This window comes from Eumetopias jubatus, unplaced genomic scaffold (assembly GCF_037043125.1).
Source record: "Eumetopias jubatus isolate StellerSeaLion01/CBP00866 unplaced genomic scaffold, mEumJub1_p1.0 scaffold_1, whole genome shotgun sequence".
NCBI classification, from domain to species: Eukaryota; Metazoa; Chordata; class Mammalia; order Carnivora; family Otariidae; genus Eumetopias; species Eumetopias jubatus.
The window spans coordinates 108,607,085-108,751,263 of record NW_028274807.1 but is presented as its reverse complement, the minus strand read 5'-3'; the positions used below and the strand labels follow the sequence as shown (position 1 = coordinate 108,751,263).

The 144,179-nt window shown below is 38.4% G+C and overlaps 1 protein-coding gene across 1 annotated transcript; it reads left to right on the top strand.

Moving 5' to 3' along the window:
• The first annotated feature begins 10,626 nt into the window (after positions 1 to 10,626).
• On the top strand, positions 10,627 to 13,169 carry RAP2B (RAP2B, member of RAS oncogene family). Its single transcript, XM_028103122.2, has one exon. It carries the CDS (start codon positions 11,132 to 11,134, stop codon positions 11,681 to 11,683), a length of 552 nt encoding a protein of 183 aa, XP_027958923.1. The 5' UTR covers positions 10,627 to 11,131; the 3' UTR covers positions 11,684 to 13,169.
• The last annotated feature ends 131,010 nt before the right edge of the window (positions 13,170 to 144,179 follow it).

Sequence of the window (144,179 nt, the reverse complement as noted above, 5' to 3'; positions counted from 1 at the left end):
GTAGGAGTGACTCTCCTCCTACCAAGGGAAAAACAAATTAAAGCATTAGTGCAGAACCCCAGAAGTTCCTGAGTGAGAGCCGGCTTCGTGGAGGTCCAACGTGAGTGAGCAGTGGCACCAGGCCTGGTGCTGGGCGGGGTCCCTCTCTCACCATAGCTTTCTACTGCTGCATCTTAAAATTCTTAATAATTTTGAACAAGGGATCCTGCATTTGCATTTGATGCCCCAAATTATGCAGCCTTTCCTGTCCCCAACCCTCATTCTCTAACACATTCAAATGTGCAGTTTCCCTCCCGAGTGCTAACCATTATTTTTTATTTTCTTTTATAGTTTATTCCCTAATTACACAGGAACAAAAAAAATAGTTTAATTTTGTTTTTTATGAACATTATGTAAATAGAATTATACACTATGCATTTGGTTGTGTCTGGCTTTTTTCACTCAACGTTTTGTGGGAAAGAATCATCATATTGTGATTCATTCCTTTTCTCAGTTGCATTTGTGATGAGCTCTATCTACCAGATTACCCAGGATTGATTGGTATGAAGGGAAGAACAAGCCTGGGAGCAAAGGGACCAGGGAAAGAGAGGCTGGAGTTATTGAAAAATTACAGTGTGAGAGCCTGGGACCTATAAATAACACCACAGGAAAATCTCTGCTCTCTAGAAACCAGTATTTCAGAAGAACCCTCAGACTTTTAGAAGTACTGCAGAGCAGAACAAACTTCTTCCAAAACAACAGCAACAACAACAAAATCCCGTTTTGGGGCAAAGAAGCGGGCCCTGAGCATCCAGCAACAGATGACAGTTAAGTTTGTTCAACAAACCAAAAGTTATCCCCAGCACGCCATTTTAGCCAAGAGAAAAAAGGATTCTAACTGTATATACACACATTGATATATATATATGATATATACATTTTTATATTGCTCACATACACTTCTTATGGTGCACATGAACTAAGGTATAGAAGTAGCATAGACAAGAAATAAGAAAGTAGTTTTTTGTGACCTGAGGCCGTGCGGCAAAGTTGGTGGCAGCTGTGCTGGGATCCTGGCGTCTGTGATTAGAAATGGACGGGACAGTGCCAAGGGGCGAGGACTAGAGACAAAGCGAAGTAAGACTGGACGACTCTGCAGAGTGGGTGGTGGGCAGTGACTTTTACCATGGACTCCTTATATCCATGATTGGGGCTGCATTTTTCTGAGTGATAGTAAAATCACCAGAAGCCTGGGGCACCTGGGTGGCTCAGTGGTAAGCGTCTTGATTTCGGCTTAGGTCATGATCTCAGGGTTATGAAATCCAGCCCTGCCTCCGGCTCTGTGCTCAGCACCCAGTCCGCTTGGGATTCTGTCTGTCTGTCTGTCTGTCTCTCTCTCTCTCTCTCTCTCTCTCTCTCTCGCTCTCCGTCTGCCCCTCCCCCCCCCGCCACGCCAGCACGCACGCACGCGCATGCACTCTAAATAAATAAATAAAATCTTTAAAAAAATAAAATAACCAGAAGTCTTCTAGTAGAAGACAGGATCTATTTACAGCAATATTTTATTTAGTTGGTAGCCCACTGAAGATATATCAAACACTACAGGTTAGCATTCTGGGAGAGACATTCATTATTAAATACACGTGACTTTTTTTCTTTTTAAACACAAGTGACCTTAACTAACAAAACCATCCCCAGTGCAGTAGAATGCTAAGACAACACCACGCAGCCAGCCGTGTTCTACAGCATGCATTCCACACTAGCACTAGGGAAAAGCAAAAGGCAGAAGCATTTTTAAAAACTGTGCTAATCTAAAATAAAAAGATGAGTTTACCCTGAAAGGGTAAACATGTGAAAATGATTACAAACAAATAATATTTGTCCAATTAATTTTTTCTATGTCCTTATTCTGTTGCAGGAACTGCACTGGGCAGTTTCACATAGGGTATGTATTGGCCTCATAACAACCATTTATATCCCCACTTTACAGATGATGACACTGAGGTTTGAAGAAGTTCAGTTAGTTACCTTTTCCTGTACAACAGCTTACCTCCAAATTTAACAACTTAAAATAAGGAATGTTTACTATCTCACAGTTTCAGAGGGTCAGGACTCTGGGAGCAGCTTAGCGGAATGGTTCTGGCTCTGGGTTCTTTCATGAGGCTGTAGTCAAGCTGTTGGCTGGAGTAGCAGTCACCTGAATGCTGGAGGATATTAACTTCCAAGTTCACTTTCTGGGTGACTGGCCGGCCTCAGTTACTCAGAGCAGTTGGAGTAAGGACCTCAGGTCCTAGTCACATGGGCCTCTCCACACGGTTGCCTGGATGGCCTGAAGACAAGGCAGCTGACTTCTAGACTGAGAAATTCAAAAGAGAGAGAGCCCAAGGCAAAAGCGGCAGTCTTTTATAACTTAATCTTAGAAGCGGTACACCACCATTTTGTATCGTGGTCCATTGGTCAACACTGAAACACTGTGGGAGGGGACTATTCAGGGGTATGAATGCCAGGAGGTGGGAACAGCGGGAGCCATCTTGGAGACTGGCTACCACAGAAGTTAGGTAAGTCACCCAGTTTTACATCTAGGAAGTGACTGAGCCAAAATTTGAAAGTATGTCTGTCAGACTAAAATTCCAATGCTCTTTCTACTTTATAGGAGTTGCCGGACATCTAATTTTTTTAAAGTTTTTTTTTTGTTGTTTGTTTTTTGTTTTTTTTGGAAGGTTTTTGTATAAACCAAAGTTGGGTTACCCAAAACATTGTATCATATACACAACCAGACTTGAAAACAAATAAGGATTTTTTAAATGTGATTTTTCAATGAACAGATAAGGGATTGTACTTATCTCTCACCCAATATTTATTGAACAGGCATGAAAAAATGATGTGCAAATTCAATTGCCCCAAAAATCCCGAGTTTCAAAAGAGTGGTCTGGTATTTGGCATAAACACTGTAGGCTGACTTATCCAACACCATTCTTTCTCACTTACCTTCCTTCACTGTAAAAGGTGGAAAAGTTAAACGGGAATTTTCCCAGGCTCCTTTGCAGCTAGAAGAGCCAGTGCAGCACTGGCCCAGGAAATTTAACTGGAACTCTCTTGGTGCTTTTGTTTCTTGTTAAAGCAGAAGGTCCTCCTTGTGCATCCTTGGCCCCTCCCTCCCAGCCCCACCTTCTTCCTGCCACAAAAGCAGCCTTGATCTCTGGGTCTCATTTCTCTTTGCTGAGCTATTGAACCACATCCAGAAGAACTCCAATTCCAGAATTCTTGTTATGTGAGAAATAAACTTTTATTTGTTTGGCCTCCCCATCCCTTAGCTGGGTTTCCAGTTAAGTGCAGCCATAAGTATTTCTAATTCTTTCAGTGTGAGGCAACTTTAGAAGATGTTAAAAAAAGATCAGCAAATCCTAAGGGAAAGGGGGGGGTGTTAGAAAAGTTTTGTGGCTTGTTAAGAAAACTTATTTCTAAACAATTTGCCATGTAACCTAAATTCCTACATTATGCCAGCTGAGGGGTAAGACAGCCACAGTGATGTATCTTATAATTATTATTTTTCCTTAGATTCTAACAACAGCATGGGAAGTTAACCTTTTGCAAATAGTGCTGGACCCTTCTAGGGGCGTCTCTCCTGCTCTTTCCCCGACCAGCCCTGACCAGCCTCCCTGACTGCTCTATGGGTTGGACCGTTCCCTTTTCTCCTGTGTCAACTCATTATATTGAGGTCTTTGCCACAGCTGCCAATGCCCAAAGTGACAATTTTTCTGCTGCTACCCACTGAAGAGATATGTGCTGCTGTAGAGGTCCACCCCAGGACCCTCTGTAGTGGCTACAGTTGCCAAAATACCACAGGCCCCAGCATCAAATGTTGCAGAAGCTGTGGGCGAAACGCTGCTGGCATCTCAGTGGTCTAGAGACTTTGTTTTTCTATTGCACTTTCTTTTCTTTCAGTTAGGGAGTCTCGTCAGGGCAATCCCAAAGGGTAACCTGAGAGGTGAGCACTACATTGAACGGACATCTCTCTTTTTCTCTGTGATAATTTCTGCTGTCCTTGCATCACATTTATGAGCCTCGACAATCTCTACTCTGACTTCTCCAGTGGTACCTTGGTCCCTTACAAAAGCGTGCATTCACTGGCCTGATTTACTGTCTGTGACCTTCCTCCCCTGGCTTGCCCACCCCTTAGAATGAAACCACCTTAGGCTCAAGCTGTAATTCTTAAAACATAAAAGTCATATAAAGTTGGCCTAATTTGTAGCTTTATACACTAATAAAAGTATATCTGAATTAAACAGAATAAAAATAGACCAATATTTGGGAAATTACATGGCATCCTAGAGGTTACCTGTTGCTTACAGAGTACAAATAATGCTTGGAGAGTCAAAAATAGCCTCGCTTGTCCAACCCAACCTCTTCCCAGCATTTTAATTTACATTTAACGAAGGATCTCCTCAGTACCATAGGCTTACCGAGGATAATAAAACTATTGTTTTTACAAAATTATTCAGCTTAGTCAGAGGTAATACAGTGGTGTCTGTGAACGTTATTTCTATCTTCCAGCCACCAAATATTAATTCCCTGGGTCACCCTATAGGAAACATGTTATTCAAGATAGGAAATTTTAGTACATATGAGGTTCAATGAGAAAGTAGATTTATCAGACATGTACTTTTCAGAAATTTCCATTCCATTATTACAATGAATATACAATTTTAAATGTTGCTTATGCCTGGTATTCTATTCAAATCAAACACCGAGAACAGTTGAGAGAAAATTTCAGCCTAAAACCATGTCAGCAAAAGTATCTTTTTTTTCCTTCTTCCTGATAAAGAATTTGCAGCCGTGAGAATAATTCAGTTCCCAAACACAGTAGGACATATGGAAAGAGTGAGGGGCAGATTTCTTATAAGCCCCAGGGAAAACTTAGGGCAAAAGAGATGGAAGCCTGGGCACAAAGTGACAAAGAAAGCACAAATGTGTTAATGATGCAGAAGTCACAGTGAGGCTTTGAATGGTGCTGACACATCAAAGGGCACTGTGTGCCACAAAGAGGAAGATCATTTCTGGAGAAGGACAAAACCGTTTGGGAGAATGCAGCTGAAGCCCTTGATTCACTCGTTAATTGTGCAGACAGGCTGCTGTGTTTTGCTGCCCAGAGGTCATGAACCTGAACATGCTTCATCCCACCTTTGGACAAACAGGCAAACAACCCCAAACCAGGCTGTGCTCAGGGACTTTGTCGAGAAAGCAACTTCCTGGGCAACTTTAGCATACGAGAGACAAATATTCCCATCAAAACCCATTAAATAAAAGAGGAAAATTCTTTGATAAATAAGTACTTAAGATATTTGTCTTATTTGACTTTTTATTTCTTGGCTATAGAATACGTGAAGCCCTACACTGAGCTGGAAGTTAAAATAGCCACAAGAAAACTAGAATTAGTTTTCTTTTTTAAATAATTTTATAATAAAAGACATAAAATAGAAACCTATAAATATATAAATAAAAGACAATAAAATAAAAATAAAAGACTAAAATAGAAAACTATAAAAAAAAGTTGGGGTTTTTTGGGGGGTCATTTGTTATTTTCATTTTATTCTTTCTTTTTTCATACATTCCAAATTCCTTACAGTAAACGTATACTACTTCTGTAATGAAAATAATATAACTCTTTTTCTTACTGTGACAGAACCCCCTACACAAGTACAACATTTTCTAGACAAATATTCCACTACTCAAAATGACTCATTTTTTGAGCTTAAGTACTCAAGGTTTTATTTTAATTTAGCAGGCAATAGAAAGAAAAACTCAAGAGACTGCATAAGTAAGAGAGTTTTATTGAGTTCATTTACTTTCCCATTAGTAATGAAACTTTTCATCACATAAGTCAGTGGTTTGTGTATTTTCACAAAGGTTGGCATATGGGAGATACACAGTTAATTTTGTTATTATTTATTTGTATGTGTCGATACAAAGCCCTCTGGAATTTTAATAGAATATGACCAGAAGAGTTATCAAGATCCTTCCTAAAAAAAAAAAAAAAAAAAAAAAAGGAAGTTGAACTGGCATCTTCACAGATTCACGTAAACCAAATTTAGCAGCTTTAGCAACTTCATGTCGCGAACCACACAGTCACTGTTAAAAACAGTTTCATTTCTACTCTGATTCCCAAGCCCACACCTGACCTCCCTTCTTTCAGCAGATGCCTTGCCATTTCTGTTTATGGAGAGATGTTTGCTTGTTGCTTGAACTTTCTCAACGTCTCACCCTCTCAGCTCCAGTTCAGGTCTCTTGGCTTTTCTTGACTGTTGGAGAGAAAGGATGTGTCTTCGGCATTCCTACTGAAGTCCTCAGAATCCTCCTCTGTCCTCTCCTCAAAACTTCCATTCAGCGGACATCCTATTGCTTGGATTTCCATCTCTCCATCTTTACTGATGCCCTCCTTTCAAATGAAAACCAGAGCGAAATGGGACCGTAAAAAATGAAACCTTAAAAAAGCTCAAAGGAAACACTAGTTAAAATGTTTACCTAGAGGTGGCATCGGCTAAAACTACAAACATGACGAAATAAACCTCTACTTTCTATAAATGTAGAGGACAGGTAGGTACTTATGTTCTTAAGGACTTAGAAGATTCATATTCTAAGAAACCATCCAGCTGTTTGAAGGCCCAACCTCAGCATCACAGAAGCTCAGCAGTCCCACTGTGTGAGCAAAGGCCAAGGGATGGTACCCTTGTTTATGCAACATACATTGTCAAGGGTTAAGCAGTCCTTACTCGGTAACTTTTACATTAGATTGTTTTCTAAAAAATGCCTTTTTGTGTTACGTGCAAAATTAAGTCGTCTTCAAAGAAAGGGTTTATCCATTGGACACTTTGGTATCTTTCTTCAGGACCGCACTGATTTTGTGCTTTCACCCAAATAAGAGTAGACTCTGCTCATCTTAAAAGTCATTTTTATGACTCAGGGAGACCGAAACATTAGTATACATTTTTCTAAGGATCCAGGAAGTGTTCTCTCTCACCAGGGATTAATATAATCTTCTACTACAAGCGGAATTTGGAAAAGGAATAAATTTGATTCATACATTCACCAATAAATACTGACGGAAGGCCTCCCGTGTAGGCACCGTACTAGGTGTTATGAGGGACAGAGGTGGCTGCAAAGATAAACCAGATATGGACTCTGCCCTCAAGGCATTCACATGGTGCTGGGTGACAAGACACAGACATGTAAATAATTATGGTACAGGATAATGATTCATGCCATAAGTGAGGCAAAGACACCTAACAGATTTCACAGGAGGAAGTGACCAACCTTAAAAATTTGTGCATCAGCAATTTCCTTACTTCATTTTCAATCCCAAAGCCCTCGTGCAAATCTTTCTGTGGGAGACCATCGAACGTAGTAAAAGTTACTATTGAAGAATCCCTAATAGAAAGTATTCAAACTGTGGCATCTTTCTGGTACTCGTACCAAGGTTCAATAATACCCACCCACATGACTACCTGATGTCCTGAGGGTGGTATCTTCTAGATGGGGCTGGGTCAGGGTAGTAATTGCCCTGCATTTATGAGGCACTGCAGCTTTAAAAGCAGGTTTTCATCCATTATCTGCTAATTATTATCCCCAAGGACAAGCTGGCACCATGTAAAGTGCTGCTAGGACACCAGGGTTCCAATTCTGCTCAGTGCTCTCTGATGCAAAATGAGGGGTTTGGTCACTAGACTCTCTCCAAGGTTCCCCATGTAGCTAGGTGGGTAGGGCAAATTCTATTATCACCATTTTATAGACCAGGAAACTAAAGTGAGGAGAGCTCAAGGGACCTGCTGATAATAATTGATATCCGGTTCTTGAGATTAGACACCAGACCTGTAAAGGACAAAGTATTTTGTACCATGTCATACTGAGAACCACTCCCAGTATTTGTGGGCAAGAGGACAAAGAGAGGCCCACATGGCAGTAATCTAAGTATTTAAGTTATAAATCAAGATAACGAACTGTTAACAAAGTATGATCGATCTATCCTCCCACCCTGACAAATACCTCTTTACAAGAACCTGGATGGCGAGGTGTGAATCATGAATTCCTGGACTCTTCTAAGGAGGAGGCTGGAAAGGGGCAGGGAAGGGAAAGCTGACTCCACTGAGCCCTCTTCTGGCACCTAGTAGGGGCCCAAAGTGCCTGGGAGTGCACACCTCAGCCCACAAGTCCAAGCACTGCCCACACTCCAACAAAGAGCCATTCCTGGACCCAAGACTGAGTTCAAAGGTCCAACCAAGTCCTGGAGGAGGGTTTGGTACTCTTTGGACAGAGGATTCTAGAATTGTGACTCCCTGCAGCATGGTCTAGAAGAGGGTTCAGGTTCCTTGACCCCATGGGAGGGGGGCATTACAAGAGAAGAACCACATGGTAGAGATCCCTCCTGCTCGGGTTTAAGAGACAGTCTGATCACACTACCTGAAGACTGAACCTAAGAAAGTAAAATCTGGGAACTGTCTTGTGAGAAGGTAGTATGGCTTAGTAGTTACAAACCAGGTTCTGCAGCTAAACACACCTGGGTTGGGATCCTACCTTGGCCACCCAACTGGCTGTGAAATCACAAGCAAGTTACCCAGTATCTTCTAGGACCTCAGTTTCTTCATCTTTAAAATAGATATAATAATTATTATGTGGACTATATGAGACATGGAAAACGTTTGCCAGACATTAAACGCTGGGTAAATAAATGTTGTGGGGGTTCTCTTCAGCTGCGTTAGGTGAATATGCCTTTGAGAGGTTTTTCTGGAGAATTACATAAGCATAGTTATCTCCAGGCTCTCTGATAGTCAAGGTTAAACCGTTCTCTCCGCTAAAATAGTGGGGCCAGGGGCAGGGGTGGGCACCACCTACCTCACCCAAGGCGGTGGCTGCCGCCCACGTCCCGCCAGGTCGAGTGGCGGGGGACTTCACGCTGCAGATTCTGCGCTACAGCCAGGAGCTCGGGAAAGGTTAACTCGCTAACGTGGCCGTGAGTCACGGCGGGACTAAGGAACTGAAACCAAACGTTAGCACACAGCCTGGTTCGTCTGTCTGATGCGCAAGGGGAGTGGGAAGTAGCATCGGATAAAAAAAAAAAAAGGCAAGACTCAGAGCCCGGGTTGACGCAGCTCAGTCCCCTCCTACCCGCTTCACTTTAGGGCTCATGCAAACTTCGCTGAGTCTTCTGACAGGTCTTGACATCTCTCCTCCGCGAGGAAGGAGGGAGACTCTGAGCAAGTCGAGACATCTCCCTCGCACCTCCCGTGAAGTGCGAGCCCAGCCAAATTTGCAGACTGCCCGCCCAAAACGAAGACGTTTTATAAGGGCAAGCCTGGGCATTCCCCCACCCCTCCGAGTGACACGAATTCAAAGTGGCTCATTTCCACACCCTAGTCCCCCACTTCCCTCCCTGCAAAACACTTGGCAACTTTGCTGTTGCTTGTGGACCAAGAACTGTAACTAGACCTTTCTGCTCCCTTTAAGGGACAGTCGTGACTGGGCACCCCGAAGTCAGGCACTCGAAAACACCAACAAAGAACTATATTTAGCTCTGAGCTCTCCGCCTAAAACCTTCTTATTTTTTCACTCTGAGCTTCAAAACGACTAGGTTGGGGAAGTGGGAGGAAGGGGGCGGGGGAGCAGCAGAGAAAGAACAGCTGTGCCTCCGCCTCCCAACTCAATCTCTATAAATAACCAATCATGAGCCGAGGCTACTTTTTAGCCAATGAAGCAACCCAAACTGGTAAAACCTTGGCGGTAACCAATGGAACAAGAGTTAGGGGTGTGAGATTTGCGCCCCGGAACCAATGGGCCCCGAGTCTGGGAGAGGTAATTTGAGCTGGAGTGTGGGTGTGTGGTGCAAAAGCTTCCTATTTCTAAGCCCGAAAACCTGCTCTGCCCACTGAGCATGCCCTGACTAGCTGCAGGCGCCGCCACGACTTTTGGATTGGGTTTGAATCCGACCTCCGGGTTTCCGCCCCAGCCGAGTGGGGACGTGGGGGGGACGCGCCAAGTCTCAGCCCGAAGAGAGCTCCGGTCACGAGAGGCAACCCCTTCCCCTGTCAGGACAGGATTTCAAGCCCAGAGTTCCCGTTTTCTTTGTCGAGGAGATGAACTGCAGGAGGAGTGGCCAGAGAAGGCCGAGTAGTGTTTCCGAGGCGAAGTGTTTAGAAAAAGCTGCACCGTGGGTGGGCAACGATACTCCACCCGCTGCTCTCGCACTCAAATGCCCTTTGCGTCTCCGGCCCTGAGACGGCGCATACTCGCTGCGGGCTCGGAGAATGGAGTCCACAGGCTTTTGATAACGGGAGTCCGCAAGAGCACAGCCCAGCCCTTTACGAGAGCGGCCCATCGCGCCCACGCGCTTCTCGCAGAGCCACCGCCCTTATGCACGAACCCATCCTCCTACACCTTCATCCTCTCACCTGAGCTTTCCCAGCACCCCTCAAACACCTACACACTCCCACACATTTCTCATCCAGCTCCTGGACCAGAGCCTCTCGCAATCCGCTCCACCAAACTCAAATCTTTAGCTCCACCCTCAGCCCCGCCCCCGCCCGGCCCCCCGGAAAACCAGGAGCGGCGGATCAGCCGGGCGCGGCCGTCGGCGCACTGGGCATGCTCGCCTGGGCGGGGAGGGCCGGGCTGCGCGCGGCGAGTAGGAAGCCCTCGCCCCGCGGAGGCTGCGGGAGAGAGAGCGCGATGGGCCGCGGCGGTGGGCGCACGCTCTACCGGGACTCATGCCACGCGCGTTCCGGTCCGGCGCGCAATTAGCAGCCACCTCCGCAGCCCACCGCCACCACCTTTTCGCCCTCCCGGGTGGCCGCGACGAAAAGCTGCAACCGTCGCCTCGCACAGGCTGCCGGCATTGTCCTCCCGGTCCGCCGCCAAGGCTACCGCTTGCCGCCGCGGGTTGCTGCGGGGCCCGGGACCCGCGCCCCGGGGACGCGCCGCCTTCTTCGCCAGCCCGGCCCCCGGCTCCCGGCCCCCGTTTGGTGATTTCTGAGCCCTGCGTTCCCTAGCCACTCTCTCCTAGGTTTTTCCTGCAAGGCTGAGGAAGAGAAGTCGTCCAGCCGCCAAGCCTAGGCTTTCTCCGGCGCGCAGCCCCGACGGGGCCGCGGCAAGCGCCGACGGAGCCATGAGAGAGTACAAGGTGGTGGTGCTGGGCTCGGGCGGCGTGGGCAAGTCCGCGCTCACCGTGCAGTTTGTGACGGGCTCCTTCATCGAGAAGTACGACCCCACCATCGAGGACTTCTACCGCAAGGAGATTGAGGTGGACTCGTCGCCGTCGGTGCTGGAGATCCTGGACACGGCGGGCACCGAGCAGTTCGCGTCCATGCGGGACCTGTACATCAAGAACGGCCAGGGCTTCATCCTCGTCTATAGCCTCGTCAACCAGCAGAGCTTCCAGGACATCAAGCCCATGCGGGACCAGATCATCCGCGTGAAGCGGTACGAGCGTGTACCCATGATCCTGGTGGGTAACAAGGTGGACCTGGAGGGCGAGCGAGAGGTCTCGTACGGCGAGGGCAAGGCCCTGGCCGAGGAGTGGAGCTGCCCCTTCATGGAGACGTCGGCCAAAAACAAAGCCTCGGTGGACGAGCTGTTCGCAGAGATCGTGCGGCAGATGAACTACGCGGCGCAGCCCAACGGGGACGAGGGCTGCTGCTCGGCCTGCGTGATCCTCTGAGGCGCCCGCGGCTGCCGCGCGCCGGCCGCGCTCTGCGCACAAAAGCCAAACGCACCCGACTCTCTCAATGTGATTTCTCTTCTTGCTTTGAGATTGGAGACGACTTTGCATTGGCCAGGGTGTCCCGGGAGCCCGGCTGGCCTCTGCGGCCGGCGACCCCTGCCTCCGCCCCGTGTCCGAAGGGGTTCCCCCGTCCTCACCATCCGAGACCCGGTGGAAATGTGGCTTTTGGAAGCATGTACGTTTCTCATTGATTTTGGTTGACGCATATTTCCCCGTTTAAATAGCCGTTAGGGCGCTGTATTGGCAGCTTGACACCAGCAAGCGAAAGTTTCAGCCTGGAAAAAAAAAAAATGGGGTGGGGAGGAAGAGTACGGGGAGAAGGTGGAAAGGGAGGGGGGATATATATATATATTTTTTTTTTCCCAACAACCCTTTTCTAGTTCCAAGTTTTAAATACATGGAAGGAAGTCCGGGAGAACCAAATGAAGGAGCAGGAGGAAGGGAAGAAACTTTTGTTTTTTCCTTGTTTTCCAGGAGTAGCTGGAAATTAAGATCGGGTTCCTTTTCTGCCAGCTTGGAAGGGCAACCCTGTGACTGATTGTGATTCTAAGGATGTCTATGCAAAGTTGGATTCTTGTTACAGTGTATCCAATCTGAAGTATGCACATCTGAACTGGGACTGTAAACACTGATGCCAATACAGTGTGGGGTGCCAGAAAGTGTCTGCTGATATTTGTGGAAAAAAAAAATCTATTTTGTTTACCTACTGTATCAAAGGGAGTCTGGGGGAGAACGGTAGTATTTTTTTTTTATCAGCTGTGAAAAAAAATGTTACAGATCTGCACATTTTTGTGTGTACTATTGTGTGCGTGTGTGTGTTTTTTTTTTTTTAAGTTTAGCTTTTTGTTCTTTTTGGTTGGCAGTGACAGGTTTTGATGACTAACTCTTTAAAATACAGTACAAAGACTTCAAAAATGTGATTCAGGGCCCCCAGCACCCCTGTGTCTGCAGAGTGCCTTCAAAACTCAGCTGTTCCAGCCGGTGCCAACCTGTGAACTTCCCACCATATCCCAGAATCTGCTATTCCCCAAACCACTTCCTAGTTTCCTTTCTGTAATCTTCCTGAAGGAGCCAGGACAATAGGGCCTGTTGTTTGGTGAATTTCTTTATTATTTCCAGCCTTTAAAATGTAATTTCCATGTCTTGCAATGGTTTTTTTTTCCCCCTTATTTCTTTCTTTTTTATTTTGCTTCATTGTGTTCAAATGTTCAGGTATTTAGCTCCCCTTTTACATTATTTTTAAAAATTTTTTTGGTTATCTGTTCTAGGGTGTTCCTCCAGAAGCAAAGAGCAAAGTTTTACTGTTGTTATGTACCAAGAGAATTCTAATTGTAATTTCTAATTCCAGACATGCGTTTAATCATTGTCTCTTCATTTTAAGACTTTTAATACAAATGTCATTTTTAAAGAAACAAACCCAAAACTATTGTTTGTGTTTCTGTGTTTCATATTCAGTGATTTAATATAGGATCATGGCTGAGGTGGATAGGGGCAGGTGCATGATGCCCCCAACAGAAATACCTCAGTGACAAGTTGGGTGACATTACTTCCAACTCCTTAAATATGGAAGAAAATCATAAAGGTCTAGGCAGCCCTGGGGGTATGGCCATTATCATTTGACTACAAGATCGGCAGGATATTGAATCTGTTCTGCTAACAGGGAGGGGTTTCCCTCACTGTGGGTAGAGAAGGGGAGAAACCAACTGCTAATACTGCCTTCGATTTGGTAAAGTCACTCATCACCTGACCAGGCAGGGCAGTGCTTTTAACTTTTCTTTCTTTTCTTTCTTTCTGTCTTTCTTTCCTCTTTTTTTTTTCCCCCAGTGTTTTGTTTTGTTTAATTAAATCACATACCAAGTCAAAAACATGTTTGAGGAAGATCATTTCCAACCCTGAAGTTATACCTAGTAGTGTTTTCTGCAGTACATTTGTATGGGTTGCAGACAGTATCTTAATACTTGAGGTTTTTATTTGAAAATAGGTCATTATATTAAAAAGAAAGAAAAAACTAAGATAAACTCCTTACTCCCATTAAATGGCAATTTGCGGACCATTTTGACCTCATGAAATTTTCCTTCTAACAGTAGGAGGCAGTGTGAGCTTTTTAACTCTATTTTATTTCAGTTAAGGGCCACTTTACTAATATAACCTCTGTACAATAAAATAAAGTATATGACTATACATCAAGAGCACATGAAACACCTTAGCTGTGTGAAGTGTAGGTGAAGTCTTCTGTTGGGGAAGCCAAAAGAAGTTACAGGCCACAGGCATCTTTAAAACTATTAACATCTTGCCTTAAAATGTTCTGTCCTTTGCCCAGGTGACCTGTCACTCTTCCAGCATGGAGGAGGAATAGAGAATTGGCCTGTGATGGTCCTATGGCCATTTTTTTTTCATTCTTGATCTCCTAAGGTTAGAATCACTCAGCTGAAAGGCAGTATATATATGATAAATACAGAAATTAAGAGAAATTAATGGCTTTGCAAATGTTAAGTCTTGCATTTAAGTAAATTTAGTTCTTCGGTAGATGTAAAGTTGAAAATTCTGAAGACCTATACCAAGTACTATGTGAAGGATTTTTTTAAAAAGACATTTGGTGACTGTTTCTTACGGCTTTGGTTCTTGTTTGTTTCTTTAGAAACCTTTTGACATAAAGTGCTGCCAAATATCTAACTAACTTAAGACATGTATATACTCCTGAAAGGAGTTTGAAAATGTTTGAAAACGGCAAATCGGAAATGAACTAGGTTGCTAGATGCATTAATCATCTTCACACAGGATTTAGTCACTTGCATGACTAAATACTTTATAGGTCTGAGATGCCAGGGCAGAAGATTTTAATATGCTTTTACTGAGTACTGTAAAATAAATGCTTTCTGGATTCTCAATGAAAGCAATTCTGTGTGTGTGCCCGGAGCAGAAATGTAGTAGTTCTGGGTTTTGTAGCTTTCTCCATTATTTTCTTGACAAAATTGAGAGACATTGAGGGCATTGTTTTAAAGAATATGTCAGCTTATTTGGCTAGTAAGAGCCCCTTGTAGTAGTATGGTGTGAAAAGATAGGAGCATTTGTCTCCATGAAAAAGTTGGGTTGACGTGAGAGTGTTAAAGGAAGCGTGGGAGTTTGCTGTAAGGCAATCACCTGCCCCAACAGAAACTGGGTGGGAATGGAACCTTTATCTTGGAGAGCAAAAGTTAACTTTTAAATTTGACCCCTGCTGTTTTTTAACAGCTTTTCCTTTTGGTCCCTGTCATCCAAGCTTTGTGTCATTTCAAAGGATTATTGTTGTCCTCCTTTGGTAAGAACCTCAGAAAAATGGAAGGTATCATCATCGGAAGTCTAACAATGTCATGTTTGGGATTTATGGCTTAAGTAAAACAATTTCTCGGTTGTTAACTATAGAAATAGACTTCACCGAATCACATGTTAGGATCAGATCTGTTTGGGGTTACTTTAAAAGTATGAGGCTTCGTGCTTCCTGACTAGTTAACCTTTTCTGCAGGAGGGGATCCTAAAATGCCTTATTTCTTTGGTCTGTTCTGGTAGTTTCATAAATGTTTTCTCCAGCATGTAATTGTACCTTTTGAGTCTAAGTCCAGTATTTCTCACAGGTAGGTTGGGAAAGTGAGAGAACACTGCTCATAGCAGCTGACCTTGAGAAATAGATGCAAGATGTCACAAAAAGTATATATTTAGTTTTCACAACAGCTGGAATAAGCCACCTACTTATAAAGGAAGCAAAGATTTAATTTAGAGATCACCAGTGTTAGTTAAAATGATCTCTAATATTTGTCACACTGTCCACTTAATCGGGAAAAGCTTGCTAATATAAATGTCCTTGTGAAAATGCAGCAAATTTCTAAATATTACTAATAGAATGTGATATTTTTTATTATGAGATTTTACTCAGATTACTAGGAATAATTGAGTGCATTTGATTGAATGTGGTTCTAGTTCCAGAAGATATATTTGATTTAATAACAATGGATATTGATGGTTTGAGAAGGCTTTAGGATTATGTAGCCAGAGGTTTTTAAACTTGTCTACGTATCAAAATCACCTGGAGGTTAAAACAGGTATTGCTGGGCCTTCTAGTTTCTTATATAGTATGTCTCAGTATGAGCTCATAATTTTTATTTCTAACAAGTTTCCTGGTGACGTTGCTACTGCTGTATTAGGGACCACACTTTTGAAAACCAGTAAAATAGTCCAAACTCCAAATAAGTACTATTATCAAGAGCCACCTAGATATTTAGGGACACAGGCCCGTGTCACACATTTTAGAGTACTATCTACCACAAAGTCATAAAATAATCTTGATTGAAATTTATAGCTGAAGAGGGCATAGACCATTTACAATCAGACTGTTAAACTGTGGAGCGTGGACCAGTATAGACACATTGCCGGTAGAGTGTTTAACCATGTTCACACGAACAGTTTGGCTATGGTTTCCAGGGTTAACCTCAGAAGTTGACTAAAATGAGAATAGGATCATGGCCTAAATCATAAGAATCAACATTTCTTCCCTTCAAAAATTTTGAAAAGAATGTCTTAGTATTTGTCTTTTCTTTGTTGCAAGATTAAAAAGCAAAGATTTTAACTTTCCACATATCCCAGCAAGGATTCTAAAAAAACACAAAACAAAACAAACTAGAGAATTTAAGTCTTCAGGCCATGGTAAGCACATGTATGTGTCATATGTGTGTATGTAAATACACACAGTTTCTTAACTGGACTTCCCAGGAATCCGGTCAGTGTCTTGTGGTTGCACAATTACTCATTCTGGGACAGTGCATACCATAAACCTGCCACACATCTTGTTTTCTTATGCATTTTAATCTTTTGGAAGAATGAGTATTAATTTGTTTTGTAAATTAGAGGGTGCAGCTATTTGTAGTCTTCCTTTGGTTTTAAGCAGAAATCTTTGAGGAAAGGTTTTCTTAGAAGAGAACAGAAATTATGTGCTTTTGTTGTCCAACTGACTGAACAACATTTTTGAAATGAATTATCTGACAAAATTATGTGTGGCTAAGTTTATCAGAGGTTTGAATATGTTTGGTTGGCTTATTTGTGGTAATTGTGCAATGTAACAAACACACTGTTTTTTTAATAGAAAAGAGAAAGATGATTAATGCCTTTAGGATAGAGGTGCCGAAAAATAGCCTGAGATTATTTCTTGACTGTTACAATCAAGAATATGTTTACAGTGGAAGTCCATAAACATAGCTGAAATTGATTTATTCAGTATTCAATAAGCATTTGTTGAGCACATACTATTAGCTGTGGTGTAAGGACTAATGCGTAAATAGGAGGAAGCCAGGCAAAGGAGCAACAATATTGTCCTTTTATCACTCTAAGCTGTGAAAATAGCATATATTAAACAAAAGGAGTATATGGAAAAGTGCAGCTGCATGTGCCATCAATTATAATACTGTGGCTCTGTCTGGCAGGCAAATAGAGTAGGTAAATTTGTTGAGAATTGGAACTTTGAAAGGTATGTGGATATTGCAAATGAAAATGGATCTCATGAGGTATGTGTAACTAATAGTTGTTCTGTTGCACGTGAGACTAATTTTGTGCATCGTTTCCCACTTCCTTTTTGAGGTTAGCTGAAATTGAACATTTAGAAATAGGAGATCAGGTTGCTTCCATATTTTCATGTCAAAGGGAAGAGGGGAAAATGGAGGAAAAGACATGAGATTTGTATTCACTGTTTTAAAAAAATTTAAATGAGAAAAAAAATACAATTTAGATTATATTCTTTAAAACAAAAGAAGCAATTGTTGGCATACAGTCTTTTGGGGTTCTTCGCGTGGAGAAGATTCAGGGTAAGAGATCTCTTTTGTGGGAGATATTCTTCTAAAACTGAGTGTGCCAAAGAATTAAGCTGATGCTTTAAGTTTGCTAAGCTTATAGTAATTTTATACAAAGTCTCTGGTTTTCATGCCTTTGGTACTTATTGGAAGAAGGGAATCAGCTCTGAGAAGGAAGTGTTGGTTGAAAAGCTGTACGAGGTAACAATAATAGCAATTATTGTAAAACCATAGAAATTGAAGGGAGTTGTAATTATTAACGTCCTGCAGTTTGCAAGTTGATTTCTAGTGACTGTTTTATGTAGACTATCTCCTGAATTAACAACATACTTTTTTTAAATGTGGTAAGGTAGAGAACTACAGAGATAGCAGAATAGTTCATCTGAAGATACTTCACTGCTTATTTTTTTAATCTGATTATAGAACCATTTATGAGATGCAAATTTACTACTTATAGTTTTATAATGAAAGCGGAGGTCTTAATATTTTACACCTATCTGACCATTTATAAAAAAGTTTTCAAAATTTGGTTTTAGTCATGAATTCAGAATATTTTAATGTTATTTAATATACATATTAATATAATATTTTTAAACATTCTCTTTAAAGACTAACATTATATTGAATTATATCTCATTCAAGAAAAGAGCCTCTATAGAGATCTGTACTAGCATAATTCTTTCTGAACATATATGTCAACAAAAAATATTTTAAAATATATTTTAGATAGTTTTGCATTCTACATTGTAAGTGGGTAAGAGAATTACAAAAGTATATTTCTAAGTTTGATTTCAACATCTTTATCATCTAGTAGAAAAAGGCTTGAGTTTGGAGTTCTTTACTCTGAGTTTGGTTACTTAGCTGTTTTTGTCATAGTACCTGTTATTTTTCTTTTTGTATATCATTTCATTCATCCACATATGGCTTATGCAAATGGTTTTCTCTGTTACAAATGTAATCTGTATTAATTGATAAAAAAATCTAAGAACTGATTACCTAATGGCTATATAAATGTGTTTTCTGTGTAAAAGTGTAAAGAGAGAAGTCTTCTCCAGGCTATGTTTGAAGTCCAGCCTGAAACAGATCCAACTAGTTAGAGAAAGCCGCCCACTAAACAGATACGACCTTTGGGCATAGTCTCTGTGCTTCATTTTAAAAACTAATTTTAAGAACTAATGAAGGAAGTTTTTAAAAAATGAATTCAATCATAAGAATATTCATTTTAATGTACTTAGGACTGCCTAAAAATATTTCCAGACCAGGTCTTCCTCCTCACTAATCTTGAGCAGAGGTCAAAAACTGAGACAGAGCCCAAATGCATTCTTTTTTTAAAGAGAATCTTTTACCTTGAAAGGCAGAGACAACAGCAAACAAAAACCTAATCCAAAGAACAAAACTGTCTTTCCTGCATCTTTGTACAAACCAGCACTTATTTTGTTTTCGAGGAAGCCTAAATAGTGGGAAGGGCAATAAAGTATTTTCCTTTGTCATCTGGGCATCATTCAGCAGGCGGTCTGGTACCCTTGTTGCTCAGGCAGGCGAGCGTGATGGAGCTGAGAGGGGGGTGAAGGGCAGGGTGGGCTGAGGTAGAACTGTTCCTTAGCCCACACCCCCACTCCTGCATTCTTCCAGGACAGAGCATTTCCTCATGTTCAAATCTGTGATTCACTGTGACTCAGGATTTACTGAGGCTTACTTAGTTCTGGTAGCAGCCAAGGGTGAAGAAGTCTATGGGATGGCGTGATAATGCTACTGTAATAAATTTGACTCTAACTCAGGGCTTCTCAACCTCAGGACTATTAACATTTTGGGCTCGATAATTCTGTTTTATGGAGGGTTGCTGTCATGTGCATCTTAGAATGTTTAACGGCATCCCTGGCCTCTGCACCCTTGGTGCCCATTGAAGCCCCTCTACCCAGCTGACAATCAAAAAAATCTGCAGACCTTGCAGATCATTCCTTGGGGCCAGGGGCATAAAAGCCCCTGGTTGAGAACCATTGCTATGGACTTGACCATGCAGAGATGGAGGAGACAGGCATAAATCAGAGGAGAGAAATGTTGAACCTACAGCACAGTTTTAAGACTTTCCTTACTCCAAGAAACTATTGTGAAATCCAAGATTCAAAACAAAACAAAACAAAGCAAAAACCTTTCCTTATTCCATAGCATTACAGTTAATGCTTTTCTATTAAAATATCAATGTTCTGTCTTGTGCTTGGGATATATCACTTTGATCAGCTCATTAAATACACACATAAGAGAAAAACATGGTATTCAGGGATTGAGATTTATTGGGGATTTTAGCTACCTGGAAGGAAAAGGAATATAATTTAAAAGGAAGGTGTGCTTTGGTTGGGTCAATGAACTTGGATAGTCGGGGAGCACCTTAGGGCATGCTGATGACTAATTAGAGAGACCTAGATGTATAGGAGGAATCCTGAAAGGGAGGTCAAGGGCAACAGTGTCTTTTAGTTTTGTTTGGGGTCCCTTAAACCTTCATTGGAAGACATCTAGGGGGTTTTTAGCCTTACGCAGCTTCCTTCACCTCACAATCTCTTCCCTGTTTATCCAGGCCCCTATTCAACATCTGGACTCCTCACTTTGGAGGGAGAAAGGATGTGTTTTATGCATCCTGTCCCTCTTTATTTTGCCTTTTACAATTCCTCCCTCCACCCCTCCCTCCATTTCCTTCCTTCCTTTTTCTTAGCTACCTTCCGAACAAACGACTGAGTTTGTCCAGGGTGGACTCCTGCTGGTTAACTGCACACACCTACCTGTGTCCAAACCCCTTAGCCAGGCTGTCAAGAAGGGGCCAGCAGAGGCAGCGGTGATTGCTTTGTAATGAAGTGCCTCTGGAATCTGGAGTCTCCAGCCAGCACATATGTTGTGGCTGCCAACCCCTGAAACACAGCATTAAGTATCCTGTCAGCAAGTTCATTAATGTGGAATTAACTCAGTGACCATGGTTATTTGATTTATTCTGAACCAGACATGGTTGTTTTTGTGCTTAAGTTTTAAACGAAATAGGTATTTTAAAACCTGTGCAATATACCCCTAAAAACTTTAAGCAACCAGACAATTAAGACACCCTAGGGGTAAGACAATTGTGATCCTACATTTCATACCAGGCACATTTGGAAATCTGATGTTCCTAGTAAGTAGGAAATGTAACAGTTTTGTAACTGAGCGAGAACAATCTCCAAGCCCATCAAAAGGCTCTGATCAGCCGGAAGAGGCTCTGTAAGAAAGGTAGGCAGTAAATGAAACAATTCTGTACAATAAAAAGTGTTGTTTGGTGAAAGTGGATGAGTGATTTGGGTGCTTCTCGAACTTGCTTCTCAAATTTAAGAATAATCTTATATTAGAATGAATGAAGTTAATAGAAATATTTCATTCTCTGTAATATCTTTGTATTAAACTGAAAATGGAAACATCAGATTTAATTTGCAATGTGATCACAGTTAAGATAGAGAAAACAGATTTGGTTAATCTAAATTTCCAGTTTTTCTTATACTCGTTTTCCTCTTTTATAATCTGTGCTGTTCTGCAACATTTTTTTTCCTTATCTCTAGCTTTTATTGGCTTTGGGGAGCATTATGTTTTCTTTCTAATTAAAAAGTTTATAATGAGAGAAATATTCAGTTATGAATCACTGTAGCCAGTAGCCAAGAAAATATATGTATTCATAAATTTAAACATATAAATTAATTGTGTAAGATGTTTTGCAATGTCATTATTTGTGTTTACCTTTTATAGCTTAGAATGATTTTTCAATGCAGTGTTTTTGATGGAAATGAAATTCACCCTTTCCTTTGATTAATCACCATTTTAAAAATAGTAATTATTTTCTTAAAGTACTATCATGAAGGCTCTCTAGTTTACATTTTGTAGCAAATTACTAACAATTTTTCTTTTTAAACTTTTCCTCAGAGGAGTAGCATTTATGAATAGAAAAAAAAAACATGCATGTGAATTACCCAAAAGTCATATAATAGTTGTTTGGATTTATCATGGTGGTGGTGATTTTGGCAAAATATTTGCCCTCTTAATGACAAGTAATATAACTGATGTGTACTAGCCTATAGGGAAGCATCAAAAGTGCATGCACAGGGGGACTATAGTGCCATTTTGCTGTTAACAATTCTGGAAACTGTATAGAGTAATAACACTAGAAATAAATAAACAAAATTTTGGCCTCCTAGAGAGTTATTTCTGTTTAGTCATTTTAACATGCAATTAAAAAAAACTCTGTGATGAAAATGATAACATAATGCCACACAGTGAGAATCACCAAGTTTCACATTACAAAAATTTTCTGACCATCCAAATTCTTTTTTTTCCCCCTGACTTCCCAAGTCTGGCCCATTTTGACTATTAAAAACACATTCTTTCATTTGCCAGAGAATATGAACAGATTTTGTTGTCTGCAATTAATTCCAGATGTATTTAAAGTATTGCATTACAGAACTTAAAGAGATTACAGGACCCTGATTTTTACATTTCTACTATCAGAATACAAACTTTGTATAGAATCTGGTTTCCCTTAGCAATAGGATACAAATAAGGAATATAGTAGAGAAAGTGAGGAATTTTATGACTGTTGTCAATATCAGTGCCACTGAAATTTCATTTCCTTATTCAATTTGTGAAACAAGTATTTTCTTGGCTATTCTTTATATGCATTTTAGAGCAAAAATAAAATCTCTGTAAGTTTGTTATTTAAAAAATTGATCTTTCAGAGTATTTTTCTCTTGGTATTATTCTTTAAAATATAGTTGACCTGAATAGAGTTAAAGCTTTTGCCCCAAATACCAAATTATGTTTCCTATAGCAACCGTAATTTACTCTCTTATAGAACTCCCTGCTTCACACCATGGCTAATAAATGCAATATAACTCTAATTAACTTTCATCTTTCTTTAGATTAAGTGTGTGGTTTCTGGGAATAGAAGTGGAGGAAGGTGGAGATTGATGCTGGGTTTGTAGAATCTGCAGACTGAGAACAGGAGGATTGCTAAGTAATAGAAGAAGGCTTTACTTAGGATTTCGACCATAATATTTTAAATTTTGAATCGGGAAAAATAATTATATTAAAATGCACACTTAAATTTATGATGTATTATATGCATGAATGAAGTTTCTTAACTGATATTAGAGCCTCAAAAATAATTTAGAGTCTCAAAAAATAATTATCAGAAAATTTAGAATACTGTATTATATAAGATGATGAGGTCAAATATATATTTAACTCATTATCCTTATTTTATTTAAACTACCTGTGAACCGTGAAGAATGCATTCGTATAGTCAATTAACTATTGAGCATCAAATGAGCACTGTACCAAGAATAAGAATCCATCTGTGCCTTTAATATGTGTAATATGTTTATACAGTGAATTTTATTGCCAATTTCCTCCACTAGAAGTTAGGTCTATAAGGGCAAGACTCATCCTTTTATCCCTACTGTCTAGAAGAGAGGCTGGCATGAACCAACACTCAGCTGAATGAATGAATGAATGAATGAATGAATGAATGAATGAATGATTAGTCACAAGGGAAAAGGAAGTAAGTTTGACTAGAACCCTAAAAATAGTTTACAATTACCAGGAAAGTTAGAATATTTCAAAGTTCTGCCTCAAATGTAGGCAAACATTATAGACTGAAACTTGTGGCCTGTTCTTTTATACCTTAATCCTGAAAATTTATAGTTTGGAATAGCAATGCTATTATTTTTTTTTAAGGTTTTATTTATTTGAGACACGGAGATACAAGGAGAGAGGGAACACAAGCAGGGGGAGTGGGAGAGGGAGAAGCGGGCTTCCCGCGGAGCGGGGAGCCCGATGCGGGGCTCGATCCCAGGCCCCTGGGATCATGACCTGAGCCGAAGGCAGACCCTTAACGACTGAGCCACCCAGGCGCCCCTGGAATAGCAATGCTATTAGAGTGTTCATGGGACTCAATTTTCTGTAAAGTTGTCAGGAACAAAATCAAAAGAGTTCCAGACAGAACTTATGGGATTTACTAATAAGTTTATACTAATATACTTATTAGTATATTTTGTTATAAAACTGCACCCTGCTTTGCACTGGTTTTCCAAATGCAGGTATGCCTTGGTTTAGGCAATGGATATGATTATGAGAAAACTAATATAAAAATTTAATCATATGGGGCACCTGGGTGTCTCAGTCGGTTAAGTGTCTGCCTTCAGCTCAGGTCATGATCCCAGGGTCCTGTGATCAAGTCGAGCATTGGGCTCCCTGCTCAGCCTCCCTCTCTTTCTCTCTGTCTCTCATGAATAAATAAAGAAAATCTTTTAAAAAAAATAATCATATGTTTTTTGAGATTTTATTTATTTATTTGAGAGGGAGAGGGAAAGTGAGTGGAGGGAGGAGCAGAGGGGGAGGGAGAAGGACAAGCAGACTCTGCGCTGAGTGCAGAGCCCGGCAAGAGGCTCAATCTCACTACCCTGGGACCGTGACCTGAGCTGGAACCAAGAGTCAGACACTGGACTGAGCCACCCAGGTGCCCTAAATTTAATCATATTTAAGGTGAAATTAAGAAACTTACTTGTTAATGGCCCCACCTCTGAATCATTTGAAAATGGATAAAATATTTTATAATACAAATAACAAGTAGCTAACACTTTGAATTTCTATTATCACATACTGGAGTTTTCTTATGCTAGACATTTGTTTCTTAAATTACGTTATCTTTTTAATTTGAACATCTAGAATTCTATTTATCTGAATGGTAGATTCTTATTAAACTTGGTAGTATTGGGGCACCTGGGTGGTGCAGTCAGTTAAGCGCCAGACTCTTGGTTTCAGCTGAGGTCATGATCTCAGGGTCCTAAGATCAGGCCTCGCATGGGGCTCCACGCTCAGCGGGGAGTCTGCTGGAGATTCCCTCCCTCCCTCTCCCTTTGCCCCTCCCCCCACATGCTTTCTCTCTCTCTCTCTCTCTCAAATAAATAAATCTTAAAAAAAAAAAAAAGAAAAGAAAAGAATAAAAAAAGAAACTTAGTAGTGTTCACCCCAGTCTTGTTTGCCTGGATTGTTTCTAATCTATGATTCAACTTCTCATCCCTTTGTCTTCCTAAGCCTATTTGCTGAATGAAACTCAGGTCTCTTTGGATTTAGAGTATTTTTGAATAACTGGTACCGAATAGAATTGCTGTCTAAGCGATAGTTTCAAAACTTTTCAAGAAACCTATAAAGTAATTCACTTGAGAGAGAACCTAGAAATATGTAAACTAGTAGAAACAAATTGAATTTCATATTACAACATGTTAAAAATAATCTCATTTATTACCCTTAAGATTTTTAAGAAGTTTCTATGTTTTTTGGTGTCTGCGAAGCTGAGGAGATCCCAGCCAGGTGGAGGACTTCAAATCTCATTGTTCTCCCAGCCCTTTCACCCTCCCCTAAAGCGTCTCAATAAAACAGTTTGATCCCTCCCCCCCGCAAAAAAAGTTTTTTTGTGAAGAATAATAAGCCATTTAGAAAAAGAATAATAAAAAGTATACACTATGTTGTGTTTATCAAAGACTGCTAGCGGTAAATATTCCTACTTAGAAAAACACCTCAGGTGTACATATTATACATATTATGGACATAGAGGTGTATCTGCTCTATATTTGTTTTAGGCTTCTTGTTAAAATTTAAAAACATCTTAAAACTTAACTGATTTAATTCCTTACTCTCAGCAAACACTATAAGCTTTCGGTTGGCTCCACAGGAGGTCATCCATGTGCCCAGTAGGGTTTGCTCTGTGACAGTGTTTCTCAAAGTGAGATCCCCAGACCAGCAGCATCAGCATTACCTTCTTAAAAATGCAGGTCCCCCCTCAGACCTCCTCTATCTGAAACTCTAAGGTTGGGACTCAACAATCTGTGTTTTAATGCACCCTCCATATACTTTTATTCATGGTAAAGTTCAAGAACCACTGCTCTGTGGGAAGGAAAACCTGCTGTGAATGGTGGCTGCTTTACAGAAAAGATAAGACCTACACACAGGTGAAAGTAGTAACAGGTCAGCAATAATAAAAGGATGACTTTTGCCATAAAATCATCATAGGTAATGTGTAATTGGGATTTCAGGGGAGAGGAGGCTACTTTCCTATGGAGATGATATCCCAATCATTCATTCGTTCATTGAGGCATTCTAGGTTCTGGGGCTAAGAAAGACAAAATCTTTGACCTAACTCCTTAAATCTTTGACGTAAGCTCATAAATAGGTCATTCTACTGGCTAATTATCTCACAGCTAGAAAAACCTTTTGAAATCACATAATCCAATGGTCTCCAAATTTGAGGACATCAGAATCATTTGGCTGGCTTGTTAACACACATATTGCTGAAGCCCACACCCAGACTTTCTAATGTAGTCAGGATAGAAGGCCTGGGAGGTAGCATTGCTCACAAATTCCCAGGTGATTCTGATGCGGTTTGTCCAGGTTCTCAATTTGAGAATCACTGATACAATCGATCACTTCAAGTTAAAGATGGTAATACGAATTGCCCAGAAATACGATTTGACCAACCACGTTAGCTAATGGCTAAAACGGAGATCAAACCAGGTTGTCAACTATCAATAATTCAATATAACCTCCAGGACAGACTGCCCAGGGACACTTTGAGAAGAGGATGCCTGCAGGAGCTTGTAGTGATTCTAACAAAAACTACAGATGTGAAGAATCTCGATACCTTGGTGATATTTCATCCAGGTCCTGGTTATATTGTATTTTAATTTCTTATCCCAAATCAGGCATGTTCTTTACACTTACAATCCCAATTTTGAGCCACCCACCATTCTATTTTGTGTTATAAAGATCTGATCTGTATATAAAAGCAACATTTCAGTCACAGGATCATTTTAGAAAAGGCAATTCTAAAACTTACTAATATTATCTTCCTGATAATAGGTTTTCAGAGCAAAAGATCTTCTATTACAAAAACACTCTTCTCTGTTACCACCTCTTTGATAGATGACCAGTTGTGGCGCTAACAAAACTTACTACGTCGGCTAAGAGTAAAGAATTAAAATAGGTACTGGGAGACAATTAATGGAAATCACAGGCTGTGAGTTCTTGGATGACTGATAATTCACTTCTATTTCAGAAGTGTGAGTGCTTTATCCGTAAATCCATGATTAAGTCCTCTAATTCTGTAAATTAGAGAAAATATATTAATCTTCTTTTGAATGGTGATAAGGATAGATTTCCCCCAAATTTAATTAATCCACTTTGCATTCTTGAATGATTATATGAAAAGCTCAGACCCCTCAGCACAAATCATGTAATTGCATTTTAAGCGATAATGTGGAAAAATTGAGCATGGATGAAGATAATATATTTTGAATCATAATATAACTTCCTCTGAAAATTTCAAAATCTATTTTTAATTGCCTGCATTTTAAATGAAGTCTTGTAGGAAAACTATTTTGGTTACCTGAAGGTTAGCAGTGAGGAAGGACTAGAAATGAGGAAGAGGAATAGCAGCCTGATGGTATTTTAGACTCAATAGATGAATCCTTTGTGGATATTAGAGAGATGATCTGCTTAATCCCATTGTGACTAATGGCCTATCAACAGATGAGAGCGTGTTTTAGACACTTGTTTCACATAGGCATATACTTGCACACAGACTAATTTCCTACCACTGAATTGATGTTACCACATAAAGGACAGAAGAAATACCTCTGTCTCCACGTCTCTTCTTCCCTGTAGTTAATGTCTCCTTTCTCCCATTTTGTCAAATAGGGTATAAAAAAATGTTCAGACTCCAACGCAGTTAAATCTTAAGCACTTTCACTTGTCACAGTCATCATCCAGGCTCCCAAATTAAAGAACAGCTGTTCAGATTCTCTTGGGTAGGACATGATGAGCCTTATTTCCTACTTCCTGTGGAGCTCAGTATGAACTATTTCTGATTCTCTAGAACTTCAAGTAATCATCCACTCTTTAAAAGAAGACAAAAACTCAGTATTACTTCTCCTGAGTAATTTGGATGACCATTTATTGCTTTCATGCTGAGGAGAACAACCGGTTTATTTTGTCTCTAAATATAGCATTCTTAGAATTACATGAAAAAGTTTCTTCAGTGTACCTATATTGTGTTGTTAGAAATAGCACAAACTTGTTTCTCCCTCTGTGAAATAAAACCAAATAATTGTGTGATTTCTTTCTTAAAATAGAGTATGCATGCCTTCAATAAGCCTACTCAGTAGAAAGCTAGCTGTTTTCTAGTGCAATTGACTCAGTTTCCTGAAATTGGTTTCTTGGTCTCCAAAACCAAACAAAGACAGCAAAGCAAAATAAAGCAAAGCAAAGCAAAGCAAAGTGACGGTAGATTTGAGAGACAAGAGGTAGTTTAAACTGAGGATGTAACATGTCTCTAATAGGTTTGTTTTTTTTTTCTTTTCTTCTCCTTAACTCTTCTAAGGGTGGAGGAAATTACAGTTTTGAAGTACCATTCAGCCCTGATCTCCTAACATTTAAGTATATAGAGTAACTTCATCACTGGATCAACCTGATTTCATTATTGATAAGCCTAAGTAAGAATCAGATGTTTCTAATATCTGTGGACCAAATTGTTTTACCATTGCGGCTCAAACTTTAATATGCACGTAAATCACTCTTACCACTATAGGATCTTACGAACAAGCAGGTTTTAATTGAGTAGGTCTGAGAGTCTGTGATTCTGACAAGTTCTGTGATGATGCTGATGCTCCTGGCCATGAACCTCACTGATCATCTGGAGTGTGTACAGTGCAATGTACAAGTGAGTTTTATAACTAAGTATCTTGTTCTCTTTCCTATCTTTTTTGATTTACATACAGGTAACTTCTCGAGATAAAATAATGTCTCTGGAGTTCAAGGATTTCATTGTAGTAAAAAAGATTATGAGAAAAAGCTTAAAAGAGAATTGTTTTCCACAGTAAAGAATTTGGACTTAGAAGGAGATGTAATTTTTTTCAATAATGGGAACAAGATACCAAATTGAAAACCTGGCATCTCTTTTAAATTAAGAAGTTTGAAAATGTGTCTAATTCCTAATGATTCATTTTGACTATCCTGAATTCTTCAGTTCTCATTTAGAAATGAATGTCAGTACTTAGAAATTTAGTGTCACTCAAAATCAGGTTCCATTTTATGAATATTAGCAAGTGATTTTCAGACTAAATTTAATTTTAGAATGTTATGTTTTAAGTGTCTGGATATCAGCTAAATACGCCAGGATTCAATGCTAGTTGAATTGTTACAAGATTCTTTTTTCTCTTAATAAAATATACATTTGAAGGAATATTAGGAGCTCAGGAAATTTGGTACACCAGCGAAAGAATGGCATAATCTGCATCCAATTTATATAAAACTGTTGGCCAAAAACCTTACAGATGAGATTAACTCATTTAGATTATACTGTTCGTATACTGTGGTGATTTACATTAAGATAATAAGCATCAATGAAATTTTACAGTTTTATTTCTTTTATTTTTTAAAATATTTTATTTATTTATTTATTTATTTATTTAGAGAGAGAATAAACAAGTGGAGTGAGGAGCAGAGGGAGAGAGACAAGCAGACTCTGTGCTGAGCCCAGTGTGGGGCTTCATCTCATGACCCTGAGATCAGGACCCAAGCTGAAATCAAAAGTCATATGCTTAACCAACTGAGCCACCCAGGCACCCCAGCAATTTTACAGTTCTTTTAAAAATTGCAGATAGAATTTTGATCATTACTAACATAACACAATTTAAGCCAGTAGGGTTATGTTGGTTTTCATTAATAATTTACATAAACTTTAAATTTAGAGTTTAAGTTTGAAATGCTTTGTACTTAAGGAAGCTTTATTTTAAAATAACTATTTTCCATAATAATCTTGCATGGTAATACATAAGTAATACACTGTTCATTATATTCCCATGGAAATATGTTTACTTTTTAGCAGAATACTAAAAAAAATCTCATTAGTGTATAACATAGGTTTTGTATTCAATTTGAAGATACATTTTAAAAGCTTTTGATTGTTTCATTATTTAGAATCTAATTCCTTGAATGTTTATGATTGAATTAAATCTCTTAATATAGGTATATATATATTTTTAAGTGAGTTATGTAAGTCTATGTTCATTTCCCCTGATACACATAATTCTCAGCTTTTTATGAATGAAAAGTCATTTTGCATGTCATTTAAATTTTGGGCAGCCCCCGTGCTGCCTTTCCTAACATCTACGTCATCTTCTGTTGGATTTCTGGCTGATTTACCAACATGTTTATTTATCAACTGCAATGATTAGCTGCAATGGTTTATTTAGCACCCACTATGTGCCATGTATTTTACATATATAATCTCCTAGAAGCCTCAGAATAATCCTACTTGTGGATAACATTCTTCTTTTTCAAACCCAGAGAAGTTAAGTAACTTATGAGCCTCTCTCCATAAAAAGACACTGAGCTGGTGTTTTCTAAGTATCTGTTCTCTGTCTTCAAAGATTATGTTCTCAATCTCATGTGCCTCCTATACTGCTGTCCCTGAAATGCCAACTAATTTTAAATATTTACCTACAACGAATACAAATGTGATTCATATTGTTACTATTGCAGAAAAAAAAAAAAAAGGAGGTTGGATTACATTCTAATATCAGATTGTTGGTATGTTGGGATTATTGTACTTTTCATTTTCCCATTCTATTGTTTTATTCTGTTAATTAAGGATTTTTTTCCATTACATGATCATTATAATAATTGTTTTAAACATTCTAATCCCCTCCCCCCAAAATTCTGACCCAATGTTGGTAGTTCATTTGAGGGAACATGAGTATTGTCTCCGAGTCTTTACCCTGGATATAGTTACTAACATTTCTTCATGACTTTATTGTCTAGTTTTTTGTTGTAAGAGTAATGAATGTTCAGTGTAAAAATAATTCCAACCTTAATTTATAAGTAAATATATTCACTTGAAGTCTAATTTCTCCAATGAAACTATTATGTTACAACTAACCTTTTCATAATTGTTTCTATAGCTTCTTCTTCAACACTTTCTAAGGATAAGTGCTTTGTCCTGTTCATTTATAAAACCAAGTGTGAGAACAGAGTGGCAAGGGGAAATGATACAGATTGTATCTGATGAAGCTGCTTATATTTTCCTCCATTGGAGGAAATGGGTCCTCCATTCTGGTCATCTCCATTTAAAAATCTAACTCTAACTTGTCACACAATACCCCAGTGAACAAAGCCTTTTGTAAAACTCTGGCACCGTGTTTGAATAATAGTTGAAAAATGGTGAATCAATTAATTTATTTGTAAATTAATTTACAAATAAATTAGTTTTAAATAAATTTATAAGTACATGAATTTTTACTCTAATATAGCTGTTGAAGCAAAAAAATCACTTGTCCAGGAAGGCATCTAATTTTTTTTTTCCAAGAAACTTTTCCACATACTCCTACAACTCTTATTCAAGTAATTGTGGCTAAAAGTGTAGCTAGAATATTTCCGCAGAAGTTATGTCTGCTTTGCAGAAATAAAATGACCACCTATCCTCCTCTGGCTGTGAAGGAGAAAAAGGGGAATGCAATCTAGTAAACATTGTTCAGCCGATTACATTTGTTCAATCACTATCAAACACATTAATCTGATATGCTTTTATTCTTTATTCCCCCACTAGTTTGTTAGACAACTGGTGTGTCACCATCCTCACTGAAGGAAAATAATGTTTGTCCTATGTTCACTTAGGCAAGCTACCAAAATCCTGGCTCTCCATTTAAAGTTGCTTAGGGATTTCTTCTGCATCTATTAGCAGGGCTTTTTACTTTTTAGAACTTTTTGACCTATATGATCAATGCGGTCACTATCAAATTGCAACAATTATTTCAGCTCAACAGAAGTGTCCAATTGTAAATGCTTCCAGCACACACTTTTTCTAAAAATGAAATTTTGGGTGCCTAACCATCGTTAACAAAAGTGCTTCCTTGGCCAGAGTCAAAAGACCAAAGTCCAATTTTTTATTATATACCTTGGGGAGATGTTTGTAAATGTGATTTTTGGGGAGCTGTTTGTAAATGTGATTGGGACTCTTAATTCTATTAAAGGAAGCTTTTCATTTATTCTTCAGTTGAATCAAACTGTAATGTGCATATTTTAATTTGCACATAGCATCGGTTTGTGCTTTAGGTTTAAAAGAGTAACAGGAACTAGCTTATAAAATATTAATTTTAAGAACTCAATCCACTCAAGCATTTCAGATTTTTATTTTTTTAAAAATTTTTTTCAAGATTTTATTTATTTATTTGACAGAGAGAGACACAGCGAGAGAGGGAACACAAGCAGGGGGAGTAGGAGAGGGAGAAGCAGGCCTCCCGCCGAGCAGGGAGCCTGATGCGGCACTTGATCCCAGAACCCTGGGATCATAGCCTGAGCCGAAGGCAGACGCTTAACGCCTGAGCCACCCAGGCGCCCCCATTTCAGATTTTTAAATAATTGCTGTCAAAGTCAGATAATTTTGAAAGATTGCTGGGCAAATGGTAGGCATAATCTGAAACAAGACAATGAGATGAATGTTGCAATCCTAAATACTGGGAAGCACAACTGAATGTATTTTCTTATTCTGCACGGAAACATTGTTTTTAAGAGCTTTCAAATACAAGTCTGAAATGCAGGTGTATTTAACACAAATAGTGGGGTCTACTGTTTGGAATTGAATATTCACACAAAAATCTTATTTTACAAAACCCAAAATATGATTCTCCACTGAAATCATCAATGTATCCTAAGTAATTCTTTACCATTAGTAATTGCATTATAAAATTTTGAGGAATAGTTACTTTGTTTTCCTTACAAAGCAGGGAATATTCAAGGCTCCCCATTTTTATTCTCATTCACTTGCATTCTGATGGACTCTCTTGAGAGGAACAAATAGGAATGGAGTTAGAAGGAGCATTCTAGGACCTGGGCTTGGGAGTGTGTCTGCTGTGGGAGCATCATCACTCTGCAGAGTTTCTGCAGAAAAAGGGCAGAGAACTATGGCCAGAGTGAAAGTTGCTTTCTCATTCAAAATGTCCTATTGTGCAGAAAACAATGGGAAGTGGGATAAATCTTATACGGTGAAAATAAATGCTTACCTTTCCTTTTAGCTTAATTACCAAAAAATAGGCTCAAACCATCCCTATTTGGCTCAGATGAATAAAGAATGACCTTGAATAAAAGAAAAGCCTCAAATTTTTATGTAATGTAAGTGAAAATCAACAAAATTTCAGAAGGATGAAGATGATTTTTAGATGTGCTTTAAGGGTGCTGCTAAAGATAACAAGAAATATTATCCTTAGTTCTGAATTCCTTCCTTTCAAATACATGTTAGAATTTGAAAATTTAGGGAGAATTGTATTACAGAAATAGAAGAAATGATCTGGAGCAAAAGACAAAGAAATGGGGGCTTTTTATTGTGTGCTTGTGAGGAGATGTGTCCATGAACTCACAAGTACAGCATCTGAATTAGATTTCTGGAAAAATGGAATGTGTGGGAAGGGTTATAATAGTATAGTGACATGACCTGTTGCTCTCTTTTGTGAGAAATGAAATGTAATTCCAGGCTAATTTAGGGAATTTAGAGCTTTATCTTGAACTGTTTTACTGCTGGAGTCTTTCTTAGCTTCTCCTCCTATTGTTTCTCAAATACTCAGATTCAGCAAGTGCCGAAGGGTACAGCACCTTACTTGGGCTCCATAGGGAGTGCCCAGCAGACCGATGTCAAATTGGGAAAACACACACCAATCCTAACAACTGGTAGTAGGGGTTTCAGAAAAGAAGCACGCATTATTTGATTACAGAAGATGATTTATTCATAAGCATTAGGAATATGAAATAAATTCAATTTATGAAGATTAGTTTCTTACTCCGTGCTGTTATGTGCAATAAGATATAAGGTTAAGTGGCTTATCCTCAGTGACTTGACCTTTCTTTTTATTTTCATTATCTTAATGATTTGATTTCATTAAAGAAACATTAAACAAGGCATTTTATAGTGAATAACTCAGGCCTGGCACTTCAGAATTCATCTCTGTGGCTATTAGTTGCAAATATATTAAACTGTACATCAATAACTCATACAGCATTTAAATTTTTCATTCAAAAATTCTTGAAGTTTTGCTTCATATCAAAGTCATTTGTGCTTTACGAATTATGGAATTTTATCAATACATTTTATTTTTGTAGTGACAGAAGGTAAAGTAGGAAATCTGATTTATTATCTATGTCTTGTATTAATCACTAAAAGCAAGAAAACACATAACAGATGATCTTTGTCCTTTAATGCTATGAAACAAAAGATATATTAGGAGAGCAGGTGGTACAGCAGTCTGTTTTTGTTTTAAAATGATTTCCTACCTAATAACTTATTTGAGCATAGCTCCTAAGCAAATTTATTTAACCCTGGATAAACCCTAAAATTTATAATACCTACTTTGATTCATTTTTTTCCTCCAAATATTTGTTTTTTAAAAATTTTAAATTTTTAAGAGAATAAATCTGGTTGGAATCTAGGACTGAAATATATAACCCCTAACATTTTATTAATTTTTTGTGTTGTATTATTTCCCAGATCTGCATTGATATAGACATAGTTTCAGGGACCAATCCATCTGCAAATTGGCAGATGATAGTAGCAAGAAGAAAAAGCTGATTTAGGATTTATAAAGTAATGATGTTAATTTAAAAAAAATATATATTTATGAAACTAACCTAATTTTTAAAATTGAAATAGTGTCTGTAGTGCCATTAAGTTTATGTATTGCATTTTCAAGTTTTATTAATTTTTAAGTCACTGCTTTTTAAATTAGCCTTGAAAAAATAATTTAACTCAGAATTTTTACTTATTTGTTTGGCTTTGGCCATATCTTCACTGACAGTTGCAAATGACCTCTCTTTTTAAAATATAAAATTTTATCAACATGGAAAAAAGAAATAATGATAGAGGATTCGTCTATACTATTTTTCACCATAACATTTAAGTTGTGACTTGGTGTTCTATTTAATTTGAAAAAGACCCTTTTCCACCTGGGTTCAAGTAGTAATAATTGTGTTTTTCCAAAATTTTTAATTCACTGGACAATGACATATGATGATGATAGAGTTCATATATTTAAGTACCCATAATTTATGTCAGCTCTGCAGAAAAGTAACTAGAAATTAGGGATGTGGTTTGCTCTGAATTGAATTGTATCCCCTAAAATTCATATGTTGAAGTCCTAACTCCCAGTACCTCCGAATGTGACTGTATTTGGAGATAAAATCTCTAGAAAGGTAATTAAGTTAAAATGAGGTCATTAGGATGGGCCTTAACATCATTTGAGTAGTGTCCTTATGAGAAGAGGAAATTAGAGATGCACGGGGAGAAGAGCGTGTGAAGACAGAGAGATGACCATCTCCACACCACGGAGAGAGGTCTCAGAAGAAACCAATGCTGCTGACACCTTGACCTGGGACTTCCGGCCTCCAGAACTGTGAGAAAAGACATTTCTGTTGTGTAAGCCACCCAATCCATGGTCCTTTGTTGTGGCAGCCTGAGGAAACTAATACAGAATTTTAAGACCATCTTTAAGACCCCCCCACCAAAATATGAATTGCAGTTAGAACTGGAATTACAAAGTTTAAACAACATAATTTCCTTGAGCGTTGCTTTTACCTCCATAAACATCCAATGTGAGAGTAAAAGAATTTAAAACTCAGAATTACGTCAGAAGCATTGAGGAGGAATGCGAACTTACTGAAAGTGTACAGTGCAACCCAGGCAAAACACATCTATGAATTGAAAGCTGAGACTGATATAATAGTAATAAAATAATCACTAGTGCATCTGGTCTTTACCATGTGCCAGGTACAATTCTGAACAGTTCACATTTATCAAGTCTTCTGGCCATCACAGGTCTATGAGACCTAGGCATTATAATTATCCTTGTTTTCCAGATGAGGGAACTGAAGCCAAAAAGGTTTAAATGACTTACCAAGGCCATGCCAAGAGTAAAGGGCAAACAGAATTTGAACCCAAGTAATCTAGTTCTAGGGTCTATGCCCCTTTCCGTGTCTTATGTGTCTGTTGGCTTCTCTTCTAATGGTCCCTGGGAGCTGCAGTTAAGAGCCATGACTGAGACAAAGAGGCTGTGCTGTAGCTGTGTGTGCACTTCTGTCAGAGAAGACTCAGCAAGCCCGTGTCCCCAAGGAATAGTGTAGGCCGGGGGTGCGGCGAGTAACCATGTCCTATGCTCTGGGGCTCTTGGGAAAGATTTCGTTCATGGATAATATAGTCACATTTACTTCTCAGTGCGGAGGATCGGTTCGAGTGGGTCACACCAGAGGTAGGAAGATGCATTATAAATTGTTAAATGTGGCCTGAACTAGTGATTGAGTCACCAAAATTAGAAGCAGTGATGGTGGGAGTCGCTGAAGATGGCTTTCAAGGTGGCCAGAGAAAAGCATCGATTTAATTCCCCCAGTCCCACCATGAAATGTACAAAACCAGAGTGAACCCTAGTGTGAATGACAGACTATGGATGATAAGGATGGGTCAGTGTACATTCATAGATTGTAACAAATGTACCACTTTGGGACCAGATGTTCATAGCAGGGGAGACTGCATATGTAGGGGTAGGGGATATATGGGAACTCTCTGTACTTTTTGCTCAATTTTGCTTAAAACTAAAAATGCCCTAAAAAATTTTATATCTATCTATCTATCTATCTATCTATCTATCTATCTATCTATCTATCACTGATTCATTGTTTTTTTATTGATTCATTGATCCAATAGTTCCACGGATATTTATTGACTACCTACTATGTGCCAGGTACTGTTTTAAAGCCGGAGGATAGAATAGAGAATAAAACTCATCCAATCCCCACCTTCATGGCGATTATAAGGAAGACAGACAACAGCAGATGCATATATGGTGTCGATAGCCGTAAGTACCATGAAGAAAAATTAAGTATCTTAAAGGGATGGAAAGCGATGTGGGTGGTGAGGTATCTTTCAGAGGATTTTCAGATATCTTTTCTTTTAGATATATTTTAAATAGGTTTTCAGGGAAGGCCTCTCTGAGGAGGTGAACTTTGACAGACACTGGGGAGAAAAGTATGAGAGGCTGAGCCAGGCAGAGATCTGAGGACAGAGAAATTTAGGCAGGACAGCAAAGGCCCTGAGGCTAGGACAGGCTTGGTGCCTGTGAGGAACAGCAGGAAGGCTCATGAGCCTGTAGTTCTGCGAGTCATCGGAGAGCATGGGAGATGGGAGAGGAAGTCCAGATCACACAGAGCCTGGTCAGCAGGGGTGAAGAAATTGATCTTATTTTGATTGTGATTGAAAGCCACTGGAGGGTTATGAGCTAGAAAAGGATAAATGATCTGACCTAATTTATACAATGGGAGGACAAGAGTAAAAGCAGGCTGGCTATTGGATCCTGATGGCTTGGAATAAATTCAAGGTGATGGGAAGTGAGTTTGAGCCCAAGATGTACTTTTCAGGTAGAGCCAAAGGGATTTGCTAATGACCTGGACAAGGGTTGAGACTGAGAATCAAGGATGATACTGAGGATTGGTTCAAATAGGTGAATGGTGACAGGGGGAACACTCAGGGGCGATCAAGTCTGGGTGCAAAAATTAAAAGTTTGGTTCCAAGATGCTTATTAGACATTCAAATCGAGATGTTGAGGAGTCAGTTGCTATGTGGAGTTCAGGAAAGAGGTCAGGCCTGGACATAGATGAGAGTCATATTCGAATTGATCGCCCAGGCAGGGTGTGTGTATGTGAAGAGCTGAAGCCTGAACTCTGGGTTTCTCCAACATTTAGGGAAGAACAGATCCAACAAAAGAGGCTCAGATGGAGGCTATAGGAGGTAAGAGGAAACCTATGTATACGTATGCAAATCAAACAGCAGGTCGCCTACTTAAAAAACAAAAAACCAAAAACCAACCAACAAAAAAACCAGTTCAAGTTGCAAACATAATAGGAAAACCATTAAAATTGTTAAAACAAAAGACGGGGATATGCCAGGTTTTGGTGAACCCAGAAATTAATTTATACCTGAAAATATGCTCCCAAACCTTCCTTTTGTCCGCTGTTCTATTCTAGGGTATAATTAAACTGCCATTTTTTTTCTCTGCTACCAGAGAAACTATCAAAACCTGAACTGTTTGGAGGTTTAACCATGGATGAGAAATGCCAACATTTTTTGAATTTATAAATATGTGAATATGCCAAGTTGTGAATAAGTGAATGTATAAAAACGAAATATGTCTTGACTTATTGGGAGGGGCTTACCGTTCATTTTTTTCCTATACTAAGTCTTTTATTAAGGATTGCACATCAGAATCACTTAGAGAGCTTCAGAAAAACACCAATGACCGCCCCAAACCAATTAAATTGGAATTTCTGAGGCATCAACATTTTTTACATTTTTAACAACACTCCCCAGGAGATTCTCATCTGCAACCAGAGTTGAGAATTGCTTTTCTCCATCTATATATCATTTTATACAGCTGTAATTATTATAATAAGTACAATGTTTTCTGACCCTTTTTACTTAATATTATATCATAAATATTTCTTTTTTTGCATAATCTTCAAATTTAAGTCTTGCTTAATATAATATTGATATACTATCACTTACTTATTTATTGTCCTACAGTTAAGACTTAAGTTGTTGCATTTAATATTTTGAGGCCATATATACACTACAATTAACAATTATTTACCTGCCATTTTGTATTCTTAAGCAAAATACTAGAACATAATTTGTAGGTCATTATGTTGGTATTGCTTTCCAAACCTTAATTTACAATCCCCTGGAGTATTTGGGGAATCAGGTTCATCATAATCTCATCTTATTGAGTGCTAGGCTTTTTTTCTTAAATTGTTAGATTAATGGACGGTGTTGATGAGGGTGCTTTTCCCTGCAAGCTGTAGAAAACAACTTGAAGCTCCTTAAAGCAGAAAAGAGAATTATTTTCTTGTGTGTCTAAAAAAGTTCAGAGGTTTATTTGAATTTGGGCAGTAATGGATCCAGGTCCTCAAATAATGGTACAGGATTCAATTTCTCCTTCTCCAGAGGTCATCACTACGTGCTTCTTGATTGGCTTTATTCTTGGGCAGGGTCATATATCCTGCTACTGTAGATTTGTTCATAATTCCAGCCAATGATTGGGATTTATTCTGATCAGCTCAGTCTGAATGAATCATTGTGGCTACTGTGACTAGAATTTGGAATCCTCACATGTCTCTCTTGGATTCAGCTTTGAGGTTACCACACCAGAAAGACATCAATTCAGAATTGCAGGAGAGAGGGGCTCTAGAGAGATGTCAGGCAATAAAAAAGTATCTGCAACATAGATTTAATGTGATGTTTAACTTTTCTTTTAACATGAATTCATGTGAATGTTCATACCTTTTCTTAACACAATGTTTAGGATGTTGATATAGCAATACATACATCATTATTTTTAAAAATTCATTTATGTAAATAGAGTACTATGGAATATTTATAAAAAACAGAACGGAAAGTCATCAGGGAGGGAGAAAAACCATGAGAGATTCCTAACTCTATGGAAGGAACTAAGGGCTGCTGGAGGGGAGATGGGTGATGGGCATTAAGGAAGGCAAGTGATGTGATGAGCACTGGGTGTTATGAGCAACTGATAAATTATTGAACACTACATCTGAAAGAAAAGAGAAGTAATTTTAGGAATAAGACCTTTGCTTTTTAAGAAATATATATATATTCCTTTGCTTGACATCTGTAGGTCAGGGCTTGGCTCGAAAGCTTACTTGTGAAATTCAAAATGGAGACTATCCTATTGTTCCATGCGATAGTTATTCAGAACATACTGTGCTTCCACTAGTCGCGTCCCTGTTGAATTTTGGGGAGGGGGAGTATTCAGCAGCTCCCAGGAATATTCCTTTTTAATTTGTCGGTGGCTTATTACAAAGATAAACCACAACTTTAAACAGTTTACCACCATAATTTTAAAGTTTGCAAACCAAGCCAGCAGTCATATATAACTGAAGTTGTTTTAGTAATGCTGAAAATTATTAATCATTTATTCAAGGTGATAGAGTAGAACACTCGGGCCTAAACTGTTCTGATCTGAAGGAAAGATGAGAAAGCAATATAACAATTTCTCCCCAGAACCACCTTATCATTTATATGCTTCAAGGTAGAGAAGCAAAAAGATGGAGTGTATATTCATTTCTCAAGGCAGCACTGATAGATTGGAATCTCAAATGTGATAAGGTCAAGATTATATCAAATTTTATCTATAGTGATACTAAAACATTTGGTTACATTAAAAATATTGTGTACTGTTTTATATTTGCTTCTTCTTGTTTTCATCTATTAAAAGTAATGTGATCTCTAATAGCAGAATGTCATGTTCCCATGATACATAAGGTGCATTTTAAAGTGCTATATTAACAAGAATTCTGCCTAGGAAAGGTTTTGTTTTTTTTAATGTTTTTCTTTAGTGCTGACAAATTGAAGTCATTTGGCAAGAGAAACAGCGGAAACATAGCAAGGTAGAAAACATTTATAATTATGACAATGTATAATATTTTGAGATAATGAATATGTATTAATTTTTTATATAGACTAAAAGTGACCAATAAAATGTATCTGCTACAGATAACATACAATAAAATAAAATGTCTAGATTGATACTCTTAAAAATTGATGTTCCTAGTAATTTGGCTTTTAATTTTAACTCATAAAGTTTACCTTTGATTCACTGTATATTAAAAGTAGTCCAGAGACTAAAAGGTATAGAAAAAATATTGGTGTTAATTTACCTAAGAATGAAGACGTTCTTCACACTTAGAATGTGGAAAAAAATGTTTTTGCAGTTATTGATTAGATACAAACTTGTCATTATGTGTCAATTTCTAGAACTTCAAATCATTAGGCTCTTTTACACAATCCAGCCTTGCGAATGTTCCAATAGTAGATGTTATATTTCTAGATGATCTCTACAATTCTGTAATTCCTTTTTTTAAGGTTTTAATTAATTAATTAATTAATTTTTAAATTTTATTTATTTATTTGACAGAGAGAGACACAGCGAGAGAGGGAACACAAGCAGGGGGTGTGAGAGAGGGAGAAGCAGGCTTCCCGCAGAGCAGGGAGCCCCATGTGGGGCTCGATCCCGGGACCCTGGAATTATGACCTGAGCCAAGGAAGACGCTTAACCAACTAAGCCACCCAGGTGCCCCACCTCTACATTTCTATATTTCTAATATGGGTTCATTCTTGCAAGTTGAGTTTTTCTTAATTTATTCTTAAAATAAGAGCTAATACTTAACTATTTCTACATGTCACTATTCTTCTAAACAATTTACCTGGATGTTGGTACTATATTACAAATAAGGAAGCCGAGTCAAGGGAAGTTAAATGTCTTGCCTACAAACACTTGGTAGTAAATGAAGGTATTCTGGCGTTGGTGGGGGGTGGCAACACTATATGACTTCTCACGATGCTTTACGTAACCTGTAGGGTAGAACTTCTCCTTTGAAAGAGCTAACGTGCCCACCCATAGTGATATCATAGAGTGGTAAAGGGCTATAGAGGTACCTGAAGCTTTTTTCTAGGACACCAATTGGTGAACTTTGAAGGAGATGCCAGAAATCAGTGAAATTTTGGCTAAATTTTCCCCTAAAACACGACCAACCTTCGAGATTCATCAATGACTGTGTCTTTCAAAAAGCCAATATTAAAATTACTTTTAATTATTTTTATTGACTCAGTGAGAGTAAATCCTACAAAAGCCTTCAAAAATTTCTCCTATCATGGCTCTTGCTTTGTTGAAGAATCACATGGATGTTATCAAATTAAAAATGATATTCTCTCTCTCTGGTTGTATGAAATACAATGACTACTAAGAAGCCCAGTTTGGTGTCATTGCCTTGATTTGTGCTAAGACACAAAATTTTTCCCAACTTTCTTTTTTTTTTTGTATCTTCTAAGTTTAAATGTTGACATAATGAAAAGGCAAATAATATTTTAGTTATTATTATAAAAATAGTTTTGGGAGGTATCTGGGTGGCCCAGTCAGTTGAGCGACTGACTGTTGGTTTCAGCTCAGATTGTGATCTCCCGGTGGTGAGATTGAGCCCCATGTTGGGCTCTGTGTGCTCAGTGGGGAGTCTGCTTCTCTCCCACTCTCTCCCTCTGACCCTCCCCCCTTCACACTCCCTTCCTCTCTCTCTCAAATAAGTAAATAAATCTTTTTTTAAGATTTTATTTATTTGAAAGTGAGAGAATATCATTTTTAATTTTTAATAAAATTAATAAAATTAATAAATTTAAATTTTTAATAAATAAAATCTTAAAAAAATTTGTTTACTTCTTTGAGAGAGAGAGACAGCAAGCAAGAGAGAACATGAGCAGGGACAGGGGCGGGGGTGTTGAAAGCCAGAGGGAGAGGGAGAAGCAGACCCCAGCCAAGCAGGGAGCCCCATGCAGGGTCCATCCCAGGACTTTGGGATCATGACCTGAGCCCAAGGCAGATGACACTTAACTGACTGAGCACCCACATGTCCTTCAAATAAGTAAATAAATCTTTAAAAAAAAATAGTTTTGGCTTCATGGAGGTCCTGAAGGGGTCTCAGAGACCTCCAAGGCTTGGCAGATCTCACTTTGAGAATCACTGATCTCAGGGAATATTGTTTATATAGTACACATCACAGGTATTTGATGTTAATTATTTTAGGTAAACATTACAACAGTGCCTACTTTTGCTCATTGTCATAGAGGGTAATATCTACGTTCAAAACCATACGCATCAAAAAAAAAAAACACATGCATCTCTGGAAAAAATACCTCAAATATCTATCTAGTTATGCATCAGAAGTCTTTTCTCAATATGCAGAAGAGTAAATTTTTTAAAATATTCATTATCTGTATGATCTTGAGCAAGTTGCTCATCTCTCTGTGGTTTTAGTGAGGCAGTTGGCTTACATTAGTGACTGGCAGTCAGGGAGATACTGCCTACCTGGGGTAGTGGAAATATGTACCATAGGTTTCCGTTCTGCTGAATTTGTTGTTGCAGTTGGAAAGGGGGCTGGCTGGCATTCAGTGTGCCAGGGTCAGGGTTGCTAAATGACTTCCCAGCCAGTAAATCTTACCCCAAATGCCAATAACAATAATACCATCTTTGAGAGAAACACTGTAGCTTTCTATAGTCGGATAACAAATGCTGTATTCCTCCAGAAGGAAAACATTTCAAGGAACAGTAGGTGCTATGTCAAAGGAGAAGGGAAATGACAACATACTGCTAAAGGGCTACGGGCTAGAGGGCCTGAGCTATCTGTCCTTGACCGTAGAAATGTTAAGAATGGAGGGAGGAGAGATTGACAGCATCTGTGAGAACACCAGGTCTTCCTTGTCACTTACCTTCTCTATCTCATACCCAAGCTGTGGTTAGTATATCATTATGACAAAATCCATTTTTAAATTTTTATTTATAATGTGATATTATAACTGGATTAAATATTCCAAAAGATCTTGTACCTATATTTCTTTATCATGCAATAGATTGTAGTGTGAACATAGTTCTGAAACAGATAAAAGTTCTTGTTTTTTCATACACTGCCATAGAAAATCAGAATAAAAGAGAGGCATTTATTATTTTCAGATTCACTGAATTTTTAGCTACCTAATCCTCATTGTTTTAAAATAGGAAACTTATACTCCAAAAAGAGAATAGATTTAGTCAAAGTCACATACTTGGTGGCCAAACAAAAGGAGATAACTGGAGTTTAAAAGAGTATGGCTGGACCAGGTATTTGGAATTTATTTGCATTTTAAAATTTGAGTCACATAATACTTTTCAATTATTGCAAACCTGTATGAGCGAAGCTCAAGTTTTGTTGCTGTTGTTTTTTAGTTTCAGTGTCTTACAAAGCCCAGCTTTTTAAGTTGAAGTGACTATCAGAAGTAATTATTAATTAAAACAAGAGGTATTAATATTTTATGCAATTTTATCGTACAACACTCTTAGATTTCCTTCCTTCCTCCCTTCCTTTCTTTTCTTTCCTTTTTCTTTTTCTTCTTTTCTTTCTCTCCCTCCCTCCCTCTCTCTCTCTTTCTCTTTCTTTTCTTTTCTTTTATGAGTTAGCTGGGAGCTTAAACTCCTGCCTTTTTTCTGCTCCAATATTTCGTGTTTTGAGACTCCTAAGACATTACCTGCCAATGGATAGAGAAAGACCAATACTAATTACCCACTTAATTTCTATTTCTTTGGTTGCCTTAGCAAAATAAGTGATTGAGGAAAAAGAGTTTTAAACAAGAGAATTTTGCCTAATTATCATTTCTACTTATCTAGTATTTGGTACTTTAGATCATACCCCTCTTACTCCTCATTTTATTAGTTATGAGAAACTGATAAATTCAGTTTGTTTTTGAAATCAGAACAAGTAGAGATTATAATCCTAGCTCTGCTTCCACCAGCTGGGTGACATGGGCGGGTGTCTTAAGCTCTCTGGGACTCTTTTTTTTTTTTTTTTCATTTGAAACATAAGGAATGATGTATATTATATTATTATTTTGAAGATTAAATTATTTTCAACTTGTAAATTGCAATGTTTAATGCCTGGCAGAACGTTGACAATAAAAATTGTTCTTCTTTCTCTAGTTCTTCCTTAAAAAAATAAAACTAATAAATATAACACTTATGGATATGTACTTATTTTAGGTTATTTTTCCTTTGCTTCACCCTACTTCTGATTCAGAGTTCAATTCCTTTAGAGGTCTTATTTTAAATTTTGGTATAGGCTTTCATAGATTTGAAGTTTGGGTCTAGATAATAATGATTGAGGTTGTTCTTCTTCTGAAGGGGAAAAGTTGTGGATAAAGAAGGTTTTTGAAAGAGGAGATGGAGTTGGGCTCCTGAGTGGCTCAGTCATTAGGTGTCTGCCCTTGGCTCTGGTCGTGATCCCGGGGTCCTGGGTTTGAGCCCCGCATCAGGGTCCCTGCTCTGCGGGAAGCCTGCTTCTCCCTCTCCCACTCCCCCTGCTTGTGTTCCCTTTCTCGCTGTGTCTCTCTCTGTCAAAAAAATAAATAAATAAAATCTTAAAAAAAAAAAAGAAAGAAGAAGAGATGGAGTTAAGGAGACTCCATAGCTATCTAGGACTTAACACAGCATCTGACATAAGCATAGCTCTTAGGAAGTACTTGCTGAACAATGTGAGCGTCTTGTCTCTGCCATTCATTGCATAGACCGCACCGGATGTGTTTACGGGCAGGTGAAAACCTCCTTTGAGGGTTTGGACATTTTTTTATTAATGTATTTTTATATGACTATAGAAATTATAAACATTGTGTAACAATTAGAAAACACAAGTGAGAACAAATAAGAGGTTAAAAATAATCTACACAGTTCTCATCAGACCTGAAGGTTAACATCATATCTTTGCCTGACTACTTTTGGGACAAATATATGAGAGCCGGCTACATTAAATCCACACTTTGAAAATCAGGTTTTAGCATTAGTGAGGCAAAATGAAGTTTAACAGAAAATTCAAAATGAAAATTTAGGCAGTTTTAAGGCATACAGAATTCTTTTTATTTTTTTAAGGTTTCATTTATTTATTTGACAGAGAGAGACACAGCGAGAGAGGGAACACAAGCAGGGGGAGTGGGAGAGAGAGAAGCAGGCTTCCCACGGAGCAGGGAGCCCGATGCGGGGCTCGATCCCAGGACCCTGGGACCACCACCCGAGCCAAAGGCAGACGCTTAAATAACGACTGAGCCACCCAGGTCCTACATTTTCAAAGGTTTGACGATTGTTGTTAATAAACAGTAACATTTAACAGTATCTTATTTATAGTTTCTTCAAATCCATATTAATACTGTCTACTGAACTGGTATTCTTATGAATTATGAAGCTGCTAATATTTCGAGCTTGTTGATCTGGAGGACTGGTTTCAGTGTTCAATCATTTCTCAGCTTGAAGTCTAGAATTCCTCCACCCGAGAAAGGAAACAAAAGGCAACGGAGGGGACAGCAAGTCTTTACTTGCTTGGCTTCCAGCTTTTAGCACAAAACTGTTGTCTACACAAGTGGTGTCACCTGCTTGCAAATGTGCAGACAGGCAGGACCACAACTGGTCCACCTGGTATTGACTTCAAGCATCTCACTTCAAAGGTGATTGGGATTCACCAACTGTCTCAGGGATGTGTGAAATCTTGGCTTGACCAAGGAACTCTGTGGCCAATCATAGGCTGAATTTGAGAGCACTGCTTTGAAAGTTTATGAAGATTTTCCAGGGCAATGAGAGTTTGAGCTCTGGATTTAGCCCTCTCAGCTAGCACTTGTAACCATTCTTTTAAATCCTATTGCCAAATTTTAAATATCACATCAAGTTTTTCTAACGATAATAAATTATGGGAAGGAAAATCTCGCCTTTTATTTTTGAATAAGAACTATGTACCTTTTAAATTCTAAATGTGGTTCCACTGTGGTAAGGTGTGCCTGGTTGAATCAGCTAAAAACTGCACCTCTTCACATATGACTTCTAGAACAGGTCGAAGGCTTGTTGGTGTTAAGTGCCTATAGATACACAATTCAAAGCAGAGGCAGAAGCCAAATTGGCCCTTATTGCACGAATTTTGTGATTTAAAATTTGCTTGGAGGTTCTCTAAAAATTTTTATATAATTGGCAGGTCAGCCTATCTAGAGAAAGCACAGGTCTCTAACTCTGTGCATTATGCTTCACATTAAATTTTCGTTACTTCCTGACAGCAATATTTATTATCTTTATAATTAAATCCAGTTTTCACTTACCATCTAAACCAGGCAATCAAGCCAGGCAACATTAGCCTTCTCTTCCCTTATTCTGAAAAGCGTCTATGGTGACCCCTCAGTTTACTCCATCTATGTTCAAACACCACGACTGACTCTCAGCCTGTCCCTATCTCACAAGAACGTATACAAAAGTGATTAATGACAGAAAGAATTGAGATTTATAATTATAGAGTATTGACACTCAGAATAGCATTTCCTAAATGATCATTCTTTAGTTTTCTTTTAAAATTACAAAGATTCAAGTAAAGAATGAGAATTCTGGCCTTGCTCTTTGGCTTATCTACATGAAGACGTTAAGAAGAGCTGTTCTGCATTCAACCTGTGTGTAAAACAGCCTTCCCAAAGGAACTCTACACCATTATTGTTCTCCCCTGTTTCTCCAGTAATTGATTCAGGAAGCTTTCTTGAAGAATGTGGTTTTCCACTTTATTATCACTACGGCTGAATATGTTACACATGGATTGTCAAAAATTTGAATGCAATAAAATGAATAGCAATACATCTACAATGAATATAATTTAGTCCTTCACGATGTAGGATTTGCAGTTGTGCAGACCTCCATTATGAACATCAATGATAATTATGTCATAGCTATAAAAATATAGGAAATGGACTGAAACAGCCTTTATCCTTTAATACTCTGCAAGTCGTTTGGCAAAAGGAACGCTTCTATCATTTGTTTACTGGTCTCTTATATAGGGGAAGGCAGTAAGGAAGTGGGGAGTTGGGAGATAGTGAGATGAGAAAGGGCGATGGGTGTGTGGGGTGTGGCTTTTTATTTTGTAAATGTATTGCAAGTATATAAGAAACAGTGACATGAGCCACCCTCCACAAGGCTCCTCCATAAATGTAATCAAAGGCAGGGACAGAGAGCAGGACACCTACCGAGTCATGGTATATGGTCTCAGAGATGAGAACATGCCAACTTGTTCTCTTCTCTCCTAGGGAGCTCAAGTCCAACAGGAAGTGGGAGGTTCTCAAGCTTAGTCACCAGGTCATGACAGGACGGTCAACTTGATCTCTCTCGTCACTTCTTTCCACCCCACAGGAATTCCCTGCATCCCTTGGAATTCTGTGCCTGCCAGACTATGGAAAGAGAGACACATTGCAGGGCTATGGTGCAGGGCCTCATGTCCTCGGGAGTCACCCCGGCTTCCCTCAGGCCTCCTGGTTCTCCTCTTGGGAACGTGGTTGGCAGTGAGCCAGCGTGGCAAGGTGTCCCTTCTCCAGATCACCAGGTATAGAGGAGAGAGCCAACCCTGCAGCTGCTGGGCCTGCTTTCCTGTGGGTTAGTTCCTCCCTCATTCCGTTTCAAAATGTAGTTAGGGTTTATCCACCGTGTTCCCAGAGTTACCACTTTTTTGAGCAGGTAAATCAGGTACTTCTAGTGGGCTGCAGCTCCCCGCTGAGTTGAGTCCTTCTGGAAGGCTTCCTTTCCCACTGAATGCTTGATGAAAGGTGCTGCTCACAGTGAGTCGGTTTAATAAATAGTTCCTCCAGCTGAGACCATTTGTCCAAGGGATATTTCCATCCATTACAACTGGATCCAGAAATATTTTCCTGTAGTATGCTGCAAATCTCCTTGAGCACTAGAACAAAAAAAAATTTTTTTTTAAAGCTCTGTAGTTTTACCAAGAGGAGGAAGCCTCCCTCTAAATGAGCAAGACTCAGCAGCTCTGGCGCAGCAAACCTTGATCCTTCCTAGGTGGTGTCTTAGTGCTGCTTCTTGCCCAGCCTCCTTTCTGTTCGTTAACCTGGTTTCCCTTTTTATGTTCACTTACTCCATGACTTGAAAGAAAATAGCAGGACCTGGAAACTCTAGTCCAGTCATGCTCCTGCACTTCTGTCTTTGACCTCTGGTCTCTTTTGATCTAAATTTCTTTATCATTATTACAAATGTGGTAGCTTGAGAAGCCCAGGGACTCTGAAATAAACTGAGGGATTGTGGGGGGATGTGTTTGTAAGCGCGTGAGGCCAGGTATGTCTCCCAGATCACCGTCTTATTTCGGGTTGGCTACAATTGCAGACGTTGCAGCCTTCCTCCCCAAAGAGAGGTTTTATGGCCACACAGAAGTGCGAGTTCCTACATTTAATTACCACATATGGTGAGTTACAACATGCTCAGCGCTGATTTCACACTTGCGAAGCCATTGAAGGATTGTCCATTCTTAGATATTTAATTGCCTCACTGCTGGAGAATAGGTATGGCCACAAGTTGGTTTCACAAAGAAAGGAAACTGCCGGGATGCTCTGGTTTAGGCTAGCTTGCTTTTCTTGGGCAAAGACAACATGAAGTCTGGCCTGCCTTTGTGATACCATGTTTGATAGACAGCTCTTTCATCTGTATTTCCTGCTTTCTCCACTGGCTCTTAAAAGAAAAAGAAAAACAGCTCAAATTTTAAAAGAAATGGTACTTAAATTGGAAATTGACCACACAGTATTCAGGGAAGGATGGCATATGGAGCATTCTATTACATATACCTATGCAATTTTATACCTTTCGTATGCATGTTTTTGTTTGGATTTTTATGAGTGGCTATCTTTTCTTAAATCTCTCTAATTCAGGGGCACCTGGATGGTTCAAATGGTTGAGCGTCTGCCTTCGCCTCGGGTTGTGGTCCCGGGGTCCTGGGATCGAGCCTGGGATCGAGCCCAGCTTCGGGCTCCCTGCTCACCAGGGAGTCTGCTTCTCCCTCTCGCTCTGCTATTCCCTCCACTTGTGCTCTCTGGCTCTATCTCTCTGTTAAATAAATAAATAAAATCTTAAAAAAAAAAAAAACCTCTCTAATTCATTCAATAAAAGTGTGGGCCCCTATAGTATGCCAGATGCTAAAATTTTAAATTACATATCTTATACTTGTTTTTTTCATATAGTGTATTTCATATTGCGTATTTCAAATCATATTTTGAGTTTGTGTTTATATACTCTTTTCAAGCTGAGCAATTTTGACTCTCTTGAAGAATTCCAAAATACAACTTACATCTTTATTTGCAGTGTTCAATGGAATCATAATGATTTTCAGCTCACTTAAAATACCAGGTTTCTAATCAAATTGATTTGTTTTGCAGAATGTTATGTGGTAATTAAAAAATTTCTCTGATACAAATTTCAGTACATTTTGTTGCTATGGATTCGTTTCTCACATTTACTTCCTAAGCCTAAAAAAAAAAATAAAAAATAAAACCCAGAGTATTTTCATTCTAGATGAAACCTAATGCTTTTTCAGTTCTGATTCTTTTTCCTACTTAAACCAGGAGATGAGTTGTGAAGGGACATGATTGACCTTCATGATGTCAACTCCAAAAATTGATCAGACCAAACACTATTCCCCACTAAAAGGAAGGAGGACGTCTTAAGAATGGGTGATTCCTGGACAGCAGCAGTGAGGTACACGATGAGAAGGAGATTTTTTTTTAATGTCAGAAATAGGGAAATTCTCAAAAAATGATGAGAAACATATCAAAAGTACACACAGGTAGTTTGGATGAGTTCCCACAGGCCACATCTAGGACAGTTTGGGCATGAAAAAGAAAGAAAGGAAGCAGTACGTTAATGGAATATAACTGGGTAAAATAAGAATTCATGGGTCCAAATTGATGATAAATAAATAAGGAAGAAAAAGAAAAGCTGTCCCTTACTGCCTGGTAAACAGAGAAGACTAATAGATAAAATGGAGTTTAAAAATTGCCATTTTGCAACCATCCCCGTAAAATTGATTCAAGCTAGGATGATCAATGGGTTATGTCTAGGGGAATGAAGTTTGATGAGGAACAAGATATTTACATAGTCTCAAAATATGTCTTCACAAGTTACTTACTAATTATAAAAGAAAACATAGCATACAGTGGAGAAACAGGGTAACATCTTAATCAAGTGGATTGACATTTACATTACCAATACGAGGCAAAGTTATATCCAGTGCCTCAAAGGGAAACCATGAGAAAGACACATCACTCGTGTAGAAATCCAACCCAAAAATGGCTCATTTGAATTCAATCATGAGGAAACCAAATCTTAATCGTATAGTCAATGAAATAACTGACCTGTATTCATCAGAAATGCCAAAGCCATGAAAGACAAAGGAAGGCTGAGGAACATTTCCAAATTATATGAGAATAAAGAGGCATAACTAAACTCAGTATGTCATCCTAGACAATCTCCTGAGTCAGAAAAAAACATGTATATTATACATGTATATTATTGAAACATTTGATGAAATTGAAACATGGATTTAAAAACGTCATATCAATGTCAAGAGTCTTAAACATGATAATTGTACAGTGATTATGTGAAAAAATATATAGGAAATATGTGCTCTTAGGAAATATAAACTCAAGTATTGAGAGATAAAGGGGCATGATGTGTGTGACGTACTCTCACAATGGTCAGAAAAGATATGTATATTTTTAAAATGTGTCATATATAATATAGATAGATGAAAGAGATAAAGAAAATGTTAAAAGTTGGTAAGGCTTGGTAATGAGTAATCAGGTGTTTTTTTTGTACCGTTTTTGCAACTCTTCTATATGTTTGAAATGATTTCAAACACAAACTTAAAAGGAAAAAACACAGAAGAGAAAGAATAAGCCAACTCATTTTTATAGAATGCCTACTATAGCCCCATTACTCTGAAAAACAGAGGAACTAAGATACATCAAACTCCCCATTAGAATTTTTAAATCTATGTGAGAAAAGTTCACTACATTAGCACAGAAATATTAAACAAATGAATCTTATATAAGAAAATAGTTATGATTGTACACAGTTATGGAATAAACCTTCAGAAGTTAGGAAGGCACATTTATTTATACCATGGACATTCTCTGATCATTTGAAACTACAAGGTTCTACATTATTCCTGAAGTCATGCAGAATCAAACTTATTATCTGGACTTATATTGTTGTTAGGCCTTTTATCTATCTATGTAGCAGAAAAGTATTGCCCTAAGACTCAAGACACTTAATTTTTGGACCAGTTCTGTCATTTAAGAGATGTTTGACTTTATCAAGTCAACTGTGTGTGGGCTCAGTTTCCTCACTTAATGAAAGGAGGAAGGTGAACTCCAGGGTCTCTGAAGTCCTCTCACCTTTAATGGCCTATGATTCTATGCAGGATGGAACTATGAGAGCTGCAGAGAACAGAGAGCTGGTGAAAGTAACTGGATATATTGAATATCCTTTGATAATTTGCAGTTAGAATGCATAAGCAAATGGTCAGACTTCTATAGAAGCTACACACTTTGATGATAAAAACATTTTTATTTCCCCAGGGGCTCCTGTCCCTTTAATTTTATATGACATTCATAGCAAAGCTGTTGTGAGATACACAGGGCATATTTCATCGATCCAATTTTTCAGGAAACAAAACAGGCCCTCAGAGGTGACCTTTATATCTGTAAATAATATTAATATTTCTTTCTTGGTCTATCAACTTGAGAAATTTGGATTCACAACCACATAAAGTGAGAAAATTAATGCCCCCATATGCTTCCTTCCATCTCTGCTCCCTTTCCACGCCCCATTGTTTTACATCGTCAATGCTTGTACCACTGAGTTCTTCCAAATGGTTGATTATTCCCTGCTTTGCCAATAGGTTGAGTAAAAATGATTCTTTTTTTTTTTAGATTTTACTTATTTATTTGACAGAGAGAGAGAGAGAGAGACAGGGAGACAGGGAACACAAGCAGGGGGAGTGGGAGAGGGAGAAGCAGGCTTCCCGTGGAGGAGGGAGCCCGATGCGGGGCTTGATCTCAGGACCCTGGGATCATGACCTGAGCCAAAGGCAGACACTTAACAACTGAGCCACCCAGGCGCCCCCAAAATGATTTCTTTTTAAGTAAAAAGCTTTCACACTCTTATAATAATGTGGATATTATTACCCAAAGCAGACAGTAGCATGATTAGGCCTATAAAGAAGGAAATCTGGAGAAATGGGTGATTTTTTTGTTTGTTTGTTTAAATAAATTGAATTATTTGAACCAACGATGAAAGGCAATTACAAGCCAATATTAAGAGAAAGCATGTAGCATTATTCTGTTAGAATGTGTACCTCAACATGATCAAGAACATGTTTGTATTAATATTTGAGGGTTATGTAGTTAAAATCACATTATTTCAAAATTCTCCAGAGAAATTATGGACTACTGAGAATATATTCATGCCCCCTAAATATCTGCAAGTGCCACTTCGAAAAAAACTATCCTAAATTATCCAGTGTTTTGGATTATTTATGCTTTGTAAAATTTCTTAGCATAAATATCCATTTTCCAAAATATATTCCATAGAATTAATATTAACTGGTAGTTTGAGGGGAGGAATGGCATTTTATGCTCATATTTGGTAAGCATTGGATTAGAAAAAATCAAATATGTGTTTTCAATATAGGAATTCTGAGATCCTCTAATATGCCAGGGCACTGTTTGTCTCATTTGTTTCTGGAACATTTGTTTTTTGTTTTTTCCCCCTTTAGAGTAGCTCACAAGGGCTAGTTTATATATTGTCAAATAAATTTTCCTGTCTAATATACTTAGGGGGAGGGGGAAACAAGGCCAATATACAAAATAAATCACATTTCTAAATACCAGCAATGAACATTTGGAATAAATTTTTTTTTAAATAATCACAAGCATAGTGGATATATCTGGCAAATAAAGGATGCTCAATATTTATTGAATAAGTCTGCAATTTGTCTTTCCAATGTATTCTATTTTTGTTTTTGAATAAACTTACATTTCAAAATTAAAAAATGGAAGGAGTCTAACCCTGTGTTCATAAATCTGTATTCCTTGAAGAAGAATATTTCAAGTGTTAAGACCAAGTTGATGCTTCTTTTTCAATTTATTAAATATCACATAATATTATAGTTTGTTTTATTTTTCAACCATAATTTCTTCATACATTTTGTTAGTTGTTTGAAATTTCTAATTAACTTTCCTTTTCTTGTGGACGGAATTCTAATATGTTTCATCTTGTTAATGATCATCCAGTTTATTAGTAAGAATATTTCCTACAGGAGTATTTTCTACTTGAAGACTTACTCTTCAGTACCCTCTGATTTCCTGTTACCATTTGTACTGTTGATTTTCTAAGCTTGCTGAACAGCTTTCATCTAATAAATATTTTTCATAAATTTCGAAGTCAAGTTCACTTTTTTCTTGGCTGCCATGACCTTATTTTTCTTGGATTACTTTTTTCTTTTGCTCTAGTATACATCTCCCAGTATGTTTCTTCCCAGAAAGTATGCATGGGAGATAAAATTTTCTAAGCTCTTACGTGTCAGAAAAAGTCTTTTGGACTGGAAAAATAATTTAGATAGGTATATAGTTCTAGCTTCAAAAGAATTTTTCCTCAGAACTTTTAAAGCATTTTCCATTATCTTCTAGTGACTGATTTTGCTGGGGAGGAGACTGACACCAGTCGGATTCTCATGTCTTTATAGATAACCTGTTTCTTCTCTCAGGAAGTTTTTGGCTCTTATTTTTTGATATGGTTAAGTTTCAGAAAAGGTGCCTATGTATGGATCCCTGATTTTTCATGTATCATTTGGCGATCCTTTTAAGTGAAACCTTTCATTTAGTCAGCAAAAATAGAGAGACTATCTATTATAATCCAGGCACCCACAACAGGAATCCTAGCCCCCTCATGGGCAAGTTCTTTAGAGAGAACAGCTTTGGTTTAGGTTTACTTAAGGTATACATTTCCCCTGTGAGTGGATGTGGGGGTAGAGAATGGTGTGAAGATGGACTCGGTAGTTTTTCTGTAGATATTAAACCAATACCCTTGATTTCTGCTTCACTTTCTTCTGGAATTCTTGCCAATTCCCAGCTTGAACTTTCAACTTTCTTCCGCGTAATTTCTTAGTTGTAAATTCCTTGTCTTCCGTTTATAACAAAATCTAACTGTTACCGAGCTGTGTTTCTGGAAGTGTTGTAGGTGCTTCACATAACTTGGCCAATCCACACAACAACCCATGAGGGAGGTCCTATAATTATCTACATTTTATAATGAGGAAACAGACTTGTTCAAAGTCATACACATTATGATTGGTGGAGCTGACATTTGAATCCAGACTACCTGTGATCCCATCCCCCACACATCTTGGAGAAATCTATAGAAATCCTTGATTCCCTGATCCTGGCATTTATTACAAACTTATTTCCTTTCACATATTTTTTTAAAAAAATAGGTATTTCAGTGGAAAGTGAGATGTGAAGGCATGTTTTCTTTCTGCAAACTTTAACTGAAATCTATCCATACCTTCTGAATTCTAAATACACAAATTCTCTGGCCAACCTGGGTCTAGGATACAGTCTCTTCTGCTGCCAGGGTGCGTAGTGCTACAATGGCAGGCAACGAGTAGCCAGACACTTACTTCTAGAGCAATGCTGCTGTGGTCACTCTGTCCCGTTGCTTTCACTACCACTTTTCTACTGCCATCGCTGACACGCCCTCTTGTTGACAGAACCTAAAGATGTGGGTGAATTTCCTCATTCCTGGTCCTGCTCATTTCTCTGATTGGGCTGGCCACCAAGGGAAAGTGGCACTAGGGCTGAAGGAAGGACATGGAGTGAGGAATGGAATTTGTGTGGGAAACGGCTTGGTGCCTGCTCCCTGATAATTACTGAATGTCCCTAATGTGTCATGTGTTGCTCTAGGTATTCTGTATCTATCATTCTATCTAATTTTTATAATGACCCTGCAGCAAAAGTGTGATTATAGATTTTTTTTTTTTTTATAGATTAGCACACTAAGGCTTAGAGAGATGAAGAAATTGGCACAAGGTTACACAGGTAGTATGCTCATCTGGCTTTAAAGCCCTTAGCAATTCCACTCTGCCACGCTCTCTTTTGACTCCAAAGTGTTTGGAATGGGGCTGGTATTTGTGCATGCTCACCCTCCCTCCTTCCCTCTCAGTACACTCATACACACACACACACACACACACACACACACACACACACACAAATTAACTAATTCAACCAATACAGATTGAGCAGTTATGTACTAAGTATTTGATAGAGTCACGTGATTGATATGCTCCCTTCCATGAGTCACATCATGCGTCTCAAGCACACCATGAGGTAACTGCCCAAGGGATATGGGGACTGAGTGTGGGATCTATGCTCAGGTGGGTGGCTGTCTATAGATCAGGCCCGGAAGTGCTAGAGAAGAGTCCTTTGCCGAAGAGCTCCTTCTCCTCCGCTACTGGGCCTGCGATTCTGACTCGAGGTTAATTCCCTCGAGGTGAGATATTTTGCCAAATTAAGAAGCACATCACCTTGTTAGGAATCCTTATCACCTTAGTGTGAGTTAAGTTATCGTTTCTTCAAAACGATAGTGCGATGGATCACAAAACTTTCACAATTACTTATATCCCCATGGGCATGTCCCTTTACAAGGGGATTTTGTCATGCCTCCCAGCAAAAGGTTGAGTTTATTTCTCTATACTTTAGGCTGGACGTGGCCAGGTAACCTCCTCTGGCCAAGAGGACATAAGAAAACGTGGTGCAGGGGACACCTGAGTGGCTCAGTCAAGCCCCACATCAGGCTCTCTGCTCAGCGGGGAGTCTGCTTCTCCCTCTCCCTCTGCCCCTCCCCCAGCTTGTGTTCTCTCTCTCTCAAATAAATAAAGCCTCAATAAAAAAAAAAAAAGGAAAATGGTGCAGAGGACTGAAAAGTGCTGCCGTTAGGGTCTGCCTAATACTGCAGGGAACCCTTCTGCTATCATGTGAACGAGCCTCCTTAAAGATGAGACCCCATGTGAGGAAAGGTCTTTGGCGTCCCAGCTATTCTTGCTGTAGCCTCAGAGCCTTACACATGGGAGGGAGGCCATTCCTCATCACTGAGCCCCAGATGACTGCAGAAGTCATCTTAGTGCAGACTTAATGCAGAAGAACTCGCCAGATCATTTACAGAACTGGGAGACATACATGGTTGCTGTTTCAAGTCACTAAGTTTTGTGGTGTTTCTCCATGAGGCAACAGCTAACTACATATATGTGTGTGTGTGTATAGTTATGTATATTTTATTATATATAGGTATATATTGTACTACATATATAGTCATATATTATAGTTATATATCTATAGTTGCACACATACACACATATATATAGTTGAGGTGGTTGGGTGAGGGGGACAAAACAGCAGGGGAAAGACAGAAGGAAAAAGGCCTCGATTATATTTGTGCAACCTGAAGGCTCTGAATGGGTAGGGGCAGAGGAACCCTCGAGAAGAGTGAAGCACAAAAAAGGAAGAAGGGAGAACATCAACAAACTTCACTCTTCCTCACGATTGATCTTTTCATAGCTCCAAGAAGGGACATTTAGAATGTCAGCACATTTCTTCAGTGTTAGGGTTTTGTTGTAATTTGAACAATCCAGAAGTAATCGGACACTTTTGTTTACTTCTTATTTAATAGTCCAGCGGAGATAAATAATTTCTCAATAGATTCATTGAGTTTCATCTTGACCCAGAACTCTTGAGTCTAAATACAGCCATTATCTGAAACTGAAACAACAGAAGGGGAAGCTGACTCGACTCATTCTCCATCAAACTTCTGCCCCCTTGTTTTAACATCCTTCTATGTTAAAGAACACCGGACCCTAATGTTCTGATCCAGTATTACACCCTCAGTTGGATAATAGGATTTTTCCCTCCTCTGCCCTTGAATATAATGCATTCTATCTCTTCTGCAATGTAAATAATCTATTTTGCAATCTGGTCATTTGAATGGATGCCTGCTGTCTTCCGAAACGTTAAGTTTCAGGGACCTTGTTTCATTAATTTATCATTTAATTTATTATTTTTGTGTAGTGACGGTTCATCCCTGCTTTCAAGGGTCTTATTGTCTAAGTAGAAGAGAAAAAACATACATCAGTTTTTAAAGTACATGTCACATTAATATTGAGTATTTACAAAATGTTGTGTGAGCACAAAAAAAGAGAAGAATTGGGGTACCTGGGTGGCTCAGTTGGTTAAGCGTCTTCCTGCCTCTACATTTGACCCCCTTTATAAAATCCAATGTGCTTTCAGTAGCCAGAAGGATTTGTTAAAACACATTGGATTATATAAATTCTCTGCTTTAACTTTTCACTTTAAACTGCTGACTGACCATAGAAAGCCAATGGCTCAGGCGGCTGCCTTTCTCTCTGATTACATACCTCAGTCATGCTGGCTCCTTTCAGTTCGTTGGGAACCCAGGCTTGCTCTCGAGCTTAGCACTTTGGAACTAGTGGTATCTATCTCTGCCTGACTGGCTCCTTCTTGTCATTCAGAGCTCAGCTTAGGTGGCCTCGATCCTGACACCTGATATAAGTAACCGCCCAGTCACCTGACATCAAATGGCCCTGCATAACACTAACCAAGGTAGGCAGGTGCCTCCCTCCTTCCCTCTCCCCTCCCTCCTTTCCTCCCTTCCCTTGTTCCTTTCCCTCTTTCCTTCCTTTTCTTTCTTTCCTTCTTTCTTTTCTTAACTCTGTCTCTCTGCACTAGAATAAAAAACTCAATCAGAACCTCCCTCCCACCCCACCCGGTATCCACCTCATAATAGGTGTGCAGTGAATACTCCTTGAATGCACGAACAGACGGACAGAATTCTGAACGCTGGAGATTCACTGGTGCAATGGGGGAGAAATAGCTTTTCAGACGGAGAAAGCAGCACCTTATTCAAAGACACAAACCAATGAACGGTTCATTAGAAGTATTTTGGCATGGCTGGATGTGAGCTATGCTTGGAGAGTGCAGGAAAATAAATGGAGGTGAACTGAAATGTTTTATATAGATACCCACATCCCAATACATGGGACCTAGTTTCTTTACAGACACATGGCAATGCACACTTCTGACGCTTTCTGACATTGCTGCCCTGCAGGAAGAGAGGGACATGGTCTTGAAAAAGATAACTGACACATTTGGTCTGCTGTAACAACTCATTTCAGAGTTTGAAATGGGACTGTTTGTACGATAATTTTTTGTACAGTTTAATGAATGAGTTGGAAATATATTTCTAAACGTGGCCAAATATGGGAAACATGTACAGCATCATTTTGTGTCGTTTATTCATTTGCCTCTTACAACAAATCACTGCAAGCAGCAGTTTAATTTACAATAATATATTTTTATGCATTTATTATGTTTGAGCTTTATTTATTATTTGTGAGGTGTTTTTTTTAAGATTTTATTTATTTATTTGAGAGAGAGAGTGGAGAGAGAGAGTATGAGAGCTGGGAAGTCCAGAGGGAGAAGCAGACTCCCTGCTGAGCAGGGAGCCCACTGTGGGGCTGATTCCTGGACTCCAGGATCATGACCTGAGCCAAAGGCAGAGGGCCAGCCAACTGAGCCACCCAGGCGCCTCTATTTGTGAGGTTTAAAAACAATTTTTGGAGACAGGGAAGAGATTTTCATTGACTGTGATAGTCTCCTCTTCTGTGAATTGAGAATAATAGTAGTTATTAGTCTCGAAGGGTAGTTGTAAGACTAAAAATGACTCAAAAGGTATAAGGTGCTCAGAGCAGTCCTGGGCATAACTGTTCGCCTATATCATGATTTTGATTATTCACTGCTCTCATGAAGAGAAACCTGGTATAACTTTACTGAAGGTATTTTACCCTGTGTTCAAAAATTGCCTGTAAATTGTTTACATTTTGCTGGAGAGACACATTCTGCCATTTTGTCATTGTGGAGACTCCTTGGTGATGACTAATGTCATTTCTTGCATGCTTTTATTTATTTATTTTCAAGATTTATTTATTTTGGGTGGGGGAGGGGCAGAAGGAGAGGGAGAGAAAGAATCTCAAATAGACTCCCCACCGAGCGCAGAGCCTGGCCTGGGTGTCCCTCTTGTGACCCTGAGATCATGACCTGAGCGGAAATCAAGAATCCGAGGCTTAACCAATCCCCCTTGTATGCTTTTAAAACATGGTGTAAATGAAAACCACTCAGTTGAATTGTGCCCAACTTTTTGTTTTTGTGTTTAAAAACAATACAAAGGTAAGAATATACCAAGGAGGTGCCGGGCATCTCAGCAGACAAAGTGTCCCCTAGGATGAAGAAAGCACACCTTCCCTACAGAGGTGGTGGCAGTCCTGCCTTTTGGATCCATTAAGGGAGCCCACCGCAGTGGCTCAGTTTCTGCCCTCCCCAGCCCTCCTCATCAAGGCTGGCTGTGGCCTGTGGTTCTGCAACCCAGCTGGTCGGGAGGGCAGGAAGGAAGGGTGGACCCGCTTGAGATTTCCTGTCTTGCTGTGAGTCACTGATACCGAGCACTTCTTGCATTTCACTGCCTACTCTCCAGAGAGCGGGAATGCACCCAGAAGTCAAACCCCATCCCCTCGTCCTGATGATAGCTGCCTTCCCTGCCATAAACAAGCAAGGTGTGCAGGGCTTCGGGGCTGGCTCCCCCTGTGGGCGAGGCAAGAAACCGATAGAAGGCCTCATAAGGAGGAGATAATGAAGCTTGTGAGAAAGAACATCCTTGTGTATCACGTAGGTGCAATGCAAAAGGACACTTCACTGTGGAGACCGAAGGCATAATTTCCAATTCTGACTCAGCTGGCAAAGATTGTAAGCCTGTCTCACACCTATTTCCCTCCCATCCCCTGCCTGCCAGCATTGCAAACAAACTGAAGTTGAATATGGGGTTTTGAAATTCCTGTAAGTAAATGCCTTGTAAATAAAAATTTAAAAATAATCTTTGCCTGTGAAGCCTGTGAAAGGGATTAATCTTTGTAGAGAAAGTCTGTCAAGAGGGAGTGATAACAGCTGGGCTACCCAGCTTCCAAGCCTGCTGGGAGGATTAACAATAACAACAACAACAACAACAATAATAATAATAAATAATAGCTACCGAGCACTTGTTTTACACTGATGTTAAACATTATTGCTAATCCTCATAACAACCCCCTCACCTCCCCCACCTCCTGGCCAACTCCCTCCATTCTACCAGCTGTCTTGAAATGGGATGATGCATGTGACAGTGCTTTGAAAATAGTAGTCATTAAATAAAGTTATTTTTATATAAAAGTATAACTGTAATCAACATTCATAAACATTCCAGGAACAATATTTTACTTAGTTTACAAAGAGCATGAACTTTGGGGTTATACACAACAGGGTTCAAATACCATTTTTGCCCGATAGTATCTGTGGGACTATTGTTAAGTCTCTCTGAGCCTCAGTTTCCTCCCTTGTAAGGTAAGTGCAATAACAGCTCCTCCTAGGATTATAGCATTCACAAGGATTATGTTTAAACATTCCACAACTCTTGGGGCGCCTGGGTGGCTCAGTCAGTTTAAGCATCTGCCTTCAGCCCAGGTCATGATCCCAGGACCCTGGGATCGAGCCCCACATCAGGCTCCCTGCTCAGCAGAGAGTCTGCTTCTCCTTCTGCCTGTTGCCGCCCCCACCCCGCTTGTGCTCTCTATCTCAAATAAATAAATAAAATCTTTTAAAAAAATTAAAAGTAAAATAAAAATTCCACAACTCTGTGTTTGATAAACAGTAGGTCCACCACAGATATAGATTCCCCTTTCTTGTCCATTTTTCCCAGAGACAACAGAACCCAGACAAAGATCTCTAAAATCATTAGTTAGGTATTTGAGCATTTTTCCGAGCGCCTGCAGAAATACTGAGGAGTAAGAAGAGCAGGTAGAAGAATGAGGAGTCACAGAATATTACAGATGAAAGAGTCTGCTACCCATGAGGAAAATAGTCTGGTTGTTCTCATAAAGTGTTAAAAAAAAAAAAGACTTCAAAAAAAAATTTTGTGATGGAAGAGCAATCATTACAAATGCAGTTTCTTTTCCTATACATTGTCTGATCATAACAACATAACTTGATTCTAGGGCTTGGGTAGGGAGGTTGCAATGAATTCAGTGGTGATACAAATGAATCTGAATTGTGAGTCATTAAGTGGCCACCTCAGAAAACCAGAAACCGGGCCTCTTCTACGGGGTATTCATTAGAGGAGAGAGATTATATAGTGCTCACCACAGGGCATTAGAGAATAAGATACTTGCAAAATTTTACTTTGCTCACCCAATTAAAGCTTTCCTTTTATCCATGAAAGCTGGGTCAGTTCTCAAAATGATAATTATTTTGTTAGACAAACAGCCCCCTTTCTCAATCCCTCCCTAACTTCACACTTGAGAGCAGGAAAGGATAGTAGTGCCTTTTTGGTATCAGGGCTGGTTACTGTCAGTACATTTCATGACAGTCTCTGCTTTTTGTGGGAAATGTTACGAATGTCGAGTTTGTTAGTGCATCTAAAAGACTGCTTGTGTTGAGCAGAAAGCCTTGCGAACTATCCCAGCAAAGGCACTGGCACCACGTGGCAAACACCGAAGCATTCAGGTGAGCTTTGTATAGACTGGAGCACTGGCTTGTTGTGTCAGGACTAAAGGCCTGCTAAATAAGGAGCATTCTTTTCTACCATTTTGGGAGCTTAAAATATCCGCTTTGAATTCTACCGGCACAACTAAAAATAACATATACTTTGCAAAAGAAAGACTTGAAGACCAGAGTAAACATTCTTAAATAATAATAAACTTTTTATTATAAGGTCTTTTTTTTTAATTGCATCTCCTAACAAAATATTTACTCTCTGTGCCTACAACCTCTACCCCTGAAATGGCTCCAATTGTGGGTGCTAAATAGAAGACCATCCAACAAATTGAGGACATAGTCCTGATAATTATCTTGTATATTGTGGTTTCAGGGGCTGAGAGAGTTGGATTTTCTTATGGTAGTTGATAGTTGTTGAATAAATATTTGATAAAGAGTTTAAAGGCAATATCCAGGAGTCTGAGTCCACGTCGGTAAAAAAGATAGAGGAGGATAAAAGAAAATGAGTGAAATGTAGTGTCTTCCTCTTTAAGGAGCAGTTTATAAGATCTTAATTAATGACAACAGTGTTTGTTGTAGCTTTTATTATTCATGGATGTCCTGAGGATATAACACAAAAGAATTTTAATGCTACTCATATTGCTGAGCTTAACATGAGTTTTCAATATGAAAAGGGGATTTTCTACTTGTTTAGTTCTTTGTGACAGAATTATTCTTAGACTAAAAAACAAGCTGTGCATTTTTAAAAAATATATTTTGGTTATTTGATAGCCCTGATCCACACAATGTAGGACCCACATCTAAGGAACAGAAATGTGGGAGTGAGTATCATGGAAAAAAAAAAAAAAACAACTTGAGTGTTTTTAAGGGCAAAGGAATTTAACAGTGATGATGTAAAATGGGCAAACTCAACCTTGCCACACCTCTAAGAAATAATCTTTTTCCTCTCTTCTTCTCTATCTTCTCTGTGTTATAAAAACTAAATCTAGAGAGGTTTGTCATTTTCGAGATAATTACATTTAACACAAGAAGCCACAAAGGGCAATTATGGAAGGTAATATTGTTTTCTTCCACTGGTTTTCCAAATACAGAGTTGACCCTTTTACTGAAGGAGTTCTGAAGGCAGCAAGGCCTGGCCCATCACAGGCCTGATGGCATTTAGAGAACTGGAGATCCCACTTTGATCCTGAACCTGGGATCTCTCTTCTACTATTACCCTTTCTACTTCTACCATTTACTCAAAGAGTCCATCTCCCCTGTCAGAGTGAGCCTGCACTCTACTTGCACATGCTTGGTGCTTGGTTTTCTGACCACACAGGTATTGTCTTGGTCCAAATCCACCACCTATGACGAGCCACATCGCCGCGCAAGGGCTTCTCACGCGTCGATGTGCATCAGAAGCACCTAGAGAGCTTGTTGAAACAGCTCACTGTGCCTCGGCCCTGGAGTTTCTGATCCATTAGGTCTGGGGTGGTGCCTGAGAAGTGATTTCCCTGAAGCCACCTGGGCTAGATCTCCAACAAGATCTCAGGTGAAGCTGATGCTGCCAGTCTGGAGCGTGCCCTTGAGAACCACCGCTCTGGAGCAAAGAGCCTGTGATTGAACGCTACAAAGCCTTGCTTCATCTCACTTCCTAACTTCCCTCCACTAAAACACTTAGGTGTGGCCTCCCTGCCTTGTTTCTTCCTTCGTAAAACAAAAAGTGTTGAGCTGATAAATTCTTGCTTGTTATTTCTCAATTTTTTTTTGTCCATCTCACCTGGAAATTTATGGCCCAGTCGCGTCGGTAAAAAGACTCATTCCAACAGCCATTTTGAGTTGTGAACCTCTTGCCTGATAACGTATCCTAGTTTCATTGGAAGTGTTGGGTGGAGGGAGAGGTTAGGAAAAGCGCCTCAGTTATTTCTGAATATGAAATAAAATACTTCACAATTAAATTTTTAGATCAGAGCTTCCCAAATGATGCACATGAAGGGTTACAGTTGTACTGAGATATTGGTTCCCTCGGACCTGAGGCACCAGAGCCCCCCAGGCCGTCCATCTTCAAAAGCATTCCTTTACCCTAGTGTGCCATTCAGATATTGTGATTTTCTGTGTACCGTGATATGACAGAGTTTGGGAAGCACTGTTAGGATAAGTAAAATAACTTTTTTCCTTCATCCGTTCTGTAGATCTTACATTCTTCATATCGAATTAGTGTAGGAATAAGGGCAGCTATGTGAGAAAGTCTGATCGTGGTATGCTAATTTTTGAAAAATGTTAGCTGAGACACTGCCATCATTCTTGATGCATTTTACTTTGAAACAGAAAGTTGATAGGGTATGGAAGTGATGAGTTGATTTCCCTGAAGCCACCTGGGCTAGATAGAGCTCTCCAGCCCAGGGCTGCATCCATTTTGTTGTATCCTCTAGCTGCACACTGGGCTTTGCATGGGTGCATAACAAAAAATCAAAACACCGTGATTCACAAGAAGCAGAGGCTCCTGCACAAGTGTGTGCATGTGCAGTTGCTGTCGTTTCAGTATGGAGAGTAGGGGGCACCTGAGTGGCTCAGTTAAGTATCTGCCTTTGGCTTAGGTCATGATCCCAGGGTCCTGGGATAGAGCCCACTTTGGGATCCCTGCTCAGTGAGAAACCTGCTTCTTCCTCTCCCTTTGCCCATGCCCCCTGCTCATGCTCGCTCTCAAAATAAATGGAAAAAATCTTAAAAGAAAAAAAAAAAGGATGGAGAGTAGGGAAGAATAGCGAAGTCCTTGGGTAGGTCTTTCAAATTTCCTGAAAGTGTAGGCAAATCTACCACCTGGATCTGCATCTTCCCTGGAAGGAAATCTCAAAGAACTCTGGATAGAAGCTAGATATATCCCACTGTATCCTCAGAGACTAGAGTAGTGCTTGGAGCAAGATGGGTGCTCAGAACATGGCTTTGAATGGCTTGGTAAAGGCTTGACAAGGGAATTTCTACCGTCTGGAACCTGTATTATTTGCACAGCATATAGAAGGAGCCCTAAAATGGGAAGTGGCATGCAATGGAAGGAAGTATTTTACTCTATGAACTGAGCCAACTTATTATTCTAAGCGGTTCTCCAACCTCGTCAATTTGTTACAACTCATTTTCTAGGTGGTTTAATTCCTGATTGTTTTTCGAGAAATAGTATTCTCTTATCTTGGTTGCTAATTAGTCTTCAAATGTTTGTCACCCTCCTTTTGCAAAGTAAATTTCCACAGCCTTTCTGCTTGCTAAAGTATTGTCTAATTTATTGCTTATAAAATAGTTTAAGCTGCACCATGAGCTCCGTTGGAAGAGAGCTGTTCTCCATCACCAGCTGCCTCCTCCATCACAAAAACTAAGCCAAAGCTCTCTAATATTTCACATTACAGCCCAAATGGCTCTCACATGCCATGAATAAAATTAATTCATAAAAACTTACTATTTTGCTGGTAGTCCCAAACTGATTTTCACCTCTAGTTAGTCAATCACTTTTAGCAGAGGAAAAGTAGGTGACAACATTGTGCTTGTCCTTAGTCCTTGCAAAAAAAAAAATAAAAAGAATAGACAAAATCCAGAAGGAACTGAAGGCTGCTTTAGCTCTGAACTGGAGGGGGAAAAATGCTTCCCTGGAACTCAGGTCCATTTTTATACTTCTCCTTCAAATTTCATTTCTCAGTTTATTACTCATTGCTGATAATTTTGTGCTTGACACTAGTTGAGCAAGATTTTGAAATGGCCAACCATGTATTATTTTCATTTATAGTTCCTTCGAAGGCTTAAAAGAAATCACTATTCTTTGATAGGTGAATCTTCTAGATGTACTTCCCAACAGATATGGAATTCCTTTCCTTTATTATCCACATCTGCTTTATGTAAGCTGGGCTTCTCCTAGCACTGAGAGAGACAACCATCAACTCATAACTTGTAAATTTCTACTCTGCAGATACTGGTTTTCTTAAGAGTATTCCTACTGTGACTCTCTTGAGTATTAAAAACAAGTATAATGAACACAAGACCGCTCTTCGCTAAGGGACAGTGTCACCATCAGCACCGTCACCCCCAAAGCCTCACCTGTAGTGTCCTCGTATTCTATCTACTTCTTGTCTATCCACACCTGTCAACAGGATCTCTAGCTCCTGGAGGGCAGAGATCCTGTTATGCATCTTTTGCATCCTTCCCAGTGGCTAATGAAGTATTGAGCATCACGTGGATATTTAATAAACAATTGTGTCATGTTGAATTGAATTAAATATCTGCATATTTCTGGTGCTAACCAAGGGAAGCAGCTGAGCTTACCCTGCTCTTCACAGTCTGAGAACTATCCTCAATCAAATAAGATAGACAAAGATGACTGGGAAGGAAAAACCAAAAACCAATACAAAATAGTACAAAGAAGGGTTAGAAGAAAAATAATTCCCCTTTAATCTCCTCCTGTCTCTGCTTCAGACAGGGGGGATGCTTGGTAGATGTCTGATAAAAGTTACAACACACAGGGTGTGATGTGATTGTCAGATGTACCAACAGAATGAAACAAAACAGATTTTTTTTTTCTGGTTAAGCTTGAAGTTATAATAAAAAGTTCTGTGTTTATTTCATATTATTTCATTGACTTTTGTATTAGTAAGCCTGTCTAAATAATGAAAAGTATTTCTCCAAGCCCCTGACTAATTCCTAATATTAACTCAGACACAAGTTTTCATGCATATTCTTCCCCTATTGTAAACCCTGTGAGAGTCATGTGCAGGAAGTAAGACAGAAGGCAGCACACAGAGGTTTTCTGTGAACTTCAGTCCTCTCACATGGGCTTCCTAGAGTACTGTGTGCTTGCTCCAGATGCGACAACCCTGACCTCATATTCCTCCTTGTGATGCCTTGACTAGCTGCTGTTTTTTTTTTTGTTTTTGTTTTTTTAAGATTTTATGTATTTATTTGTCAGAGAGAGAGAGAGAAAGTGAGAGACTGGCAGGCAGAGGGAGAAGCAGGCTCCCCACTGAGCACGGATCCCGATGCGGGGCTGGATCCCAGGACCCTGGGATCATGACTTGAGCCAAAGGCAGACGCTTAACCAACTGAGCCACCCAGGCGCCCTAGCTGCTTTTTTTTTGTTTTTTTGTTTTTAAGATTTTTATTAATTTTTTGACAGAGAGAGACAGCAAGAGAGGGAACACAGCAGGGGGAGTGGGAGAGGGAGAGGCAGGCTTCCTGCGGAGCAGGGAGCCCGATGCAAGGCTCGATCGACCATGACCCGAGCCGAAGGCAGACGCTTAACAACTGAGCCACCCAGGTGTCCCCCTAGCTGCTGGTTTTTAAAAGCTAGTTTTGAATCTCTTGTTTTTTGTATCTCTATTATAAAATCTTGCACCTTATACATTTCTAGCCCTAGTCCAGCCCCTTCAGATCTGTCTTCCAGAGAGATAGTGGGAGTTGACTTTATAAAACAATCTATTTCTCTTACCTTCTTAAAAAAAAATTCAAAATTTCCTGTAGTATTAAGGATAAAGTTCAAGTTCCTTCTCAGAACATAAAATCTCTCCCTTATGCACTCTGCCTATCAGAGTCTAGCACCAAGGGATGCCCAATACAGTACATACTGTTGATGCCTCTACCCCTCACCTCCCCCCGGGGACTTACCATGGCAGACTGACTTCGTGCTGCCTGAGGTCTTTCTCTAGCAGTCCTCCACAAACAGGTATCAAAAGTTGATGCATAAATCAATACTCCATCTTTCTTATCCTCCCTCTAGATAACTTGGAGGCCTGGGTCTTGCATAACTCCGAGTTCCCCAGTGTAGCTGATTTCCATTTCCCCACAATGGTAACAGGCTTGATAAAGTAGACTCAATGGCTGCCTTTCCTTTCCTAGCTTACTTTCCCATTGCCCCCCCACCCCCACCCAGTGTTTCCTGGGGTCACCTCACCCATGCACTGAATCTTTGGCCCTGCATCTGATTTGAGGAAGCTAAATAAGATACCCAACATGTATTCTTTGTTTCAGCCAAGAAAATGAATAGAATTTGTTTGTTTGTTTGCTTTTTAAAGTGTTATATTTTCCCATGTTTCCTCTGCATGGGATGATTCTGGCTCCCACCTCCTTTACCTAGCTAAATTTTACTGATTTCTTAAAATTATGCCCAAGCACTGCCTCTTTAAGGGAAGCTTCTCTCTTTTTTCTTTTTTTAAGATTTTATTTATTCATTTGAGAGAGAGAGAGAGAGAGAAAGAGAGAGAGAGCACAAGCAGGGGGAGCTGCAGAGGGACAGGGAGAAGCAGGTTCCCCACTGAGCAGGGAGCTCTGTGCGGGGCTTCATCCCAGGACCCTGGGATCATGACCTGAGCTGAAGTCAGATGCTTAACTAACTGAACCACCCAGGTGCCCCTAAGGGAAGTTTTTTTAGCACTGAATTGTGGACCAGAAGTTCTACCTCACTGTACTCAAGCATACCTATGTCATGGCAGTCACCTTATCCTTGATTTGTTTGTCTGACAAACAAAGACAGCATTGATTAAGCTCACTAAATGTTTGTATGAATGAAAGATTTCTCTTGAACAAATTTATGAATGACTGTACAAGTAAAAAACCAAACAGGGCAGATTTAACTCAAGGAATGAAAATCTCTTGCCGAATGAAAATTTATGCAATTAATCCCAAATAGTTTTGGCTTATTTATACTATTGTTCTTCCCAGTAAGTGTGGATAACAATGACAATAAAACACATACTGAATAATTGTTATGTCTCTGACATTCTGTAAGCACATTAAAAACGTTACACATCTAATCTTCCCATTGTATATGATGGATGCTATGCTATATTGTATTACATTATATCTATTATTATATTAGGTAGAGTTTATTATTATTATTACTTTTGTTATTGTTGTTTCCTTTTACAGAGAATAAATAATGCTCATACCGGATATTTGAAAGCAGTTTCTTTTCACAAGCCGAAGAGTCTCAGAAAGTTCCATTATGCTTATCAAAGAGGTGCAGGATAAATTCAGCTGATGGATTGGGTTGGGTAGTTCCCTCCTTTTGCCCTGCTCAATATCAAGAGTTAATAATTGCTAGGGGCAAGCTTCTTGCCTCACACTGTTTTGTAATTCAATGTAGCCAAAATAGTCTTATTTCGACTATGGGCTAGAATTTCCTAAAACCTGTTTCAGTTATATTTTTTTGAACACATTCAAAATTTGGGTTCACCAAAAAGTAGTGAAATCCATTTATTCAACAAACCCATATTGAGCCCTTTCTGTCTGTACTGAATGGTGTTAACTTCTGGGGATACAGATTTAACCAAGTCAGGATTCCCATCATTGGCATCGTATCTTGAATAATAATTGCCTTTGCAACTTTAGGATGGACCAACATGTATATTCTACTTCTACTCTAATTGGAACTGAAAATAGAAATTGACTTGATCTTTGATAATTCTGTACTTGTTTAGAATTTTTCTGTCAAGGAACTCCAGATGCTTTATAAATGTTAACATATTTATCTTGAAATGACTACTCCCTTTGTGTCAGAACTGAGCTAAACAATACTTTCATGTATGAATTCTTTATTGCCTTATTATTATTAAGATTTTATTTACTCTTCTGGTTTTCTCTCTGTAAAGCTAAGTTTTTTGAGGAAAGGAACGATACCTTATTTTTTGTAACATTAAAACCTGGCATGCACCTCATAAGCACTCTCTGTTTTTGCAATGGATGAAAAAAAGTCTCGCATAAAACATTTAATATAGTGAACTATATGAACTAATCTGTACCTTCTTGAATCCCCACCCCAGTATCTTTTCTTCCAGACATAATTTGAAGTCAGTGATAAATTCCAATTCATAAAACTAATCTCTAGTGTTAACATCCTGTCTGCCTCATTCACTAGCTTTCCAACAATAATCTGAAGTAGTCAGCGTGTAGTAATCAGGAAACCTTTGCTGGCATGCTTCCAAGCCCTAGTCATCTTTTATGAGCCTTAACACTGTTAAGTCACAACAACTTAGGCTCAGCCACATGAATGAAAACTCCACGATCCTTTCAGCCACTATACTCAGGACCACAATTTACAAAGAGGCTGTATGTATTTAGAAGTCTGTTTTCACATCAGTGTCTGCAATTTGGAAAGCACTTTCATAAATTCCCAAATCAGCCCACAAAGTCCTTTTTAAACTTCATTAAAAATAGATGAGGGGCGCCTCAGTGGCGCCTGGGGGCTCAGTTGGTTAAGCGACTGACTTTGGCGCGGGTCATGAGCCCAGGGTCCTGGGATCAAATCCTGCATTGGGCTCCCTTCCAAGCAGGGAGCCTACTTCTCCCTCTCCTCTGCTGCTCTCCCTGCTTTGTGCCCTCTCTCAAATAAATAAATAAATCTTAAAAAAAAAAAGATGTTAAAAAAAAGTAGCTGAATCATAGAGCTAATAGTTACAGTCAAAGTTAAGGATTGTGGGTTGTGGGTCTTGGTGCAGGAAACTGGGGACGAGTGAGAAGGTTGTCAGAGAAGGACAAGTATCCCTCAGCATCTGAAGAGACCAGTGTAGCCAAACCTCCAGTCTGCAACTTCTGGGTAAGCACCATATGGAGCAAAACACTTGCACTGCTTTCAGGTCACATATACCTTCACCCACCCAATGGCAGGATGAAGGAAGAGAGTTGGTTTTCTTATTTCTAGACTTACAGCTTGCTTTGGACATCCCTGCCAATTTTTTCTAGAAAGGGCCTGAGTGTAAATATTTTAGGCTGTTCAGGCCATACAGTCTCTGTCACAAGTGCTCAACTCTGCTGCTATAGTGTGAAAGCAGCCGTAAGTAATACATAAACAAATGACCATCACTGTGTGACAATAAAACTTTATTAACAAATACTGAAATTTGAGTTTTATGTAATTTTCACATGTCAAAAATATTCTCCTTCTTTTGATTTTTTTCTCAACCATTTAAAAATGTAGAAACATTCTTAGCTGGGCTGTATAAAAACAGATGGAATGCTGGAGTTGGCCCACACACCACAGTTGGCCAACCCTCTTGTAGAACAAATCATACTAACTTCAAATTCGCTGAGTCTCTGTCTGCCTCCCAGTCCATACCCCTCATGGGCCCTGTACTCTTATTTTGCTCTGCATCCCCTACAGGCCGATGTTATGCCAAAGTATCTCATGCTTGGATAGGTTTAACCTTTCCTTCTTGCCTTTCTCATTTCCTGGGTATAGCTTTCCAGTTCTCGAGAAAAATTAAGCAGCAGCAGAAGTACCGCTACTACAGTTCTCTTTTGAAAATACAAATCTGGACCTGTCACCCAATTCCCAGCACTTTCATATCTTTCCTTTGACTAAAAGAAACGATTTCATGTTTTTAATTTAGCTCCTTCGGCCCTTGGCAATCTGGCTGTCATCTGCCCATCAGATCGTGTTCCTTACAAATTCTGAGTCCCCGTGCACACAATCACATTCACGGTGACACCTTTGCAAATACCTCGGGACATCACTCTTAAAAAGCCTTCGAACATCCTTTTTATTCTAGCACACTAGACAGTGTTGTATAACTCTCTGTTCATTCATCTTTTCTTCCTAACAGATCGTGGTTTTAGGTGGATGGGGATTATGTTTTCTTCTTCTTCATAGACATCTTCATTCTACCCGCAGGCCTTAGCACAGACTCGGCCCTGCAGTTAAATTACAAAAGGGATTCAGTGGAATCCTCCCAGAGGTGCTTTCACTTTTAGAAGTGTGTATTTGTTAAGTCAGGTGAATTTCTAATTGACAGTTTCAGGCTATAGTAAAATAAAGTGAATGCATTGGGGCAGAAAAAAGTACATAGGTGCTATTTTAGAGCACAGGGGCCATCACGACCGCAGGGCGGCTGTCCCCCATGTGTCCTCAGGGTCAGCTCCGCCATGATCCCATGGACCAGCTCTTGCTTCTTTCTGGGACCCATTGCCTCACTAGCACATCCCGCAGTTCTGTGGCCACCTTGGGTAAGACTTCAGATCTGAGGATGGAAGCAGGTGAAAGAGAAACAGCCATTCCAACTATAAGTCCACTGTAAGTTGTTTGAAAGCCAGTGACTAAGAGGCAGTACCTGGTTCAACCATGTTTCCTTATCTCCTACATCCAAGGAGCAGAGAAGGGCTTAAATGAGAGTGACACAGACTCTGAAATGTGTCGCTTAGAATGAAACAATTTCATTCAATTCAATGAAATTGAATAATGGAGGCAAAAGACTTGGAGAGATACACAAACAGGTTTTAGCCTCCCAAAATGCCACTGATTCAGTGAAGGTCCTATCAGGAAGATAAAATTTAAAAAATTCTCTGATTTGGGGGCACCTGGGTTAAGCGTCTGCCTTCCTCTTGGGTCATGATCTCAGGCTACCTGCTCAGTGGGGAGTCTGCTTCTTCCTCTCTCTCTGCTCCTTACACCACCCCCTCTCTTGCTCATTCTCTCTCTCTCTCTCTCAAATGAATGAATAAAATCTTTAAAAAAAAGAAAAAAAATTCTGATTTGTCCTTGGAAACTTCTCAATCCATTAGATACATTTATTCTGAGTTTGAAAGAAAAAAAGTAAAACCAAAAACAACAAAAACAAATCTTATCAGATATTTTTAAGAAGGTTATTCAATTGTGAATAATTCATGAATTTGTTTTTTTTTTAATTCTGGTGAGCAAAGTAGTTTCATTTTGATTATTTTCATTTTGACAGAAATCTTTGAAATTGAGAAATAGAGATTTGATTATCTACAGATTATAGCAACTTTTCAAACCTGGTTTTATTTCAACAGAAATAATTTACTCAACAGAACATTGTGGACTCATTTCATCTTTTCATTGCAGTGATTACAAATTAATTTTTAAATGGGTCTAAACAGGTATTCATGAGATGGGAAGTGTGGCACCCCTAGGAAGCCAAAAAGACAACCAGATGCGGTCCTTGCTAGTGAAACAGTCCCCTTTATTCCTCTGCATTATTTATACTGTGGTCTATTTGGATATAATTTCTTTTCTTTTTTTTTTAAAGATTTATTTATTTGAGAGAGCGAGAATGAGAGAGAGAGAGAGAGTACATGAGAGGGGGGAGGGTTAGAGGGAGAAGCAGTCTCCCTGCCGAGCAGGGAGCCCGATGCGGGACTCCATCCAGGACTCCAGGATCATGACCTGAGCCAAAGGGAGTCGCCTAACTGACTGAACCACCCAGGCGCCCCGGATATAATTTCTGTATTATTCAGCCCTTAATACTTTTCATTAAGTTTGGTTCTCAATGTCCATCAAGAGACGAATGGATAAAGAAGATGTGGTGTATATATACAATGGAATATTATGCAGCCATCAGAAAGGATGAATATTTATCATTTACATCAACGTGGATGGAACTGGAGGGTATTATGCTGAGCAAAATAAGTCAAGCAAAGAAAGATAATTATCATATGGTTTCACTCATATGTGGAATATACAAAACAGTACAGAGGATCATAGGGGAAGGGAGGGAAAACTGAATGGGAAGTCATTAGAGGGAGAAAAACCAAGAGAGACTCTTAACTACAGGAAACAAACTGAAGGTTGCTGGAGAGGAGCGGGGTGGGAGGATGGGGTAACTGGGTGATGGGCATTAAGGAGGGCACGTGATGTGATGAGCACTGAGCGTTATACGCAACTGACGAATTATTGAACTCTACATCTGAAACTGATGATGTTCTATATGTTGGCTAATTCAATTTATATTTTAAAAAAAGAATTGGTTCTCAATAAATGTTGGTTGAATATTAAATAGATGAAGGAGACCAAGTATTTCAAAATGCTGGGGAGAAAGAGAAATCTTGAATGTAGGCAGTCATCAGTGAACTAAAAACTAAAACCAGTGAACATATTGGCTCCCACTGACCGCCAATCTGGGAAGTTCTTATTTGAGGAAAGAGGTGGATTCGATAGTACAGGGGAGAAGTATTAAGTCTGGAAAAAACCCAGGTGAATTCTTATTTCTTGAGGCCCCCTTCACGTATCAGCGTGGATTTACTTATTAGCTTAGTTTGATGTCCCAAGCCAAGGGAGCTTAGATAATGATGAAGGAAGGGAGAGCAGGACAGTGATGTAGGGGGATAAGTAGCATGCAAGAGCAAAATTTGGAGAAGAAAAATTGCTGGAAATAATTCTGCACTGGGTAAATTTGCCTGAGTGTACAAACACTCCAATTCCAGCATTTTGGGGTCTTTGGAACATGGGAACAAAAACCTTTCCTTTTTTCCATGGAAATAAATGCTAGTAAGCTAATAAAATTTTTGAAAACACTTCTTGTGATATGCAGTGCATTTTAAAAACTGGGGGGAGGGGGGACATCCTCAAACAAATTTTGATTAGTTTAAATTTAAAATGTCAGTTTACTTTAGATTCTGTCTTGGTTCTCCTTTGAGTTGATTCTCAAAAGCCAAACCTATTTTTTTGTGTCATGTTGGGTTAGAAAGTGTGTTAACACCTACTATTTAGAAGACTCCAGAGCCTGAATGAAATTAGAACTGTAATGGGATCTGGGGCATTATTGGTTACATTTGAATAGCTTTTCTCCAGCAGACCTGCCACATAGTTTAAATAAATTCCTGCCGAAGGTATGGCAAGATTTTTCTGGTTAAGTGCACTAAATTCAGTTAAGTATTCCATGCTGAGGCTTTTTTTTTTTTTTTTTTTTTAAACAAATAGAAGCAGAGAGGCCAGATTCCAGCACTAGTGCCATGGCCCACTTTTGAATTCCGGGCAACTGAAGATTGTGTGATAAGTATCTTCAGCCCAAGTTACAAATTCAAAGTTTTCTTCAATGAGAGTGAAAAACAGGCACGAGGGTTTATCTTCCATCAGATGGTACAGCTGCTACCTTCAGGGCTGGTGGAGTCAATGGAGATTAGGAGAAAAGGCAGGTATTTAGATAAAGAAGAGTTTATCGGGGTGGGAGTCTTACCATTGGATACTCAATCTAGCTTTAAAAAAAAAAACAAAAAGAACCAGTTTAATCGGCCTTTCCCGGGATTACTATGTGGTCTGGTTAGAGCACTGCGATGGTAATTAGGTATTGCAATATTCTGTAGGTCAAGATCAAAAGGAAAACTTTGAAATTGATTAATTAAAACAATGAAACTTCATTTGGTCAGTATCTCCCTTTTTGTCTTTTTAAATAAATTCTTATTCCTGGTCTTTATTTTTGTGGTGATTTCTTCTCTTGTAACTCTACATAGGGTTCTGAAAAAGTGACAGGCCCATTTTGTCATAATTTTTTTTTAAAAAGTAAATATACAAGGACTATTGTAAAAACTATAGATTCCCCTGTACCTAAAAATATAGGGGATTTAATATATTTCCTTTGCTCTTTCTTTTCCTTAACAATTTAATTCCTATATAATTTTTTCATTATAGTTGGTATGTCTATCAATTTTATTTGTATTTATAGAGCATTACTTCCTATATCTAAAGTGTTCATATTTTAATTGTTTAAAGTTACATTTAATCCAGAGAAATAATATAATATAGTTTGTTAAGATGTTTCTAATTGCACAAATGAGTAGATAGAACAGTAAGGATACTTCTGTGTATGTTAAATCATCAAGGAGTCTATAACCTGACACAATCATAGAAAATCTTATTTTTTTTCTTTGTAAAGAAGTAGCTCAGAAGCACAAGATATGGTGCAATTGTGCTATTGTAGTTGTGATTAATTTTCGTCACTTCTGCGCTAATTAACTCAGGTTGTAAATTTTAAGAGTATACAAAGAAAACAGGAAGATATAACTCATCGCAGATCTTTAATTTGTTAACAATTGTAAGTAGGCCACTGGAGACAAATTATGATGGAACTTCACCTCATCTTTTTCAAGAAACTGCGTTTGGCAGGATGTTCTGACCCTATGCCCATTGCCAACATTTTTTCCTAACGACCAAAAAACGACTTATTCTGCAACACTGTTTGCTTGCTCCGTATCTAAGTCAGGTGGCTGGCATCTTCTAAATACTACTATGAGGGTCATACATATTTATTAGGTTGAAAGGATTGTCTCACATAAAAACTAATTATTGACATCTGTTGCGTGAGACGAAGAAGTACAGAGACATTCCTTAGCAACTAATAGAGTTTTCTGAAGTCTTCATTTTTAAATCTCCTCTATCCCGCAGTAATGATTCCTCCAGGGATGTGGGCAGGCTACTTCCTCAATCCTGTACATACAGAATAACAAATAGTTAAATAGCAAGTTCTGCGGGCAAAGTGCTGCGGTAGGCACTTTACTTATATTAATAATTTATTTTTCCAACAACACTGAGGCAAGTGTACTATTAATAGTCCATTATAGTAATGAAAATGAGGTGTAGGGAGGGTAAATAACTTGGTCAAGGTCACTGCTGATAACTGTGAGTCTAGGATGCCTGCTTGGGCAGTCTTCCTCCAGAGCCCATATTCTTCACCACCGTTCTTTTTCCTGTATGTCAGGCATCTTCCAGGCCAAGGCAGGAAGTGATAATACACAATGCAAAATGCATTGTAAGTAAGAGAGAGAGGATTAATGAAAGATTAACATTCATCATCTTGAAATGAAAAAGTGGACAAAAAATTGGGGAGAGAAATTAGTCTTATGTGGTCACTTACTTATCAAGAGTCAGCATTTGTGCTCTTTCCTCTTGCAATTACAGCTTACACTGCATGGAATCTCATTATCTCATCTTTAAAAATTTCTCTGAAAATATGCCTTCTTCATATTAGGGATATCATGATTATCTTATACTTGGAAGCTTGCATACTTGTTTATGGTACTATGCAGTTTTGCAATGCCTTAGACCATTTTTAGCCTTTGCAGAAAGGGGATCATTAGTCTTGAGGTCACTTCAAAAGCAGCCGTCTGTCAAATCTTGGGCTATGATAGAATATGGATCAGTTATCTACAAGCAGGAAAGGGCGGATGAGTCAAGAGAGGGATCTGGAGCCAGAGGACCCCCCAAGGGGCTGATACAGGCTCGAAAAAAGTTTTGTCTAACCAGTAGATTCCAGGAACACAGGGGCATGCAATGTTGTGAAGTGAAGAGCATATGGGATTCAGAGCCAGGAGGCCTGGGTCTAAGTGCTAACAAATGCTAACTCTATGAGCTCATATGAGTTATTTAACTTCTTAGATTTCTGGATTTCTTTGAGGCTCTTCGGATTAAATAAGAGAATAGATATAAATATGCTCTATGAACTATAAATTATTAAATACATTTGAGCTAATTAAAAAAAAAGATGGATGGTGGGCACTATATAAGACAAACAAGCTGAGTCTGAATCCCTGATGTGGCATAATAGTGTACTAGCCAGTGGTCAAGCTCTGTGATGAGTAATCCAGATCCAAGCAAGAGTTGGAATCTTAGATCTCAAGGACATGTGTGAGCAGTTACAAGAACTCTAGCCACTGGGCTGGGGTTCAGGCAGGATGCCTCAGTTTTAGATGTTGAGATGCTAGGCAAAACTTTGATTATTTAAACAAGGAGAAACAAGGTCAGTGCCCTAACACTGGGTCATAATATTATCTGGGAGAACAGCAACGAGTCCTTGAGTCTGCAGCCCAATATTTGGGCCTTAAATTCTTTTTGACTAATAGGTAGAGTTGAGTCTGCAGACAGGGCTCTGACCATGGGATATAAGGGTTGCCAAGTCCGGGAACCTGATACTTGTCTCCTAAATTAATGGACCACACATGATTCTTGGATTACAAAAATGGAGACAGCTTCAAGGGGGTGGAAAATGAGGACTCAAAGGTGACTTTGTGGTTTTCAGCCAGAGTGGCTGGGCCACAGATATCTCATTTACAAAGGTTGCAAGGTGGGGGCCAAAGGTAAGAAAGGAGGGACATGGGAGAAGAGTAATATTCTGAAAAGGCAGGATCATGGTTGGGTAGTCATGAGATGCTATTGATATTGTAGGCCTAGAACTCAGAAGGAAAATTAGGACCAGAGGTGTGAGTTGGAGAGACTGTTCACAGAATCCTTGTCTCTAAGCCCTTGGAAAGTGTTTAGTTTCCTCGGGCTACTATAACAAAGTACCATAAACCGTGTGGCTTAAACAATAGAAATTCACTGTTTACAAGTTGTGGAGGCTAGAAGTCTGAAATCAAGGTATCAGCAGGGTAGGCTCCTTCCTGAGAGCTTTAAGGGGGAATCTATTACATTCCTCTCACGTAGCTTCTGGTAACTTCCAGGTGTTCTTTGGTCTGTAGATTTCATTCTCTTTGTGTACTCACATAGTCTTCCCTCTATTTATGTCTGTGTCTGTGTCCAAATTTCTCCCTTTTATAAGATGGTTATATTGGATTAGGACCTGCCCAAATGACCTCATCTTAACTTGATTATTTGCAAAGACCCTATTTTCAAATAAGATCACATTCACAGGTACGGGGCGGTTAAGACATTAACACCTTTTGGGAGGACATGATTCAGCCCAGAAGAAAGAAGAAAGATGGTTTTTGAAGTCTGTAGATAAGCAAAGACAGGCTAAAAAGACCTTTGGAGCTGTGAGCATGAATAAAGGCACAGAAGACTGAAGAAGGAGATTGAACCATTCCTCGGAAATAGGAGGAGAACCAAGAGAAGTGTAGTAGCCAAGAGAAGAAGAGTTTTTCAGAGACAGAATATGAATTTAAATGATAGAGAAAAAGGCAATAGAATAAGGACTGATGATAACTGGATTTGGTAATCAGGAGGCCACTGATGTCCATTATCAGAGGTGTCTATGTTAGAGTGTTTCTGGGACAACCCCGTGGGCTCTATCTTAGCCATTTTAGGGTGCTATAACAAAGCACCATAGACTGGGTGGCTTATAAACAACAGAAATTTATTTCTCCAATTCTGGAGGCTGCAAGTTTGAGATCAGTGTGCCAGCATGACAGGATTCTGGTGAGAGCCCTCTTTCAGGTTATAGATTGTCAAATTCACATTATAGCCTCACCTTGTGGAGAGCAGAGAGGGGATGCAAGCTCTCCATAACTCAGAAGGGCATTAATCCCACTCATTATGGCCCCCTCTCATGATTTTATCTAATCCTAACTGCTCCCCAAAGGCCCCCTCCCTAAAACCATCATAGTGAGGGGTAGACTTAAACATATGAATTTTGGGGGGACAAAAACATTCAGTCCATCACAGACTCATATCTAAGCTCAGTCAAGGGCACCTGGGTGACTCAGTCAGTTAAGCATCTGCTTTCAGCTCAAGTCATGATCTCAGGGTCTGGGATTGAGCCCCACGTCTGGCTCTCTGAATAGCAGGGAGTCTGATTCTCCTTCTCTCTCTTCCTCTGTGTGTACTCTCTCTCAAATAAATAAATAACATTTAAAAAAATATCTAAGCTCAGTCATTACCGTGGGAAGTTGGTTCATTACTTAAATCCTTTATGTCTTAGTATCCTCATATGCAAAGTGTGGATAATAATAATAGTACCTACCTCATAGAGCTATGAAGATTAATAAATTTGCTTAAAATAATGTCATGTTACCTTTATACACCAAACGACACTATCAACAGAGTGAAAGGCAACCCATGGAATGGGAGAAAATATTTACAAATCATATATCTGCTGAGAACATTTATGAAGAACACAGAATATATATAAAAAAAAAACTCCTACAGCTCAACAGCAACTGGACTAAACGACTTGATTAAATGACTCAATTAAAAAATGGGCAAAGGGCTTGAATAGACATTTCTTCAAAGAAGACAAATGATTGGCCACTAAGTACATAAAAAGATGCTCAATATCACTAAATCAAAACCACAGTGAGATACCACTTCATACCCATTAGGGTGGCTATTATAAAAAAATAAGTGTTGGTGAGGATGTGGAGAAATTGGAATCCTTGCCTATTGGTGGTGGGAATGTAAAATGAGCAGCTGCTGTAGGAAACAGTATGGTGATTACTCAAAAAATGAAAAACAGAATTACCATATGAGCCAGCAATTATACTTCTGGGTATATGCCCAAACAAAGTGAAAACAAGGACCTGAGCAGCTATTTGTACACCCATTATAGAGGGTTTAAAGAATAAATGGAAGACATGGAAAAGAAAGTAATGACAGAAATCTACCACTCAGCAAGTGTTTGGGTACAGAACATAGGACGTAGTCCTTTAAGGGACAGGCTTGGAAACAGGGAGGGGTATGGGTATAGACGTATATTAGCCTTTATATTCTCTTACCACTTAGGGGATCTGAAAGACTGTTTTTGAAACTTCCAATTCTTGAAACGTTATTTCACGGAGAACAAATACTAATATATCTTTAAAAAAAATACATCATTTAAGCCTTTTGTCTTTTCTTGAAAGAAAAAAGACATGAATTTAGCTTCACATGAACTCTATCTTGTTCCAAGGGAATTTTTTTTCCTGTTACGTGGCATACTCAGTCTTTTTCTTTTTTAAAGATTTTACTTATTTATTTATTTGAGAGAGAGAGATGAGTGGGGGCTGGGGGTAGGGGCAGAGGGAGAGACAGAAGTAGACTCCCCACTGAGCAGGGAGCCTGACATGGGGCTCAAACCCAAGACTTGGCTCATGACCAGGATCATGACCTGAGCTGAAGGCAGATGCGTAACTGACTGAGCCCCCCAGGCGCCCCTGCATACTCACAGTCTTAATTGTAATAAAGCTGGATCATGATTTGCCTAACTTAGGAGGTAATTCTATTGATTTATTTAAAGTTCAGCAGGTTGTTTCCTTAATATTGACTTTGGAAATAACTGGAGTACGTTTTACTGATGAATTGCCTCTAATTGAGTAGCATTAAAGGCTCTTAAACTCCAATATCAAAAATATTCCAAGTAATATAGAAATTAATGTTTAGATTTAGAAGTACTCCTGGCTGAAAACAGAAATGTAAAAACAGTTATCATATGTAATTACTTCCAAATTTAAGCCTTTGACAGAGTTATTTTGAAATTAAATCTAAAGAATTAAAATAACCCAATGGGGAAAAGAAATGAAAGCTCTAGGGCTTTAATTATTTGTACACTCTCATAATTTTGCTAAAATATATTTTAATTGGAGAGTTAAAGATATTTTCAGCTTCTTAGCCAACTCAAGCTAAGTACAGTCCTGCCTTTTTAGTAATTTCACAGTCTTATGTTTACCAAACTGTGATGTTAAGGTTAATTCCTCAAATTAGTTTTCAGAAAGCTTCAAAGTTGTTGAAATAGGGTGAAACAATGTTAAGCATTCTATTTTTAGATATAAGGGCCATCATGTATTCAAATGTTGATACAGGTAAAACAAATTTTATTGGTCAACTAACATTTAAGAAAAATTTTACACTGACGTGTTTAAAATATTTGTTTCCCTAAAATGTATCATCTCATGCTTCTTTCATTTAGTAGGAATAATACGGGGGGGGGCGGAGCAAGATGGCGGAGGAGTAGGAGACCTGGATTTCGTCTGGTCCCAGGAATTCAGCTGAATAGGGATCAAACCATTCTGAACACCTACGAACTCAACAGGAGATGGAAGAAGAGAGTAGCAACAACTCTCTGAACGGAGAAGCGACCACTTACTGGAAGGTAGGATGTGTGGAGAAGTGAATCCGAGGCGATATTCGGGAGGATAAACGGCGGGGGAGGGGGCCTCCGTCGGCCGCTTCTGGCAAGTGATAGAACCATGGAGCACAAAATCGGACCTTTTAGAAGTCGGCTCCGCTGAGGGACATCGCTGCAGTGGCTAAGCGGGGGTGGAACCCTCGCGGGACAGTGTGGTCTCAGGACCCTTGGGGTCACAGAAACACCGGGGATGCCTGAGTGCAGCAGAGCTCCCAGGTATCAGAGCGGGGAAGCTGGCTGCAGAGACGGAGCCAAGGCACAGGCTCTCAGCTTGGGGTTGCCATAAACTGTGATCCGCAGCCCAGTCAGGCCACTGTTCCTCCAGCAGGGACCCAACAAGTGGCAGAGCTGGGGAGACTCCCCTTCTCCCCCGGGAGGAGCGGCGCGGGAACGCACCGCAGGGATCTGCTGGGTTTGGAGACTCCACACGGGGTCGGGTGCCAGAGATAGAAATGCTCGGTCACAGGCCGGGTGAGCACGGAGTGCGGCCGGAGACCGGGGAGACGGGAGTGACTGCTTTTCTCTGGGGGCGCACGGAGGAGTGGGGCCCCGAGTTCTCAGCTCCTCCAGGCGGAGATTGGGAGGCCACCATTTTCACTCTGTTCTTCCAAAGCTGTACCAAGAGCTTGCAGGGAACAAAAGCTCCTGAGAGCAAACCCGAGAAGATTGCATAGCCCGGACCAACAAGGGCGGGGCAATTCTGCCGGAGGCGGAAAACTTTTGCCGGAGGCAAAAGTCCAGTAGTTGCTCCAGAAGCAACTACTGGACTTTTGGGAACCACGGCAACAGGCCCCTCCCCAGAAGATCAGCAGGAACAGCCAGCAAGCCAAGACCAAGTTTACCGATCAAGGAGACCGGGAGAACTCCAGCGCTAGGGGAATACTGCACATAGAATTCATGGCTTTTTTACCATGATTCATTAGTTTTTCAAAGTTAATTTTCTGTTTTTTTTATTGAATTTTTCTTTTTCCCTTTTTCAACCAACATCTTATCAATCCCTTTTAAAAAAAAAACATTTTTTATTTTTCATTTTTAGAGTCATATTTTATCCCTTCATAGTAGTTACCCTTATTGGCATATATATATATATACATATATATATATGTTGTTCTCTCTTTGAAATTTTGAGATACAGTTTCTTCTAACAGATCAAAATATACCCTAAATCACTAGTGTATGCCTTTGTTCTAGTCTCCTGCCTGATCACATTCTCTCCCTTTTTTTTTCTTTTTTTTTTAAATCTTCTTTCTTTTTTCAAACAACTTCTTATCTTGTCAATTCCTTTTATAAAATCTTTTATAATTTTCATCTTTACAGTCATCTTCCATCCCTTCATTGTATCAACCCTTATTTTGTACATATATAAGTCTTTCTTCCTTTAAAATTTTAGGAGGCACTTTTTTCTAACAGACCAAAATATGCCCAAAATCTAGTGTGTGGCACTGATCTATGCACTAGCCTGATCATATTTGATCATATTTTTTTTGTTTTGTTCTGTTTTTGTTTGTTTTTATCTTTTTCTTTTTTTTTCTCTATCTTTTTTCCTTCTTTCCCTTTCTTTTCCCCTGGTTTCAGGTCTTTTCTGATTTGTATAGAGTATATTTGCTGGGGACGTTGTTAACCTGTTAGCATTTTGTTCTCTCATTCATCTATTCTCCTCTGGACAAAATGACAAGACGAAAAAAATTGCCTCAGCAAAAAGAACAAGAGGTAGTACCATCTGCCAGGGACCTACTCAATACGGATATTAGTATGATGTCAGACCTAGAGTTCAGAATCATGACTTTAAAGATACTAGCTGGGCTTGCAAAAAGCGTGGAAGTTAATAGAGAAACCCTTTCTGGAGAAATAAAAGAACTAAAATCTAACCAAGTCGAAATCAAAAAGGCTATTAATGAGGTGCAATCAAAAATGGCGGCACTAACTGCTAGGATAAATGAGGCAGAAGAGAGAATCGGCGATATAGAAGACCAAATGATGGAAAATAAAGAGGCTGAGAAAGAGAGATAAGCAACTACTGGATCATGAGGGCAGGATTCGAGAGATAAGCAATACGATAAGATGAAACAACATTAGACTAATTGGGATTCCAGAAGAAGAAGAACGAGAGAGAGGGGCAGAAGGTATATTGGAGCAAATTATAGCAGAGAACTTCCCTAATGTGGGGAAGGAAACAGGCATCAAAATCCAGGAGGCACAGACAATCCCTCTCAAAATCAATAAAAATAGGTCAACACCCTGACATCTAATAGTAAAACTTATGAGTCTCAGAGACAAAGAGAAAATCCTGAAAGCAGCTCGGGAGAAGAAATATATAACCTACAATGGTAGAAATATTAGATTGGTAACAGACCTATCCATAGAGAACTGGCAGGACAGAAAGAACTGGCATGATATCTTCAGAGCACTAAACGAGAAAAATATGCAGCCAAGACTACTATATCCAGCCAGGCTGTCATTGAAAATAGAAGGAGAGATAAAAAGCTTCCAGGACAAACAAAAACTAAAGGAATTTGCAAACATGAAACCAGCCCTACAAGAAATATTGAAAGGGGTCCTCTAAGCAAAGAGAGAGCCTAAAAGCATCATAGATCAGAAAGGAACACAGACAATATACAGTAACAGTCACCTTACAGGCAATACAATGGCACTAAATTCATATCTTTCAATAGTTACCCTGAATGCCCCAATCAAAAGACACAGGCTATCAGATTGGATTAAAAAATTAAAAATTAAAAAACGAGACCCATCAATATGCTGTCTGCAAGAGACTCATTTTAGACCCAAAGACACCCCCACATTGAAAGTGGGGGGGTGGAAAACCATTTACCATGCGAATGGACACCAAAAGAAAGCTGGGGTGGCAATCCTTATATCAGACAAATTAGATTTTAAACCAAAGACTGTAATAAGAGATGAGGAAGGACACTATATCCTACTTAAAGGGTCTATTCAACAAGAAGATCTAACAGTTGTAAATATCTATGCCCCTAACATGGGAGCACCCAATTACATAAGGAAATTAATAACAAAAGCAAAGAAACACATTGACAACAATACAATAATAGTGGGAGACTTTAACACCCCCCTGACTGAAATGGACAGATCATCTAAGCAAAAGATCAACAAGGAAATAAAGACTTTAAATGAGACACTGGACCAAATGGACTTCACAGACATATTCAGAACATTCCATTCCAAAGCAACGGTATACACATTCTTCTCTAGTGCCCATGGAACATTCTCCAGAATTGATCACATCCTAGGTCACAAATCAGGTCTCAATGGGTACCAAAAGATTGGGATCATTCCCTGCATATTTTCAGACCACAATGCTTTGAAACTAGAACTCAATCACAAGAGGAAAGTCAGAAAGAACTCAAATACATGGAGGCTAAAGAGCATTCTACTAAAGAATGAATGGGTCAACCAGAAAATTAAAGAAGAATTAAAAAAATTCATGGAAACTAATGAAAATGAAAACACAACTGTTCAAAATCTTTGGGATACAGAAAAGGCAGTCCTAAGAGGAAAGTATATAGCAATACAAGCCTTTCTCAAGAAACAAGAAAGGTCTCAAATACACAACCTAACCCTACACCTAAAGGAGCTGGAGAAAAAACAGCAAATAAAGCCTAAACCCAGCAGGAGAAGAGATACTACAGATCAGAGCAGAAATCAATGAAATAGAAACCAAAACAACAGTAGAACAGATCAACGAGACTAGGAGCTGGTTCTTTGAAAGAATTAACAAGATTGATAAACCCCTGGCCAGACTTATCAAAAAGAAAAGAGAAATGACCCAAATCAACAAAATCATGAATTAAACAAGAGAGATCACAACCAACACCAAAGAAATACAAACAATTATAAGAACATATTATGAGCAACTCTATGCCAGCAAATTAGATAACCTGGAAGAAATGGATGCATTCCTAGGGATGTATCAACTACCAAAATTGAACCAGGAAGAAATAGAAAACCTGAACAGACCTATAACCACTAAGGAAATTGAAGCAGTCATCAAAAATCTCCCAACAAACAAAAGCCCAGGGCCAGATGGCTTCCCAGGGGAATTCTACCAAACATTTAAAGAAGAATTAATACCTATTCTTCTGAAACTGTTCCAAAAAATAGAAATGGAAAGAAAACTTCCAAACTCATTTTATGAAGCCACCATTATCTTGATCCCCAAACCAGACAAAGACCCCATCAAAAAGGACAATTACAGACCAATATCCTTGATGAACATGGATGCAAAAATTCTCACCAAAATACTAGCCAATAGGATCCAACAGTACATTAAAACGATTATTCACCATGACCAAGTGGGATTTATCCCTGGGCTGCAAGGTTGGTTCAACATCCGCAAATCAATCAACATGATACAATACATTAACAAAAGAAAGAACAAAAATCTTATGATCCTCTCAATAGATGCAGAAAAAGCATTTGACAAAGTACAGCATCCTTTCTTGATCAAAACTCTTCAGAGTATAGGGATAGGGGGTACATACCTCAATATCATAAAAGCCATCTATGAGAAACCTACAGCGAATATCATTCGCAATGGGGAAAAGCTGAGAGCTTTTCCCCTAAGGTCAGGAACGTGGCAGGAATGTCCACTGTCACCACTGCTATTCAACATAGTATTAGAAGTCCTAGCCACAGCAATCAGACAACAAAAAGAAATCAAAGGCATCCAAATCGGCAAAGAGGAAGTCAAATTCTCACTCTTTGCAGATGATATTATACTGTATGTGGAAAATCCAAAAGACTCCACCCCAAAAGTGCTAGAATTCATACAGGAATTCAGTAAAGTAGCAGGATATAAAATCAATGCACAGAAATCAGTGGCATTCCTATACACCAACAATAAGACAGAAGAGAGATAAATCAAGGAGTCGATCCCATTTACAATTGCACCCAAAACCATAAGATACCTAGGAATAAATTTAACCAAAGAGGCAAAGGATCTGTACTCAGAAAACTATAAAATACTCATGAAAGAAATTGAAGAAGACCAAAGAAATGGAAAAACATTCCATGCTCATGGATTGGAAGAACAAACATTGTGAAGATGTCAATGCTACCTAGAGCAATCTACACATTCAATGCAATCCCCACCAAAATACCATCCACTTTTTTCAAAGAAATGGAACAAATAATCCTAAAATTTGTATGGAACCAGAAGAGACCCTGAATAGCCAGAGGGATGTTGAAAAAGAAAAGCAAAGCTGGTGGCATCACAATTCCGGACTTCCAGCTCTATTACAAAGCTGTCATCATCAAGACAGTATGGTACTGGCACAAAAACAGACACATAGATCAATGGAACAGAATCGAGAGCCCAGAAATGGACCTTCAACTCTATGGTCAACTCATCTTTGACAAAGCAGGAAAGAATGTCCAATGGAAAAAAGACAGTCTCTTCAACAAATGGTGTTGGGAAAATTGGACAGCCACATGCAGAAGAATGAAACTGGACCATTTCCTTACACCACACACAAAAAGAGACTCCAAATGGTTGAAAGACCTAAACGTGAAACAGGAGTCCATCAAAATCCTAAAGGAGAACACAGGTAGCAACCTCTTCGACCTCAGCCGCAGCAACTTCTTCCTAGAAACATCGCCAAAGGCAAGGGAAGCAAGGGCAAAAATGAATTATTGGGATTTCATCAAGATAAAAAGCTTTTGCACAGCAAAAGAAACAGTCCACAAAACCAAAAGACAACCGACAGAATGGGAGAAAATATTTGCAAATGACATATCAGATAAAGGGCTAGAATCCAAAATCTATAAAGAACTTATCAAACTCAACACCCAAAGAACAAATGATCCAATCAAGAAATGGGCAGAAGACATGAACAGACATTTTTCCAAAGAAGACATCCAAATGGCCAACAGACACATGAAAAAGTGTTCAACATCGCTCGGCATCAGGGAAATCCAAATCAAAACCTCAATGAGATACCACCTCACACCAGTCAGAATGGCTAGACTTAACAAGTCAGGAAATGACAGGTGTTGGCGGGGATGTGGAGAAAGGGGAACCCTCCTACACTGTTGGTGGGAATGCAAGCTGGTGCAACCCCTCTGGAAAACAGTATGGAGGTTCCTCAAACAGTTGAAAATAGAGCTACCGTACGATCCAGCAATTGCACTACTGGGTATTTACCACAAAGATACAAATGTAGGGATCTAAAGGGGTACGTGCACCCCAATGTTTATAGCAGCAATGTCCACAATAGCCAAACTGTGGAAAGAGCCAAATGTCCATCGACAGATGAATGGATAAAGAAGAAGTGGTATATATACACAATGGAATATTATGCAGCCATCAAAAGGAATGAGATCTTGCCATTTGCAACGACGTGGATGGAACTGGAGGGTGTGATGCTGAGTGAAGTAAGTCAATCAGAGAAAGACATGTATAATATGACCTCACTGATATGAGGAATTCTTAATCTCAGGAAACAAACTGAGGGTTGCTGGAGTGGTAGGGGGTGGGACGGATGGGGTGGCTGGGTGATAGACATTGGGGAGTGTACGTGCTATGGTGAGTGCTGTGAATTGTGCAAGACTGTTGAATCACAGATCTGTACTTCTGAAACAAATAATGCAATATATGTTAAGGAAAAAAAAGAAGAAGAAGATAGCAGGAGGGGAAGAATGAAGGGGAGTAAGTCGGACGGGGAGATGAACCATGAGAGACGATGGACTCTGAAAAACAAACTGAGGGTTCTAGAGGGAATGGATTAGCCTGGTGATGGGTATTAAAGAGGGCACATTCTGCGTGGAGCACGGGTATCATGCACAAACAATGAATCATGGAACACTACATCAAAAACTAATGATGTAATGTATGGTGATTAACATAACAATAAAAAATTTAAAAAAAAGTAGGAATAATACATTCCTTACTCTCACTCGACCTTCCTGGGATTAAGATCTTGGATGATGGTGCCAAATTTTAAGTCCTTGCTACGTATAGATGGAAATTCAGATTTTCAAATGAGATTAGCAATTAGATTTATATTTTCTTTATATAATATTCTAGTAGCTTGAACAATGGCCTCCAAAGATAACATATCCTAATCTCTGGAATTTTTATTTAGCAAAAGAGCCTTTAAACGTGTAATTATGGTAGCAATTTTGAGATGGAGAGATTATCCTGCATTGTCTAGATGGGCCCTAAATGCCATCATGTGTATCTTTATAGAAAAAAATTCAGAGGAAGTTTGAGAAGCACACAGAGGAGAAAAACATCTGAAGATAGAGGCAGAGATTGGAGTGAAGGGGGTGTAGCCAAAGCAAGCCTGCAGGCACCACAAACTGAAGAGGCAAGGATTTCTCCCTAGAGCCTCCAGAGGGAGTGCCACCCTGATGACACCTTCATTTTAGCTCAGTGATGTTTGCTTTGGACGTCTGGCCTCCCCAGCTGTAAGAGAATAAATTTCTGTTGTTTTAAGCCACCCATGTGGGGTAATCTGTTTCAGCAGCCATAGAAATCTAAAACAAACATAAGCCTTTGCATTGACAAATTTTCACACAATCACTTTAATGTTGCAGGTAATTCTGATGCTCTTACAAAACCCTGGAAGGGAATAGTCCTATGAATTAAACTCCAATAATCCCACATTTAGGGAAATATCAAGAACTAAAAAAGAATGTTGCTGACATGCTGAATCAGTGTAAATGGTATTCAATTGCATAAAATATTTCATTACCCTGTATAGTGTTTCTATGAGGCTAGGAAGAAATTTCACAAATGTCAGAGAAATCAACACTATTTGGGTATTTTAATCTTTCTTCCCATTCATTATTTTAAAAATTATTTTTCAAATTATAAAAATAACACAATCACATTGAATAACTTTTGCAAAATACAAAAGAACAAACTCAAATAAAATCCTCAGTACAACTACTATATTACTTTGCTATAATCACATTCACTTTCTTTTTATAATGGAAGTAATCACTCAACACCTACACTTTTGCATATTGATTTTTTTCACATTTATTAATGTGCAACCTTTGCTATTGTTACTTAGTCTTTATAACTATTATGTTAAAAGATAGCTTAAATCAGTGTCAAGTGGGTACACTATAACTCAAGTATTGTCTTGTCAGGAGTATACAGACTACCTTCTATTTTTTAAGTAACCCACAGATGTCATCTTTTAAAAAGTTCCTTACTTAACATTAAAGAAATTGAGACCTATTGACTAGAGTTTCTGAATCTCAGCACTATTAACATTTAAAGCTAGATAATTCCTTGCTGTTGGGAGCTGTCTTGGATATTGTAGAATATTTAGCAGCAACCCTGGTTTCTACCCAACTAGATGCTAGTAGCTTCCCTCTCATACAGGTGGGGCAACCAAAAATGTTTCCAGACATTGCCAAATGTCCCACCTGGCAGGCAAAATAGCTCCTTGTTGATAATCACTGCCATAGAAGCTAAGTTCAAGTTCAATAATTAGACAATCTAGTATTAAAATCCAAGTTCAATGTTTTTTATTCCAATGGTCTTACTCCACCATTTCAATATGAACTTTTGAACTCATGGTGGTAAGATATCACTGCATTCCTCCTTAAGAGGAAAACTCCTCTTAAAGCGGTTGTCTTTTTGTTGAGAATGAATGCCATCCCCAGTGAGTGGGCCTACATATTATAGGCCAAAAGTGTGTTACATGGCTGCCTCTAGTCACAAAAGAAGGTAAGAGTTCAAATTTTTAGCTTTCACAGCCTCTATAATAAAGTCAGGGAGAAGGGTTGCTCTGAATGGTTTTTGAAGAGCCCATTCATGATATCTGCTAAATTTCCCATCTAATTCATCCACTTTCCTGTAGCAGACGGGATAGACAGGGATTTGGAAGCTGCTAAAAATGTTTTCTCATATATATGTGAAATTTTAGTGTGTTGTGATTTATTATCTAGAAAGTACCTCATGAAATCCTTTCTAACTGATTGATTTGGTGATTTCTTAGTTCGTTTTCTCTAAATCAGGAAAGTGTACTCATGTACAGGTAGTGTCACTGAGAAGATCCAATTAATTTCAGCTAGAAAGGTCACTACTTAAACCAGCAGTGCTTTTACCAGTGGTAATAAATGTGTCTATCAATTCATATCATTCACAGGCTAACATTTAGAAAACTCAAGTTGGTTTCATTTCCCATCTGGCAATATTCAGCAGCAATCCAAAGAGCTAGGTGCATCTGAAGATGCAAAGGACATGGACACACCAGACATAAGTTAAGGACACAGAACAAGCAGCAGCATAATTCACTAACTAAAAGTAAAATTCTTTGTTTCCTATTTACCAAGTCGCTGAGAAATCTTAATTATGTAGTTTTTCATTTTTCTATTCAAAGAAATATGCCCTTTGGATTACATTGTCTATCTCAAAAAGACGTATTGAAGCCCTAATCCTACGTATCAGTGACCTTATTTGGAAATAGAGGCTTTGCAGATGTAATTAAGTAAAAATGAAGTCATTAGGGTGGGCCCTCCATTATGACCGGTGTCCTTATAAGAAGAGAAGAGACCCAGAGACATGCCAAGCAGGCAGGGATTGTACTGATGCACTGAGAAGCCAAGAAACACCCAGTTGTCTGCAGCACCAAAAGCTCAGAGAAAGGAATGAAACAGATGCTCCCGTAGAACCTTCGGAGAGAGGACAGCCCTGCCAACACCTTGATTCCAGACTTCTAGCCTCCAGAGCTATGACAGAATACATTTCTGTCATTCAACACCACTCATTTGTGGTGCTTTCTCACAGAACCCTAGGACTCTAATACCCTAAGTATGGAAAGATAGTAACTACTTGCTGATTGAAAAATCAGTAGTACCTTTATTGGGCTTTTCAAGAGACAGCTTTAGACAAGTTCTATTCGGCATGTAAATCCTCTTTCCTTCTATTGGAGTAGTCAATTTTTCCAGAGTTAGTTTCCTTTCCTTTGCATTTATCAAACAAGGGCCTTTCCAAATCAAATCTCCTTCAGGAAGAGGGGAAGCTTTAGCCCTGACATTCAATACCAAGAGAGTGGTAGTGTTGGGGGATGGAGTATCCTCCCATTTGTGTAACTGTGGAGGGTTTGGATGCTCGTGATAAAGACTTCACCTAAAAGCTCAACAGGATGGAGTCTTAGAACGGAGACTGTGTCATAGTTGGCTATCTGTGTTCATTGGGGTCCTCTGAGCAGACACTAAGTCAGGATTAGATGTGCAAGAAATGTATCAGGAGAAATGCCCAAGAAAGATAAAGGGCAGGATAAAAAGAAAGATCTGGAGAAGGCAAGGAAGACCTCCAGATCACAACGCTGGTCTGACTCCTGTGAAGGATACAGAAAAGGAAAGAGTTGGATACAAAGAGTTTCAGGCTTCAGCACAGTTCCAAGAAATATTCGGCCAGGTCAATGATAGAAGGTTAGAATAGATAGAAGGATCTATTGACATTTTTGCATCCAAGATTAAGTTGGTTCAAAATGCACCATATTTGTTCGCAAAGCCTCATAAGAGTTCTAAACACCAGGCACTTCAATAAATAGAACCGAGTCATCCAATGTTTATGCAACAAATATTTACAAAATCCCTATGTGGCAGGCATTGTGTTAAGAGCTGGGCATACAGTAACTAATAAAAACAGAAATGAGCCTCATTCCCATGGAATTTTCCAGTCCAGTCTAGTTCATTCAATTATTTAATCAATTCCTAAATACAAAGTACATTGGCTCAGTTTTTTGTTCTGTGCTTGTTATTCAAGGGAAAGAAAAAGAGAGAGGTCACTATCTAGTAAAGAAGAGAGAAATGCCATCATTACAGTAACAAAGAAGAGATACAAATTAAGTGCTATCAAAATATCGAGTGGGTGATTGATTCAGCCTAAGTCATACTAAAGGCTTCACAGATATTTGAAGTGAGGTTAAGTTTAAAGGATGTATCTTAACTCCTCAGAAGCCCTGACACTATATGTAAAATGCTGTGTGTAAAAGATACAAATGTAGGGATCCGAAGGGGTACGTGCACCCCAATGTTTATAGCAGCAATGTCCACAATAGCCAAACTGTGGAAAGAGCCAAGATGTCCATCGACAGATGAATGGATAAAGAAGAAGTGGTATATATACACAATGGAATATTATGCAGCCATCAAAAGGAATGAGATCTTGCCATTTGCAACGACGTGGATGGAACTGGAGGGTGTTATGCTGAGTGAAATAAGTCAATCAGAGAAAGACATGTATCATATGACCTCACTGATATGAGGAATTCTTAATCTCAGGAAACAAGCTGAGGGTTGCTGGAGTGGTGGGGGTGTGGGAGGGGTGGGGTGGCTGGGTGATAGACATTGGGGAGGGTATGTGCTATGGTGAGTGCTGTGAATTGTGTGAGCCTGTTGAATCACAGACCTGTACCTCTGAAACAAATAATGCAATATATGTTAAGAAAAAAAAGAGAAGAAGATAGCAGGAGGGGAAGAATGAAGGGGAGTAAATTGGAGGGGGAGACGAACCATGAGAGATGATGGACTCTGAAAAACAAACTGAGCGTTCTCTAGAGGGGAGGGGGGTGGGGGAATGGGTTAGCCTGGTGATGGGTATTAAGGAGGGCACGTTCTGCATGGAGCACTGGGTTTTGTGCACAAACAATGAATCATGGAACACTACATTGAAAACTAATGATGTAATATATGGTGATTAACATAACAATAAAAATTTAAAAAATGCTGTGTGTATGTATGCAATTATGTTCATTAATTTCTCATGTGGGGCCTACCTTATTTTTCTAATGATGGATATGATACATTCTTTTTTTTAAAGATTTCATTTATTTATTTGTCAGAGAGAGAGAGAGAGGGAGAGAGAGCACACAAGCAACGGGGGGCGGGCAGAGGGAGAAGAAGCCTCCCTGCTGAGCAAGGAGCCCCACGTGGGACTCGATCCCAGGATCCCAGGATCCCGGGATCATGACCTGAGCTGAAGGCAGACACTTAACTGACTGAGCCACCCCAGCGTCCTGGATATGGTAAATTCTTAAATGTATGGGTCACGATATATACTATTCTATGGAGCCAACAAAATTTAGAAAACGCAGTGATGCTGATGATATTATTTAATAATCAATGAATACCTGCAATGACAGAGTCCAGTCACCCAGTAACTATTTCTGGCTCCCTAGCTGCTGATCATGTTTTCCATGTTTTCAGACCCTGATGGTTCACTGTGAGTTGATACTACCGTATTCTAGATGCTAAAGAGCATTCCAAATTATTTTCTTGACCAAATATTTTCACAAATACTAGATTAAATCATTATGAGTTTTTCTTTGCAATATACTTCGGAGCCTTTATTTAATATGCTCCTTGGCATTATGAATCTTGAAGAGTTAAAATATGGAGCATTTACCAAATTTCTTTGACCACAGAGGTTGGTGTGTGTGTGTGTGTGTGTGTGTGTGTGTGTGTGTGTGTGTGTGTGTGTTTTGTTTGTTTGTCTTTATCATGATGCATCTTGAGGGACTGGAAATATGTATATTTTTGGAAATGTTGGATGAAATATCTAATCTTCCCAGGGGTGATTTTCATTTTGATGCAAAATTCAAGAAGACCAAAAAGGCTTCATGACCTACATAGGTGATACTCTAATGGTAGACTTTCAGGCATTGAGAAAGTCAGGAAAGTTAGGAAGAGGAGGAAAAACAATGTTGGCAGGAGTCTGATGTATCCTGCCCGATAACCCTGACCCTTCCACTGACCTCATGGAAGCTCACATTAAGAGCGCCAATTCCACAGCATGCTGTTCTGATTCGGATTCAAACTGAATTCAGTCCTATTATTCACAGACTTCATGTTATCACCTGTCCCTCTTCTCCCCTGCTTCAGAACTGAGATCCTTTCCTGTCAAACTTCTTGTGGAGCCTAGAAAAGCAGTCTGAGAAATTGCATGACTCCTCCATTCTCAGTAATGATATCTGTAGTTTTTAGCCTGAATTCAGGATTTTATCTCAAAAGATGTGACATGGCCTGTCTGGTTATGGACACTTCAAGGTTATCGAATCAACAAATATCCACTGAGCAACCAAAATGTGCAAAGTGCTGTGATTTATATTTGCCTAATGCCATTGTTTTCTCTGCCCTTTAGGGGCAGTCCAGATTCACAGAACAAACTTAAACTTGGTAGTCTGATTATTTAATATTTAACCAAATGTCGTGGAATTATTTTGAATGCAAATAGAAAGCAAAGTAAGATCTTTGTTAAGGTTTCCACTAGAACTATTTTCTTTTTAAGTTGTGGGTATAATTGTGTCCTGATCTATCCCTAAAAGCTTTCTGCTTCAGAAGCTTATTGTGTAGTCCATTATTGAAAACTTTCTTCAAAGATGAGAGTCTTTTATTAAACATATACACTTAACTATTAGAATGCGATCATTAGTTTTTTATGGACTACCCACAGTCAGTAAATGTTAATAAATGTGGCTGATATATTCTTTTAAAATAATCAATATTAGAGAAATTTCATGGATGGCTTTCCGGTAGGAATATGTTATTCCCCATCTCAATGTCTCTTTTAAAGACAACATTATTATTGCTATTAATGCAATTCCCTTTTTCCCAGGGCTCAGTAGTGCTGTACAGACATTATTTCACTAATATTGTTTTGTTGTAAATTTTTCCAGATACAGGGCAGATGCAATTATCAATATTTAATGACAAAGAGAAGAGTAATAATCAAGATTTCTTTCTATACATCCATAATAGACAAACTTATTAATTGGCCTTGGCAGAGAAAAGATTATCCTCTTTTTATTTTTTTTTCATTAGGGTAGTAAGTTGATAACAGTGAGCTGAGATTGGACTTGCCATCTTGTGGAGTCTTTTAAAATTTATTTTGGGGAGGGGTTGCCCGGTGGCTTAGTCGGTTAAGTGCCAACTCTTGGTCTTAGAGCTGTTTAAGTTAAAGTAAATGACATATTCGCCCTTAACCTTGAGTGAGGTAGGAGAGATTCGCTCCTGGGTGAACAAGGAAGGCACTGTGCACTGAAGGCTCAGTGCTCTCTGAGGTCAGAGGGCTGACAGGAAAGCAGACATCTGGCCACCTCACAGATGGCCTAGGCAGTGGTGCTCAGTGTCCTCCAAATGGCTTCTTGAATGGCAGGCATCGTTAAGAGGCTGCAGTGGAAGAACTTGAGTTGATTTTGTGAGGGGAGGGGTGCACACGGAGAGTTGCCCCCAAGGACTACCTGAAATACTGGGGAGAGACCTCTGTTAGTAGGGAATTTTTGTTATGTGACCTCCTCACTTTATCTCCAGGCTGATGAGGCAGGAGGAACTTAATGTATGGGCTGGCAGTAATTATATGTGGAAAATGAGAGCACATATTAATTCTAATAATTTTTTTAATGGATTCAGCAACTTCTTGAAATGGGTGAGATTCAGTCACAGTTAATCTTAAATAGTTTCCCCAAGTTAAGTGGATCTAACTAATGCCAAACCCTTTATCAAATAGTAGAGTTTAGCAGTTTATCAGTCTGAATCTTGGTCTTTTGAAATCCTGTGGCTCCTGTCTTAGGCAGTCACTCAAAAATTCTCATAGTGATGACAAGATGGGGGTTGATGACTAAGTTGGCTTCCAGGTGTAGAGCCAGCTTGGAAATAACTGTAGTGCATTTTTGACTGATTAGCTCATGCTCTCACTTTAATATTATCATGTCGGTCTGATTTATTTTTATTATGTTATATAACCAAAACCTTTTCCAACACAAAAGTAAAAATAGAAAGAACTGCCATGAGTAGTTATGCATTATTTGTTCTACGGATGGTTTCACATTTTGTCAGTTCTCAGAGAAGTGCCTTAAATTTACTTGTGCTTCATCGGAAGGGTTAAAGACAAATTACTATTTTCATTTTCTGTTTAAATGATTTAATCTTTGGATCGAAAAGGGCCTTTGCAGGCGTGCCCTGAATAAGTTAATTGATAGAAAAACTCAACTGATCCCAAAGAACTGATGCATCTCCCCAGGGTGAATAATGAATTCCTTCCCCTCCCCCCTCCTTCTACATTTTATTGGTATGGATTGGCTGTTTCCTTATAAAACAACAGAAAGTGTGTTTTCTTTTATGCCTTTCTACATTTGTGTGTGTGTGTTTGTGTGTGTGTGTGTGTGTGTGTGCGCGCATGTATAGGATTCACTCTCCTAAACAAAGGCACTAAGTTACTTTAAATGTTTTATTCCCCTCCCAGCACAGTAACAAATACAGATGACTATGAATGACTTTTGTACTAATATATTATAATTTTATATTGCATTTTTGTTTCTGGGGGCACTGACTCTGAATATTCTGAATTATTCTACTTTTCAATAATCTGCTTATTTTATTTTCCTAATAATTTAATAGGTTTAGTTTTCCCATATATGTGCATTTTATATTTATATTACCCTTTTCACTTCATTATGTCCTAATTGGAAGGAACTATTTTTATTATTGGATTTTTTTCCATTGTAATCTGAGTCCCCCCACCCCAACCCACCCACCCCCTAGTTTTATTGAGAAATAACTGATAATCATCACTGTGTAAGTTTAAGGCATACAGCATGATGGTCTGATTCACAAATATTGTGAAGGAGTAGCACAATAGATTCAGCTAATATCCATCATCTCGTATATACAATAAAAAGTAAAGAAAGAAGAAAAAAATTCTCCTTGTGATGAGAACTCTCAGGATCAGTATACTCTTAACTCTCCTATATATCCTCCAGCAGTAGTCCCCATGCTGTACATTACATCCTTAGTACTTATTTACCTTGTAACTGGAAATTTGTACCTATTTTTTTAAAAGATTTTAAGTAATCCCTACACCCAACATGGGGCTCAAACTTACAACCCCAAGATTGAGAGTTGCATGCTCTACCAACTGAGCCAGCCAGGAGCCCTGGAAGTTTGTACCTTTTGATCACCTTCCTCTAATCCCCTTCCTCTCCACCCTCCACCTCTTGTAAGCACAAGTCTGATCTCCTTTTCTATGAGGTTTCTGTTTTTTAGATTCCGCATACAAGTAATATCATATAGTATTTGTCTTTTCCTGAGATTATTTTGCTTAACATAATGCCTTCAAAGTCCATCTATGTTGTCACAAATGGTAGGATTTTCTCATTTTTAATAGATTAATATTCCATTTTATACATACATATGTATGTATATGTGTATGTGTGTATGTATCTCACAAATTCTTTATCCATTTATCCATCAATGGACACTTAGATTGTGTCCATGTCTTGACCATTGTAAATAATCCTTCTGTGAGGGAGAATGAAGACATCTTTTCAAGTTTGTGTTTTAGTTTCCTTTGGATATATTCCCAGAACTGGGATTGCTGGATCATATATGGTAGTTCTACTTTTAAGTTTTTGAGGATTCTCCATACTGTTTTCCATAGTGGATGCACCAATTTTCAAGCCCACCAATAGAGCACAAGAGTTCCCTTTTCTCCACATCCTCACCAACATTTGCTGTCTTCAATCATAGCCATTCTAACAGGTGTGAGGTGATATCACATTGTGGTTTTAATTTGCATTTCCCTAATGACTAGTGACATTGAGCATTTTTCCATATACCTATTAGCCTTTTATATATCTTTAAGTATTTTTATTTTTAAAGATTTATTTATTTATTTGAGGGGGGTGGGAGGGGCAGAAGGAGAGGGAGAGAGAGAACCTCAAGCAGACTCTTCATTGAACGTGGAGCCCCATGTGGGGGTCGACTGCACAACCCTTGAAATCATGACCTGAGTGGAAATCAAGAATTGGTTACTTAACTGACTGAGCCACCCAGGCTCCCCTAGCCTTTTATATATCTTTACTGAAGAAATGTCTATTCAGGTCCTTTGCTCATTTTTAATGGGATTATTTGTTTTATTGCTGTTGAGTTGTATGAGTTCTTTTTATGTTTTGGATATTAACCAAATATCCATGTATCCGATATTTGGATATCGGATACATGGTTTACAAATATTTTTCTCATTCTATAGGTTGTCTTTTCACTTTATTGACAGTTTCTTTTGCTATGCAGAAGCTTTTAGTTTGATGTAGTTCAGCTTGTTTATTTATTTATTTTATTTTGTTGCTTGTGCTTTAGGTGTCATATCCAAAAAATCATTACCAAGACCGATGTCAAAGAGCTTTGTTCTTAGGTTTTCTTCTGGGGAGTTCCATGGCTTTCAGGTTTTATATTTAAGTCTCTAATCTAATTTGAATTCATTTCTGTGAGTGGTGTGAAATAGGAATCCAGTTTCATTTTTTTACATGTTAATATCCAATTATCCCAGCATCATTTATTCAAGAGACTGTCTTTTTCCATTGAAGCTTCTTAGTTCCCACATCAAATATTAGTTGACCATATATGCTTGGGTTTATTTTGGGGTTCTTGGTGCTGTTCTATTGGTCTATTTGTCTGCTTTTATGCCAGTGCAGTATGGTTTCAATGACTACAGCTTTAGAGTATAGCTTGAAGTCAGGAGGTATGATACCTCCTGCTTTGTTCTGCTTTGGCTACTCGGTGTCTTTTGTGGTTTCATATAAATTTTAAGAGTGTTTTTCCTACCTCTGTAAAAAATGTTGTTGGAAACTTGATAGGGATTGCTTTGAATATGTAAATAGCTTTTGGCATTATTGACATTTTAACAACATTAACTCTTCTAATCCATGAACATGGGATATTTTTCCATTTATTTGTGTCTTCTTCAATTTCTTTCACCAATGTCTTGTAGTTTTCAGTGTAGAGATCTTTTACCTCCTAAGTACTTTATTGTTTTTGATGCTATTGTAAATGGGATTGATTTTACAGAAATTTTGTTGTTAGTGTAGAGAAATGCTACTGATATTTCTATGTTAATTTTGTATCCTGCAACTTTACTGGGTCAGTGTTTTGGTTAAGTCTTTAGGGTTTTCTATATATAAGAACATGTCATCTGCAAATAGGGACAATTTTATTTCTTCCTTTCCAATTCTGCTATATTTTATTTCTTTTTCTTGCCTGATTGTTCTACCTAGGACTTCCAGTTCTATGTTAAATAGGATGGTGAGAGTGACACCCTTATCTTATTCCTGGTCTTAGAGGAAAAGCTTTCAACCTTTCACCATTGAGAATGATGTAAGCTGTGGGCTTGTCATATATGGCCTTTATTATGTTGAGTTATGTTCCTTCTCTGCCTACTTTGTTAAAAGTTTGTTATCATTAATGAATATTGAATTTTGCCAAATGCTTTTTCTACATCTATTAGGATGATCATGTCATTCTTCTAATTCTATTAAAGTGATATATCACATTGATTGATTTGAGTGTTTTGAAACATCCTTGCATCCCAGGAATAAATTCCACTTGATCATGGTGAATGATCCTTTTAATGTGCTGCCAAATTCAGTTTGCTTGTAGTTTATTGAAAATTTTTATATCTATATTCATTAGGGATATTGCCTATAGTTTTCTTTGCTAGCTGTGTTCTTTTCTGGTTTTGGTATCAAGATAATGCTGGCCTTATAAAATGAGTTGGGAGTGTTCTCTCCTCTTCAGTTTTTTGGAAGAGCTTGAGAAGGATTGATGTTGATTTTTCTCTAAATGTTTGGTAAATTCACCAGTGAAGTCATCTTGTCCTGGAATTTTCTTTATTGGAAGATTTTTGATTACTGATTCAACCTTCTGACTAGTAATTTGTTTATTCAGATTTTTATTTCTTCCTGTCTCAGTCTTGGTAAGTTATATGTTTCTAAGACTTTTTTCCATTTCTTCTAATTTGTCCAGTTTGTTGATATATTGTTGTTCATAGTATCCTCTTAGGATCCTTTGAATTTCTGTGGTATCAGTATTAATGTCTCCTTTCTCATATATAATTTTGTTAATTTAGGATCTCTTTTTTCCCTTGTTAGTCTACCCAAGGGTTTGTCTATTTTGTTTATCCTTTAAAAGAACCAACTCTCAGTTTGATTAATTTTTCAATTGTTTCTCTATTCTCTATTTCATTTATTTCTGCTTTAATTTTTATTATTTCCTTTCCTCTGCTAACTTTTGGCTCACCTTTTTTTCTTCTTCTATTTTTTTATGGTACTAGGACTTCCTGAAATTCTATTCTCTTTTGACTATTGTGTTGTGTTCCTGTTTAGGATTATTGGACCACTTTGAGTCATCACCACTGCCCCCAACTTAATATGATATATTCATCTAGACTCTAACTCATCATTTTGGAAAAATAATAATTTAGTTATGTGAACACTGAACATCAGGGTATAATAAAAATATCATAGGATATTCTGCTTCTGAACACTTTCACTTCATAGTTCCAAAAATTAAGTTGACGTTAGCAAGGCTTTTGGCTTCGCAGGTGTTACCTTGGGCCCCAAGTCCCTAAAGCCTCACAGACCAGAACATTCAGTGATACGGTGGCAGAGTTGGCACAAAGCTATAGGGATATGGTACAATTTTAATCATTCCCTGAGCATCCTCACTGTTATTAAAAAGAGACGCTAAGATTTAAATGAAGCCTCTCTGTGACTGGTGTCAGCTGAGTAATAAGGTAGTGCAGCCTCTCGGAAGAAACATTTTCAAAGTGATTTAAAGGTTAAGAGCTACTTATTCTTAATAGTTCTGATCCTTTCCACATTGCCTGGTATCGGCAAGCCCTGCACTCACACACTCTGATGTCCTTCAGGACTTCTGTCGGCACAGCCTATTCTCTCTCTCATCTCTTCGTAGATGTTTATTTACATTCTTTTGTCACATATTTATTCAAGCAGGATTTGTTGAATGCCTATTATGGGTCAGGTCCCGTACTAGTTACTGAGTATATGAAGATTAATAAGACACAATCTTTATTCTAGCATGTAGTCCATTCGGGGAGACAGACACATAATCAAATATTCATAAAATACATCAAGTGACATTTCTGCCTGAGCAGTGAATGTGCCTTTGAGAAACAACTCCTCCATCACTCCACATTTACTTCATGAAACATATAGACTGATTCAACAGTAAGAATGTGGGCTGACCAATTCCAATCAGGGCCCTTTCATAAAATTTGATAAATGAATATCAGGAGACCTCTTTTCCTTTTGGATTGCAAATATGGGACAACCAGCAGCCTCCCATATTGAGAGGGCTACCCCAAGGATGAGAATAACAGACAGAGGGAACTATAAATAACACATGGAAAGAGACCAGATTAGCATGACATCATTTGATCACTTATATCTAATCATTCCCACCCTTGCTTTGAACCTCCAGGAGTTCAGACTAACACAATAATATATTAAGGGAGAAAGCACAGATGGACATTATGGAATCACAGATTTGGAGGCCTAACCTAGAAGAATAAGGCTAGGCTGGATAGGAGTCAGCAAAGTTGTTCTGAAAGAAATAAGTAGCATTCTTTAGATAGAATCTGAGACTCTCAGAAGGCAATGTCCAGAAGCAGCAACACCCCCCAAGATACCAGTTCATGTTGCCACACACTCAAAAACTGCATTAACTTAATCATCAAATGAAATAAAAATTTTTCATTTCACCATAATTTGAAAAGTTTATGTCATCAGAAATGTGCAACTCAAAGTTTCATGAATCACAGATAGTAAGTAATATTTACTAAATATCTCAAACCAAGGAGATTTGTCAAGGGACTCTTTGAGCCCAAACAAATGCCCTGTAGTGTGACACAGGGCAGGGCTTACATTTGGCTTCATGCTCCCTCTAGTTTCCTGCACTCCACTTTCTTAAAACTCAGCATACTCAAAATGACTCATTTCCCAAGAGAATGCACTCTCTGAGGGTAGGGATGGCATCCATCCATCTTGTGTTTCATCGTATCCCACGCAAATGGCTCAGTGCCTGACACCCTGTGGGCGTTCAGCACATTTGCTGTATGGAATTGTCTTAAAAGTAGGAATATCACACATGGCAGATCTGCAGTGGGAATCTTTTTGTATACTGAGGTCAACTGTAGAAGGAGAGAATAAGACTATGGAAAGAAGAAATGCCCCTGGTTGGTGGCAGAGAGGACAGATGGCTGTTCTGCTGGACTGTCTGAAAACAGCTTCCTACTTTTTCTCCCAGATACAACGTATACTGTTTGTAAGACCAGCTTGGAGGGAGGAGTTAGCTACCCCTGTGGAGGCGTAACTAATATAATTCTTTCTGGAGGCCAAAGCAAACGTGTTCCATAGAGCTACAAAATACTGGGAAACCTCAGGCCTAAGGCCTGGGGTGTTATGAAGATGACTTATTTAATGCTTTCTCCCTTCTTCTCTCCCCACTTCGTGCCTCTTTTCTCTCTCTGTCCCTCTTTCCTTCCCTCCCTGTGTCTGTCTCTCTATATATATGTATTTTAAATTTTAATATAATGGTAAGATTATTGCCAGATATTTCAGCCTATGTAAAATTATCTACAATGTCAATTACTTGGGAAAGTGTCTATCAACATTTATTTAAATCGTTTACATATACAAAACAATACACACACATATAAACTGATTAGCCATTTCAAATTTAAGAAAATGTGATCTTTGGATGTTTATCACAGTTTTTAAATGTAACCATTTGCAAACATATACAAATGTGCAGAAGATGAACCCTTGTATTTCAACGATTATCAACTCATGGCTAATCTTTTACTTCTACCTTCACTCACTTGCCCCCTCCTCACATTTTTATGGAAAACCTAGACTTCATATAATTTATTGTAAATGTTTATGTATAAGATAAAGACTTTTTAAAAATATGACCACAATCTTTGTATCACAGCTTTTGTGAAATTTACTTGTATGACTTGTAGTTTTATTCAATAACTAGAATTTGCTAACAAATTTAATTTTTTAAAGATTTTATTTACTTGACAGAGAGAGAGAGAGCACGAGCACAAGCAGGGGGAGTGGGAGAGGGAAAAGCAGGCCTCCCGCTGAGCAGGGAGCCCAATGTGGGGCTCGATCCCAGGACCCTGAGATCATGACCTGAGCCAAAGGCAGATGCTTAATGACTGAGCCACCCAGGTGCCCCACAAAGGTAATTTTTCATTTAGAATAGATAGATCTTGATTTGACTTGTCTTCATAAAGGGATGGACCATTTAAAATTGGTAATTTGTTTCATCATTCAAGAAAAACAAATGATAAAAATTTATTCCTTTAAGAATTTTCTAGGGTCCCATTAATGGCATTAGTTTGTTCAGGACATCCTTAACTCTTATAGGAAAAAAGGACAGCCTGCATTTCTCAAGTCTGATGGGGAAAGAATTCATATCAGCAGTGTCACATGATAATATTTATTCATTCTATAACTTTTGGGGTGTTTTGTACTTTGCAACCTAAACTACTTTTAAAATGATTATTTTATTCTTTACAATAATCCTGTAAATTGGTTATTAGATTTATCTCCATTTTAAAGAAGAGGAACCACAGCTCAGACAGGTGAAAAAAACTGTAAGGTCTGAATCAATCACAAAAAGCCCTGGTTCCATTTCACCTAATCACACTGTTTTTCTATGAATCCTTTCCTTATTCCCCATCTGCAAAGATGTCCATATTTTACATGATCAAACTTTCAGACCTTCAGACCCCTAGGTGAAGAAGAAAGGTAAAAATGAGAAGGTGTCCCACATTTTTAATCTGATGGGGCTGCTGATGCTCAACACTTTTTTTTTTTTGCATCATGCACACACATGCCTTATGACACAGCTTGCAGTGCTGGGCTGGTAATATTATCAGGGTCAGAAGGTAGAATTAAATAAACACCTTTCCTCTCTGCTGAAAAATTATCTCCTCTCTAAGAGGGATTTCCTGTTCAACACAAAATACTCTTCCTTCAGCTTTGGCTACAATTATGTTCTTAAGTATCTATAGGAGATATAACTTGCTAAAACAATGTAACTTGATTTTTTGAAACCTTGTTACCTTTCCTGTTGTTTACTTTTCTCTTCCCACCATACTGATAAAACTTATTCCTGAAAGAATTTATTTGTACCATTTCTGTTTTCAATGACAGTTTTGTATTGTATTACTATTGATGAATATAAGAAGACTTGTTTCCCATTATGAATTCAGAATTGATTAGTGGAACACTCAGAAATAGTGCAAATTGAGATTATGACATTTCTCAACAGCAGTATTGCTCTTAATCAAATTAGCACTTGGAACATGTTTGTTACAAGAAGAAAAATAATTTTTTAACATTGAAAAAGGGGGACAAATAAATTGACCATTTGAGAATAGTTTGAAATTAATATGCTAAATAAGAATAGCAACTTAATGACCATTACTATTACTTGTTTGGTCTGTCTCTTCTTTTGGGAATAGTATTACTATTGCCTCCTCCACCATCACCCAAGCCCATGGAATTGTAATGAGAGCCTCATTCTAATGATAGCCTTGACGACAGTGTTTGGTGGGGAAGGTCCCTGCCTCAGGCTGGTCCAATCACAGCACCCCCACATTCCCCAGCACAGTGATTGATTGGTCTAAGGGTGAACCTGTGACTCAATGCAGCCAGGAAAATCCTTCCAGGAAGTGTCGGTAGTTGGGATTGTGGACAAGTGTTTCCACTTTGGACAAAGATAGGTAAAGTATAAATCAGGAGCTTCTGGAAGCCAGATCCACTCAGAAAAGGCTGTCTGAGCAACTACAGCCCACTTGCAGAGAGAGCTGGAAAAGAAACCTAAAGAAATGCCCAGCAGCGTAAGAGCCCCCAGTGCTGCTGACCCTGCAACTCTCCCCCTTCCTTTCCCACATTTTGAATATGTAGCTAGTAATCACTTCCCTCCCACTTTTTTTTGCTTAACCTGGTTTAGGTTTTTGTCATCTGCAAATTAAACAATCGTGTCTTTAGTACTATACACAATACTTTATTTCTAACACAGAAGTAGATAGGTTAGAATTCCTGTCCTGTCACTGACAGCTATATGTATCCTTGGCTAAATTACTTAAACTCTCTAAACTTCAGTTTGTCATGTGTCATAAGGTTAAGATTTATTCACAATGATTCATTTATAGGGTGGTTGTGTGAGTTAAATAAGATGCTGTATGTAAAATGCATTACTCTGAGTCTCTAAATCGTATCTGCTCTTATTATCTGTGGAATACTTTGTTTACTCTAATTGTAGCTCTAATTTACAATTAGAGTTAGAAAATGTGGTGGATTAAATTCTTGGGCTCAATTCTAAATCCTTTCCTGTATCCATCCCCTTTGTCTACAGCTCTGCAGCTTCTCTCTCTAAGTGGATATATTCTAGCACCCCTGGATATATTCCCCCCACCTCCTCTGACTTTGAACTTGGCCACATGACTTATTTTGGCCATAGGTTGTTAACAGACTCAACACAAGTTGAGTCTTGTCCCTTGAATGGGACTTGCATTAGGGTTTGCTCTCTTGTACTCTGCCATTGCCCCAAGAAGAACACACCCCAGCTGGTCCCAGGAGGAAATGAGACGTGCGGAGCAGAGCTGACCCAGGGGACTCAGGCTCTTGAGTAAAATAAATGCTCCCTGTTATTCTGAGCCTTTGAGATTTTGTGGTTGTTATATAGTAATGACTGAGTGATATAGTAGTTAATAGCCATGTTTTGATTGGTTTTAGTTCAAACTGATTTCATTATGATAGGAAAAAGGGCACATAGTCTACCATGGAAAAAATTATTATTCATTAAAAATGCTAGGATGGAAAGGTTTGATGCCCACAGATGTCATAGAAAATGACCACTGATACTGGGTCTTGATCTACTAGGGTCAGGGACTCAAGAATATGAGCAGAGTCCTGAACTCTCAGGAGTATATTACAAACACAATATTTTGTGTACAGTTATATGGAGCTTGCAGATGTCTTAATGCCCATTATGCTCAGATTCAGAATCCCTGGTATAGTGAGTCAGAGTATAGAAATATTGAGTTAGCTAGGTAGCACTGAAAGTCTGTAGCTTTGAAAGAAAGCCTGATTCTGTGAAATAACATATAAGTATATTTTGCAGGGGCTGTGAGTTAAATATATGTTTGGTCTGACCTTACCTGATGCCCTCAGGATAGTTCAGTCTGAAGAATATGCACACAATAATTATTTAATTTAATATGTATATTTGGTTGGGATTTAGCATATGCTATCTTATTTTTTTCCATTTTATATGTATATATTATGTGTCTACACATCAATGCTATAAAAATTCAATAGAAAAAAAATGAGCAGGGGTTGGGCTGGGTGTGGTTGAGAAGACTTTCAAGCAATATGGAGTCATAGGCTTCACTTTGAAGGAAGCATGACTCGGAAATTGAAATAATGGGAAACACCTTTTCATGGGTATATGAATTTGAGTGAATGTGTAGAGATGAAAACATGTCATGCATTGTGATGGATAATTTTATGTGTCAACTTGACTGGGCCACAGGATGCCCTGATTTTTTAGTTACACATTATTCTAGATGCATCTGTGAGGGTGCTTCTTGATGAGATTAACATATAAATTGGTAGACTGAGTAAAGTAGGTTGCCCTCCCCAGTGTGGGTAGGCCTCATTCATTGAAGGCCTGAATAGAACAAAAAGGCTGAGTAAGGAAGAAATTGCTCTGTTTTTGATCTGGGACATCTCTTTCAGCCTTTAGACTTGGACTTGGGCTGGAATTTACACCAGTGGTTCTCTTGGTCCTCAGGGCTTTCAGCTCTCCTGGGTCTCTTGTCTTGCTGACTGGAGCATCTATAACTGGCTTGTGAGCTAATTCCTTATAATAGATTTCTCTATATCCATAAATATATGCACAAATAATTATATTATACATTGTATATATCATATATGTTATATATAAGTACAAATATATATGCTCTATATTATATATGTTTTATATAAGTACATATATGTTATATATAACATATAATGTCACATATGTTATACAAGACACAACATATATGTTACATACAATGTAACACATATAACACATAACATATATACATTATATATAAGTGCAAATATATATATATGTTATAGATAAATGCAAATATATATATATCCTACTGATTTTGTCTCTATGGAGAACCCAGACTAATACACGTGTTAATGGGATATTATCATAATATGAATCTATTACATAAGGTGAAATGAAAGATGTCCAGTTTAGCTAGTAGCAATAAAGAGAAGTTAATAGATTTAGGAAAAAGACTGCCAGAGGTCTGCCAGACTTTGTGGGAAGGGAGAGACAAAACAATGGAGTAAACATGCAGAACTCTGTTCTGATTTGCATTCTTTTAATTTTAAGAATGAGTAGAGCCTGAAGACAGTGGACCTTTGACAAGATCTAGTTATCTCTTTGTCAGAACTGTTCTGTACATTCTCCTTTTTGCCCCACCAATAGTGTCTCTGCCTTATGGTAAGGGGCATTAAAAGCAAATAAAGTAAATGAGACATGGGACAAAGAAGAGAGAATTTCCAGGAAATGTTGACCTGTTGTTTCCATTACTGACTTTAGCTGGTGTCGTTGGGTAAAGAAAATTGGAGTATTTTATCCACAATGTCTTGTCCAGGTTCCTCTGGCTTTGATATTTATAAAGAAGTCCTAGAATTCCAAAATACAGGACTGGGCAAAGGTGAAAAGCCACTCTCACACCTGCTGCTGGGATTGCTCATTTGTATAGAGATATATAGAGATGAGAGCAGAGAAATCCACAAGGAACTGATTGTGGACAACCTTGAATATAAGAAAAATTACTCCCCCCAAAAAAGTGTGTGCATGTGTGTGTGTATTGCTTCAGATTGGAGGAGTTATATGCAAAATAATGATTTAATGATAATCACATGAAAACATGGGTTGATGGATTAGAGGACAAAAATCACATGAATTAGCAGGTGCATACCACACTATCACTCAACGTAAGTTTATTATGTTCAGAACACTGTGTTGGGGGACTTGGAAGATGTAAAATCAACAACAGCTCTTTCCTAGCTGGTACTACAGGTGGAACACTACCTCTAGTATAACAGCATCAATATATTTAATACAGTATTAAGACATATCTAATATACTTGGGGTAAAGTGACAAAGATAGAGAAACAAATGAGTAAGTATTTTTATTGTCAGTATTGTGTTTCTAGAAACTAAGTGACAATAAGAAGCAGTTTGAGATTAAATGACAAGAGTTAGTGCTACCAATTCTCAAGGAAGGATAAATGCTTCAAAAAGTCAACTGAGTATGCATAAACTGAGGGATTATGGTTTTGCTTCTTATTCTTTGAAGAGCATTAATATGAAAATGTAATATTTTTTCAAAATATAAACATGAAGGTATTCATAATCTTAGTATTCTTTGGGAAATTATTGTGGTGTATCCTTATCGGGCAGGGGCAGTGTGTGTGTGTGTGTGTGTGTGTGTGTGTGAATGTGTGTGTGAGTGCATGTGTGTGCGTGTGCACGCGCACACAAGAATTCACCGGAGGCAGAACAAAGGAGATAAAATTTATTGAATACATAGCAAGGGAGCAGCAGGAGGACAGCAAAGGAGAGACTGTCTACCAGGAGGCAGTGGTGAGAGGCTATAGTTCTAGGATGGAGTGAGGAAGTATGGGAATGTATGGCATTTTCCCCTTTTTGGTAACAGTGCCTGGTTGTAAGTAGCCCATTGGCTAGTTAGGACTTATGGACATTTTGAGGTAGGTCACTTAATGAGCCCCTTTGCATTCAGTTTGGTGGTCACTGTGGGCCCTTTTGCCTTACTCAAGTTTCTATTCCTCAAGCCTGTTGTCTACAATTATGTTTTCATTTAACGTGGGACAAGAAAATCTGAGCATACTTGCATTATCTATGAAACTCATAGGCAGTTTTTAACTTGTGCTCTCCTGAACTTCACTGTCGGTCACTTCGCCCCTGCTGATTTCTGAGAAGGGTAATGTAACTAGCAGTGAAATGCTGTTTCTCGAGTCGTTCCTCCTGTTAGTTAGAGCTAAGTCTTCACTATTTATGGCAGTCAATATGACTTGACCATATCAGCCATTGATATTTCATGTTTTGCCTTGATTCCCGGTGTGATTTGAGAATATGTGGAGAACCCTGTGGGAGAGGAAATATTGCTGATGAGGCAGCACTAAAGCCCTCAGTCAGCTCTGCACACTTGCCCGGATCCATCTCACACTGTAACCCCGTGGGTCCCTGCTCCCTGCCTCCCCTCTGGGTTGGAGAGATGTGCATTAGCAGAACTTCTAGATTCGAGATTCGAGATACAGAGCGAGAGGACAGATTGGTGGCTGGGAAGAATAGAGGATCTTAAGTAAGGCATATGGATTTGGTTTACTAGGCAGTGGAAGGGAAACAAGGTTTCATTTGCAGACTGTGAGGATGGGTCCTGCTTGCAGTAATACTGCAGGCAGCCAGGGCTGGCAGAGTGAGTGATCCAAGAGAGAGAGGAGTGAGTGTGTGGGTAAAGACTTCCAGATTGGCTTCTTGAAAACTACTGAGTCATTTCAGGGACGACTGAAAAATGTCATGTGATGACAACTGCATGGGAGAAGGGTGACCAACAGCAGGAAATGCAGCAAATTCCTTTAGTTTGAATAGAGCTGCTGGTGGGAGAAGAGTGAGATGCAGACTGCTGTGATACATTAACTTGCTGGGAGATGAGCAAAGAGGTAGAGGAAATACATTTTAAATTAGAGAGATCAAAGCATTTTTTTCTTTTGAAATGGTGTTAACTGACAGAGTTTGGGGTCCTTCCTTGTAAAAGATTTATTCAGATATACACATAATAAGGCATGTTTCCTGCTCTGAGGAGGAACACAATAGAAAGAAAAAGTAGTGCAAGAGATTCTTTTCTTTTTTTGATTATTCAAAAATTGAAAAGACTTAATTATGCTATAAATATCAGGTGCTGAATAAGGCAAGGAAAGAACTTTCTATAACAATTTTTAAATAAAGCATTATTTCCAGAATATTTAAAAGGTTTTGAAGATCTACGGTCAATATTGACAAAAAATGAATGTGTCCAAAGGGTGCAATATTTTATTGATCCAAATTTAAAGCCTCAGCCTGTATCACTCTTAAGGTGATATAGTATGATGGTGTTTTAAATTAACAAATAATTTACAAAATTAATGTGCAAATGAACAGACGATGCATAATCAACTTATCTGTTACTATGTAAAAACCTGAGTTTGTGGAATCTGCCCCTTTGAGTTATAAATGTTTTTTTTTTTCCTCCTTAGGTTATTTTTTAAGTCAGATTTACGATCTACTTTTCTAGATTAATTTGTGAGCAGGATAGGAAATTATAGAAATTAAAAAATCTTCATTTAGCTTCACTTCTTAAAGACTGACGTCTAGAACAGCATAAAAAACATTCTATCCTATGAAACACCTTTTAGCTGAAGGAAATCTTCATGCAGGAGGCAACTCCCCCTGCTGTGATGTCTAGGAACAGGAAAACAGAGCCTATGGTTGAGCAACGTTAAAATGTGGAGGTTTTCATAGAATTAATGGTGCTGAGATTACTTTCTTTTTATCGCCAGGGCCAGATGAGTAAACACTTTCATTGTCAATATCGTGTTGCTAAAATAAAAGAGAAGCACTCTTCAGTATGTGAATATGCAGCTTTTTCTGTGACTTGCAAGAGTTCTTTAAGTAGAATGTTGCTTTTTATTTTATTCTACCACATGGTACATTTGTTTTTCTTTCCTTCAACTTTAGGCACATTTAATTGTATTAAAACTTTTCCACCTGGCTAGCGGTACTTCAGGATAAACCACATTTTCAAAAGAACATCTGCTTTTGCATACGGAAGAGACGGGATGGTTTCAAAATGTCATCTGTTATGGAGCAAGCAAGTGTGTGTATTTTAATGATTTTAAAGAGATATTGTTTATGGACCATATAAACCGTCACTAAAGCACCTGTAGCATACACAGAGTAAAATGACACAGAGAAACAATAGGCTGTAGAGTACAGAATGGGCTCAGTATCCGCGGTATTCAGCTTATAGGAATGTTCAGTTTCTAAACAATAGGCGATGCAGACATCTGTGTTCTTCAAAAGCTTTAAACATGTTTATCTTGGATAACACCATACTTGGATAACATACAGAAAAAATTTCTTCTTTTGATTTTTCTTTCTCATTATATGGGGCTGATGAATCTGGTTTCTTGTTGGCCCTCTTTTTGAGTCAGTAGAGGGAGCCAGAGCTACCCAGCCCGCAGTCCTGACCTAGCAGGCTTCCAACAGGCAAGAAAATTGTAGCCAGCAAGTTTCCTTTTTGTTCCCAACAATCAGAATAGGTGCAGTGAGGGGAGCAGTTTTCCGAATCAGATATGGCAAGACTTTTATTAAGTGTTTCAGCGTTTCATAAAGAAAAGGCCACTGACAAATAGGATCTTGGGGATTTCCCATTACAGAAAGCAAAATGTGTTATTTATGCAAACTTGGCATTACATAATCTACTTATATACATTTCTCCTTGGAAATACCTCGTGAGTTTGCGGAAACTGTAATTGCCATATTAGGCACTGACGTGTGAGTTAGTGTACAGAACTGGTCAATTGCTAGATTTTGTCATAGTTGTCATTAAGTTTCCCATCCGCCACTATTTTCTCTTTTCTCGATGCCTGCCTTAGCCTCCTAACAGGTCTCTGTACCTTCGCTTTTACTCCCCCTCTACCCTGTTTTTGACATGGGAGCCACAGTGATCCTTTACAAATAAGTCACTCTGTTCAAAGACCCTCTGAAGACTTCCCAACTCAGAGAAAAAGCCCAAGTCCTGACAATGGCCTCCAAAGTCCCCTACCCTTTGGTGCTTCATCATTCTCTGTCTTCATCACCCACTGCTCTCCCTCTGCTCCAGGTGGCAGGCCCCTTGTAGCTCCTTAAACACTCAAGTTCATTTCTACCCTAGAGGCTTTGCAGTGGCTGTTCTCTCCACTGAATGCTTTTCCCACAGGCAAACTCTGAGCTCCTAAGTCTTTACTCAATCATCTTCACAATACACCTAGGATACTGCTGGTTCCTCTTCTCCTGCTTTTTTTTTTTTTTGGTAACATTTAATAACTTCTTAAACTACTATACAATTTACTTGTTTACTATGTTTGCTATTTTTTGTCTATCTTCAACCACTAGAATTTAAGCTGTGAGGGTAGAAGGCATTCTTCTATGCCTTCAGCACTATTTCAAATACTTAAAATGGTTTATCACTTAGCAATTTGTAAATATCTACCAAAAGCCTTAAAACAGTAATCATTTTTAACCAAGTTATTGTGTTTGTGGGGCTCTAAGTAAATAATTACAAATGAAGAAAAAGATTTATTCTAAAAAGATATTACACCAAAAGAGGAATAGACATGAGAGCATATTTAAAGAATGAGCTTTTATATAGTTATTAAAATCATATTTAAGATATTGAATAGTGTGGAAAAATTTACATAATGTAATTTAAAATGTCATATTGTTTGATCACAACTATGAAAATAAAGCATAGAAATGTTTTGGAAAGAAAAATACAAACTTAAAAATAGCTACCTTGAAGTTGTTTTGGGGGGACATACTTAGAAAACTATATAATTTAGATAATTACATAAACTATAATTATACAATTTCCCTAAATTATATAATGTCTGTATTCCTTTTATAATAAAAATCCATGAAAAATACTTTGTTAGCTCAATGACTTAAAGCCTTTAGTTCAATATTTGTGTGAATATGAACACAGAATTCTATTTTCAAATGTTTCTTAAATTGTTATAAAAAAGGAGTGTCAGGGGTGCCTGGGTGGCTCAGTTGGTTAAGCATCTGCCTTCGGCTCAGGTCATGATCCCGCGGTCCTTGGATCAAGTCCCACATCGGGCTCCCTGCTCAGCAGGGAGCCTGCTTCTCCTTCCCCCCGCTTGTGCTTTGTCTCCATCTCTGTCTCTGTCTCTCTCTCAGACAAATAAATAAAAAAAAATTAAGGAAAAAAAGGAGTGGCAGCTGTAACAACAAATCCATGATGCTGGTACTTTCTAATACTCATTTTATAGATGAATGGATCATGAAACTTAGTCACAGAAAGGTTAAGTAACTCTTCCGAGATCACATAGCAAGTGGTAGAGCTGGGACCCCACCAAAGCCTATACTCTTTCCATCATGCTATGTACTGTAAAAACTGGGCTGAAAAATATCAAAACCCAGGAAGTAAACAGAATTTGGCAATCAGAGGACTTGTCTACCAGCTCATATACTACTTATTTAACTGCTTGACTTTGGTTAATTTACTTATGTAAAATATCAATTTCCCAATCTAAACAATAGGCTATAATAATGCTTATTGCCAAGAAATCTGGTGAATAGTATATGTGAAAGTCTCTCATCATTATGGAAGTCTCATAAATATTAGTCGACTACAAATTGCTCTGCATTCTACTTGGTCATTTTACTAAAGGAGATATAAAATTATTTTTAAATGGAATATTTGATACTTATATTTGAACTCGTGATAAATGTATATGATAGAACTTAATCGCCTTTATGTGATATTTTGGATGAGGGAATCAGCATGCTTTCACTTTATCTCTCCTTCTTTTCCTTTTTACTTTCAGCTATTTTTATTTGATCATTTCCTTTCTGTTTGCATTCAGAAAATAATCGTGGTAAATTATAATATATCCTGAAGATTTTTTTTTTGAGTTTTGACTTATTCTTGAACTGCTCCAAAAAGAACTAGCTATACTTAGCATCTATCTGCTCTTCACTTTTTACTAGTCCCTCCTACTTGTTCTTTGGATAGCAATTTCCTGGTTTGCTATTCATTTATTTTCTGTCTTTTCTCATTTTTCCCCATTCTATAGTAAGTTTAGATATAGTGCTGATTTTATAATAGTGAATTCAAGGGGAACAATTTAGAATGAGAATAAGACATGTTGGGGAAAGCTATTGAAAATGAGGCACAAAGAAAGCAGGTGGCCTTGATCTTCCAAACAAAGGTAGAAGAAAAGATAAGGGTGACAAACAATCTGAACGGTTTTCAATGGGAGTCCTGGAGATTTGTGCTCAGGTAAATTGTATGGGCATGTTCACAAACCAATTCCAATTGTGCAAGCACAGAAACAAAATCTCAGCATCGAGATTTTATTTTTACAAAAATGTCAGAATAATCATTAGCTATCAGACTTGAAGTATTTCACATACACTTGCTATTTGGATACTTTTGGATGGGCACTACATGATGTAATCTTATCCAAATAATTTGCCTAAATCAAAACCCCAAAAGTGAAGGAATTTATCTGAGTGGCCATGTTTTTCATATAAAATAAAAATCACATGTATTTTTTTATCTTGAATAAGTATCTGAACTCCTTCATTCCTCTTGAAGTTAATTGGTAGGTTACCCTAGGAAGGAGGTGATTTAGGGGAGGTCATCCTTTGCAGCTGGGGCAAACCTGGAGGAGTTAATGTCTGGAGTCCATTGATGACCTGACCCAGCTGGGCAGCAAGTCCTTCCACAGAGGGAATTCTGGGCAGCGCATCTCTGCGTCTACCACAATAAGAAATCTGGACCTGCCCTTGTCTTCTCGCAAGGACCCTGACAAAGTAGCAGGCTCTTAAGGGACCTTTTGAACTTTGTGATTTATCTTTGGGGATAGCTTGTTGAATAATCACCCTCTGGCCACCTGCTTCCCTCATTCAGAGCTCATTGCCACCAGCATGGAACAAGGCACTGGTTGCCTTTTCTGATTTGTAGGGATTCTTTGACAAGAAGTCACATTTTCCTTACACAGGTCCAGTTGTTCTTGCTATTACTGATAGTTCTTGATACTTCCAGTACCATAATTCTTATCTCACGTTGTTACTGCTTACTTTATTCTCTCTTCCTGGGGTAGGGATGGGACCTTCCTTGTCCACTAAAGTCCCTAACACCTAGGAGAGTGAAATAGAATAACCGTTTATGGCATGAATAAATTATAGTGTATGGCTAATAAAAACTCCTTAACTTCCTAGAGCCACGATCAAGAGCCAATATAGACCAATGTTTAAGAGCATAGTTATGATGCTGGGCAAATTTCTTATCTCTCTGTAAGTCAATTTCCTGATCTGTAAAAGTGGGATACTAAACAATATCCACTTCATAAATCTGATGTGAGGACTAAATAAATTAAATATAATGTCTTTATGCAGTACTTGGCATGATATGTGCTGATGTTGCTCTTATTATTAATGTTGTTGCTCTTATCATTATTTTGTCAGAATGGAAGGGGAAATGGAAACTGCAAATTTGGTGAGTCTTATCATGGATGTAAAATAAAAATTACTATATTACTGGTTCCTAGAAAAGAAGAGACAGGTGGCCATAAGTACATGACATCCAATAACATCAAAGAATTGGTTTGGTCATAGATAAGTAAAAAAGCTTTATAAATGGGTGAAAATAGTTTTGTAGATTATGTGATAAACTTTCCCCCAATCACCTATTAATTAACAACAAGTCATATACGACAAAGACAGTTTCAACTGGAACTTAGCTTTCATGCCCTTTAATCCTACAATTTACTGTCCTTAAATCCACCTCATGATTTCTCTTTTAACCTTAAAAATTATTTTAATTATGAAATATTTCAAATGTACATAAAATAATGAAAATAATATAACTTTCCTCTTTTAAAATCTATCATTCTTGGGGCTCCTGGGTGGCGCAGTTGGTTAAGTAGCTGCCTTCGGCTCAGGTTATGATCCCAGGTTCCTGGGATTGAGCCCCGCATCAGGCTCCCTGCTCAGCAGGAAGTCTGCTTCTCTTTCTGTCTCTCCCCCCTCCCCCGCCCTACTCATGCTCTCTCTCTCTCATAAATAAATAAAATCTTTTAAAAACTAAAAATAGGGGCGCCTGGGTGGCTCAGTTGGTTAAGCGACTGCCTTCGGCTCAGGTCATGATCCTGGAGTCCCGGGATCGAGTCCCACATCGGGCTCCCCGCTCAGCGGGGAGTCTGCTTCTCCCTCTGACCCTCTTCCCTCTCGTGCTCTCTATCTCTCATTCTCTCTCTCTAATAAATAAATAAAATCTTTAAAAAAAAAACCTAAAAATAATAAAATCTAACATTTTCATATTAACTTTTGTCATATTGTCTTTAGGTCTCTATCTCTGTCATTCTCTCTCTTTCTCTATTTCCCTCTCTCTCATAATTCTGCCACCTAAAGAACTTTGGTCTTATTTTAATTGGCTGAACTTCTTAGGACTTGTATGGATCTCATTGGTACTCCTTCCACTTCCCTAAGGTTTTGTGGCATCATTTTGATGGTTAAGATTGCATATCATAATTATTTTTCTTCCCAACCTAGATGAAAGTTTTAACTGGCAAGTAATAGTTTAAGTCTTGTTTATAACCCCTTTGCTTCTAATAGAGCTATAAATTCCTTCATTTGGGGGAGGGGAAGAAACATGTGGGGAGTCCAATGGTAGTTGTATCTTCTTCTGCTTTAAATACCTTCACTTTACTTGAATGCTAGTATATGCTCTTTACCTCTGTGATAAACTGATATAATAATGTAAAGAAATGATAATCATCTTTGGTCACTTAAAAGATGGAAAGAAGCACTTCATGTTTCTATGGATACCAAAGTCTCGTTGGCTTTCTCTCATCACTAAAACACCAATATTATAACATTCTAGTCTAAACTTCCCCTGCTACAATAATAAATTAGTTAAAGATATAATTATTTTAAAACTTTGAGGCAGGAAAATGTCATGGTTTCTGCAAATCATCACATATTTGATATAAAAGCTCCATAGTCAAAGTGAAAATATTTTTTAAAGATTTTATTTATTTATTTGAGAGAGAGAGAGAGAGAGAGAAACAGCATGAGAGGGGAGAAGGTCAGAGGGAGAAGCAGGCTCCCTGCTGAGCCGGGAGCCCGATGTGGGACTCGATCCCAGGACTCCGGGATCATGACCTGAGCCGAACGCAGTTGCTTAACCAACTGAGCCACCCAGGCGCCCTCAAAGTGAAAATATTAACTTTGGATTCAATAATTTGCAAATATGCTTACAGTTGCCTTGAAGATAAACTTTGGTGGTGGTTGTGGAGGTGGTTTTGGTGGGAACGACAACTTTGGTCATGGAGGGAACTTCAATGGTCAGGGTGGCTTTGGTGGCAGTCGAGGTGGTGGTGGATATGGTGGCCGTGGGGATGGCTATGATGGATTTGGTCATGATGGAAGCAACTTTGGAGGTGGCGGAAGCTATAATGATTTTGGCAATTACAACAATCAATCCTCAAATTTTGGACCCCCGAAAGGAGGAAATTTTGGAGGCAAAAGCTCTGGCCTCTATGGTGGTGGAGGCCAATACTTTGCCAAACCATGAAACCAAGATGGCTATGGTGGTTCCTGCAGCAGCAGTAGCTACGGCAGTGACAGGAGGTTTTAATTACTGCCAGGAAACAAGACTTAGCAGGAGAGGAGAGCCAGAGGAGGGATGGGGAAGCTACAGGTTACAACAGATTTGTGAACTCAGCCAAGCACAGTGGTGGCAGGGCCTAGCTGCTACAAAGAAGACATGTTTTAGACAATACTCATGTGTATGGGCAAAAAACTGGAGAACTGTATTTGTGACTAACTGTATAACAGGTTATTTTAGTTTCTGTTCTGTGGAAAGTGTAAAGCATTCCAACAAAGGATTTTAATGTAGATTTTTTTTTTGCACCCATGCTGTTGATTGCTAAATGTAATAGTCTGATTATGACGCTGAATAAATGTGTCTTTAAAAAAAAAAGAGAGAGAGAGAGAGAGACTACAGAGACTTATAGCCAATATCAAAGGGAGATGTTTTTGAACATTAATGCTTAAGTGAGTAATTCTGAGATTAAGACTTACTTGAACAATGGAAATTAACCTATTACCATGAGAAAATTTGTGATTATTTTATGATTTACATTACTTTGTGCACAGTACAGATTAGACAGGATTTTCTGACCCTATTATCTTTTTTCTCTTAGCAATCCTAAAGAAATATTTCAAGGAAAATCGGTGTAATTTTTTTTGTTTCTAAGAGACATAAGGTAAATAAAGAAGACATGGTAAACATTACAAGTGAGTGGGATTTTAAAAGTGGAACGCATCTTTGAAAGAGTATGTTCTCTTCATTTGTTTATTCAATCAACAAATACTGAATGCTTACTACATAATAGACACTGTTTGAGACCTGGAAGACATAGCAGTAACATATACAAAATCCACGTGCTCATGAGACTTCCTTGGAAGCAGACAAGAAGAAAAAAAAAGGTAATTTCTATAGTTATCAGTGCAAAAAGCTAAGCAGAAGGTGAGAAAAGGAGAGAAAGCTTTCAGGGACATCCTCTCTGAGGAGGTAATATTTGTGCAGAAACCTGAATGATGAGGTATAGCAGTAAGAAGTTGTCATGAGAGAGTCTTCTTGGTAGAAAGAAGAGCCGGGGAAAAACACCCAGAGACCATTCTCTTCTAGAGGCTGAGCTTCAATGAGCATTCAGGGGTGTGGCAGGGGTGGAGCTGGGGAGGCAGGCAGGGCCAGGTCGTGATAGCCAAGGCTAAGAATTTGGAGTTTGTTCCAAGCTTGATAGGAAGCCCTTAGTCTTAAGCAGAGGAAAAGGCAAGATCTGACTTATGTTTTTTTTTAAAAAACCCTTTGAGTGCTGAGTGGAAACTGGAGCAAAGGAGAGCCCAGAAAGAGGGGATGTTGGCATGGCCCAACAACGTAAGGGTGATGGTGGTGAGAAGCGATCAGAACTGGAGTCTGTTTTGGAGGCAATAGGGAACGGGCCTAGCTGATGGATTCTGATATGAGGCCTGAGGGAAGAAGAGCAAACAAGGATTATGGGTCTGTTTGGGTCTGCACAACTTGGTCAACAAGGCAGAAATGGGGAAGACAAAAATAAAAGGTTGATGCCAAATGTTAAAAGAAAAATGATCTTATTAATGCAACTAGGGAGTCCCTAAAAATTCCTTAAGAATGCTTTTGTAAAGTTAATTCATTTTCATCAAGAAACCCCACTAGAATTTCAATCTTTAATTATGATAAATGTCTTCACTGGAGTAACAGGTGACAAAAATACACATTCAGGTTAGAAGCTGCTATTTGCAAAGATTTTTATTACTTTGGGAATATAAGCAAGAAGGACTAAATAGCTCATAACAAGATATTGATTTATTTCTTAACACCAGGAAGACTTCAAGGTCTTTTGTGTATATTCTTCTCAACAAGTTAAATTGGATAGGTTTTTTCAAGAAATACAAAAGAGTTTACTTATACTTTTTTTTTTAAAAAAGTCTATTTTCCTCCATGGATGCACAATGGGAAAAAATAAATCAGCAGCTTGGGAGTGTTCCTTTCCTTTAAAAATAAAAGTAGCCTTATTCACACTGAGTTATATATGAGGAAAAATAACTTGCTAACCTCTCTTTTCACTGAAAACATAACAAGAACAAATTATAAAAACACTGACTGGAGTTAGGCACAGAGAAAGTGTTTTTGGCAGTAAATCAGTCTTACAAACAAGTAGATGCTAGCAAGAACTACCTAAACTGGATTATAATGAAACATTTTTTATATGGGAGGCTGATAAAGAAACAATAAACTTGATTTTATCTCCTATGGACTCTGCTCCTGCAATCACTATTACTTAAGAAAAGAATGGGGAATAATTCTACTTCTCTGAAAGAACCGCCAAACTCTCTTCAGTGATGCTGAAAGCTTCATGACAATGATGGCCATTATATTTGAGGGCCATTATATTCATCGAAACAATTTCCCTAGGGTACCATGCAAAGATTGCTTAGCGTATAAGCAAATTTTAGCAACTCTTTTCCACGATATGCTTTGAATGCCCCTCTAATGATTAAATCAATAAATTGAAATGTTTTGACTTAAGAGATGGACTAGAAAATCTTCTGTAGCTTTTCCAGGTCAATGTAAATGTTAATTTTTTTTTTTTTTTTTTAGTTTCATGACGTTTTGATATATGACTACCTCTGATAGGCCATCATACAACAAAAATAACTTTTCATGGACTTACGGCTTTAAAAACAAGTGAATAAATCCTGAATTCAGAGTATGTGAGTTGTTTTCAAGATGTCTTTGCAAGTGCAGCTGAATTATGAAGTACTCAACTATTTGAAGATTAAGACACTATTGGAAAGCAGAATTGCCAAACTTTCCAGAATGACTACCTCAGGGACTGCAGAGAGAAGGTCTGCTGTTTTTCTCTAAATTTATTGCAGGCAGTAAACATTGATCAGATCACCTTTGCTGAGCTTTGGTCAAAAATGTGTAGTGTACACATATTTTGAAGGGAGAGAAATACAACAAAGAGAGAAAGTGGTTTTTCATTGGGAAATGTTCCCAGCAACAGGAGATTGTGATAGCCAAAAATTGTGATTTCAATTTTCCTAAATGCCCACTGGCCAAGTCAATTTGGAAACTTAAATTCATTTCCTATGATGTGTGAATTCACAGCTCCCATTAGACTAGAAGTGGCCATCTCAACTCTACTTCAACAGTGTGTGATCCTCAAAATAGCCACTCCAAACTGAATTAATATTCCATAAAATGTTCCCATTCATCTCCATATAGGTGTGATTTATTAGTTTATAACAATTTTGTGTTTGTTGCCTTGTCTTTATAGTCATTGTAAATGTAGCAAACTCTTGGTTTAATTCAGCATAAGTTACTGGATAAAAATCTAATTCAATTCGCTTATATAAGAGAGTAAACTAGCTTAAGATTATGTTTCTTTATATTCCACCATCTTTTGTGTGGTGTTACATGCTTAATTAATTCATACATTCTATGCAATCAATTAAAGAACCTTCTTAGTTATTTCTGTGCCTTATTATGTTAAATGCATTTAATGACCAGAACTAGATTTTCAAAGGAGTGCTGTCAAATCCTCATGACAAAAATTTATTCCCACGTGATTTTTTTTTCAAAGTTAGCATAACTTTCTACAGATCTGAAGAGCCAGTTAATTCCATTTGGGCAGCTTCAACAAGGTTCGAAATTAAAATTTAGATTGACCTGGCCCAATCTTGGCAGGTAGTGTTGTATGGAAATACTCCATCCCTGTGTGCTTTGCAAACATCATATGTGATGGAATATTTGGCTTAAAACACGAACATTTTGATTTTCATTTGAGGACCTGAAGTTGAAAACATCACAACCTTGATTAATTACTGCCATCTAAGGAACCCCACCAAGCTTCCAAAGATGCCAAAGGGCAGGGCAGCCAAAAGACTAAGAAAGTAAATCTTCAAGGAAAAGTCAACAGATAGTGGAGGGAAGCATGAAAGTGGGCTGGCTGTCTAACAATCTGCTCAGGTTTTCTGCTATTAGGAAAAGAGACCCTGCAAGAAGGGCGTCCAGAGGATGTGCTTAGGAAATCACCCTGTGAGAATCTACAAACACAATTTAGAGTGAGCCAATTCCTGACTATAGTTCTAAGAAATATCTGACTGCTCATAAAAGGCTTAACTAAACTAAACTAATTGAGGGATGTGAGAGAATTAGATTGGGAAGCTGTGAGTTATCCTATCTTTGAGAGTTGCCAAGGCAACTCAGAAGGATTGAATTGGATATCTACGGGGTAGGTTTTTAAAATGAGACCTGGAGGAGGTTGAGAAGGGGGAGGACCAGGAAGAACAAACCACTGGTAGGAAACAGTAGCTGAAGGCAGGAGGACTGGGATGCTCAGCTTGTGAACAAAGCTGATTGGGCATGCTGCTCGTGCTGTCTTTGGAGTTTATACATGAGAAGAGTTTAACAAGTCGCTGGTTGGTACTGAATATATTTTGGACCAAATACTGTTCGAAAACAGGGCTAAGTATTAAATGTGATAAGGTCTTGCACACTATTTTATTATTATTCATATTGATTGTACAGGTCTCTTTTCAAACCATTTTTTATGTGTGTTCATAAGAATACTATGTTTGAAACAAACAAGAAGAGGGTTCCTAGAAACTTGCGACAGTTCAACCAACCAAGATAATGAAAGATAATCTAATAAATTGATTGTGCTTTATCTATCCCCCCAAATTTTAAATCAAGATGTTTTACTGGGCCAGAGTACATCTCGGGCCTTCAATGATTTCCTTTCCTCAAATTTGTGCCTCTAAATCCCAACATGTTCTCCCCCGGCTCCACCCTGACAATGGTGTTTTATTTACAGAAGTGTGTATGTGTTGAATTTTCATTTTCTGAAGTTCAATCCTAAGTCAATTAAAAATAAAGCTCACTTCTTTCACCATGGAACAATTATTTTTGATTATCTAAAAAGCCCAATCCATTTTCCTCAGGCTTATTTTCCAAACAGGTTTTTGTAGGTGTGTATGAAATTTTCATTAACTACTGTACACGGATGCCTATTCCTGGCCTTTGTAAAAGAATTTAGCTTTAAGCAGATAGTCCTAAAAAGCATGCAGCCAAACAGAAAAGTTGACACTGGGCTTAAAATGTAGCCTTTGCCATCAACTCTTGGGTTTGAACTTGCCTGTGCCAACTTGGTCACACACAATGCCTTTTGAACCATTAGTACTGGAATGGCTATAGATGTAACAAACATCTAAGTTTAATCTAAGTTTAACATTTTCTCCACTACTTTCTCAAGACAATAAAATGATAAATCATGCCCAGATTTGTAGGAAGTTATTGACAGAAATATGGATAAAAGAAACGCTTGTAGTGGGCACCTTTGAGGAAGAGTCTTCCTGATTAGAAGGCTATGGATAAGGGCGCCTGGGTGGCTCAGTCTGTTAAACATCTAACTCTTGATTTCTGCTCAGGTCATGATCTCGGGGTCATGGGATGGAGCCCCGCATGGAGCTTGAGCCCCAGCGGGGCTCTGCACTGAGCACAGAGTCTGCTTGAGATTCTCTCTCTCCCTCTGCCACTCCCCCCATTCTCTCTCTAAAAATAAATAAATAAATCTTAAAAAAAAAAAAAAAAGGCTAGTGGACCAAGCCTAGAGACTACTTGTTTTTGAACAGTTTGTAGTCTTAGGATTATTGCATAAGCCAAACAATATATATACAATATCACATTGTATGTGTGAAAGTATGTTAATATGCATTATAGCTATTGCACTGCCATTTAATATCACTGAAATTTGTAGGTTATGTGCCAACATGTCTGTAATATTTTTCTGCCCACACATATTTTAAAAAGATTATAGCATACTTATTTTTAATAAGATGCTATATTATTTTTAACTTTGAAGTGACACATTTATATATATTGTTACACAACATGTGGGTTTTTTCCCCCTGTTCATATTATATTCTTCTTGGTCAGTACATATGGGTCTACTTCATATTCCGTAAGAGCTGCATTCTACAGCTAAAATTGTTCTCCTACAAATAGAAGTTTAACCATCATAAGCATTCTCCTACTAATAGAAGTTTAAGTTTTTTCAAGTTTTTCATTTTATATGCCTTTTGCCTTTTCAAAAAATACAGCAGTAAATATCTTTGCACATATATCTTTGTGCAGTATGTGAATTTCTGTAAGAGAATCCTAAAGATAAAATTTACAGGCTTTTTCAACCATTGGTCACGTATTTATTTCTTACTGAAGTCATCCTGGCTTCAATCCTAGGTCTATATACAAATATCTGCCAACCCACCACCATTCCCAGGTAGTTACCAAATAAACTCTCAGGGCACCCCATCTTTCGAATTCATGGAGTTCTGTATTATTTTGCTTTTGAACATTCTATGGTTCAAAAGCTTTGGTTTGGAACCCACATTTGCTACAAGTGCTTTCATTAATGAATTATCTGACCATTAATTTTTAAGAAACAAGTGAAATGATTTTGGAAATCATGTTTATTGTTAACAAATCGAGTAAGTTGAATTCTCATATTTCAGGGCCCATTAGCATGTCTTGAGATGGGACTGACAGTGTCCCACTAATTTGGGGAAACAGAATGTGTGTCTTTAAGGTATATTTTTAAAAAAATATTTGTCAGAGAGACAGCGCACAAGCAGGGGGAGTGGCAGGCAGAGGAAGAACGGGCTCCCCACTGAGCAAGGAGCCCGATGAGGGACCCAGTCCCAGGTCCCCAGGATCATGACCTAAGCTGAAGGCAGACGCTTAACCGACTGAGCCACTCAGGCATTCCTAAGGTATACTTTTAATTGAAGTGGGGAAAAACATTTAAAATTGCTCAAGTAGCAGAAATTATGGTTCATGGACTAGAATCTGTAAAAGTGAGTTGCTGAGCTATGAACAGGTATATGTATATTATTCGGGTGGCAACTTTCAGAGCTGGAACACAATAGCAGGAGAGTAAGTCATTCAGAATTGAAGCTACTGCTAGAGTCTGGGACAGGAGGAATCTTTTGTTTTTTTAAGCTTTATTTATTTGAAAGAGAAAGCAGAGGGAGGGGCAGACAGAGAGAGAGAGAGAGAGAGAGAGAGAGAATCTCAAGCACACTCCCCACTAGGTGTGGAGCCCTACTCAGGGCTTGATCCCATGACCCTCAGATCATGACTTGAGCCGAAATCAAGAGTCAGACACTTAACCAACTGAGCCACCCAGGTGCCCCTGGGACAGGGGAACCTTGAGTCTTAGTGAATTTTATAAGATCAAAATGCATGATATCTGGTCAGTTTGTGCCTATAAAACATGTACATCATAAATATATGGCATAGTTCTTTTTATTAGATATGTCAGCATTATTTGTAATTAAGCTAAATGACAACAAAAACTTATTTCACATATATTCAGTGGTGTTATTCAAAGCTTAATTATCTATTTTGATTTTTTATGAGGCATCCTTTTGTGCCACCTTGAAATACTCAAGATTATTTGAACCCAACTAAGTAGAAAATAAATCAGGTTGAGATAGTTCTAATGTGACCTCTATTGGTGAGCAAGGAGTGGGGTCTGTGTGTGTATGAAGTTACTGTGTATCTACTCAAATTGGTGACTTAAAAAATCTGAAGATGTTATGATATTTAAAATGCAAATAAAACCCATTAATTGTACTCTCTTGAAAAACAGACCAAAGTATAAGAAATGGGTACTCAGGACTGGATGAAATCTCCACTGAGGGGAGAGACTGACTGATAAGGAGAACAGAAAGAACTTCAAGAATTCTAGAAATAAACACAGGCTCCTTTAATCACTGATAATGTGTTTATTTTGCAATCACGGAATTCATCCTGGTTTCAGTTTTAGTGGAAAACATGTTTCTTGTTAGAGGACAAAGAGTGGTCATGGGATATGAATAGAGCCTTCCTGACTTCATAGATTTCTCTGTCAGTTTATACTTTAGAGGGACAAAGAGCTAAACTCTTTTTTTTTAAAGATTTTATGTATTTATTTGAAAGAGAGAGAGATTGAGAGCACAAATAGGGGGAGAGGCAGAGAGAGAGAGAGAGAGAAGCAGGCTCCCCGCTGAGCAGGGAGCCTGATACAGGACTGGATCCCAGGACCCTGGGATCATGACCTGAGCCGAAGGCAGACGCTTAACCAACCAAGCTACCCAAAGACCTAAATTCTTAAGCAGCTCTTCTTTCCACATCTGGATGAGCTCAAATTTCTCATCTGCAGGCCTTACATTGTATTGTCAGTATAGAAATGAAAGTAAATAACTCTGGCTCTCACTGAGCTAGGGTGTCTGGAGATCCAAGTAAAGGGCTATAACACAATTATGATCTAGAAGACCAGGGTAATTCTTCACATTTCACCAAAAGGTCATTAGTATTTGACTTATAAGCACAATAGTTAGGAAAAAGCAGTTAGTGAGAAATGTTTAAAACATTTTATTCTTTTTGATCAAAATATAGGTGTTTAATTTTGAGGACACTGGGTTGTAGGTTTTAGGAAAACCATGAGAATATCTGTTTTGCTCCCCAGATTTCCAGGGTTTGGCACAAAGTAGATATTCAGTGAATACTGATGGATGAGTGAATGAAAAAAGAAACTGCATTTTTCAAGAGTAAAATGTTGAATGTTTGTTGTTGTGATAGGCAGTCTCTAGACTGGCCCTAATGGCCTCTGCCTCCTTGTATTCATGCCTTTTGTAATCTTTTCTATTTGATTTTGGGCTGGATCTAGTGACTTGCTTTTAATGAACAGAACATAGGAAATGTGATGGGATATCACTTCTGAGATTAGTTTACAAAGAGACTGTGTCTTGTGTCTTGTTTGCCCAGCCGTACCCCTCAGAGCCCTCATTCTGGGGGAAGCAAGTTGCCATGTCATGAGTAACCCAACTGAGAGGCCTATGCAGCTAAGAGCTGATGCCTTTGGCCAACATCCAAGAGCCCTAAGCCCTCAATAGCCACATTAGTGACCTTGGAAGCAAACCCTCCCCTGTTGAGCCTACAGATGACTGCAACTCTGGCCAACACCTTGACTGTAGCCCCATGACAGACCCTGGGTCAGAGACACCCTATTAAACTTCATTTTGATTCTTGACTCAGAAAAATTTATGAGATAATGTTTGTCGTTTTAAGCCATTATGTTTTGGGGTACTTTGTTAGACAGCAATAGAAAGTCAACACAATTTAATTAATTTGTTGAATTGAATTCACTAGCTATAAAGACTCCATCTAACTGCATAGCCCCTGAAAAACATTGATAGGTTGTTGGGAAATACAATCCTTCTATTTCAAACTTATTTCAATGGCGACATAGTCTAAAACCAAATTATTTCACTCAAAGGCACAAATTACTTCAAAAAGCTGAAGTAGGGATATTTATTCTGAACTACTCTAACAAGAAACAGCAGCAGAAACATCCTGATGCTCTTTTTCACCACTATGTGGGTATGCATTACATTAAGATCAAGGTGAGTAAAATACTTCAGACATTTATCATCTTCAACAAACCTCACCCACACAATCAGATGGAGTCCCCACACAGAGTACTTCACCTGTGGGGAAGCTTGTGGTCAGTGGGGTCAGAATGCCTGAATTTGAATTCCACTTGCTGCTTATTAGCTTAATCAATTTGGGCAAGTCACTTATCTGCATTAGTTTCTTCACCTACAAGGGAAAGAGAGTGGGTTGCAAAACTACATGAATAACATATAAAGAGTAGTCCATATGGGTGATGAGATTCCATGCTCTGATAGTGAATGAATGATGCATAATTTAACATTTTCAAGTTTTCTAAGGAAGTTCCATTTTTCCTGGTCCTTTCAATTATCTTGTCCCCTCTTTTGATGGTATTAGTGCACTTCTGCATTCTCAAAGTAGGCAAATTGTCCATGCTAGCACTCCTTTACAATTTCTTATAATTTATCAAAGTTATGCACACATATAGTTTCAAGTCTCACTGTCAAATAAGGCAGTCCTGGCCTCATGTGCTTACTGGGCGCTTGGAATGTGGCCAGTCCTAATTGAGATGTGCTGCAAGTATAAAGTACACCCTGAGTTTAATACTTGGTATGAGAAAGAAGAAAAATCTCTAAATATTTTTTTATAATGATTACCAGTAGAAATATTTTGCATATATTGGGCTAAATAAAATGTTACTAGAATTAATTTCACTTGTTTCTTTTTACTTTTTCTTAAATGTGGCTATTAGAAAACTTACATATTCTCTTTCCTGAAAAGCGCTATCATACTGAGTCTTGTTAAGAAAACAGCAGTGTGCCCCCCTTTTCCATTGCCTCCACCCCTCCACTGCCTGCATGCATTTTCACCTCTTTCAGTCAATCATTGCTAGCGATTTGGTAATGATAACTTCATCTCTAACCTATTCTGTTGAAACTTTTGATTTTCAGCCTTGGTATTATCAGAGCCCCCTCTCTGTCCTCCCTCAAGGACTTTCTGCAGAAGTCCCTTTGAGAGCCATCAAACCCACTCCAAACCACACAGGGTATTCTTTTTATCAGGTGCGTGACCCTCATCTGGAATCCCTCCTCTGCATCATCCTTGGAATTCCCCTTATTGTGCTCCTCTGTTGGATCAACACAAAAAAGCTCAATACCAGAGCTTTTTTTCCCTCTTGGTTGATTTCCTCATTCTGCTGGATTAATTTTTTCAAAGGTTTTTAAGGAAAGGGAGAAAGGAAGGTAAAGTTTTGAGACTCCTATGTCTGAAAATGTTTTCAACTGATTGGGATAGTTTGGCCGTGTAGAATTACATAGAATTTTCCCTTTGAATTTTGGAAAAGCTTGCTTAGAATTTTCTCACCTTCAGTGCCACTATCAAGAAGTCTGAAGTCATTATGATTCTATATATTTTGTCTGTGACAATATTTTTTTTCCTTTCTTTGGAAGCTTATGTGTTATCCCCCAAATTCAGTAATTTTACTATGATGTATGTTGATTTGGCTCTTCTTTCAACTAATTGTCGTTTCCTCTATCTGGAACACCGATACCTCCAATATCCATTTGGTTACCTCTCTCACCTCTTTCTCTGTGACACCTACTCTGACTGCTCTCTTTAATTAATTAATTAAAATTCAATTAGCCAACATATAGTACATTAGTTTCAGATGTAGTGTTCAATAATTTATCAGTTGCATATAACACCCAGTGCTCATCACATCACTTGCCTTCCTTAACGCCCATCACCCCGTTACCCCATCCCCCCACCCCTCTCCCCTCTAAAACCCTCAGTTTGTCTCCTGGAGTCCAGAGTCTCTCATGGTTCGTCTCCCTCTCTGATTTCTTCCCCTTCAGTCTGCTCTCTTTAAATTGCACCCAGCTTCATGCGTCTCTCCACCTGCACTGCTGATCCCCTCATCCTGCATTGATTTTTTCGTAGCACATATCACATTATGTCATTAGGTCTCTTTTCCATTTCATGAATTCTCTTTTTAGTTTGACCTAATCTGCTGTTGACACCATCTTATTTATTTCAACTACATATTTATTTCTAGAAGTTTTCTTTTTTTTAAGATTTTATTTATTTATTTGACAGAGAGAGACACAGCGAGAATAAGAACACATGCAGGGGGAGCCGGAGAGGGAGGAGCAGGCTTCCCCTGGAGCAGGGAGCCCGATGCAGGGCTCGATCCCAGGACCCTGGGATCATAACCTGAGCCGAAGGCAGACGCTTAACGACTGAGCCACCCAGGCGCCCTAGAAGTTTTTTTTTTCAATATTCCCTCTTTTATACAGTAAATATATTTTACTTTATATTCAGTATCTAATAATTTCAGGATCTGAAGCCTTTGGTTTTGTTGTTTGTTTTTGCTGGTGACACCTATTTCCATGTGTGTTTGTGTGTGCACATTATTGCACATGTTAATAATTACAATTCCTAATTTTTAAAATCTGGGTAGGAATTTTTTTTTTTTTAAATCTGGTAGGAACACTTACTTCTGTTAGAGTACTGAAGGCATGATATCATCTGCTCCTCTTCAGTAAGATTCTTCTGGAGTATTCTGGGACCACAAAGATGTGTGATTCCAGGTTTGTGTGGGCTGGTTTATCCTGGCTAAATCCCATAAATCTACTGTTGGTTTTTTCCCCATTAACTAAAACAGAGATTAGACAGTTTTCTTTTTAGTCTGTCATTACTAAAAGAATTTTCTTATGGATCATCCTGTTTTTATATACACAGTACCACCAGAGTCCCACGTTCTGTGGGACCAGTGCAGATCTCTCCTGCTCTGCATAGGGGCCTCAGGCTCCAAGCTACCTGCAGGAATCCTGCAGATGCCCTCTGGGTATGCCGCACACTCAGTTTCTCATACCTGCTGCGATTTTCTGCTTCTATTTTGCTCCTGGCTGCAGAGACTAGCCCAAACTCTTTTAGGTACTACTCCATTAATTTAAAAATATTCTGCATGGCATTTTTAACTGTTTATGGAGGAGGAATTTTAGGACTGTCAGTGTACCATAACAATGAAAACAGAATACTGAAAACCAGAAATACGAGGCATTTTAAAAAGCTGTGAATTATCTTTTCATACATACGTAATGTATATAATATAAAGCCTAATGTTTATAATAACCCTGCTCCCACCAACCAGCTTAAGGACTAGAATGTTTTTCAAACATTTGAAGTTTTTCCTGTTTGCCTTCCATGATTAAATAGCCCTCCCTCCCTAATAGAGACATAAGTTATCCTGAATTTTGTGATACATTTCTTGCCTTTCTCAATAATTTTACTACTTATGTAAGTATCCCTTCAAAAATAATGTTTACTTTTGCATGTCTTCAAATTTTATATAAAAATCATACTAATGCAATTTATCTGTAACTTCCTTTTTTTATTTGTGGAAGATTGTGAGATTCTATAAAAAGCTTTTTAGTTCCTCAAAAATAAACTAACCATTATTCACAGAATTGTCATGTCAATGAATAAGCACCATAAAACAAGTAATTACTAAAGGGGTTGGAAACTTCTGTGTTTTACTTTTATTGAAAATGAAAGTTTAGTTGAAAACTTAATATAACTCACTGTCCCCCAAATTAGAAAAAAGTATGTATCATGATTACGTGAAAAGAAATGCCAATTTTTCTGTTGTGGCAGCAGTTTTACATTGTTTGCTATTTTTCTTCCTACCAACCCAATGACAACTACACAATCCCCATTGAGTTAAATAATGTTTAAATGAGTATTTAAAGATTATAAAACTAAGCAGGAATTGAAGTAATGAGTAACATGATCAAGCTGCCTGCTGTATCTACACACGCACACACAAAATTTTAAAGGAAGAATTCTGAATATGGTAAAATGTGTTTACTTTTTATTTATCCACGCAACTTCAGTCTTACCAACCTAGTATTTCCTTCCTTGTTATTTCTTCTTTTGGGAGAAGGCTGAAAACATTTCCTAAAGAATTATACAACTACCAAATTCTCCCCTTCTTCCCCACTCTGTTTTCAGGTATCTGTGAGTCAATCTCTGGGATGAAAAGAGCTAAATGCAGAGAACACAACAAAGAGGGAAATACAAGCGGGAAAAATGTCCTATTTCACAGGGAGAGAGAGAGTATAAATTCTCAACTTTCTGGGCAATTTCTATCATAATTTCCATACACTACTGAGTTAATAAGACTCAGACAAAATAAAAGAAGAAAATGCTAACTCCCTTTTTGTTCTACCATGTGCAAATGCCATGCCTTATCAAATATATAAATGACTAATGTCTATCTCTTGCTTATCAGACTAGGAAAAAGAAGTTTTCATGAAAAACAGAGGCGAGATGTCATCAACTATCATGAGATAGTCTGCCTTAAACAAAGTAGGTACTTAATGTTTTTTGCTTTAAGTAAATTTCAAGTTTCCATTCAGATTGACACCTACAATTGCCTCTAAAATAAACATATACACCATAATACAATTCTGTAACATAAACATTAAAACAAATTTTATACTTCTCCCTAAGTGCCAATGAAAGGGGGCTGATCGTTACAGAGCTTTTTTAGCATCAAATTTAGCCATAAATATTTCTGGTATATTTGTCATATTTTCAACATTTAGAAGTTATAATATGTTCCTGTGGATGTGACCATCTTTTTTGTTTTTAAGATTTTATTTATTTATTTGACAGAGAGAGAGAGAGAGAGAGAGAGAGCAAGACCGTGTGCATAAGCAGGGGTACCTGCAGGCAGAAGCATAAGGAGAAGCAGGCTCTCCACTGAGCCTGATGCAAGACTTGATCCCAGGACCCTGGGATTATGATCTGAGCCGAAAGCAGATGCTTAACCAACTGAGCTACCCAGGCGCCCCTGGATGTGACCATCTTGACAGTCCTTCTGACACAATATGTATATTTTTCAGCACTATTATATATTGCCTTTTATTTTTCTGTTCATTTGTGCATGTTTCACTTTTCAACCAGATACTCAAGTTTTGTTGCTTTCTAATTTCTATGCATTTGCCACTTTCACTAAAATATTACTGACCACTGTATCATGCAACAAATATTTATTGAGAACCTACAACATGTCACACATTATTTTGAAGGCTCAGGGTACAGGACAGAAAGACAAATACTTAGGTCCCATGTTATAGTGGAGAGACAGGTAATAAAGAAATCCAACAAAAAAGAAAGATGATAGTTTTATATAGTAATGAGTGCAATGGAAAATAAATAAAATAGGGTGATGTAAAGGAGAGTGGCCAGAAAGTAAGAGCCTTCCTTACCTTTTCTTAAGAAAAAATTATGCAAGTTATATTACATGTCTTTAAATGTTATGCTAGACCACTGTCTATTAGAGCTACCCAAGAGTTACTTCATTCTCTATGAGATAGATCTTTGTTTAACTTAGTATTTGGTAGTGATTAGGGTCCAGACTCTGCAAAGCCACACGTTAACACGAAGACTATTGTCCAATTGAGATATCCATGGATTCCATCTGGCAGAGATGATAACCCTACATTTCATGGTTTTATTGCCCTGTAGGATATAACCATTTTTGTCTCTAACATAGCAAATTTGTTTCAGTATTTCTTTCCTGAATGATATATAAGCATTTATCCCTCAAATTCTCCTTGGAACAAGATTTATCATCTTTATTTTTTCTTTTATTAATGAGTTAAAAATGTAACATTCACTCAGCATTGATATGAGAATCCTGATTTTCACTTTTTGAAAATTATAATTTGACCAGAGGATGAAAGGGAAAACTTTTCTGAAAAAGGAACATTTGAGCTCAAATCCAAATGATAAGAAGGAGACAGTCATGTAAACTGGGGACAGAATCCTCAGGCAGAGAGAACAGGACCTTTAAAATCCTGAAGCAGGAGTGAGGTGGGGTTGTCAAAGGATCAAAGATCTTAAGGAGAAGAGTAGGAGGAGTTAAGTCCAGAGAACCAGTCAGGGGCAGATTACGTAGTCTCTATAGATTATGAATAATGACTTCAATACATATTTAAAAAATATTTTCTATGAAATCTCAATGCATATGTGTTTGCTTCCACACTTAAGGTAAGTTAAATTTATTTTAAAAATAAGTTAGAAACTTATCAAACTCAACACCCAGAGAACAAATAATCCAATCAAGAAATGGGCAGAAGACATGAGCAGACATTTCTGCAAAGAAGACATCCAAATGGCCAACAGACACATGAAAAAGTGCTCAACATCACTAGGGATCAGGGAAATACAAATCAGTCAGAATGGCTAAAATTAACAAATCAGGAAATGACAGATGTTGGTGAGGATGCGGAGAAAGGGGAACACTCCTACACTGTTGGTGGGAATGCAAGCTGGTGCAGTCACTCTGGAAAAAGTATGGAGGCTCCTCAAAAAGTTGAAAATAGAGCTACCCTACAACCCAGCAATTGCACTACTGGGTATTTACCCCAAAGATATAAATGTAGTGATCTGAAGGGGCACGTGCACCCCAATGTTTATAGCAGCAATGTCTACAATAGCCAAACTATGGAAAGAGCTTAGATGTCCATCAACAGATGAATGGATAAAGAAGATGTGGTATACACACGCACACACACACACACGATGGAATATTATGCAGCCATCAAAAAATGAAATCTTGCCATTTGCAACAACGTGGATGGAAATAGAGGGTATTATGCTAAGCGAAATAAGTCAATCAGAGAAAGACAAATATCATATGATCTCACTGATACGAGGAATTTGAGAAACAAGACAGAGAATCATAGGGGAAGGGAGGGAAAAATGAAACAAGATGAAACCAGTGAAGGAGACAAACCATAAGAGACTCAGGAAACAAACTGAGGGTTGCTGGAGGGAAGCCGGTGGGAGGGATGGGGTGGCTGGGTGATGGACATTGGGGAGGGTATGTGCTATGGTGGACGCTGTGAATCGTGTAAGACTGATGAATCACAGACCTGTACCCCTGAAACAAATAATACATTATATGTTAATTAAAAAAATTAAAAAAAAATAAGTTAGAGTCAGAAGGAAAATGGAAGGATTCACACAAACAAAAGAAAAAGAACACTAGAAAAGATATTTCTGATTAAGAAAACATTAAATAACATATTATACATCAATTCTACTTCATTAACAAACAAAGAAAAGAAAATATACTGAATCACATCCTTTGAGGTTATGATTTCATTTAAATTGAAGACTGAGGTGGGTGCAAATATTCCTATAGATCCCCTTTCCTTTCTTCTTCTTCCCAGCAAAGAAGAAAAACCAGACTCCAAGTTATCAGAGAACTGTGGAGGAGAAAATAAGAGCAGAGCCCTGCAACCAATTCTGCCTCTGATTGATTGTGTTTTTTAATAGTGTTTTAGCTTTCCCATCTCAATAGCGAGCATGAAATTGCCCAGAGATCTGTGTTGTTCCTCTGTGGAAAGGTTTTAAGACAGATAAAATTAGCTATAAATCATCTTGAATTTCTAACAGAAAGATTCCAGACTCTAGGTGAGAATTTGTCTTTTTCCACCTCACTTTGCCCACCATGTTCTCTCACACAGTAGGAGGAACCACAAAGACCTAGTTCTTTATTTTTCCTTCTTTGTGACCAGGCTGCTCTGTGCTGTTTCACTTCTTAATTTATAAAAGGTCATGATATTGTATTTATTCTACAGGGTCTTGTTTGAGGAATTTGTCTTATTTTGTTAAGAAAATACATAGAACTAACGTAAGATTATGGTATATTTTATCTTTACTGATTTCTTAACTTGCCTGCTTGTCCTAGTTTCTTTATTATTGCTGGCTGACCTTTTAGCAAAGTTCATTTGCAGCTTCTATTTTGTTTTTCCAGTGTTGTGGAAAGGTCTCACCCATCACCCGGATGGCAGAAATCCACCAGAAAATCCAAACTGGGGAAATCCCAGAGTTGGAAAAAAGAAACTTTTCAAAAAAAGAAAACCTTACCAAAATAAACATGCTCAGGAATACTCTTGTTTGCCAGTAAGGTGATCTATAGACAATTCTGAGATATGAGATGGTTAAAATTAGGAAAATGCAGGCATAATTATCAGAATATCAACTGATGTTTTGGATGTTTCAAAGCCCCGCTTCCATACGAAATACATATTAGAAAACTATTCTATGGCTTTGCCCCTTTAATTTTGTTTTCAAAAATTCCCATGACAATATTCAGGTATCCACGCTACACGCAGACACATTTCATGCCAAAACTGGTTTAGAAATTCTGGAGATCAAAGGAGAAAGGTATGCTGCAGCTGAGAACAGACCCTTCTAAGACATCTTGCAAGGGTAAGTTCAGAACTGTGTGCTCTTTTGAAAACTGTCTGGATATTGACAAGAGGATTCAAATAGACTCCGCAAACAATGGAGCTTTGGGAATTGTGTACATCTTGAGAAGTAATTTGAGTGGCATATATTTAAGACAATCTATTTATATTTGAGCATATCCAAGCCATTTATATTTCCTGGATGTCAGCTTAAATGGGAGGTTGGGAGAATGGTTGCTTCACTCTCATGTTAGATAAAAATCATGGATAATCATGTATTTACACATTAATTTATGTCACAAAAGTATGCCAAATAAGAAAATAGGACCTCCATATACTGCTGTTGAGGGTATAAATTGTTATAACTTCCATGGAGGACAATTTGGAATGTATATCCAAAAGCTTAATAATATTCACAATCTTTGAATCATCAGTTTTTCAAGGAAATAGGAAAATAGATGTTCAGGATTGTATAATTTATTTATTATGTTGCCATTATGGTTACAATAATGAAAATCTGGAAAGAGCCTATAGAGCCAGAAACAGAGGAACGTTAAATATGGCTCATTCACACAATAGAATACTTTGCAACATATACAAATGATAATAAGGATTTATGATTATTGATATGAAAATGTATTTTTAAATTATAAAATAAGGCTATGAAAGAATGATCCTATTTTGGTACCAATACATCTTTATTCATCTGCTGTTATATATGAACAAAACCTCTTGCAATTGATTGGATAATGTTTTAGGCTTTGTTGCTGGCTTAAACTTATATATTTCCTACTCTTTTTGCCAGAACATTTTTGGACTATAATGTCATGTAAGATTCTATTATAGATTATGATTCATAAATTGTAAAGCATATGTTGTAGCAATCTATTGCTACATAAACAAATGTAGCTAAAAAATAACAATTTATAGTTTTTCAGGATTCTGTGAAATTCTGCTTGGTATATTGTTGACAGGATGCTGGGATGATTGGAAAATCTAAAATGTACATATTATGTGAATGGCAGTTAGTGCTGGCTGCCAGATGTGAGCTGAGCTGGAGCTGTCTTCCAGGAGCAGTTCTCCTATACATGGAACTCTCCACATGGACACCTGAGCTTCCTTTTAGCATGGCAACATTCCAAGAGTCAAGAGGTAGAGGCTACCAGTACTCTCAAGACCTGGATTCAAAAGTCCCAGAAAGTCACTTCTGCTGTTTATTTGTCAAAGCCTGTCATAAGACCAGCCTTGATTCAAGGGGACAGGAGTAAAGTGGTGTGCATACAAGAAAGGAATTATTGCGGTCATGTTTGGGATCTAACTACCACAATATGGAATATGCCAGTCAGAAACACCTTGGAAATGAAATGTCCATGAATGTGTGAAAATTTGAGCTGAATTTTGAACTAAAAAGCAGCTCAGAGGTTACATATTAAATTATCTCACTTGTCAAAAGAGACTTCTATAATCCTTGACCAGATTCCAGCTGGGCAGAGGAGAAGAGAAAGGAAGTGAAAGAATTTCCTCTATAAAAGACATTATTTGGACAACTGGAAGTGACTTGAATGTGAATGGGATATTAAATAATACTATAATTTAAATATTGAATTTAATAAGTTTTATACAGGCATTTTGTCAAGTAACGCCCTTATTCCTAGGAGATGCGTGCCCAGGTATTACAGAATTAAGTGTTATGGGGGCACGTGGCTGGCTTAGTCAGTAAAGCATGCAACTCTTGCTCTTGGGATTGTGAGTTTGAGCTCCATATCGGTGTAGAGATTACTTAAAAAAATAAAATCTTTAAAAAGGTTTTTAAAAAAGAATTAAGTGTTATGGCTAATTTGTCTACTTTTAATGGTTTAGCAAAAAATTAAAAAGATAGAGTGTATATGTTAATAATTTGTGAATCTAGATAAAAGAAATTCAGCTATAGGCTGTTTGCCTTTTTGAGTCACGACCCTGTGATTGAAAACAAGGTGGATTAGGGGAGATCTCTAGTGCAGGGATAGGAAGCCCTGGTAGGAAGTTCAGATACAGAATAGCCAGAGTCTGCCCTGAATGGAGATGGAGCTCACCAAAAATGAACTTTAAAACTAGAAGAAAGTGGCATGATTTTTAGAGGCAATTCTGAATTTCAAGTTTACCTCAATTATAAAGAAAAAAATATTTATTTTTGGCATATCTAAGTTTAGAGTTTAAATTTGGCTTCACTACCACCCCCTTCAAGAGATTGTGGAAAGATAATTCAAAGTTTATAACTATTATATATTCCTCTTAAACAACACATTTCTTCTATGTTAAATTGGATAAAAATTTTTAACCCAGGGGGTGCACAGACTTCTGCCTCCCCTTTTGCCCAGTTAGTTTTTTTCTCCTCCCCCACCCTCTGAAGAAAGAACGAAACTTCCTGAATGGATCCCAAGGAGAAACGCATCCGGAACCAAAGGACTTTCTCGCCTTAGGGACTGAACACCAGAGAGTTAGGAAGTGTCCTGAGTGTATTGTGCAAAACTGTGCATTTTGCAGATGAGGTTGGGAAGGTGTAAGAACAGGTGGTGTGAGTGAGAAAATTCTGCTTAATAGAAAAGATGACTACTCCTGAGAATTTGGAATGCCATATGTTAAGAACAGTTGCTGTGGTCCTGGCATTCGTATCTCCTTAAAAGTAGAGAGAGACATGGGTGAAGATTATATTCCTTTCTGAGTCTAGAGTAAATGGGAGGGACACTCTTCCTGGACTTGATTTTGGGGTTCTAGCTAAATGAGCATTAGGTATGTACCAAGGAAACTCTACACCTGCTCCCATTAGACCAATTTTAGCTTTTTTGCTTTGTTCACTTCTTTAAGCCCTATTTATATTAAGAAGGACAAGAATATGTCTCTTCCTAATCAGCCCCCTAAAAAGACAGACCTAGGGCTTCATAATCAATTGTAGAACATGTTCTTTTCTTCAACTCATGCCAAAAATTTGTCTGCAGTTATTTAATTATAGTTTTTAGTGGCCAAGATATTCCTTCACTAAAATAAATGCTAAGTAAAACGGTAGAGTTTAAAAATAAAATCTCCAGAAGAATATATGGATGTTTTCCATACATGAAATTTAGGAAAACTAAGGATGGATTTAAAGACATGAGAGAAACAAAATATCCCCTTCCTGCTGACATAGATTCTTAGGTATCCTATAGATTGCATCTGCAGTCTCAGGAAATATTAAACCCCATTTTCACATCGATAAGTCATCATACGGCTTTTGTAAATATAAAGCCCAAATATCACAGTGCTTTGTTCCAGTTGAATTTTAATTTGTATGAAAATTAAACTCTGCTACAACACATGAAGATTTCATAAAATATTTATGACTGGCTCAGTCTTTGTTGAGAATAACAAAACATGTGAAGTGTGCAAATTAGCTGTCATGTGGTTAAAAATTGTCTGTGTACCTTTAAATTTATTGGAAAATTTAGGCTGCATATAAATGTAGGTTTTCCACAAATTTGATCCGTGATAAGGTCCAATATTTTTTGTTTGTTCCATTTCCATAGGTCACTGTGTTCAAGGTATTGTGTATATGTTTAACAAATTATGAAATATAATTATTGATTGTGACCTGGTTTCAAATTGTATTTAGTTTGGAGTGAAATTAGGGTATGCTTTGCAGCTAAAGCTCAAGGAATTCCCGGACTTCTTTATTTACAAGCCAGATGCTTTGAAGTCTCTTTATTATAAATAAAGTGTTATAATACCTCTATTTTAGGGTTACTGTTGGGATTAAATGTTATGATATAAGCACTGTGTCTAGTAGAGTGCTTGGTACTTAGTAGATTCTTGTTAAATGCTAATACCATTTCATTTTGTTATTATTTTACCACTGACTTTAATTAAATTACTCCAAATACAATCACTTAAAGCATATGCAGAAAAGAAAAACTCATTTGGATGAGTTTGAAGATTTAAGCCTCAAGTATAGTGATAAATCAAAGCTTGAGATGGTAAGTAAGGATTCTAGCAATTTCATGGATCTCCGTGGGCAACAGATTCCACAACAGAGGGCCCACCATACTCAGCATGTATTTTCCTTCCCCTCACTGTGAGAATAGGTTTGTGTACCTAGGAGATAAATCATGTTTTTTCATACTACCCTCACAATTTTTATATAAATCTAAATCTATTTTAAAATAAAGGCTTATTCTTGGGTGCCTGGGTGGCTCAGTTGGTTAAGCGACTGCCTTCGGCTCAGGTCATGATCCTGGAGTCCCGGGATTGAGTCCCACATTGGGCTCCCTGCTCAGCAGGGAGTCTGCTTCTCCCTCTGACCCTCTTCTCTCTCATGCTCTCTATCTCTCATTCTCTCTCTCTTTCAAATAAATAAATAAAATCTTTAAAAAATAAAATAAAGGCTTATTCTTAAAAAATACAGTATGAGAAAATAACCCAAATTGAGAATATGAAGCACACATACATACACACACTTTTGAAGGTGGAAAATTGAACAGTGACAATTTGAAAATCAATCCAATCTGAAGAACTGAGAACTGGTTATATAAGCTGAGTGGTCTACAAATAATAGTGGATACTATATTGTCACTAAAAAATAAAAAATGTGCAATATCTTGATATATGGAAAATCATTCATAAATGAAATGTGAAAAAGCAAAAGATATAATAGCATATTTACCCTGGTTATAAAAATTTCTTTTAAAAGATATGTAACAAAGAGGTAATGGCATTTCAAATACGTGGATGTTTTCCATGGATATATCAAATGAAATACTTTTAAGAAATATCCCCTTATTCAGATGGAAGCAATCCTCTCCTCAAACTAGTTATTCTGAACATTTTTGTTTTTCACAACCGAGTTATTAGGTTCTGGAGAGAAAATATCCTATTCCATAACACAGCGTCACCCACAATGCTTACTAGCTCAAGGCCTAGTATAAAGTGAGAATTCAGTAAAAGCTCATTAAATGAAAATTTTAACATAATCTACTTGCTTAACTTTGCAACTTTTAGACTTATTCAATATCATAAGAACTTATACATTTTTGTAATTTTTCATTTTTATGTTATAATATATCAACACAAAAGTACCCAAAGGTGTTCAATTTGATAAATGTGGTAAATATAATTACTGCTTAGAAAGTAGTCACTCATTCTCTCCTTTTCCTCTACAATCTTCATGGGAGGAGGGTACTTCTCTCTTTGATGTTGGACTTGGCCATGTGACTGGCTCTGGTTAATGAGACATTTGTAGATTTAAGAAGAGGCTTGTAGGGGACTTGCAAAGTTGAGTTTGACATACATTTTTCCCACTACTTGAGAAAAAAATAACATGGGTAGCCACTGGTCTTTCACTAGTAATGAAAGATACATAAAACAGACCTGGATTAACCCTCTTCTAGGAGTCAACTTGAATCCTCAGCCAGATCAAACACTAATCCGTAAGAGAAGGATAAATGATGATTGACATATGACACTGACTTTTGGGATGACTTGTATTGAGCTATATCTTCTACTTTTTTTTTTTTTTTGTCTTTTTGCTTTGACTAGGACATTCAGGAGAATGTTTAGTAGAAGTGGAAATAGTGGGTATTCTTTATTTATTCATGACCTGCCCCTGGTTGGGTGCCCTTGGAAGCAGATCTTGAGATGAAGATTAGCATGCAGGAAATCTGTTAGGAGTGCTCTTGGGATCTACCCATGTGGATGGAATGGAGTGTAAGAAGTCCTGGACTGAGAAGGAAGTTAGGCTATAGTGTGATCTCAAGGAATCCTTCAGCCAACCCATGAGGAGCTCTGAAGCTGAGATAGGTCTTTAACATTGCTCGAAGTGGGGGAGGGGGACCAATCTTTATATCTCTGTATCAACCAGTAATTGGTTGAGGACTACTCAGATGAAGAAGGTGATGTGACTTTCCAAAGGGGTAATCCACTCAGTCAACACAATTCCTAGAGGCTGGACAACTAAGGGCCCTATGCTGAGGGACTCTGAGAGGCAGGGGTAGCAAGTCTTTCTGTTCTAAAGGGCCATCTGGACAGCATCTACTGTACAAGTCTTCATGGGCAAATATTTCAATGTCACAATATTTGTGCCTTAGTGTTCCATAAGTAATAAACATAATGATAGTATAACAATGATTATGATAAGAAAAAGAAAACAACAAATAAGAATAACTGTCATTTCTGTAACAGGATGTGAAATGGTGCTTTTCCCATGGTCTCAGAATTTCAGATGAAGCCCCCAGATGGCAAATCACATATTTTAAAGAGTGATATTTCCATTCAGGACTTCCTAAAAGTTATGTGGCTTTGTGTTCATAACTTCAAAGAGCCTATGTAAAGGAACATGAAAAATTTAAAGAGAAAAAGTTTTCTATATCATTTTCTTCCCTCCCTAAGACAAAATGAGAAGTTTCTAAAGAGATGTTTTTATTATTGATGTCATTTTGTCTGTTTGTGCTGGTTTTTGTTTCTTCAAGAGAAGAGACTGGGTTGTTCTTCCCCAGCTGTATACCTATTAAACTGCGGAAGTGCATTGTCTTGTCTTCTACTACCCTTGTCAAACTTTAGAGCGTTTGTGAATGTATATGAACGTACAGACTAATTCCTGCATCTGGTCTGGGGAATTTCGCAGTCTGAGGCAGATTCCAGTTGTCCATTACAGCAGGAGGAGCAAAGAAGGCAGTTTTGGTGTCAGTGGCACGGGTGTACATTTCCATGGGTCAAGTGAATCTATTGAAAAATAGCCACTTACGCCATCCTGATAGAACGCTGATGAAGGAGGTTGTTTGTGGAGTGTGAAGATCTTAGCTGAAAGCGTCTGTAGGTCACTGTTGGGATGAGAGTGGAGGGTACAGAGCTGAGAGGTATCATGAGAGATCAGCAGGAAGGGTCAGCACCTGCGTCAGGCAATTGTGCCCTACAGAGGTCCTAGAGGGAATCTCCAGACAACTCTCAAATTTCTCTAGGAAAGAGCCAGAATTTAGAACATGCCATAACTGAGGACATTATAGATTATAACAGCACCAAACAAGTAAGACTTTGACCTCTTCTTCTAGCTCCCTCGCCACCATCTACCCTCTTCCCACTCTCTTCCACCCTCATGACCCTGGTGTTGCTGTACCATGTTAAACAAGAGAGAAAGGATAAAGATCAACAAATCTTCTCCAGCCACAGATCTGGCCTAAGCTGATGGGAGTGGGAGCAGAAGAGAGGAGGAATGGTGCTGTGGGGGTAGAGACTGAATTAGCTGTGGTATTATAATTTTGATTTAGTCTGGATTTTTAGAAACTGCAATTCTCTAAACAACTACCATATCTGTTCACTATATTGCCAAAAAGTAGAAAAGCGTGATCTAGATTACTGCTTAAAGGCAGTATAGTAAAATATAGCTCTGACTTTCCAGTAAAACAGACAATAACAACAATCATAATAACCAGTAAAAGTAATCATTGACCTTTGTTCAAAGTTTTATGAAGCACTTTCACATAGTCCAACAGATACGTTATATTCTTGATCTTCCTCAATACAACAATAAAATCAGTATCGCTTTTCTTTCCACTTAAAGATCCTGGAGCATCTGTAGCCTCTTCCCAGAGTGTTCTTCCTCCTATGTTAGCCTGGTTAATTCTCGTTGCTGTTTTGGAGCCCAAATCAAATGTCTTTGCCTCATAGAAGCCATCTCTAACCCTCCAGTCAGATTTACCCCTTCTATGCTTTCATAGCACCCACTATTTATACTTTATATGACTTTTCACAATTTTACTTTAAAAAGTATGGAATTAGGGCGCCTGGGTGGCTCAGTCGGTTAAGCGACTGCCTTCCGCTCAGGCCATGATCCTGGAGTCCCGGGATCGAGTCCCGCATCGGGCTCCCTGCTCGGCGGGGAGTCTGCTTCTCCCTCTGACCCTTCCCCCTCTCATGTTCTCTCTCTCTATCTCATTCTCGCTCTCAAATAAATAAATAAATAAATCTTTAAAAAAATAAAAAAAATAAAAAGTATGGAATTAATTGTAGCATTATTTATAATAGCCAAGATAAGGGAGCACCTAAGTGTCCAACAACAGATGAATGGATAAAGAAGATGTGGTATATGTGGTATATATACGCAATGGAATATTTCTCAGCAATAAAAAAAAAAATGAGATCTCACCATTGCAACAACATGGATGGACCTAGAGGGTATTACGCTAAGTGAAATAAGTCAGACAAAGAAATGCCATATGATTTCATCTATGTGTGAAATCTAAAAAACAAAGTAAACAAATGAAAAAAACCAGAACTCTATTCACAGAGAACAAACTGGTGGTTGGCAGAAGGGAGGAGAGTGGGAGGATGGGTGAGATACGTGAAAAGGATAAAGAGGTACAAACTTCCGGTTATAAAATAAATAAGTCATGGAGATGAAAACGCTTTACTGACAGTGGCCATTTGTGGCCGGATTCAGTATTTTACTACGGTCTGTTAAGAGACCCTGAACTGGATGGGGGAGGACCATTGCTCACCATGATGTGGGTGGGCAGGGAGAAGACAGAGAATGTAGATAGCTGAGGGGGTCACGGGTGAACTGGTTAGTTTTTTCAAACAGCCATTCTATTCATGAGCAAGAATGCTAGTCCCTTCTACCTTCATCCCTATAAAGATAATAGGAGATTGATGATTCTTTTTTTTTTTTAAAGCAAGTTCCTCAGTCCCTTTGAAGGAAAGTGCTATTTAAGATCATGATGTTATTTTTGACTAATCAAAGGGAAAAATGTCAGGCTAACATCAAGGACGATGCTTTTGATAATTTTTTAAAAGGTTATGCATGCTATCTTTTATTCTGCATTCAATTAGACTCCTTCATTTTTAACATAAAACTGAGCAGCTGATATTTC

What these genes read in the sequence shown, in the direction of transcription:
- RAP2B (XM_028103122.2), top strand. Translation starts at nt 11,132, where the DNA reads ATGAGAGAGTACAAGGTGGTGGTGCTGGGCTCGGGCGGCGTGGGCAAG.